Here is a 121,896-nt window from a genome sequence, read left to right as displayed (position 1 = left end):
TGGATATTACTATGCTAATATAATGTTATGCGGTTATATGTTACAGATATGACACTATCGCATATCACTGAATCGAGTTAACATTTTCAGAGGAACACTACTCACGGTATTGCTGGGTTTTAGTCACGTGACTTTTCTTAGCAGTTTTACCGGAAGTGAAATAGCTGGTGGTCTAAACGGCTGCCGTAGTGCAAACAACTAGCAATAACTTATCAGAGTACGCTTGTAATCTAGAAGCCACTGCTCGCTTTAGATATCTTCAGAAGATTGCTATGTGCAATGGAATCGACCTCTACTGTCTGGGAAAGAAGGATTTGTCATACAATCTCGAAAACTATCCTTCAGTCGAGGTCCCTGACATCTCGAACTATCTGGTGTTGCAGACGTCCTTCTACACCGCAAAACAAATAAAAGCGTGGAAGAGTACGGGTATGTGGCTGGATAAAGGACCTCAGTATCAAGTCGCTGCCAAATGAATCCTGTATTGTTTTTGCCTGTGTAAGTATTTTTTTTAAGCTTTTCGTTCACGTCTTTACAACAAAGCGCTGCAAGTTGAAGTGTAAACAAACAACAGTTCGCTTGATTCTCACTTGTGCTGGCTCTTATCTCTCAGCTAAATCATTCACAAAGATCATCAGAAACCCCTTTAAAGACCTGGATCTTAGTTAAACAAGATGGAGAAGTGATCACGGCGCATTGTAACTGTACGGCTGGGGAAGAATTTTGTCGCAACCTTCATGCATATGGACTTTGTGAGGAGTAAACAAAGAAACAGCTGGGGACTTTAGCACTTTGTGACTAAAAAAAAGTACCGTAAAATAATGACACACAGCAAGAAAAGTACTTGGAAAACCCTAAGGACAGAGCTGAGAGGGAAATACAAACCTTTCACCAAGTGATCACTGCAAACTCGAGCATGCTTCGACGCGGCTGCCTTCGATTTCACTGAGAGGTTCAAAAGCCACCTTTCTCAATGTCTTTTTGTGAAATCCTGTGTTCGTTCACCCTTTTTTATTAGTTCACGGGGAACCCTGAAGAAACTTTTATCAGTTTCACGGTTTGATCGATTCCAACAACCTAAAACAACGCAAGCGTAAGGAATTTTTCATGCAAACAATGCACCTTCTCCATACAAACGCTTTGTCAACTGAGCTTTGGTAGACCACTAGGTAAAGTTTTGAATGACTAATGTGGCGGGTGTGACGTCACATGAAACCCAGCAATTGATCAAACCATCTTATGCCGCTTTTCCACTACCAACGCGGCTGAGTTGGGCTGAGCCGTGCCGTGCTGAGTTGGGCTGAGTCGAGCTGAGCGGGGCTGTTGGAGTTGCATTTCGACTACAACCGTGCTGAACCGTGCTGGCTGGAAGTGGGTGGACACATTGGGTGGAGTTAGCGAAAGTGGGTGGACATCATGTGATGTCGTTAGGCGGCGCAAACAGTGACATCAGTGACCTTTTAAACGGTAGTCTCACGACCCGGATAGTAAACAATAAACATGGAGGACATGGAGTCGTTAGTGTTGCTGGTCTTGGTGCTGTGGCTTGTTGTCACCGACAACGGCAACAGATACTGGCAAGAGCGTATAGATGAGGCGAGGCGCATAAGGCTTCAGAAATTCTCGTAATTCGTAATTCTTCTTTTTCCGGGTTTACGGTGTTTACAGATCCCAGTGTGCTCACGGGGCGTGTGTGGGCATGTGAGGACACTCCTCCTCACCAATCAGTGCACAGGGGAGTGTCTCCTCACGCCCCTAGCCCCACTCGGCTCGGTTTGGCTCGCTTCAGCCCTACTCCAAAACCGTGCGAGTTTTGGGTGCTGAGTAGGGCTGAAGTGAGCTGAGTCGTGCTGCTCTGAGGTAGTCGAAACGCGAGCCGTGTCGGGCTGAAGTGAGCTGAAGTGAGCTGAAAAAGGGTAGTGGAAAAGGGCCATTAGTTCCTCTGCACCATGCCTTCTCACATTATCATGTGAATAGAGATTACTCGGCCACTCACCTTCCTGTCCTTAAAACCCACAGTTAGCTCAGCCAGCTCCACCCCCGATGAAGACAAACGCGTTCCGACCCCCACCAAGCACCAAAAACCTCCCTTGACAAAGTACAGGAAGCTCTCTCTTCCTAACATGGAATCAGCTGAACCGGAGACAAAGGACCTGACAGTACCTGTACCTGTAGATTCCTCCAATCAGCAACCTTGTTGCCACGGAGTTGCATTATTGAACTGACATTTAATCAATGCAGCAAAACCAGCTTTTAATTGTGTTGTTGTCTTTGCCTGTTCGATTGAGACATTCAGCAACTTTGATATGTTGATCTATGGGTCACGATGGTGTGGCTTCTTGGCTTTCGCAAACAACATTTTTTTAGCCATCATGGTATTAGTGCAGCGACATACATGTCCAATATTGACTCCTGATCACAATTCTGAGACTATTGCTCTTAGTTATCCTTAGAATATCAGCATTAGAATATCTTAGTCTGTAGTCTATTTCTTCAGCACCATCACAACCCCAGTCACAATGGAGCTTCACAGGAAGATCTGACCAACTGGCCATCACTACAGCTCAATGCAGGCAGCCTGGTACAACGCAGGGGAGGGAAAGTATGGGGCAGCACTTCTTTCTCAATGGTTTCCGTTCCCAAAAGGCCAGTAGGATGGAGGCTAAGTGCTAGGTCAAACTACCAAAACTGCTGCAGCATAACCTGTCCTGCACCCTCACCCCTATCCACTAACCACTGTCAGAAATAGGGCTACAGTAGGAGTCCATATCTGTCCCCCCAAGGTACAGTCTACACTAATGTACCCCCTAGGGCTCATTATTGGACTTCCAGGTAACTATTTGTACCGTTTTAGGGTCAAAAATGTACATATATGTTCCCAATCAGTATATAAATGGTACAAATAAGTACCTTTGAGGGTCCTGCCACAGCGACATGCTGTTGTACCCCTAAAGGTACAATGATGTACTTTGTTTTCTGAGAGCGTAGCCAGTTATCCCTGGGCCAGAGACTGATGGAGGGAATTGGGCTTCAAAGTCCTTCCTAATTCCATCATATCATACCTCTTCCCATGTTGTTCAACGTCCACAAACTGGAGAAAGCCAGTACTGAATGTGGACTGGATAGCACAGGCCTTGTGGAAGTCTATCATGAAACTGCCACCCATGTCATCCAAAATGGCTCCTTGTTTTATATCACAAGGGGGCAGTGTCAGCTGAGGTTTCACTTCACAGACTAATTTTCAGAGTGAGGACTCATTTTGCTGCATTATTTCAGGAAAACTGGAACAGTAGGAGTCCATTCCTCATCTTCTAGTACCAATAAAATGATGGCGATTGCTCTCCTGCCAGTAAGGTAACACAGTACTTCAAGAAGAAACCAAATATGTCAGCAATGGAATGTTGTTCAATAGCTCATGTAGCCTGTGAGTCAGCTTGTTTCAACAACACATTTTAGGTGGATTATATTTGTACAGACACTTAAAGTCAACATTTGTGAAAAAAAGTTGATCAGATACAAATGGGCTGATCCTGACAAACATTAGTGTGAAAATACATTGACGTTTATAACCTGCCCCGTTCCTTAGAGTCCACTTCTGATGATGCTCCTGAGCAGGAAAAAATCAAATCCTGACAGAGAAATGTGCATAAAAAGTGTTAATTGGAGTATCTGACAGATTATTTTAGTGCATTTCAGACTAAAATACCCTAACCTAACCCTAACCCTAACACTTGACTCTCATGACAGCATCCTGTTTTTTTTATTTAATGAAAGCCCAAACAGGAACACATGTCGAGATAGAGGTAGTCCTACTGCCACCTACAATCAGTCTCAACCGGAGAACAGCAGCCGCAATCTTTGTGGCTCATGGAGCAAAAAAAGGTGGATTTGTCAGCAGTAGAGGAAACCTTAAACTGTGCAGGACAGGGATCCCCCTGCGCTAAGAACCCCTGCTCTAGAAAACAGTTAAAGTAAGGTAGGTAAGATAAGAATGAATGAAAAAGTAAGGTATAATCAAAGGCATATCGCTAGAATAGAATGATAGCAACCCAAACAATAACAAGGCAATCAGCATCTAAGCTGTTCTCTATCTGAAAAAAGAAACAGTCTGTGATATCAGTGGCCCAAACTGGCATCACTACAAATTTGCAGTACATATGGGTTACCAGTTTGCAGTGACAGCCTAATTAGGGCTTTTAAACGCAGCTAATTTACTAGAAAATAGTTCCCACAACAACCAAGTGGGAGAAAAATAGAGAATCTTAAAATACTGTGTATCTACCACATAAAAAAAAGGATGTGAAGTTTATCTCTGAGTGGTGAACATATTCACGAATGAGCGAGGCGACTGAGTGAAAATATTTTCAACACAAGGAGATAAATTTCATATCTTCATACCACCGTGTAATGTTATTTATATTATATGGACACATCCACAAAAGAAAGAATACGCAAGTTAATCAAAAACATTTTAATTTTGAACCGGTTCGATGTTTTGACAATGCCTTAAAAGACTGGGAGTGATGTCATCGGAGTGAAATATCAGGAATTATTATACATACAGGACACATTTTCGATGGAATAAAAACGTGTTCTATTCCCTTCTAGCGGGTTTCATTCATTTGGTTTGATAACATGCAATATTGTTAGTATATCGCTTATCCTACGTGTATTACGCCACTCTACCCAATGGAGAATGAGCGTTGAATATGGTTTACAATATTGCATGGTTGTCAAGACAACATGACATCATCGCAGCTGATGCGATGAGAAAGTTTTCTGTTGTGCATGCGCAGAAGCATTTCTTTGTTCGCCAAGAAAGAGAAAGACACATTGAACACCCAAAAGGCTACCAAAACTTCATTAGATATTCTTCACGCATATTTACAGGAGAAAAACATACCAACGGACATTGAAAAACTGGAAAAGAGACGTTGGAGACGTAAAACTTCTGCGCTAGCGAGCAACTATGACAATTTGTAAACAAACATGGCTGCCAGGTTTGCTTCGTTAAATACGGAAGATTTTGAGAGAATTTTGACAGAGAAAGACGCGTTGAACACCTGAAAGGAATGTATAATAATAATAATAATAATAATAATAATAATAATAATAATATTAGACAGCTCTTATAAGTGGTATATCAGATATATTCCATTCAGCTACCCATCTCGTTCAGTATCATGCTAGCTGAATGGAATATATCTGATATACCATGAAAAAAAGCCTGCTAATATTATTTAAATATGTCACTCAGATCCACGATGTATTTCGTGTGAAAAATGTGAATTTTTCAACACAAGAAGATAAACTTCATATCTTCAAGCCAATGTGTGATTTTCTTTTTAATATATAGATACATTCACAAACAAAAATGACCCAAATTTATCAAAACAATTCACCAATTTCCTCACGAGTGACATATAGAGATTTATGTCGCGGTTTTGGTTCTCCATGTCCTGGATGTAGCTTGTATGAAAAATATCAGTGATGTATTTACCAGGAAAACACTTGTGTCCATATATATATATATATATATATATATATATATATATATATATATATATATATATATATCTTATTTACCAGCTGGGAGGTCCGTATGGTGAAATATCGTGACTGAGGTCTTGAAAGTACTGAGCGAGACCCTCTGGGCCAAGGTCAGTATTCAAGGCCGAGGTCACGGTATTTCACCAGACAGACCGACCTTAAACTGGTAAATAATATATTTATTTTTTTCTTTACCAAATTCTAACAGAAAACGAGAGCGCCCGAAAGGGAAAACCGAGCCGAGGCGAGCCGCCATTTTGAATCCTCATTCACGGCTGTAATGCAAATGGCTTCCTCCTCGGTATACAAGTGCACTTCCATGGCAGGAAAACAACTACATTTTGCCGCCTATGTGGTCCCCTATTTACACAAAATTGAGTCATTCAGGATTCAGCCATGTTTTTACTCGGCGTTAGCAACAGTTAGAGGTTTTTAAGCTCTCTCCTGAAATGTTTTCTTTTATTTCTTCTTCCTCAGGGTAGTAAAACTTGTTTTCGCTGTGAAGACTGTCGTCATCGCTATCCATGATGTAAAATTAATGCTATTCTCCTGAGAAATGCAAAAATAAATGTTGACAAAAATTGCTACGATGTTTGTTGTTATTCTGAACTAGCGAGTCGCCAGAGGTCCATAACCAGGGTCCATAACCGGGGTCTGTATCGTAGGATACAGACCCGCTCGCCAGCCAATCAGAGCGCAGGATTTGATGGAAACCGGACCGTAGGAAGAAAAAAAAAAATATATATATATATATATATATATCTCATCTCATTATCTGTAGCCGCTTTATCCTGTTCTACAGGGTCGCAGGCAAGCTGGAGCCTATCCCAGCTGACTATGGGCGAAAGGCGGGGTACACCCTGGACAAGTCGCCAGGTCATCACAGGGCTGACACATAGACACAGACAACCATTCACACTCACATTCACACCTACGGTCAATTTAGAGTCACCAGTTAACCTAACCTGCATGTCTTTGGACTGTGGGGGAAACCGGAGCACCCGGAGGAAACCCACGCGGACACGGGGAGAACATGCAAACTCCGCACAGAAAGGCCCTCGCCGGCCACGGGGCTCGAACCCGGACCTTCTTGCTATATATATATATATATATATATATATATATATATATATATATATATACAGGTAGTCGTCAACTTACGACCTATGCGACTTACGACCTATCGACTTTACGACCGTCTGGTTATGACTGGCAAGTGTTTCCCAGCTGAGCTAGCTGAGCGTACGACAGTTTCCGCCCCAGCTCCCGGCAGCGCCTCTCGCCGCGTACAACAGTTTCCGCCCCAGCTCCAGGCACATGCGCAGTCTCTCTCGCGCGCCCTCGCGCACTCCGTCATACAGTTTCCGCCCCAGCTCCTGGTTTATGAAACGAGCAAATGCTCCCGCCAGCCCGAGCGCTGCAACAGCTGATGATGACGTAGACGACCCACAGCCAAGCACCAGTGATGCCAGCGGTCACTAAATTTTGTATTTTGCTATGCTTTACATTTGTATTTTGGTATGTTTCAAACTAAAATCTTTTCTATTTTTCACACCTGTGTTTCGTATTTTTTGTTTTGCACATATTAAACGAATTGTACTGTACGCAGTGTAGTACAGTACAGTTGCTCACTGTTTGACTTAAACCAAATAATGAGCCAAGGTAATGAAATAAGAAAATGTTGAGAAAATAAGACTTTAAGATGATTACAATTCTCTTCATTCTGTACACTGATGAGTGCAGATCAACGTACCCCAACTGTCACCTGGTTAAGTTTGCTGATGACACAGTTCTCCTGTCCCTCCTGTCCGGCCCTTCCCTCCATCATGGACCCGCTCTTCAGCAGTTCGTAGAGTGGTGTGACTCTTCCTGCCTGGAGTTGAATGTTAGTAAAACTAAGGAGATGGTGGTGACCTTCTCCAGCAGCCAAAGGGAACTGGCGGCGGCTGTCACCACTATGGCCCACGGTTTTCCGGTCGAGACAGTTGAGGAATATAAATACCTGGGAACCATTCTGGACTGCCAACTGAGGTTCTCTTCCAACACAGAAGGGATCCTGAGGAAGTGCCACCAGAGGATGCACCTACTAAGGAAACTGAACTCTTTTTCTGTCAGTCAGAACATCTTGTTGACATTCTATTATACATTCACTGAAAGTGTTTTAGCTTTTTCTATATGTTGCTGGTATTACTCCATTACTGTACAAGATAGGAGCCGCCTGCATAATATTGTCAAGGTGTGTTCTAAGATTATTGTACTTCCTGCTCGCCACCTGAATACTGTGTACGAGCAGCAGGCTAGCGGCCTGGCTCGTCGAATTCTTAAGAACTCGACTCATGCTTTGTTCCCGGCATTTGAGCAGCTGCCATCTGGTCGCAGGTTCCGCTGTCTGGCCTGTAAGACCCAGAGGAGGAGAGCAACCTTTGTTCTAAGTGTTATTCTCCTCCTGAACTCTAAGAAGTCTAAGACAGTTACAATAACTTAAGTCTTCTGTACAATACTCTAGTGCAATATCACATGTCCTGATGTGCAATATTACAATATCACCTTGTCACTTTAACTACAATGTCACTCTAATCATATTGTCATTTTAATTTTATCCACGCTTCATTTTATTTATTTGCCATATTTTATCTGCTGCCTTTTTTTTTTTTTTTTTTTTTACTTTGTTACTAGCAACAGGGGCGGCACGGTGGTGTAGTGGTTAGCGCTGTCGCCTCACAGCAAGAAGGTCCGGGTTCGAGGCCCGTGGCCGGCGAGGGCCTTTCTGTGTGGAGTTTGCATGTTCTCCCCGTGTCCGCGTGGGTTTCCTCCGGGTGCTCCAGTTTCCCCCACAGTCCAAAGACATGCAGGTTAGGTTAACTGGTGACTCTAAATTGACCGTAGGTGTGAATGTGAGTGTGAATGGTTGTCTGTGTCTATGTGTCAGCCCTGTGATGACCTGGCGACTTGTCCAGGGTGTACCCCGCCTTTCGCCCGTAGTCAGCTGGGATAGGCTCCAGCTTGCCTGCGACCCTGTAAAAGGATAAAGCAGCTAGAGATAATGAGATGAGACTAGCAACAGGCCTGCCATTGTACATTGTACATAATACGCTGTTTTTTGTTTTTTTTTGCCCACCCATTTTTGTGATTTTATTCTTTTTGTGATTTTATTTTCTTGCTCTTTTTTTTAATGTACCGCTCTTCGCCCTTCTAATTGCCCTTCGGGGATAAATAAAGTTTTGTCTGCAATATCATTACACATCACAATATACTTACGTTCATTTAACATAGGCCGACTTACGACCAGATTGGTTTACGACTGGTCAGTCGTAACCAAACGCAGTTGTAAGTCAACGACTACTTGTGTGTGTATATATATATATATATATATATATATATATATATATATATATATATATATATATGTGTGTGTATTGAACTGCACAAACCTTACTGCAGCGTCCAGCTTCATGGCTCCAAAGGAAGTAGTTACTTTAGATTAGATTAGATTAGATTAGATTAGATTAGATTAGATTAGATTAGATTAGATTAGATTAGATTAGATTAGATTAGGTTAGATTCACTTTATTCATCCCACATCGGGGAAATTCACGTGTTACAGTAGCAAGAAAATGTCAAACAGATAACAAATAAAGCTGAAATAAAAATTAGACAAACGAAGGATTAAATACAGAGGGCTATTTGCATTATCTACCGTGAAAAAGTATAGAAAAATTGCCTTATTGAGAGGCTCGGAAAAATTGCACATTACAGGTAGACTCTGTATATATACACACACGCATACAGTTAGGTCCATAAATATTTGGACAGAGACAATATTTTTCTAATTTTGGTTCTGTACATTACCACAATGAATTGTGAACAAAACAATTCAGATGCAGTTGAAGTTCAGACTTTCAGCTTTAATTCAGTGGGTTGAACAAAATGATTGCATAAAAATGTGAGGAACTAAAGCATTTTTTTAAACACAATCCCTTCATTTCAGGGGCTCAAAAGTAATTGGACAAATTAAATAATTGTAAATAAAATGTTAATTTCTAATACTTGGTTGAAAACCCTTTGTTGGCAATGACTGCCTGAAGTCTTGAACTCATGGACATCACCAGACGCTGTGTTTCCTCCTTTTAATGCTCTGCCAGGCCTTTACTGCAGCGGTTTTCAGTTGCTGTTTGTTTGTGGGCCTTTCTGTCTGAAGTTTAGTCTTTAACAAGTGAAATAGATGCTCAATTGGGTTGAGATCAGGTGACTGACTTGGCCATTCAAGAATATTCCACTTCTTTGCTTTAATAAACTCCTGGGTTGCTTTGGCTTTATGTTTTGGGTCATTGTCCATCTGTATTATGAAACGCCGACCAATCAGTTTGGCTGCATTTGGCTGGATTTGAGCACACAGTATGTCTCTGAATACCTCAGAATTCATCCGGCTGCTTCTGTCCTGTGTCACATCATCAATAAACCCTAGTGACCCAGTGCCACTAGCAGCCTTGCATGCTCAAGCCATCACACTGCCTCCGCCGTGTTTTACAGATGATGTGGTATGCTTTGGATCATGAGCTGTACCACACCTTCGCCATACTTTTTTCTTGCCATCATTCTGGTAGAGATTGATCTTGGTTTCATCTGTCCAAAGAATGTTCTTCCAGAAATGTGCTGGCTTTTTTAGATGTTTTTTAGCAAAGTTCAATCTAGCCTTTTTATTCTTGAGGCTTATGAGTGGCTTGCACCGTGCAGTGAACCCTCTGTATTTACTTTCATGCAGTCTTCTCTTTATGGTAGGTTTGGATATTGATACGCCTACCTCCTGGAGAGTGTTGTTCACTTGGTTGGCTGTTGTGAAGGGGTTTCTCTTCACCATGGAAATTATTCTGCGATCATCCACCACTGTTGTCTTCTGTGGGCGTCCAGGTCTTTTGCATTGATGAGTTCACCAGTGCTTTCTTTCTTTCTCAGGATGTACCAAACTGTAGATTTTGCCACTCCTAATATTGTAGCAATTTCTCGGATGGTTTTTTTTTCTGTTTTCGCAGCTTAAGGATGGCTTGTTTCACCTGCATGGAGAGCTCCTTTGACCGCATGTTTTCTTCACAGCAAAATCTTCCAAATGCAAGCACCACACCTCAAATCAATTCCAGGCCTTTTATCTGCTTAATTGAGAATGACATAACGAAGGAATTGCCCACACCTGCCCATGAAATAGCCTTTGAGTCAATTGTCCAATTACTTTTGGTCCCTTTAAAAACAGGGTGGCACATGTTAAGGAGCTGAAACTCCTAAACCCTTCATCCAATTTTAATGTGGATACCCTCAAATGAAAGCTGAAAGTCTGGACTTTATGTCCATGTCCATTATATAACTATAACTTGAATATGTTTCAGTAAACAGGTAAAAAAACAAAATTTGTCTCAGTGTCCAAATATATATGGACCTAACTGTACATAAATAATATTTATATAAGTATGCATAAAAATAGTTTAGGGCCTATATTATTGCACATAATAATTGCATCGATGAGAGATGGCAGAGGTAGTAGTGGTGAAGTAGTGCAAATTAAATTACAAACAGGTTATTGGTGCTACGTTACAGGTTGTGGATGTTATACAGTCTGACAGCAGTAGGTATGAATGACCTGCGGTATCTCTCCTTCTTACACCGTGGGTGTAGCAGTCTACTACTAAGGGTGTTTTCACACTTGGTCCCTTTCAGCCATCTAACCGAACTCAGATCGATGACTCAGCATTTTTTGCGCATATGTGAACACTCCAACCGTACCCAGACCCCTTTAAAGCGAACCGAACTGAGACCACCTCAGGAGGTGGTCTCAGTATGGTTCGCTAAAAATCAACGGTACGGTTCACCTAATCTGCGCATTGTGAACAAAAAGCGCACCGGGTTCACTTCGCCTTTTTCACTGTAGTTTAACCTTCTTCGTTTGCCGTAGTTGGTCACGTGACTGTAGCAGGGAAACTCAACTTCCTTTTGGAACTTACCACAGCCGCTTTACAGTTCTCTGAACTTACTGACTGACGAGTCGGTAAGTATATTAGTGCTGTCAAGAGATTAAAATATTTAATCGCGATTAATGTCGCGACTGTCATAGTTAACTCGCGATTAATCGCAATTTAATTGCACATTTTTGTCACATGAAAAACCATTGTAATTCTCTTATCAGCATAAAAAAGTGAATGGGCTTGCTTTGTACCAAATTTTTTTTTTTTTTTATTGCAGAGCATAACACGTCTTGTCACAACCACTGACATCCATAACTTCCATATTAGATGAGAAAACCAAGGGATGAAAAATAAAGTGCATATCACTGTGAAAATAAAAAAATGTTTTATTTTACTCTTCATTAGTTTCTTCTGAAGAGAAGTATTTGCCATAAAAGAAGAAAAAAAACAGATAACAAAAATAAAAACGTTCATCATAGTGTGGCACTGTATTCTCTAATTCTCACTGCTTATAACTCTACACCTACCCGGTGGAGATGAGCTGGGAAACTGAAGACTGAAGGAACAGTATTGAAAAGTATTTTTCCAGTCTCACCTGTGAAAGGTAATCCCATGTGATCTCGTTTGGACGGTAAACCTGTTGGTACAGTTAAACGCAGCACATGAATGAGGCATCTTTATTCTCGGCTACTGTCTAGACGCTATACCAGAGACGGTTGAAGAATCTCCACTTTGCCCCATCCAATATGGCGGCGAGGATGACGTATGATTCTACGCAGAAGGCGGCGTCTATGTTTATATGTCTATGCCTTTCTCCATCACTCACACTTATTGAAGCAGCGCGCGACAAGCCTCAACAGGAACTACGGGTGACTTGCAGGGCCAAATTAGAATTTGCGTTAACAGCACTATTTTTTTAATGGCGTTAACGTGTTATTATCGCGTTAACTTTGACAGCACTAATATATATATATATATATATATATGAGTGATTCCACGCTTATGGGTACTGAAATGGGGACATGAACTTCTCATTCATCTCATCTCATTATCTCTAGCCGCTTTATCCTGTTCTACAGGGTCGCAGGCAAGCTGGAGCCTATCCCAGCTGACTACGGGCGAAAGGCGGGGTACACCCTGGACAAGTCGCCAGGTCATCACAGGGCTGACACATAGACACAGACAACCATTCACACTCACATTCACACCTACGGTCAATTTAGAGTCACCAGTTAACCTAACCTGCATGTCTTTGGACTGTGGGTGAAACTGGAGCACCCGGAGGAAACCCACGCGGACACGGGGAGAACATGCAAACTCTGCACAGAAAGGCCCTCGCCGGCCCCGGGGCTCGAACCCAGGACCTTCTTGCTGTGAGGCGACAGCGCTAACCACTACACCACCGTGCCGCCGGGACATGAACTTATTTTTAAAAATTCACCTAAAACCATTTCTTTTTTTTACCATCAGGTCACAAAACATGTAATCTTTAATGAATGATATGTTAAAAGATAACTTTAATTTTCTGAGATGTAATAAAAACATATTTATATGCCAAAGTCAGAACGTAACAGAAGTGTTGTGGACATGCATATTCTCAATTTTAACAATGTAGAATTACTTTTTGAAACATAGGAAGGTGATGTTTTAGCAAATATAATTAATAAACATGTGTAGTAGAATAAACATACACATTCTTTCAATAAGATTAACATGGTATATAGCTAGATTGTAATTAATTTGTAACAGACGCGAGATGGACAATCGTAACAGAAGTAATGTAACAGACATCATTTTGGAACTCATAGGCTTGACTTTGGCATATAAATATGTTTTTATTACATCTCAGAAAATTAAAGTTATCTTTTAACATATCATTCATTAAAGATTACATGTTTTGTGACCTGATGGTAAAAAAAGAAATGGTTTTAGGTGAATTTTTAAAAATAAGTTCATGTCCCCATTTCAGTACCCATCAGCGTGGAATCTCATCTCATTTCATTATCTCTAGCCGCTTTATCCTTCTACAGGGTCGCAGGCAAGCTGGAGCCTATCCCAGCTGACTACGGGCGAAAGGCGGGGTACACCCTGGACAAGTCGCCAGGTCATCACAGGGCTGACACATAGACACAGACAACCATTCACACCTACGGTCAATTTAGAGTCACCAGTTAACCTAACCTGCATGTCTTTGGACTGTGGGGGAAACCGGAGCACCCGGAGGAAACCCACACGGACATGGGGAGAACATGCAAACTCCACACAGAAAGGCCCTCGCCGGCCACGGGGCTCGAACCCAGGACCTTCTTGCTGTGAGGCGACAGCGCTAACCACTACACCACCGTGCTGCCCAAGCGTGGAATCACTCATATATAAATATATAATATAATAAATTTATTTTCCTTAATCCGCACTATTTTGATCAAAGAATACAGCAGGGCAAGCATGGCAGCAGACATTTTGATTCAAGAGAAAATTACCCAGAATTCTGTGCACTGGGGGTCTGAGGGCTCTAGAGGACCTGGTGTGAACAGAAAGAGGACTGAGGCCCCATCAAAGCTTAACTGGACCAGAAAGAGAACCCAGTCCTCTTTGTAATAAATTCACAGTGTGAACACAAAAAGAACTGAGTTCTTTTTCTGTTGGTCCACTTTTTGGTCCACTTAAAGAGGACTAAGTCTGGTTCCTTTAAAGGGGACCAGGTGTGAAAACACCCTAAAAGAGCTGCTTAAAGCCCCCACAGCAACATCTAACTTCTGATGTCATCTAAAACCTGACTGGTTGAAATTTATGGGAATACAAACTGTCCCATGTCTCCCCTATCCCAAATCTCCCCGCTCTCCCCTACATTCTCAAAGTAAAGACCTCATGTGTTTTATAATAAGAAAGTTCAGGAATCCAAAGCTCTAAAATACTACACATACACATGGAAATACTGTTCATAAAATAAATCCATTTACAGTTAAAAAAAAAAAAAGTTTGAGAACCAGAGAGAATTAAGAGAGGAAGCTCCATTTGCCATAAGCACTCATTTCCAACGTCTAGAGAATAAACTACACTACCCATAATGCACTGGACTTCTCCACCCCCTCTCCTGTTCAGCCGGTGTATCTGGATACAAAGTCAGCTTGAGCTGACAGTCCGATCCATGGACACGGAATACCCGGGCTGTGTTTGACAGAAAGAGGAATACAACCAGGAGACATTTGGATCAAAGAGGAGACAGACAGGAAGAGGAAAGTGGCCCTGATTCCGGTCCTGGAATGGAAAAGAAAGCGTCATAATGTCACACCCGAGGCTGCTGGAGGAATGATGGACTGTAAAGGGAACCAAGCAACTACAAACAGGGATCTATGGATCAGAAAACAGGCTTTTAACCCCATTACTGCGGATTACAACTAATTATTATTATTATTATTATTATTATTATTATTATTATTATTATAAGATGGTGGAAGGATGCGTCGGTTTGCAGCTTCTGTCTCAGCATCAGGTCAGATCTCATCATCCTCGACCTATTACAAGGGATCAGAATAATTCCTTGTATCATTTCACATTCGAGTAATATTATCAGCCCTCATACAAGTGGCTTTCTTTGTATAACAGGGATATTCCTGTTCAGAAATGACTGCATGGTGACAATAAGCACAGCCAGGTCTATGCAGGCATCTATGCAATTCATAGACAGGATAAATAAGGTGGAGTTGTGTGCAAGGTTGGCAGACATCAAACATCATGATCCTTCCTCGGCTTGGATATGGATGGACCTGCAGCCTAGTTCCATAAATTGCCTGACCTGTGAACTCTTAACACTAGCTGCCCACCCAAACCAAAGAAATTGACTTTAAAATGGTTTCCGGTATCATGACTTCGACTTGAGCCTTTTAAAGCCTGTGCAGAATGGAAACATGCTTGTGAGTACGGCTGTCTGTATGGACGATGGAAGGAGAAGGTGCCGCTGTGTCTGATCTGAGATAGTCATAGAGCTCATTAAAATAGAACTAATTGCATACCTCGGTTGCTTGTGGAACAAAAATGAATGACCGCATTTATGACTGCGAGGAGAGCATGCCAAGTCCGCCTGCAGACCTGTACGACTAATAGGATAGAAAAGATGCGAGAGATACAGGCCCTGTGATGATGCTCGAGCAGAGGAAACCGAGAAAACGTTTTTCATGCATCCTTGGTGTTGGTGCATTGAAGCATCCAAACTACTAGATGATCGTTTAGAAATTTCACTCGCCATTCATCAGACTTGAAACACATGACTTCATGCTATTTAATAGTCAAATGTTTTCAGACACCTGGTTGAAAGTGCCTTTATAGATGCTAGTACACAGAGACTGTAATTCTGCTAAAATAACTTTCCAGCACGTAAGAGTAGTGCTTTGGCACTTCATCTGATCTAACACATCCCTCCAGTTAAAAAGGCCTGAATTTGGTTGATGTGGTGTTCTGCATGGATTTTGTGCACGAGTTGACCGAGGTTCTCCCCCAGCTATTGAAACCACACCGCTGACTCAGTGGGTTTGGAGATGGACCCAAATTCGACACTAAGCAGTATGGGTAGTGGAGGAAATGCCACCCCACTACCCTGCACTGGGTGTGGAGGTTCCTGTGGAGCACCACCCCCCTCCATCGTGCTACCAAACACGAATCAGACTCCCTGTCTCACTCATACAGAGAATGGCAGCAGCTGGAACTCCTCCACCCTGTCCTCCTTGGTCAGCTCCCCTGATTCTCACATCCACCAGCATCACGGAGCCTCCAACCCCTACTGGACGGCTGTGTTTGACTATGAAGCGGCGACGGAGGAGGAATTGACGCTCAGGCGTGGGGATCTGCTGGAGGTGCTTTCCAAGGATTCAAAGGTGTCTGGAGATGAGGGCTGGTGGACTGGTAAGATCCAAGACAAGGTGGGCATTTTCCCTAGCAACTATGTGACGCGGAGTGACACCACGCTGCCCACTGGAGGTTTACTGGTGGGTGGTGAGAGTCCTCTGGAGATCGACTTCTCAGAGTTGTGCTTGGATGAGGTTATAGGAGCAGGAGGCTTTGGGAAAGTGTATAAAGGTGTGTGGAGGGATGAGGAGGTGGCTGTAAAAGCGGCACGCCAGGACCCCGATGAGGACATCAGCGCCACGGCGGAGAGTGTGAGGCAGGAGGCACGGCTCTTTTGGATGCTCAGGCACCCCAACATCATCGCGTTGAAGGGCGTCTGCTTAAAAGAGCCTAACCTTTGCCTGGTAATGGAATATGCTCGTGGTGGGGCACTAAACCGGGCACTGGCGGGGAAGAAGGTTCCTCCCCGGGTCCTGGTTAACTGGGCAGTGCAGATCGCCACTGGCATGGACTACCTGCACAACCAGACCTTTGTGCCCGTCATCCACAGGGATTTGAAGTCCAGCAACAGTGAGTACAGTTTCATATTGATAACGCGTATACCAAAGCCATCTTCATGAGTTTCCGCATGGTCTGTGCTACAGAGTGCTATTTAGAGGTCATTCTTGATTATATTATTGCACTGTGTGAACTATATTTCCTCCATAAATTCACTCATATTGTGGAACCTATCCCATTTCCCACATTCCCATAGTTGCAGGTGTGTTGACGAATTTGCGTGGGCTACCTGCCAGCTGTGATTCCCAGGGGATGGCTTATTTCTGGATAGGGCACATTAAAAATGCACCAGTCCGAGGAAAGTGGATCAGTACAAATGTTTAGGGAAAATTGCCTTTTCTGATGCAATGCTGTAAGCAAGTGAACACTGTGTGAGTGTATCCTTTGCTAATAGACTAAGTTACAGTGTCTTGTAAAAGTATTCATCCCCCTTGGTGTTTGTCCTGTTTTGTTGCATTACAAGCTGGAATTAAAATGGATTTTTTGGGGGGTTCAGACCATTTGATTTACACAACATACCTACAACGTTTAAAGGTGAAAATTGTTTTTTTAAATTTTTTTTAATTTTTATTGTGACACAAACGAACCCCCCAGAAATCTGGAGTGTGCGTAGGTACAGTATTCACCCCTTTTCATATGAAACACCGAAACAAGAGCTGGTCCAACCAATTAACTTCATAAGTCACATAATTAGTTGGTTAAGAGCCACCTGTGTGCCATCAAAGCGCCACATGATCTGTCACATGATGTCTGTATAAATCAACCTGTTCTGGAAGGACCCTGACTCCGCGACACTACTAAGCAAGCAACATGAAGGAGCCTCCAAACCAAGGAGCCTCCAAACAGGTCAGAGACAAAGTTGTGGATCAGGGTTGGGTTATAAAAAATATCCCAAACTTTGAATATCCTAGGGAGCACCATTAAATCCGTTATAGCAAAATGGAAAGAATACGTCACCACTACAAACCTGACAAGAGAAGGCTGCCCACCAAAACTCACAGACCGGGCAAGGAGGGCATTAATCAGAGATGCAACAAAAACACCAAAGGTAACACTGAAGGAGCTGCAAAGAGCCACTTCAGAGATGGGAGTATCTGTCCATAGGACTACTTTAAGCCTTACACGCCACAGAGCAGGACTTTATGGAAGAGTGGCCAGGAAAAAAGCCATTGCTTAAGAAAACACATTTGGAGTTTGTCCAACAGCATGTGGCAGACTCTCCAAACACATGGAAGAAGGTGGCAGCATCATGCTGTGGGGATGTTTTTCATCTGCAGGGACAGGAAAGCTGGTCAGGACTGAAGGAAAGATGGATGGCACTAAATACAGGGCAATTCTGGAACAAAACCTGTTTGAGTCAGCTAGAGGTTTGAGACTGGGACGAAGGTTCACGTTCCAACAGGACAATGTCCTTAAACATACTGCTAAAGCTACACTGGAGTGGTTTAAAGGGAAACATTTAAATATTTTGGAATGACCTCAATCCAGTTGAGAATCTGTGGCGTAACTTGAAGATTGCTGTACACCAACGCAACCCATCTAACTTGAAAGAGTTGGAACAGTTTTGTCTTGAGGAATGGGCAAAAATCTCAGTGGCTAGATGTGCTAAGCTAATAGAGACATACCCCAAGAGACTTGCAGCTGTAATTGTAGCAAAAGGTGGCTCTACAAAGTATTGACTTTGGGGGGGCGAATACCTATGCACATTCGATTTCTATTTTTTCATCTTAATTGTTGTTTCTGTCACAATAAAACAACAATTTTCACCTTTAAAGTGGTAGGCATGTTGTGTAAATCAAATGGTCTGAATCCCCCCAAAAATCAAATTTAATTCCAGCTTGTAATGCAACAAAACAGGATAAACACCAAGGGGGATGAATACTTTTGCAAGACATTGTACATTTCTAAAACTGAAATATTGTATTAGGTGTAGAAATTTGATGTTTACCTGTCATGTTGAGCTAGTATCCTATTCTCGTTGAGTTAGCTAACTAACTACTGAATTAACAGGGAAACTTAGCAGGGGTCACATTCTGGATTTAACTTCATTGCTAATTTGGGTTAGTGTTAGCGTTTGTATTAAACTAGCTAGCTAGCAAACACGACTTGCTAGCTGACCTTTAGTCAGCTGAGAGTTTCTGTTTTTATTAGCTAGCTAAATTTAACTATTGGGATGAATTCTGAAATCAGAAACACCACAATAAAAAAAAGGTTAATTTACATTTGTATTAAGATTTCTCAATCGTGGTCACAGCTTTGTCCACCATGATTTATAAGCCTTTATGGAAGTGTTGCTTGGTAAACAGAATTATGGGATTGCTTTTTGCCAAGAATAGATGTGATGGTGCCTTCAAATAGGCCAAAATAAATAAAATTTGATTCCAGTGACCTTCCAAATGGGACAGCCTCCATTTGATGGTATTTCAAACCAACCATAAAAACAATAGGTGATATACAGGAACGATTACTGGCACGAGTTGAATGTGCACAGAGATAAGTGGGTATGTGTCAACACAATAAATTGTTTTATTTGTACAGTATGTGAGACTGTTTAAAAAGTCTAAAGTCCTTCCCATGCCCTGGTCTTCCCAGGCAGTCTCCTGTCCCAGTGCTAACCAGGCCCTTAAGGCGCATTGGGTGGTGCCGATCTCTGTTTCCATTGCTCTCAGCCTCTCACCTATATACAGTGGGTTACGGTCCTCTGGTAACCGCAAGAGTTTGACTCCGCACTCGCATCTGTATTGTAGCATGCCTTGCCAGACAGCAGTAGGTACCATTTTTATGATGGTCTTTGGTATGACCCAACTGCGAGTAGAACTTGCGATCTCCCGATCTAGAGGTGGACACGCTAACCACTAGGCCAGCTCGCGGTATGTAAGATTGTAGGTCCATCTATCTGTCTGTCTGTCTGTCTAGTTCGACTATTCAGGATTTTTTTCGAAAGAATTTTTCAAAAATGTTCACAGGGTAGCTGGTGGCGACTAGAGGTGTACAACAAAAATTTGTGCAAGTGGTTTTATTTTAGTTTCATGCGGGTATGAATGCTTGGTGAATGGGCGGCACGGTGGTGCAGTGGTTAGCATCTTCACCTCACAGTAAGAAGGTTCCGGGTTCAAACCTCACGGCCAATGGGGGACTTTCTATGTGGAGTTTACATGGTCTCCCCGTATCTGTTGTCCCTTTTCCACCAAAGCAGTTCCAGGGCTGGTTCGGGGCCAGTGCTTAGTTTGGAACGGGGTTTTCTGTTTCCACTGACAAAGAACTGGCTCTGGGGGCAGAAAAACCGGTTCCAGGCTAGCACCAACTCTCTGCTGGGCCAGAGGAAAGAACCGCTTACGTCAGCGGGGGGCGGAGTTGTTAAGACCAACAACAATAACAAGACCACGAAAGATCGCCATTTTTAAGCGACGAGAAGCAGCAGCTGTACAAACGCGAAGTCATCCATTATTATTGTTGTTGTTGCCGCTGCTGCTTCTTCCGTGTTGTTTTTGCTTTGATATTCGCGCCAAGGTTTATGTAAACGTAGCGCCGTAACTGACGTATACAGCGACGTAACTGACGTATACAGCGACGTAATGACGTGGCTCCTCTTAGCACCACGAGCTATGGAAAAGCAAACTGGTTCTCAGCTGGCTCGCAAGTTGAATGAGTTGTGAACCAGCACCAGCACTGGCCCCGAACCAGCCCTGGAACTGATTTGGTGGAAAAGGGGTAAGTGTGGGTTCCCTCCGGGTGCTCCGGTTTTCCCCACAGTCCAAAGACATGCAGATTAGGTAAAAATACTAAGCCAGTGCATACTTGGCACCAGTCCCAAGCCCGGATAGATTGGGGACAGTTGCGTCAGGAAGGGCATCCAGTGTAAAACCTATGCCAAATCAAATATGCAGAACAGATCCACAGTGGTGACCCTTAACGGGAACAACTGGAAGATGATGATGAACGCTTGGTTTGCTTTGAATCTTGTGCAACCAAGAGCATTTTCATTAATGATCATCCTTCATCCTTGGTTCCTGGGAGTTTAAATTAGGCTACTTTTATTGTTTTGTATTTTGGGAACGTTTTTTTAAAAATGTCGCAGACCGGTACAAACAAAAATAATAACTGCCTCTAGTTGGATTAAAACACAGTCCCATATATTATAAACTTGAATGATGTAGCTGAGGTTGAGGAACTGCCAGAGCCAGAGTTCCCAGATCATGCTGACGGTGCTGCCATTTTACATCTGTGAATATTTGGAGCGCTAAACAGATATGGATACAGATAGCGTCATTACCTTACACCCTTAATGTAAATTCATGCATGTGACGCTGATGCACTTGGCACAGAGAATGTTTTGAAGCATCAAGGGCATTTTCTTTGCCTTGAAGACTCGCTCTTCTGTTTCCTGCTTTCATCCTCTTCTGCTGAAAGGGAGCTGTGGACTATTTTTGGTCCATTGTGCTACTTGCTGTTTAAAAATGTAGTTGCAGATGTTGGTGTGTTGGCCGCACACACACACGCATGCATGCATGCATTTAGGTAGTGTGAAGGAAACATTGAGCAGGGGTTTTTCATTTAGAGATTGAAAGTCATGGCCTGCTGCTCTGGAGCCAGAAAGAAGCTAAACAAAGTCCTATAATCCTCATCTCCTTCAAGAGGGGTGCTCGGGGACGAACAGGATGCTCTATTTGGATGAGGTGGGGGGTATTAGACCTTAGACTGCGAGAGTGTAGAATTACTTGAGCTCATTATCCAGGTGCTTAGAGCTCAGATATCCTCTTCCAAATCCAGCCGCACTTGGCAAAGCCACCGAGGTGATGCAGGACGAACCCAAGCCCTGCAGCCTCTTCCCAGCAAACCACTGTTACACTGTAATCAGCCCCCCTCTGCTTAAACCTTTCAGAAAGTTGGAATGTGGCAATTGTGGTGTTCCTTTAAATCCAGCTCATTGCACGCTTTCCTGCCTGTGGTTACAAAATTAAATAGGCAAGAAGGGAAAGTAGATATAATTGTGGGTCGTTCATCAGTGTCGCCTGTCACCTTGGCAATCAATGAGTCATGCAGGATGCAACACTCGACTTATGAAAATATGTAAACCTGAGACAATGCTAAATAATGACAGCCGCACTTTTTTTATTCACGGTGCACCCCAAGGCAAAGGCTGTTGAATGAAAATGACAGCATTCATAAATGTAGCCTGTGGTGGCTAATTTTAACCCACTTGAAAACCTGCTCTTGAGAACTAGGATAATCTGATTACTGTGACCTCCTTTGGAGTGATGTCACTCAGCCTTTTGTGATCTGATAGGCTGTCCATGCTGGTCAATCCATGTCCCATCCTGGGCTGAACTCACGCCAGCCTTTATTTACCTGCTTCCAAAGACAAAATCGTCCACCTTGGTCAGGGTATGAGGATCAATTCGAGGGGTGACTCAGTGTAGGGAAACACTACACCACCTGATCACGTTCCCTGATGCACTCCTGCGGCAGACGGTTACCAGAATCCAATAGGAGTGACGGCCAGTGGCTGGCTCACGTGACCTGTACACTGTTGTTAGACACATGCTTAAGTCAACAGGAGTGCAGAATCTAGTTTTAACCCTTGGTGGAGTGAGCCATCTCCTGAGACAGATCCTGCGTTTGGACGAGTGCTTGACCTCTTCTGAAATGTTCCTGGTATCTTGGGAAAACCATACCGGTTATCTTGTGATCATAACATAAATAACTTGAAATCACAAAGAAATCTAATTGGTTCTTGTGTAAATAAAACATAAAGCCATAGCCTTTTAGAACTTCTGTAATAATTTATAGCTTAATCACGTGAAGAGATCACATTTAAGAGATTAACAGTCAAATAAGTGTGAAAATCACTGGTGAGAAACAGAAAAGGTATTTTATTGGCTGTCACATTCTATTCAGTTATTTAGACTCCCAAATTCTCAGAAGGATCAGGATGGGTGAAAGGAGACTTGCTTAAGACATGAATGCCATCCATCCATTATCTATACTGCATATCCATCCAATCCCAGCTGACTTTGGGTGAGAGGTGGGGTCCACCATGGGCAGGTCAGCAATCTATCGCAGGGCTAACATAGAAACACAAGAACAACCATTCACACTCATGGGCGATTTAGGCCCTGTCCACACGGCAACGGATTCAGGTGAATCTGATAAAATTGTTTATCGTTTCGGCCTGGCGTCCACACGGCACTGGCGTTTTGGGTGCCCCAAAACGAAATCTTTTGAGAACGGGTTCCAGAGTGGAAAAATCTGGCAACGGCGCCGTTGCGAAGTCGTCTGGATGAGTAGAATGGATTTGTTTACGATGACGTCACAACCACATGACTGTCAGTGCTTCACGCCGGGTAGAAGTGTAATGAGCTCGATGCGAGTTGTCAACAAATCCTATAACTTGGTTCATGAAACGGGCTTACAAAAATATTTTCACTGTGAATATTTATTGTGTAATGGTGCAAAGTGAGAGAGAGTGAGAGAGAGAATAGCCCTTAGGGCAGAGTCTTTAGTCCAAACACTGCGGAAGCAGTATAACCAAAACTGCACACCGCCCGTGCGCTTTCCAAAAACAAAAACAATCCCGCCAGCAAAAATAGGGGAAAAAAAGGAGCAATCTCACCTCTTCAGATGTTGGTTTAAAGGTCCCATGGCATGAAATTTTCACTTTCTGAGGTTTTTTAACGTTAAGAAGGTCAGAGGAACTCATTTTAAGTCACCCCAGTGGCTAGAAATTTCATAATGTGTAAACCAAACTATGCCCAACATTTGAGAATGGTGCGTCAAAACGGCGCGTTGATGAACTCTTCCCTTGCCTATGTCAGCAAGGGAGATGATCCCCACGCCCCCCCCCTCTGGATTCCCACCCACTGTATGGATTGCCCGCCCAGCTCAAAAGTTGCCACCAAACATGGAAGTTGCGCTGTACATGGATGTGGCAACACAGAAAGGAGTCTGTTTTTACTGCTGATGGGAGAGCCCCTGAAGACGCAGTGGCTTAATTTTATTTACTCCAATAATACGCCGTCGAGTCTACCTAAGACGGTGTATGTTTGTCGGAAGCATTTTCCTGATGAATGTTTCCACAACTTGGGACAGTACAGGGCAGGTTTTGCACATCAACTGTCACTGAAGCCTGGGTCCGTACCAAGCATCCCTGCCGCATCAGCCACAAACACCGAACAAGTAAGTGTATAACTGTTAAGTCGTTTTGCCGTGTTTTAAAATCGGTGCCACGTTAGCCTTGCAATGGCTACATTAGCTGTGCAGCTAACCGCTTCCTGCAGTTAGCCAGGTACTCTGCGCTACAAAACCAAAAAGCATGCAGCATGCTCTGTTATAATAGCCAATCAAAACAGTTTTTACAAAGACACCCACATTCTTTTTTTTAAGTCACTCGTTCATTTTATTTGTTTGTTTGTTCAGTAAAAACCCAAACATTTGTTGAATTTATTTTATTTCCTCGCGTCGCACCTTAATGACGTCAGCGCGCGGTATTTTTCCCTTCGCGGTTTGTTCCTTCTCTCTCGCCATAGTAAGACACCCACATCCGCTTGTTCTGACCCACTGGAGGTAGCGTCACAGTGCTGTTAGCCAATCAGAGGTAACACGTTTACATGTCATGAATATTAATGATAAGACCCGCCCCCACCCTCTACCCTTCCCCGCCTCCTGCTTCTCATTAGCAAAACGACGCACTGGGAAAGGCGCTGAAATGGGGCTTTCTCCCAGGAGGCTATATCTACGTGCCGAGGGTTCATTTCGAGAAAGGCTGCGGATACAACATCCGGAAACCTCCACGAGCCCGTTTAAAGCATCAACAAACCACCATGCCATGGGTCCTTTAAGTCCGACAATACATTCCTCAAAAAGGGCGTAGAAGAACAAAGTAATCCATCAACGTGTAGCATTCAATTTATTCCGGACCATTAAAGAATTCTGAAGGATATCAGAATGTTGGCCTACCGGCTTCCATCTACCCCCGTTCATTCCTCTTTCCGCGTCTCCATTCAAAAAACGAGCACGTGATTTAAAGGGACTATATCCATAGGATAGGGAGTGAGAAGGTGTGTGTGTATGACAGTGACAGGGAAGAACCTAGGCTCATGCTCGCCCTGAATTTCTCTTAAAGTGAAGGCAGAAGAACGTTCAGCGCCTGGCTAGGCTCTCTATGTATTAATTTACATAGACGTTTTAATATGAAATATAAATAAGTGTCTTAGACAATAGATACTATTTTACGCTACTGATTAATAATCAAAACTTTATGTGGCTGATGCTACAGAAGAAGGGGTTTATGCGCATGCGTCCTACTTCTTCTATTGTTCTGGTGTCTCCGATGGGACCGTCTTACAGCGCATGTAGAGGTGTGGCATGTGTATTGCATCGTTTTCAGCAAGCGTTGCGTTGCCATATGTACCTGATACTTTACTGATCCGTTGCCCATGTGGACGCGATATTTAAAAAAAAAAAATCTCGTTGCCGTTGTCGTGTGGATGTAGCCTTAGAGTAGCCAGTTAACCTAATCCGCATGTCTTTGGACTGTGGGAGGAAAGCAGAATGTCTGGAGGAAACCCACACAGGCACAGGGAGAACATACAGACTCCACATGGAAAGGCTCCAGTCGGCCACGAAGTTCAAACTCGGAACCTTCTTGCTATGAGGCGACAGTGCTAACCACTACACTACTATGCTTCCCAAGGGCTGAATGTTTGCTATTATTTAATTTCACAGTTGGGTGTTTACTGTGTTTCCAATATTTGATTGAGATAAGGGATTCTTAAGAAACAAATGAAGTGTGGAAGGTGTCGATTACAGTTTTGGGTGTTGTAATTCCAAAGAAGATGCACACAAACAAGTCTGGGGCTTTGTGGTAGACATCTTTGGGCACTGATCAGGTGTTATCTGATATTAATGCGATTTTAAAATAGATTTTTTTCATAACCAAATCCACTGAGTAGCAGTTCTGCAAGCAGAAAAAAAAGCCTCGTCGATGAAAGAAACCAGAGGAGAATGACCTGACTAACCTGAAGGCTATAGTAATACAAATAACCACTCTGTACAACCGTGATAAACAGAAAAGCATCTCAGAATGCATGATATGCCGAACCATTTGACGGATGCATTACAACAGTAGAAAACCACACTGGGTTCCACTCCTCATTCCTGTCAGCTGAGAACAGGAACATGAAGCTACAGTGTGTACATGCTCATTGAACCTGGGCAGCTGAAGATGGGAAAAAGAGCAGGTGATGTTCTTCTTATCTTCAGCTATCCAGTTTCAGTGAACTTGTGCTCACTGGAGCCTCAGATTCCTGTTCTTGGCAGGCAAGAGGGGAATCCGATGTGGTCTTTTGCTGTTATAACCCATCCATCCACCTCCAGGTTATATATTGTGCATTCTGAGATGCTTTTCTGCTTACCACAGTTGTAAAGAGTGGTTAATTGGGTTACAGTAGTCTTCCTGTCAGGTCGAACCAGTCTAGCCATTTTCCTCTGATGTCGGTCGTTAATGGGACGTTTCTACTTGCAAAAAAAAAAAGTTCAGATAGAACATTATAAACCCATCCAAATTAACCAAATCTCATATTGAGGTCTCTAATAAACCATTCATTCTCTAAAAAGTTTTTTACCTTGTATATCACTGTTTTAGGACTGGTAAAACCATTAAAGGAGAACTGAAGACAAATTTTTTTTTAATCAAAATTCTATCTCATTTTATTAAATATAGGAATGCATTTTTGATAACTATTGTCACTGCTATAGCAAGTTATGAGTGTTTGAAATCTCATCTCATCTCATTATCTGTAGCCACTTTATCCTGTTCTACAGGGTCGCAGGCAAGCTGGAGCCTATCCCAGCTGACTACGGGCGAAAGGCGGGGTACACCCTGGACAAGTCGCCAGGTCATCACAGGGCTGACACATAGACACACAACCATTCACGCTCACATTCACACCTACGGTCAGTTTAGAGTCACCAGTTAACCTAACCTGCATGTCTTTGGACTGTGGGGGGAAACCAGAGCACCCGGAGGAAACCCACGCGGACACGGGGAGAACATGCAAACTCCACACAGAAAGGCCCTTGCTGGCCACGGGGCTCGAACCCGGACCTTCTTGCTGTGAGGCGACAGCGCTAACCACTACACCACCGTGCCGCCCCAGTGTTTGAAATATGCTCTGTAATATATCAGTCCATATGTCAAAGCAATGGCCGTAAACGAGATTCGTCAAGACCTGTGCGAGACATTGTAGGACGGAAGTAAAACGTACAGCGGAAATCAAAGCGACTGACATCTGCCAATGTTGTCAAAAGACGCGCGCGCCCTCTTTCGAATGCTGATGTAATCAAGCTGGAAGTTTCGTTTTTTGACAGCAATCAGGAAAGTTTGAAAGAAGTAGGCAGTAATCGTCATTTAAACTCGTTTTTGTGCAATATTTCGTTTGGAAAACAGTTTTCAAAATGGCGGCATGGACACCTGGCTGACGCTTCACGTTTCGAAGTCTCGCACAAGTCTCGTGAAGATCGCGCGGATAAGCGACGCCTGCCGTGGACCAAACGAACTAAATTCAACATGGCTAAAAACCAAATAGGTTGATAAGTATAATATTTAATTGCAATTAGTTGCCAATACGAGTCACGATATAAGGTTACTAAAACGGAAAACGTAATTTAACACGTTAATTAAGAAATAAAGTAAGTTTAAAAATGACTTCAGTTCCCCTTTAATGCTTCCGATTAGCTGCAAGTGTCACCAAATACTACAGGCTTGTAAGATGAAGGTGTGTTCCAGCATGGGCAGCTCTCGGGTGGTAGGATTCCAGTTTAAATGCTTGGTCTGATTTAACCACTACCATGCATGCCTCAGGTACAGGTTTGGCAGGAAGAAAGCGAGAGAGCAAATAAGAGAGAGAGAGTGAGTGAGTGAAGTACACATCCTGAGGCTGGCGACAGCAGCAGCGCAACAATGACCACTTCATCACACATCTATGACAGGACTGGGGTCATAATGACAGTGGTCGCTCAGCCAGCTGGGGGAAGGGAGGAAAGATTGAACGATGGATTGAGAGATCATGAGTTACATTGAGTGAACCTTGTACCGAAGGGATGTGTGTAAACTGTGTGTGTGTGTGAGAGAGAGAGAGAGAGGTTCAGGGTAGGTGATTTCTAAAGGTATTGTGGTCAACGGCCTAGAGGATGACCACTAAAGCATGAAATCCAGGGGTGTGTCCAGTATGTGTGTACACAGTATGACAGAACGTATTTATGTAATGATGTACGGGATATAAAAATTGCATGGCATGCCCCTTGTAATATGCTACTGTTTTGTTTTTTCTTTCAGACTGCCCTTATTTCTTATGAGTACACCAGGTGAAAATCAAAGAAAAATCATATTTCTGTAAGAGCTGTTGTCTTAACATGTCCATTTAAAACAGTGTTATAAGAACATGTATACATATTATAGCTCTGTATAGGTGATGATACCATTATATACACAGCTGTCTATGGACATGATGGACCTGATCGCAAGTGTAAAAAAAAAATGGTGAAACCTCTGATGTTGCGGGACTATTTTTCCTCCAAAGGCCCTGGAAACCTTGTTAGGGTACATGGCGTCATGGACTCCATGAAATACTAGGACATTTTAAATCAAAATCTGGCTTCCTCTGGCAGGAAACTAAAACTGGGTCATCATTGGATCTTCCAGCAGGACAATGATCCGGACCGTATGTCTAAATCAACACAAAGGGTTTGCTGAGCACAGAATCAAGCTTTGGCCCTGGCCATCTCGGTCCCCTTTTCCACCAAATCAGTTCCAGGGCTGATGCTGGTTCACAACTTGTTCAACTTGCGACCCAGCTGAGAACCAGTTTGCTTTTCCATAGCTCAGGGTGCTAAGGGGAGCCACGTCATTATGTCACTGTATATGTCAGTTACGTCGCTGCGTTTGCATAAACCTTGGCACGAACATCGAAGCAACAACAACACGGAGAAGAAGAAGAAGAAGCAGCAGCAACAACAATAATAATGGATGACTGCTGCTTTACTGCATCCATGATATCTCGTCGCGTATTTAAAAATGGCGCCCTCTCGCAGTCTTGCTATTGTTGTTGGTCTTAACAACTCCGCCCCCCCACTGACGTAAGCAGTTCTTTCCTCTAGCCCAGCAAAGAGCTGGTGCTACCCTGGAACCGGTTTTTCTGGCCCAGAGACAGTTCTTTGTCAGTGGAAACAGAAGAGCCGGTTCCAAACTAAGCACTGGCCCCGAACCAGCCCTGGAACTGATTTGGTGGAAAAGGGCTATCAGTCCCCTGACCTGAACCCCAATGAAAACCTGTGGGTGAGCTGAAGAGGCGAGAGCGCAAGAGGGCCGAGGACCCTGGATGACATGGAGAGATTGTGTAAAGTGGAATAGTCTCCGATGCCCTGCTCTGTATCTCCAACCTTATAAAAGGTTATCAGAAAGACTCAGTGCTGTTTTACTGGCAAAGTGAGGTTGTACAAAGTATTAAATGCAGCGGTGCCAATAATGGTAGGACGCGTTTTTGTTGAAAATAATTATTTTCCAAAAGGCAGATTTTTTTTTTCTTCTTCCTAACCCTTTTTACTAATCTTTATAAGGGGTGCCAATAATCATGGAGGGCCCTGAAATTGAATGGAGATCTCCTACGTACTTGAATGATTTACCAGAAACATTAACGTTACAAACCTAGATTTGAAATGGCTGTTAAAATATATTTTAAAAAAAACCAGCAACTGCTACTATTGTTTATATAATATAATTATTATAAATATAATAATATATCGGCGGCACGGTGGTGTAGTGGTTAGCGCTGTCGCCTCACAGCAAGAAGGTCCTGGGTTCGAGCCCCGGGGCCGGCGAGGGCCTTTCTGTGTGGAGTCCGCATGTTCTCCCCGTGTCCGTGTGGGTTTCCTCCGGGTGCTCCGGTTTCCCCCACAGTCCAAAGACATGCAGGTTAGGTTAACTGGTGACTCTAAATTGACCGTAGGTGTGAATGTGAGTGTGAATGGTTGTCTGTGTCTATGTGTCAGCCCTGTGATGACCTGGCGACTTGTCCAGGGTGTACCCCGCCTTTCGCCCGTAGTCAGCTGGGATAGGCTCCAGCTTGCCTGCGACCCTGTAGAAGGATAAAGCGGCTAGAGATAATGAGATGAGATAATAATATATCATATCATTAGATCTCCATTCAATTTTAAATATTATTATTTTAATAAATTACTGCCTTCTTGGTCAAGAATAATACTTATATAAACCTAACAGCTTGAAATCATTCAATGTCCACACGTTTTTTTCTTTCTGATGACAAACAGTATTAGCCAAAATGCAAAGTTAAACTTTGCTAGGCTTTGTGCTAGCTTTGTTACCAAAGCAAGTGCTAGTTAAACCACACTCACAACCCACCGTACGTGCTACTACGGGCGGTCTACGGTAAAAAATTTGGCAAAACCGTGCTTGAGACTTGCGCGACACTTGCGTGTGTTCAGCGCCGTAGAAGTTCGCAGACTGGCCGTGGAGACTTTTGGTCCTGCACATGCAAATTCTACGGGTCTTGTGAAAAATCAAGAACGCATACATTACGTACGGGACCCGTACTCCTTTTGTACGCCTGAACCAAGTCAGCAGCACGGCTAGTAGGGGCTTTTTGCGATGGCAGTAAGACACACGAGTGACACATGGTCATTGTACGAGTGACGTGCCTCAGAAGTACTCCACATTTGCTATTTGTGCGGCCTCCAAGACAGAAGTACATCTCACTTTCTATCCTTATGTGTGGCCTGCGTGCAGCGCACGCGATCTGCACGCGACATGAGGAGCAAGACTCTGGGTATATATATCAGGGGAGGAACCAAGGAACTAATTATGTAGCGTGTAGATTTGTAGAAGGGAAGAAGATGGCTGTCGCCATACCGCCGCAACGACTGAATTTCGACAACGCTCATCACCATGCACAAAATGGGAAAAAAAATAGAAAACACGGGCGTTGGCTTAGCGGTGCACCGCTGAAGCCGGCGTTGCTTTAGCGTTGGTTTAGCGGTAGCGAGCGTTGGTATAGCGGCGTTCTGTGCATGCGGGCTTTGGCTCGGCGGGGGTATAAAGTTGGTTTAGCACCAATCATAGCAAGTCTCTCAGCATCCATGGTGATACAGTTTTACTGTAACTTTGAGCAAATTCGATATAGATGAGGTCTGAACTCAACGGCAGCTCGATTCCAAATGAGCTCCTGGTCCATTTCTCCCGTATTTATAGCCAAATTCTGGTCCCGCTCCGACACCTCTATACCAACGCCAAACCAAAGTTCATCGCCGCCATGGATAGCTGCTTCAACGCCCGACACCGTTCCAGCAACCCCGTGTCCACTCGTAAAACGCTTACAACCGCTCCACCGAAGTTTGTGCAACGTTTAATCGCCGCCCGGGCAACGCTGGCGAAGCAGCGGTGGTCCAGCGTTCAAGATTTCTGCGTTGGCCTAGCGGACCCAAGCGTCCACGAACTTGCGTCTAGCGGTGCCAAACTTTGCCGGGGCGGAAAATTGCCCCCTCCTCACCGCTCGCAATATTTTGTGCAGCTCAAAACTTTCGGAGCGGTAGGAGGGCCCCTCGAGAAACATCAGCAGTGGCCGAGCGTATACGGCGTTGCTTTAACGGGGGCCAACTTTTGTTAAACGGTGGTGAACGGTTACGAACGGTGATGAATTTTTTTCACCGCTCCAGGAACGCTCCAGCAAAGTTCGGGCGGTGTGACCGGGGCCTAAATACGCCTGGGTTAAGGGGGTTCCAAATAATGACCGTGAGGCATTATGCACTTTGTGTAAAAAAACCTTTCAACTCGGGACAATGGGGCTTACAGCTCTGGATTCTCACATGAAAAGTGGTAAACATATTTCGTTTGCATCCACAATTCAGAAGCAGGCAGCTATACTATACTATTATAGCTATACTATTCTTTTTGTCTTTTGAATGCTTCTCTGGCGTGTGTGTGTGTGTGTGTGTGTGTGTATGAGGGGTGATTGTCTGGACTTACATGGGGGTGCTCTCCTCTGCATGGTGTCCAGGGGGTGTGAGTAGAATGAATTCTGATTGATTATTTTAATAAATGTAATTTTGTTATTTCAAACACTCGTAAATAGGTTTAATCTGGTGCTCAATATGATTTATTCTTCCCTAATGAGTGCGACAAAGGTATTAAATTTCACTTGAAATGGCATTAAAAAAGTCTTAAAAAGTCTTAAATTTTGGTTTAACAATCCTGGGGGTACCCTGCATTACTTGCCACTGAAATTGTGGGTCCATGACGTGCAAATGTATAGTCATCTGTAGATTTTGGTCCATGGGTTACATGTTGCCCCATTTATATTTAAAGCAGTGGACCGTTGCTACTGTAGGCATGTAACGCAGTACCTGTGTGTGTGTATATATCCGTATTTGCATTACTTTCATGCTCCAAGTATCTGTATCTGGATTTAAACCCAAAGTGGGTGTGGTGTTTTTTCTTTTTTTCTTTTTTCATGAACGTGGTCTTTGTTTGTCCTGCTAGCTTCATAGCTGACTGACTGTTTGTGCCCTCATGAAAATGAAAACCTCCTACTAACAACCCCCCCCAAACTTAATAGTGCTCCGTCTATTCATATTCGTATTTTTTTTTGTGTATGCGTGTGTTCAGAACACATTATCAGTTCATTCTAAACAATACACTCACCAGCCACTTTATTAGGAACACCCATCCACCTGCTGTTTTATGCAGTTCTCTAATCAGCCGATCCCTTGACAGCAGCACGATGCATAAAATCATGCAGATATGCAAATCAAAAGCTTCAGTTAAAGGAGAACTGAAGTCATTTTTAAACTTGCTTTATTTCTTAATTAACGCTTTATTCAATTACGTTTTCAGTTTTAGTAACCTTATATTGTGACTCGTATTGGCAACTAATTGCAATTAAATGTTGTACTTATCGGCCTATTCGGTTTTTAGCCATGTTGAATGTAGTTCGTTTGGTCCACGGCAGGTGTTGCTTATCCGCGCGATCTTCACAAGACTTGTGCGAGACTTCGAAACGTGACGTGTCAGCCAGGTGTCAGTACCGCCATTTTGAAAACTGTTTTCCAAACGAAATATTGCACAAAAACGAGTTTAAATGACGATTACTGCCTACTTTTTTCAAACTTTCCTGATTATCAAATCAAACACAATTTCCGGCTTGATTTACATGAGCATTTGAAAGAGGGCACGCGCATCTTTTGACGATGTTGGCAGATGTTGCCCTTTGTCCGAAATCGCTCCCTACTCACTATATAGGGCACTATACAGTGGTGCTTGAAAGTTTGTGAACTCTTTAGAATTTTCTATATTTCTGCATAAATATGACCTAAAACATCATCAGATATTCACACCAAGTCCTAAAAGTAGATAAAGAGAAGCCAGTTAAACAAAAGAGACAAAAATATTATATTTGGTAATTTATTTACTGAGGAAAATGATCCAATATTAGATATCTGTGAATGGCAAAAGTATGTGAACCTCTAGGATTAGCAGTTAATTTGAAGGTGAAATTAGAGTCAGGTGTTTTCAATCAATGGGATGACAATCAGGTGTGAGTGGGCACCCTGTTTTATTTAAAGAACAGGGATCTATCAGAGTCTGATCTTCACAACACGTTTGTGCAAGCGTATCATGGCACGAACAAAGGTGATTTCTGAGGACCTCAGAAAAAGCGTTGTTGATGCTCATCAGGCTGGAAAAGGTTACAAAACCATCTCTAAAGAGTTTGGACTCCACCAGTCCACAGACAGACAGATCGTATACAAATGGAGGAAATTCAAGACCATTGTTACCCTCCCCAGGAGTGGTCGACCAACAAAGATCACTCCAAGAGCAAGGTGTGTCGTAGTCAGCGAGGTCATAAAGGACCGCCAGGGTAACTTCTAAGCAACTGAAGGCCTCTCTCACATTGGCCAATGTTAACATTCATGAATCCACCATCAGGAGAACACTGAACAACAATGGTGTGCATGGTAGGGTTGAAAGGAGAAAGCCACTGCTCTCCAAGAAGAACATTGCTGCTCATCTGCAGTTTGCTAAAGATCACATAAACAAGTCGGAAGGCTATTGGAAAATGTTTTGTGGACAGATGAGACCAAAATAGAACTTTTTGGTTTCAATGAGAAGCTTTATGTTTGGAGAAAGGAAAACACTGCATTCCAGCATAAGAACCTTATCCCATCTGTGAAACATGGTGGTGGTAGTATCATGGTTTGGGCCTGTTTTGCTGCATCTGGGCCAGGACGGCTTGCCATCATTGATGGAACAATGAATCCTGAATTATACCAGCAAATTCTAAAGGAAAATGTCAGGACATCTGTCCATGAACTGAATCTCAAGAGAAGGTGGGTCATGCAGCAAGACAACGACCCTAAGCACACAAGTCGTTCTACCAAAGAATAGTTAAAGAAGAATAAAGTTAATGTTTTGGAATGGCCAAGTCAAAGTCCTGACCTTAATCCAATTGAAATGTTGTGGAAGGACCTGAAGCGAGCAGTTCATGTGAGGAAACCCACCAACATCCCAGAGTTGAAGCTGTTCTGTACGAAGGAATGGGCTAAAATTCCTCCAAGCTGGTGTGCAGGACTGATCAACAGTTACCGGAAATGTTTAGTTGCAGTTATTGCTGCACAAGGGGGTCACACTGGATACTGAAAGCAAAGGTTCACAAACTTTCAAGCACCACTGTATAGTGGGGACGCCATTTTGTAGTGCTGTCCGGAACCTTAGTGAGGATTATTTACACCCTATATAGTGCACTCAAAGTATCCCACAATGCATCATGAAAAGGAGTGTACAATAATGGTCACTAACCAAAGCATCATGCATTGTGGTCACACTAAAAGAAATCAAATTAAAAGTCTCAAATTTGATTTAATAAAAGGCAGCGGCAAAGAAGAAAGTATTCAGCCTTGATTTAAAAGAACTGAAAGATGCAGGTACTTTGTATTGATTTAAGGTGGGAAATGCGCTCAGTATAATATGGATTTATCACAAAAATACATGCATGTATTTATTATTTTGAAAACCCACCAGCCGACTGATCTAGCACGTTTTAATTGTGCGACAGTAATGATGTAAATACCAGCGCGATGGAGTAATGTCCGAAAGCATGTTTTCATTTTACCAATGAGCTCACTATATAGTCCTTTTATATAGTAATTCCCTATATAGGGAGTAGTGAACAAGTGAGCGATTTCGGACACAGGGTTGGCCGCTTTGATTTCCGCTGTACGTTTTACTTCCGTCCTACGATGTCTCGCACAGGTCTCGACGAATCTCGTTTACGGCCATTGCTTTGACATATGGACTGATATATTACAGAGCATATTTCAAACACTCATAACTTGCTACAGCAGTGACAAAATGGCGATCAAAAATGCATTCCGATATTTAATAAAATGAGAGAAATAGAATTTTCATAGGCGGCACGGTGGTGTAGTGCACTGCAAAAACCCGGCTTACAAAAACAAGAAAAAAAGTAATAAAATTAGGAATATTTTACTTAAAATAAGCAAAATTATCTGCCAACAGAACAAGAAAATTTGACTTGGCAAGATTTTTAAAAACAAGTAAATATATCTAGCTTTAGAAACCCCACAGATGTCTTAAAACTAGTGTATTTATACTAAAAACAAGTAAAGTTGTACTACTCATTTTAACATGCTAGATACTTTGTCCCCCAACCAACAGTTTGACACTTTCATCTGGGCATATTGGTGTGCTCTGTTTAAGTAAGTGTTTATACCAACTGAGACCGCCAAATAAATCAAAATCAAAACAACAAACCAATCCATTTTGTAGCCTATTTTTGTTTCCAGATTGACAATACAACAATTAATTTAATTTAGTTATCTGTTTTGTGTTAAGAGATTAAAAGAAAGGATAAGATGCTTGAAATAAGAAATTCTGACTTTGACAAACTTGTCATGGTTAATATAACACCAATGAAATTATGGTAATTCTCATTTTAAGACAGAACTTACTCATAACCAGTAATAAAATCTCAATAACAAGTTATAATACCTTATTAAGATAATTGAGGGAAAAAAATGCTTAAAGTAAGTGAAATACTCTTACACAAAACCTGCCTGGAAAGGAGAATTATCTTGGCAGACAAATAACAAGCATATTTTGTCTTGATTTAAGATATTTAATCTTGGTTAGATTTTACTTTTTGCAGTGTGGTTAGCGCTGTCGCCTCACAGCAAGAAGGTCCAGGTTCGAGCCCCGCGGCCGGCGAGGGCCTTTCTGTGCGGAGTTTGCATGTTCTCCCCGTGTCCGCGTGGGTTTCCTCCGGGTGCTCCGGTTTCCCCCACAGTCCAAAGACATGCAGGTTAGGTTAACTGGTGACTCTAAATTGACCGTAGGTGTGAATGTGAGTGTGATTGGTTGTCTGTGTCTATGTGTCATCCCTGTGATGACGTGGCAACTTGTCCAGGGTGTACCCCGCCTTTCACCCGTAGTCAGCTGGGATAGGCTCCAGCTTGCCTGCGACCCTGTAGAACAGGATAAAGCGGCTAGAGATAATGAGATGAGATGAGAATTTTCATAATAAAAAATCTGTTCTTCTGAGTTACATGTCGGTCCTGGGATCAAGATGCTGACCTCTTCTGCTCCTCAGACCTGCCTGATCCATCCTGGTGCCCTGTGTCTGGTTGGAGTCTCATTGCATCACTCCTGTGGAGGGTGGCCCCATGTGGACAGTTGGGGGTCGTGCCTGGAGGATGCTCTGGACTCTTGTAGTGGTGCTTTTGTGGCTGGGGACTGCAGTTGACTTGCTGACTTTGGGACTATGGTTGTCGTGAACGGTTTTGCGCTCGGGTTTCCGTCGGTGGGGGGTTTATAGCATCAACGAAGCTCACTTTGTTAGGACTGTTAATGTTAGTCATGTTGTCTGTTGTTGTCCAAATGAAGATGGGTTCCTTTTTGAGTCTGGTTCCTCTCGAGGTTTCTTCCTCATGCCATCTGAGGGAGTTTTTCTTTGCCACCGTCGCCACAGGCTTGCTCATTGGGGATAGATTCAGGATAAAATTAGCTCATATTTTAAGTCGTTCAAATTCTATCAAGCTGCTTTGCAACAATGTTTATTGTTAAAAGCGCTATACAAATGACTTGAGTTCTCCTTTAATGTTCATGTCAAACATCAGAATGGGAAAAATTGTGATCATTGTGGCATGGGTGTTAGTTTGAGCCAGATGGACTGGTTTGAGTATTTCAGAAACTGCTGATCTCCTGGGGTTTTCACACACAACAGTCTCTAGAGTTTACACAGAATGGTTCGAAAAACAAAAAACACTGAGTGAGTGAGCGACAGTTCTGTGGGTGGAAACAAACACCTTGTTGAAAATCGAGGTCAGAGGAAAATGGCCAGATTGGTTTGAGCTGCCAGGAAGGATATAGTAACTCGTAGCAACTCTTTACAACCGTGGTGAGCAGAAAAGCATCTCAGCATGCAACAGCAGAAGACCATATTGGGTTCCAGTCCTGCAGCCAAGAACAGGAGTCTTCGAATCAAGAATGAGTTCCTGTTAAAGTGGCCGGTGAGTGTATATTCGTATTCGGTTACATTCCTGCTCTGCTTATACTGTCTTTAGTATGATGGAGTCTTGTGTTACAATGAGATCAGACTGTGTGGAGCATTTAGGAGGACACGAGATGACCTTTTACACAGTTAGAACCATTATAATGCCAATCATGTTGGAGGAGTTGTGTCCTTGATGTGGACACGTTCACTGTAAAAGCTTACAACCCTTCTTTATTGCTCACACACTGCTGAGAAGTCATCTCAATTGCTTTGTGGTTTCACTATTAATAAGTAATCGAGTGCATTTGTTTCTCTGTGTGACATGACTCAAACCCAGTGATGAGGTTTCTCAGACAGGGCTGATTGTAAAAGGGCTTGTTTGCACTATGGGTAGAATCGGTGACTCACTGCCGGCTCTGACTGATGTCTGTTCGGATACTCTGATAAACCAAAGTCGTTTCGAAGCTTTTGGTTTCGCCAACCCTGTGGGAACATGACCATGTGGGTCACCAGGTGCTACTGCTTCTTCCGCAGTAACACAGGCGATTAGATCTCCTTGGGTTTTTTTTTAATTTGTGTGTGAATGCAAATTTAGTACCGGAGGAGAATGACATCTTAATTTTTCATCTTTAAATGCACACAGATCACTAATCAGCCAGATTGAAGTACTCCCACACACGCATACGTGAGCTTGTACATGCACATCCTAACATCTTAATGATTCCATTGAGCAGATAATAAGTCCAGAGAGCTTCTCACATCCAAGTACAGTAGTACTCCAGAGATAGGGGTGTTTTCACAATGTAGGCAGTGGTCGTCAAAACTCTTTTACCTACTTTGAATACAGTATTTAAAGTTTATTATAAGAGCTGCTTGTAGGTCTTTTGGCCGTGCTTGATCATTCGTAGGCAGAGGTGGACAGTAACGAAGTACGTTTACTTGAGTACTGTACTGAAGTACACTTTTTGAGTATCTGTACTTTACTTGAGTATTATTATTATTTTTTTAAATGTATGACTTTATCTTCACTACATTTGAAAGGCAAATATCATACTTTTTTTAGTCCACTACATTTCTATCAAAGTCCTTGCTACTCATTACTATGAAGCATCTTTGAAAGTTGATGTTTTTTTCTTTCTTTCTTTTTTTTCTTTTAACGTGATAGGCTGTCTCAGTGTCACCTGCGGAAAAAACAATCAGTAATCACGAGGGTCACATCACATCCATAGACTGTATAAAATCAAGTTCAATGATTCCTCAACAGCGTTACTGTATTTGAACACGATCAGTTGATGGCAGAATGGAAGGAGGCGGTTCTTTGGGGGAATGCACGCATCCACGGCTATACCTAGAACCCATATTTCAGTTTTCTGAAAGGATTAAAGATTCGTTTCGTTTTAAATGTTTGCCAAAAACGAACCACATCACAGCCTACAAAAACTCGCCATCCGACCTGCAGAAACATATTGCGGTATGTGAACGTTTTATTCCAAGAGAAAGCTCGCAACGAAGTTGTATGTGCTTTTAGAGCTAGCGATAGCGTTGCAATAGCTATGCAGTCTGGTAAGTCAAATGACTTTCTATGGATTTGCCTGCCAAGTTGCCATAGCCTTGTCTACGGCTAACGTTTACACATAGCTAGTTAACTTGGACACTGTTAGTTAGCATGTAAAAACAGAGTTATGCTAACATGAATAATGTTAAGTTATCCGAAGTCCTTTCAGAAATATGTTTTAGCATAATCTTGCCAAATAAACAGAATGTAGAAATCTTTCTTTTCTAGTAGCGTTAGCTACCCAATATGATTTTGAGTTTGAAAAGCGTTTGCTAGCATGTCAGGTGGAGCGTCACTGACGGGCTAGCTTAACGTTAAACCACCATGATGGCACAGCACGTGTTCATTTTGTGAATTCACATTTCTGTCTTTGGTAACATAATACAACGATGCACTGACAGAAAATGTACTTTTAATACTTAAGTATTTTTAAAAGCAAGTACTTCAGTAGTTAAGTAAACAATTGACTGTGCAACTTTCATTTGTATCAGAGTAACATTTGACCAGCGGGATCTGTACTCTGACTTAATTAATGAAGTTGGGTACTTTGTCCACCTCTCTTAGTAGGTCACATGACCATAACGTTTATGTAGGCTATATATGTACTAGCAACTCAACTCAGTACCCATCAAAAGTTTGGACACACCTTCTAAATAAAAAAAATATATATATTATTTATTTTTATTAATTAAAAGACACTTCATGTCTTAAAGTAATGATGGACTGCTGTTTCACTTTACTTAGTTGTTCGGTTCTTGACAATATGGATTACTACAGTTGTCGAATAGAGCTATTTACTGAATGTTTATTGTTTACTATTTGATCTCAAACACATTAAGGCGGCGAGAAACTAGTGCACTAATTAACTTTTGACGAGGCACACATGTTAATTGAAAAGCATTCCAGGTGACTACCTCGTGAAGCTGGTTAAGATAACGCCAGTAGTGTACAAAGTGTCATCAAGGTACATGCTGGCTACTTTGAAAAATCTAAAATATGAAACTTTTTTTTTTTTGTTTGCCACATAATTCCATATGTTATTTCATAGTTTTTGATTGTCTTCAGTATTGTTCTACAATGTAGAATATAGTCAAAATACAGGAAAAAAACCATGAATGAGTAGGGGTGTACAAACTTTTGACTTGCAAATTCTGTAAAGTATGTCTTTATTTTAATGGTATGTTCCAAAATGTAAAATAAGAGTGAACATTTCCACATTTTACAAGTAAACTACGAGGAGCTTTATGGTTTTGTGTTGAGATCATTGTTCTTCACAGACACAAATGTTTGGCCAATTTTATATCATGCTCCCTTTTGGTGTCCAAATTTTTCTTCTACAGTTTTGCAGTGAAGCTACAGCAACAAGACTTATGTAACTTATAGCAGTATACCTCAATTCAGTTCAACTTTATTACCTCGCCCGTTACAGAGTAAGCGGGGCGAAGTATTGTTTTCGGTCAGGCTTTTTTGTAAACTATATTACAGGAAAACGGCTGGACCAATCTTCATGAAACTTTCAGGTTAGATGGGCATTGGTCTCAAATAGAACCTCCAACATTTTGACGGTCATCTGGTCAAGGTCACCAAAAAAAGTCAAAATCGTTTTTGTTGTATCTACTGCCTCATATAGAGGCGCTAGCCACTATGTCATTGTGCTGTAAGAATGTAAGAGTATAACGATTGCACACTGCGCATGCACATACACGTGTTCTGATTAAAATGACCGGCGAGTGTATACAATTCGGTTCACCATTCGAAATAAATGGATTAGACTAAAGAAATCGCTTTCACACATGTTTATGCTTATTACAGAGGGAAAGCGCGTTCCACTGAGCTCTAGCGCCGGGCCATTTCCGGGAAATAAGAGTTTGGGTCATGGCGACAGCGTGTGTATGTCAGCCTCGGTTCAGAGGTTTCAGTTTTGAGAACTGTAAGAGGTAAGAATAGAATAATATAAAGTACAGACACTTGGTATATTTTTACTTCTGTGATTTTTAAATTGTTCATTTTTGGATTACGCTTCATTTTTGTGGCTACTGCCTCATAGAGTAAATACATATGCTATATTTACTGTATGGATATGGTATCAGAAAACAGTTTTATTTATAAGCAGTAGCTACATGTACCCATAGGGTATATCTTTTTTTTTTCCCGATATTTTCCTTCTTATTCATCATAACCGCGCGAGGTTTGTTTTGCCTGGCAACACTTGTTTGTATAATGCTTTTAACAGTGCGACCTTGTCCCAAAGCAACTTCAAATCCAGATATAGATTTAGATCCCTAATGAGCAAGATGGAGATGACACTAGCGAGGAATGGCAAGAGACATTCCAAGACCTATTGCTGCAATCATAAAGACCATCCTGTGTTCATCCTAGAACCCAGATTCCCAGTGGAACCCGTCATCTTCTAACACCAGACAGTAAGATTATAAATCATAACAGTATCCTGGTGGCATCTAAAGCAGACTTGTTTGTGATTTCTGACACCCTGTGACACACTTCCATCCATAAAAAAGCCCAAAAGGACAAAGTTTAATGGTGGAGTTATGTTTGATAATAGTTTCAGTGCAATTTATATGTTTTTATTACATGTTTATTCTGCTGTTTGTTACTGAAGTGGCACGGTGGTGCAGGTCCAATGGAGGCCTTTCTGTGTGGAGTTTGCACGTTCTCCCCGTGTCTGTGTGAGTTTCCTCTGGGTGCTCAGATTTCCTCCTACAGTTCAAAGAGATGCAGATGACTTAAAATACCCAGCTACTGGGGTTGCACAAGCTGGTGCATACTTGGCGCCAGAGGGTTGTGTCAGGAAGGGCATCCGGTGTAGGCCAAATCAAATATACGCTACCGTTCAAAAGTTTGGGGTCACTTTGAAATGTCCTTATTTTTGAAAGAAAAGCACTGTTCTTTTCGATGAAGATCACTTTAAACTAATCAGAAATCCACTCTATACATTGCTAATGTGGTAAATGACTATTCTAGCTGCAAATGTCTGGTTTTTGGTGCAATATCTCCATAGGTGTATAGAGGCCCATTTCCAGCAACTATCACTCCAGTGTTCTAATGGTACAATGTGTTTGCTCATTGCCTCAGAAGGCTAATGGATGATTAGAAAACCCTTGTACAATCATGTTAGCACAGCTGAAAACAGTTTAGCTCTTTAGAGAAGCTATAAAACTGACCTTCCTTTGAGCAGATTGAGGCTACATCCACACGACAACGGCAACGAGATGTTATTTAAAAATATATCGCGTCCAAATAGGCAACGATCAGTAAAATATCAGGTCCATATGGCAACGCAACGCTTGCTGAAAACGATGCAATACACATGCCACACCTCTAGGGGTGCTGTAAGACGGTCCCTTCGGAGACACCAGAACAATAGAAGAAGTAAGGACGCATGCGCATAAACTATTATGCGCGAGACTTCATATTAGCCACAAAGTCAGGAAAATCTGTTCGTAAAATTACATTATAATGACCAAATACAATGAAAAGTATTTTTCCAGTCTCACCTGTGAAAGGTAATCCCATGTGATCTCGTTTGGACGGTAAACCTGTTGGTACAGTTAAAGGCAGCGCATGAATCTTTATTCTCCACTTTGACCTATCCAATATGGCGGCGAGGATGACGTATGATTCTACGCGGAAGGCGGCGTCTTTAATGGTCCGGAATAAATTGAATGCTACACGTTGATGGATTAATTTGCTCCTCTACGCCCTTTTTGAGGAATGTATTGTAGGACTTAAACCATCATCTGAAGAGGTGAGATCGCTCCTTTTTTTCCCTATTTTTGCTGGCGGGATTGACTCTGCCCTAAGGGCAGAGTCTCTCTCTCTCTCTCTCTCTCTCTCTCTCTCTCTCTCTCTCTCTCACTTTGCACCATTACACAATAAATATTCACAGTGAAAATATTTTGTAAGCGCGTTTCATGAACCAAGTTATAGGATTTGTTGACAACTCGCATCGCATCGCAATAAGAAGATCATTGGCACTACTGGTGTTAAGAATCAGACCATTTCATAAATGAATATTTTGCTGTAGAGCTGCAGTGTTTGTACAATTGCATGTTTTTGCTTCATTATTACTGTCACTATTCTGCTTCTTGCATTACTACTATGAACTAACACTGAACATAATAATAATAATAATAATATCCAAGCTCGTGTTTCACTCTCACTAGTGCTCTGTAAGGCTTTTTCCTGGTGATATCCTGGTGATATTTGTTACACTTCTACCCGGCGTGAAGCACTCACAGTCATGTGGTTGTGACGTCATCGTAAACAAATCCGTTCTACTCATCCAGACGACTTCACAACTGCAACGTTGCCAGATCTTTCCACTCTGGAACCCGTTCTCAAAAAGATTGCGTTTTGGGCACCCAAAACGCCGGTGCCGTGTGGACGCCAGGCCTAAACGATAAGCAATTGTATCGGAGTCACCTGAATCCGTTGCCGTGTGGACAGGGCCTGAGTTTCTGGAGCATCACATTTATGGGGTCGATTAAATGCTCAAAATGGCCAGAAAAATGTCTTGACTATATTTTCTATTCATTTTACAACTTATGGTGGTAAATAAGTGTGACTTTTTTCATGGAAAACACAAAATTGTCTGGGTGACTCCAAACTTTTGAACGGTAGTGTACGGTACCAGATGATCGGCTGTGGCGACCTCTGACTAGGGCAGCTGAAAGAAAAATAAGATTCTGCTGTTTATTACTGAACGAAAAATCCGTGATGATAGCATAATAAGTAAGCTTCTCTTCCTTATTAGCCATGCTAACCTCATAGCTCCAGTGCAGAAGTAAAGAAGCAAACTTTAGACATCAAAAACATCTTGACGAGACGTGTGGTAAATACGTGTAAATGTTATTTTGGGCTGAAATGTTCAAGAAAATTATCATTAACTGCTGTATTGCACATTGTAAGGTTAATATACTGACCTCACACATAGTGTCTACCAGTTGTCACAGTAGCCATCATTACAGATCAATAAAGAGAGAAATTATTTGTGGAGAGGCAGCAGCTAGTGAACTGTGATAGAAGTTAAATTCGACCGAATAGAATTTAACAACTGTGTATAACATAAAACATAGAATTTCTCTTCAGCTCTGGCATAAAGTCTGAGTGGCACCGTTTTATTAAAGAGTAACTGAAGCAGGCTTGCTGGAGTCCAAGGTTTGATCTCTGGCTCACATGACCGAGAGAGAAATAGCAGTAACACAGTGTAAACAGAGACCTTATCCACACCTGCACAGCGCGCGCACACAGACGCACACACACTCTCTCTGCCCTCAACCTACTTCATGTCACCAAAAACTCATACATCATCTTTAATATACACGTACACATTCAGTGACACTCATATAATTATAGTAATAATCACAGGACAAACAAAAAGGACATTCATTAACTCCATAACACACAGATGCGCGCGCACACACGCATACAAGCACATGGACAAAGAAACTGATGCAAAGGGTGGCCACAGCTTTGCACGCACAGCGAGCTAGCATGGCACAGCACTGTTGATCTCGGGTGAGTGATCCAGGGAAGAATGGCACGCGGGGAGTGAGAGGCGTATTGTTCCTGGCCAGCTGGAATCAGGACACTGCTACACCGTGTGCCCTGGCACTACAGTCTCCTGTAAAAGTGCTACCACTACCACAACACTTGCACATGCTTACACTCACTCAGCCGTGCGAACACTAGCCCAGTGACATTAAGACTCCCATCTATATGAAGCATTCATTGTCCTTATAAAACAATCTCAGCCCTTAAACGTGTCCTGTAAGGCTGTGTGTGTGTGTATGGAGATTTGAGGGTATCAAAAGCCTATGTTTATCTTCTCACAGCTAACAATAACTTCTGACAACCTTTAACTATTTTTTTTTAACACTAGTATACTGTACACTCACCGGCCACTTTATTAGGAACACCCATCCACCTGCTGTTTTTATGCAGTTGTCTAATCCGCCGATCCCTTGACAGCGGCAGCACGATGCATAAAATCATGCGGATACAAAGCAAGAGCTTCAGTTAATGTTCCCTTCAAACATCAGAATGGGAAAAATTGTGATCTCGGAGTGTGACTTTCACTGTAGTTTGAGCCAGATGGACTGGTTTGAGTATTTCAGAAACTGCTGATCTCCTGGGGTTTTCACACACAACCGTCTCTAGAGTTTACACAGAATGGTGCGAAAAGCAAAAAACATTGAGTGAGCGAGCGACAGTTCTGTGGGTGGGAAAAAAAAAAACGCCTTGTTGATAAGAGAGATCAGAGGAAAATGGCCAGATTGGTTCGAGCTGCCAGGAAGGATATATGGGTAGCAACTCCGTTACAACCGTGGTGAGCAGAAAAGCATCTCAGCATGCAACAGCAGAAGACCACATTGGGTTCCACTCCTGCCAGCCAAGAACAGGAATCTTAGAATCAAGAACGAGTTCCTATTAAAGTGGCTGGTGAGTGGACATTACTAAACTATGCTGTACTCCTCTGCTCATTCATAGCCACTGTCTGCGTTTCTGAGGAAATACCATATCAACTGCTCACTCATATTGTGTTGTTTTTATAACCTTTTTAGGTTTAATAGCTATGAATTCCCAAGTTGGTCAAATGTTGACATTTCTTAATATGGATGTTTGGTTAGCGCCAAGTGTAATTACAGGGTCCAAAAGCCAAAGTCCTTCCCATGCCTTGTGGTGCATAGGGCAGTGCCGATCTCCGTTTCCGTAGCCCTCGGCCTCTCGCCTATTACATAGCTAGGGTTACAGTGGACGGCTAGTCCTCTGGTAACCGCAAGAGTTTGACTCCCCACTCACATTTGTATTGCAGTGTGCCTTGCCAGACAGCAGTAGGTACCATTTTTATGGTCTTTGGTATGACCCGACCGCGAGTTGAACTCGCGATCTCCCGATCAAGAGGCGGACACGCTAACCACTAGGCCACTCGCCGGTGTAATTACAGGGTAGTTTTAGTAAATTAGAGTAATTTACCAACATATCTGAGAGAAATGTTGATATTCCAGACAGTTCTGTCTCATTTCCAGTGTCACTTTGTTTTACGTTGTTTGTATACAAGACTTGGTTACGTCCAAGCTAATTAAATTGTTAGCTGCAGTCATTAGCTTGCTTATTTACAGGTTGGTAAAAGCATACTGGACTGAAGGCAATACTCTAGAGTTTGGCTGATATTCAGTTATGACTCAAAAGAAGTCTTTTGTAATTTATGCTTCGTAAACATACAGCACATGTCATAGATTCATTTTCCCTTATGTACAGTACGTATCTGCTAGGCCTGGGTGATAAAACGATAGCGATAGGCACTTCATCGATAGCAATAAGAAAATTGTTCGATAAAATGTTTAATAGTTTCACTTAAATGTACTAAATGCAAACTGACAGAAAAAACATCATGAATATGCAAAGTTTGGGTTGTACGAACAAACCCCAGGCATAAACTACAAACTAAAAGATAAACAGTCTATCAGGCTATGCTCAGTAAATCGTCCATGTTATCTATGAGCAACAACCATAGGTTGCTTTTAAATTTTGTATCTGCTATTTCTCATCATAAAAACAAAAAATTGCCGATTCATTTTTGAAAACAGAATGATCAATGCACACGGATGCAATGCTAACGTCCCTTTAATAATCAGTTAAATAGAAAAAAGCACTATAACAAAGCTGAATGCATTAACTGGACTCGAGCCTTCCTTGTTGTCATGGCAACATTGACGATAACATGTAACGTGCAGGCTGATTACGGTTGTCTACAGTATGAAAGCTCTCCATTCATGTGGTCAGCTATTTGGCCAGTAATTCCAGCACAATGCAGTTCTTTTTAGTGATACAGTACATTTATGTTAATTATTATTTATCTATCGGTCACAGAAGATTCCTGTTCTATGTACTTATTTGCTAAAATGGTTCGACAAATATACCCAAGTAAAGCGTATATGTGGGAAACGCTGAGCAGATGTTGAGGAAATTCTTGATAAAGATAGACTGCCTTTCAGATTTTCCAAATATAGGTCATAAAAAGAATTTTCCCTGACACCCAATTATTTTTGTTTAGTGGACCGAAAGCTCCTGAATTCGAATCACAGACTTCCGATTTTATTACATTTATTCAATAGAACAATTAATGAATTTAGACCCGTGTGGCTCAAAATTCTCCGCTATTTTTTCCTGCTTCACCATGACCCAATTCAAGATACTACGTCATGCATCACGTGGTGGGCTTTCCCCGTTTGCGCAAGGCATTGTGGGATACAAATTTGAAACAGGAGAGAAAAATGGAGGACGCGAGTGTGCGACTGAAACATGGAAGACCGACTACAGTAACGGAAAGCGAGAAGAAAAAATGTTATGTTGCGAAGGAAAGGAAATGCAGGACCAAACTAATAAATATCGGCGGTCAGCGAGCACCTCGGTGTGATCAGCTGTTCATTTAATGACAGAATGATGTAACTATCAGTACACGGTTGAGGTAAACCTGCACATGCGCGCGCGCACACAGACTTCCTCTGTCTGCTTGACTGCGTGAAGCGAGTGATTTCATGCACATTATTTGCTCAGGAATCCTTTCAAATTAAATAACTCCCCAGTCACAGAATGGCCTGATATTTTGTGAGATATTACAGAAATAAACATATATCACAGTGACCAAATTTCAGAGGGAACTAAAATTTCACCGATTTTATGAAATCGAAAGGCCGTCTAGCTTTAAATTAAAAAAAAAAAAAAAAAAACCATTCCAAATGTACTCTAGTTGGCCCACCAAGACACGTTTAGTCAATGAAGATTCTTTAGTTTTGCCCTAGAGCTATGAATCTAATGTAGCTAACATGCAATGGAAGTCTCAGCACATTCAGTTCTTCAGTGACATCACTCACACTAGGACACACTACGATTGACGCTGTTTGTAATGTAATTGAACATTTTAACGTCAGCCATTTTGGGTAACTTGTTTCCATTTCATTCATTCATTGTCAGTAACCACTTTATCCTGGGCAGGGATGTGGTGGACCCAGAACCTCTTGGAAACACGGAGAACACTGGGTGTTTGAACAAGACATATGGGTAGCTTGGTTGATAGTAATGTTTTGTTTTTTTTTTAAATCACACCCCCATCTTCCAAAGTTTGAAAATGGAACTGCACTGGAAAGTTGGAAGGTGTCCAGTTGACACTACATGGTGTGTTCATCAAATGGACTTGTGAACTTGTTTAATGGAAGAACTCTGTTGGACAGAAGGTCACAGTAAATGAGTCAAAGCCATCAGGAATATCAATATTTACCTCCGATATGTTATGAATTGAAATACAAAAAAGTGTCCATATAACTAAAATTACACTCTAGAGAAACAGTGCAGTGGGCTCTTCAAATTAAATTTTATTTTTAAAAATTTTTTTGGTAAATCAAAAAATGAGATGCATTTAGATAAGGATTTGGGCGTGCTTTTTAGTGTTGGCACAATCGGACACTATGGTGTGCAGTTTCATTATTAGTATGATTTGATTCCATACGTTTATTTTCTATACCGCTTATACATTGCGGGTTGTGGGTGAGCTGGAGTGAGGACATCGGGCGACAGGCGGGGTACATCCTGGACAGGTCACCAATCTATCGTGGAGCTAACACAGAGAGACAGACAACAATTCATACTCACATTCACACTGATGGGTAATTTAGAGCACCTAATTGACCTAATCTGCATGTCTTTGGACTGTGGGAGGAAACCAGAGCACCCGGAGGAAACCCAGACAGCCATGGGGGAAAACATGCAAACTTCACATGGAAAGGGCCCAGTCGATGGATAGGTTTGAACTCGGAATCTGCTTGCTTTGAAGCAATAACACTAACCAAAAATTTAAACATTTTCTGACAAAAACAGCTATTGAGGAAAAAACAATTGGCCGTGTTTGGAAAAGTATACTTGGTGTTGCTGTACTATTCCAGTAGTTTTACAGTCCATGTTCTATGTACTTATTGTCTCACACTGTTGTGTATTTGCACTTTATGTGGTCTCGTGTGCTGTTATGTGTTGTACAATTGTCCTGGAGAAACGCGTTTCATCCCAATGTATAAACACTACTGTATATAGAGTAATGATATTCACTGGATATGAGCAATCACATGCTCTGATTGGCTGCTCTACTACTAGGCTATCAGCTCATATACCATGAGTAGAGAAAAACAAAATGGCAGAGCGCATCAAGTCAGATATATCACTTTTATCAAGTATTTAAAAGAAACGCAAATGGCAAAAAGAATATAGTTTTTCCCCCCCAATATCTCCTGTTCCACACTCCATCCCAGTTGGTGGCGGTAATGCACCTCAGTTTGCCAACTGCCAAAAAAAAACCCTAAAGAAGAAGAAGAAGAAAATGGCGGAGTGTTTTACTGAACCAAATGAGGATAAAATAAAAACTTTACTCAAAAACAAAACCACAAAAAATAAAAAGGAAACAAAATATGGAATGAAATTATTTGATGGTCAGAAAATTTTTTTTTCAAGAATTATTATAGCATTTTTCACAAATTGTTCCTGTCATTTTGCCGGTTTGTTTACGTTCTAAGAAGAAATTATTTTGTTGAACATTTTGTATAAAGTTTTTATTTATCGAATTTGCAAAAAAATGCTCTGTTTCTCAAAATCCAGTGAATGTGGATAGAATAAAACAGTTATTCCACTCAATCTCGTCGTACATGGCTTATAGCCGCTATCAGCTCATGTACGACTCGATTTCATGGAATAACTGTTTAAAAAAAAAAATTACATATATAGTACCAGTCAGAAGTTTGGAAACACCTTCAAATTCGATGTTTTTATTTTTTATTTTTTTTTCCTACATTGTAAATTAATACTGAAGTCATCCAGACTATGCGGCAACACGTAAGGAATCATTTAGTAAACTTTAAAATGTTAATCAAACCAAAATATGTTTTAGATTTTAGATTCTTCATAGTAGGCACCTTGATTACAGCTTTGCACACTCTTGACATTCTCTCAATCGGCTTCATGAGGTAATCACTCGAAATGGTTTTCCAACAGTCTTGAAGGAGTTCCCAGAGGTGCTGAGCACTCGTTGGCTGCTTTGCCTTCACTCTGCGGTCCAACTCATCCCAAACTTTTTCAGACTGATTGACCTTCATGTAATGATGGACTGTCGTTTTTCTTTACTTAGGTGGGGTTTACATTAGACCGTATCAGCGGATCATCAGATTAACGTTTTTAAAACGATTAGTGTGCACACAGCAACGCCAATACACGATTCGCGTGCACACAGCAACACCAATACACGGATACGCTCGGCTCCGCAGGCATCCTGCGCTCCAAATCACTCCGCCCTGAACAGCGAGTGCCCTCTGGAGGGTGCGCACTCCGGCCCTGCGCAGCTCACAGAGCGCGCGAGTGAAGTGCACAAGCAGTGATTTGGGACTGAGCCGCTGTGTGTGTGATCCCAGCGCATATCACTTACCACTTGCAAGTGGAAGGATGGCAAGCCTAAAGACAATCATAACTACACAATGGGCAGTATTTGCATCAGTATTTGCAGTATTTTCATACTTTTATACTCTTTAATGAAAGGTGATACAAGGCGGAAGTCCGCGCCGTTTTTCAGCAGTCGCGTCACATGACCAACGCCAGCGAATCAGGAAGGTGGATGTCACAGTGACGTTGTCCAATGACGACGCCAGCTAGAGCTCAGCACAGCATATCCGCGTATCTCAATGTTTACACAGCACCGGACCAGACACGATCTGGATTGAATACATGGACCCTGGCGGATTCCCGTTTCCCGGCGTTTCCAGGCGTTTTAATGTAAACGGACAGTGCATCCGCGAAGAAAACGAGACAGATACGGTCTAATGTAAACTTGGCCTTAGTTGAGTAGTTCTTGGCATAATATGGATTAGAACAGTACTCAGATAGGGCCATTCACTGTATACCAACTCTACCTCTTCACAACACAACTGATGGTCTCAAACACATTAAGAGGTCAAGAAATTCAAAAAATTAACTCTTGACAAGGCACAGCTGTAAACTGAAAGCCATTCCAGGTGACCACCTCGTAAAGCTGACTGAGAAAATGCCAAGATGTGCAAAGCTGTCATCTAAGCAAAAGGTGCCTACTTTGAAGAATCTAAAATATAAAACATATTCTGGTTTGATTAACACTTTTGTTTACCAAATAATTCCATATATATTTCTTCATAATGTCGATGAGTTTAGTGTTAATCTACAATTCAGAAAATTTTAAAATAATGAAAAACCACTGAATTAGAGGCATTTCCAAACTTTTGACTGGTACTGTGTGTGTGTATATATATATATATATATATATATATATATATATATATATATATATATATATATATATATAAGTACTGTGCAAAAGTCTTAGGAACCCTATTTTATTTCATGCAAACTTTGTTATAAATTTCTATTTCATGATTTCTACCTTATCAAGTCAGTACAAAAACATTGTAGAGTTCCAAACGTTCGTTTTCCAGCACAAAATTAAATGTTACAGAAAAACAAAGTTTCTATCTGAGCAGCATATTCTATAAGAGAGCACTTTTCAGATTAAAAAAGAAAACATCATGCAGGCTACTGGGTTTTGGTGCAAAATTAAGACGCAAGTTTGGGCGGCACGGTGGTGTAGTGGTGATCACTGGCGCCTCACAGCAAGAAGGTTCCGGGTTCGAACTTCGCGGCCGACAGGGGTCTTTCTGTGTGGAGTTTGCATGTTCTCCCCATGTCTGTGTGGGTTTCCTCCGGGTGCTCCGGTTTCCCCCACAGTCCAAAGACCTGCAGATTGTACAATGGGACCATTGTAATTGGTGCAAGCTGTAGTGGTTTCCAAGCCATAATGTATGTACATACAGTATATAGCTCTCGCTATGGCAAAAGCTAATAAATGACAGTCAAAGTGTCCAGAAGAACTGTGGCTGGTTCTGCAAGATGCTCAGTAAAACCTACAGCTCATTTCCTTATAAAACTGCACTCAGTGCACCCGAGACTACTATTTTCTTAAAGCAAAGGGTCGTCTCACACCAAATTTTAACTTTGTTTAATTTATCGTTGCTTACTGCTGTTTGTCGTATTTTTTTAATGTTGAAACATTTCATTTCATTATTTTTAAGCCATTTTTGGTCGACAGCATTTCTTTGCACGTGCCTAAGACTTTTGCACAGTACTCTCTGTGTATATTTTGCCCTTTTCCTGTGTAGCGTTTTACTCAATTGTAATTAACGGCAACGCGTCTTAGTAGATAAACATGTTTTTCTCAAGCTGTATCTTTCAGGCTGTGTCAGATCATGTGATCACAAGGTCGGGGTAGGTACAGTCACTGTATTAGTGTCACTATGTGCTTTCCTGTGCCTCGGGTCACCCTCTCCTTGTAGAGGACGGACTGTTAGCTATCTGACTCACACACGTCTGCCCTTTAGACATTAACCCTGATGACAGGTACAGGAAATGGAAGTTGGTCTCAAATGAACTTTACACAAGCTCCTACACCTCAAAAGTAGCCAACCAGCCAGTTTGCTATTAGCATGTATAAATCATCGATATTTTGAAGAGTATTTCTACACTTTATATGTAATGCTTTACTGTATCTATGTAGTGAGGGGCAAATCGAATGCACTTCAGTTCATTTTAGGTTCATACGTAGTGTGTGTGTTGAATTGTTACAGCACTTATGTTCCAAAAAGCAAGCAGGTCTAAGAAACACACAAGCTTGGATCAGGGATCAGAGGCAGAGAGTGCAGTGTACTCATCCCTGTCCTCTGTCCAGGCAAATTTCCCTTCAGTTCCTGCTTAGTGGTTTGCATTCCAAATAGCTTTAACAATTTGTGTTTAAAGCATGCTAACTTCAGCAGAGTGTGCAGTCGATATGTCCATGGACTAATGCAGTATTTATACACGATATAGATGTGGTAGAAAGTTGACTGTAGTTATGAAAATGCAAGGTGGACGGTTTAAAAAGGACTGTACAAGAGTAGTCAAATTTCACCCCGGTGATGGAGTAGAGAAAATGTGCCGTGTTGGAGTAGATAAAAGCCTAAGCAAGTGTCTCTCGGGGATCTACAAACAAGGAGCTGTATCATTAACACCATGGCTGCTAATACAGAGAAAAGTAGCACGCATTGTATTCCATACAATAATCCTGACTTTTTCCTCCCCCCCCGCCATGTTTCAGCAAACATTACGAGTGATATTTGTAAGATAAATGTTTTCAAGTTAAAATATTAAGAGCTTTTCTTAAAGCTTCTGCCAGCTAACTTTAAAATAAGCACCTTACTATGATCAATGGCAGGGGTCATGAACTGACGGACACAGCAAAACATTTCACCACGCTGAACTGCGTGCTCGATGAAACAAACAGTGTCGGCTATGAAAAAAAAATCTAGTCGTAGTTTTCGAAACGTTTTCAAAGCATGATCCAGGTCTGCTTCTGTAGCAGATCCTCTGTTTCATTTTACACATTCACTTGCATACATGTAAATTATTTAGCTGAAGGCAGCTCATGAGACCACAGAGGGCTAGAGAGGTCAGAAAGGCAAGGGTTTTGTTTTTGTATTTAAAAAAAAAATGTTTAAAGACAAACAGACACAGATGTATGTCTTCATTCAAGTCCAAAATAGTTTTATTTCAGTAGATTGCTACTCTGAACTGCATGGCAACACACACAGCACTCTATCCGGAGCAAAACATTTCACCGTATTGTGTCTAAAATGTCGATTACTTACGCGTTATATTAATTTCTTACAACCCCAAATCAGAAAAAGTTGGGACGGTATGTTGAAATTAAAACTGAAAACAATGATTTGTAAATGTTTGCCCTGTATTGCACGCAGAACAATACAACAGCACATTATTTGTTGTTTTACATCATGAATGTTATCGTTTTATCAAAATAAACCCTTATTTGAATTTTGATTCTTGCAACACATTTTAAAAAAAATTTGGGATAGTAAAGTATTTACCGGCGGCACGGTGGTGTAGTGGTTAGCGCTGTCGCCTCACAGTAAGAAGGTCCTGGGTTCGAGCCCCGGGGCTGGCGAGGGCCTTTCTGTGCAGAGTTTGCATGTTCTCCCTGTGTCCGCGTGGGTTTCCTCCGGGTGCTCCGGTTTCCCCCACAGTCCAAAGACATGCAGGTTAGGTTAACTGGTGACTCTAAATTGACCGTAGGTGTGAATGTGAGTGTGAATGGTTGTCTGTGTCTATGTGTCAGCCCTGTGATGACCTGGCGACTTGTCCAGGGTGTACCCCGCCTTTCGCCCATAGTCAGCTGGGATAGGCTCCAGCTTGCCTGCGACCCTGTAGAACAGGATAAAGCGGCTAGAGATAATGAGATGAGATGAGAAGTATTTACCACTTTATAATGTTGAAGAAAAGAAAAAGAAAGCACAACTTTATTCATCACACACTCGTGAAATTTCCTCTCTGCATTTAACCCATCTGAAGCAGTGAACACACACATGCACACACACACGTGAGCAATGAGCGCACGCACATACTCAGAGCAGTGGACAGCCATGCTAACGGCACCTGGGGAGCAGTTGGGAGTTAGGTGCCTCGCTCAAGGGCACCTCAGCCCAAGGCTATCCCATATTAACTTAACCGCATGTCTTTGGATTCTGGGGGATACCGGAGCACCCGGAGGAAACCCACGCAGACACGGGGAGAACATGCAAACTCCACGCAGAAAGGCCTTTGCCGGCCACTGGATTCGAACCCAGAACCTTCTTGCTGTGAGGCGACCGTGCTAACCACTACACCACCCATGTTGCCACTCCTTCTCACAACAGTTAAATGTTGAGGGACTAAAGACACCAAGTGATGAAGTGCTTTAGGTGTTATTTTGTCCCATTCTTCCTGCAAACAGGTCTTATGTCTTAGTATGGGGTCGTTGTTGGTGCGTTTTTTTTTTTTTTCAAAATTCTCTACGCATTCTCTATTGGGGACAGAATGGACAGGCACCCTCTTCTTCCGCAGCCATGCCTTTGTAATGTTTGCAGAATGCGGTTTTACATTGTCTTGTTGAAATCTCCCTGGAAAAGATGTCATCTTGAAGGCAGTATATGTTGCTCCAAAATCTCAGTGTACTTTTCTGCATTAATGCTGCCATCACAGAAGTGTAAGTTACCTTTGCCGAGGGCACTGACACAACCCCATACCATGACAGACCCTGGCTTTTGGACTTGTTGCTGGTAACAGTCTGGATGGTACCTTTTTGTCTTTGATCCAGAACACACGGCGTCGATATCTTTAAAAAAAAGACCTGGAATACTGATTTGTCTAGCCACTGTGAGATGGTCCATCCCAGATGCCTCCGAGCCCAGAGAAGTCAACGGGGCTTCTCGACACAGTTAACACGAGACTTCCTTTTTTGCACAGTAAAGTTTTAACTGGTATTTGTGGCTGTAACTCTGTATTGTTGTGCTTGACAAAGGTCTGCCAAAGTAATCCTGAGCCCATGTGGTTATATCAGCTATAGATGAGTGATGGTTCTTGATGCAGTGCCATCTGAGGGATTTGAGATCACAGGTGTTCAGCTTAGGCTTGTGCCCTTTCCCTTTACACACTGAAATTCATCCAGATTCCTTGAATCGCTTAATGATATTATGCACTGTAGAGGATGAACTATCAAAAGCCCTTCGTATCTTTCTTTAAGGAACGTTGTTTTTAAACATTTCAATAATTTTCCTCACACATTTGTTGACAAACCGGAGATCCTTGGCCCATCTTTGTTCCTCAAAGATTAGACCTTTCCTGGATATTTAAAAAACATTTTTTTTAACTAAATCATGATCACAGTCACCTGTTGACATGACCTGTTTCGAATCACATGCTTATTTAATTGTTTTACCTCATTACTAGCCATAAATAGCTCCTGTCCCAACTTTTTTGGAAGGTGTTGCAGGCCTGTAACATAGGAATGGGTGTATATTAACAAATGAAATGAAGTTGACTCGACAAAACATGAAAAACAAATCAAAGTAAATTTAGAAATCACTTCTTTCTTTTTTTATTTGCATTTTCCATACCGGGGTGGCACGGTGGTGTAGTGGTTATCGTTGTCGCCTCACAGCAAGAAGGTCCGGGTTCAAGTCCCGTGGCCGGCGAGGGCCTTTCTGTGTGGAGTTTGCATGTTCTCCCCGTGTCCGCGTGGGTTTCCTCCGGGTGCTCCGGTTTCCCCCACAGTCCAAAGACATGCAGGTTAGGTTAACTGGTGACTCTAAATTGACCGTAGGTGTGAATGTGAGTGTGAATGGTTGTCTGTGTCTATGTGTCAGCCCTGTGATGATCTGGCGACTTGTCCAGGGTGTACCCCGCCTTTCGCCCGTAGTCAGCTGGGATAGGCTCCAGCTTGCCTGCGACCCTGTAGAACAGGATAAAGCGGCTAGAGATAATGAGATGAGATGAGAGATTTTCCATACCGTACCAACTTTTTCCGATTTGGGGTTGCGTGAATATAACTATTATGGAAAAGCAATATCACATTCACAGTTTTTTGTTGTGCTGAATATCGGCACAGTACGGCCGAATCACAGTTGTACCAGTATTCAGCATAACCATACTCTTGCTCCTGCGTTATACAATAAAAAGTGACTCTTGTCGCCATTCAGTCATGTTCTTATTTATCTGGACCTTTCTAAGTGAGTTATTAGTTAAATACCTCTGATCTATAGCTTAGTTTTATTAACTTAACATCAATACTGGAAATAAATTATGCCACATATAAATCTGAATGAGGTCTATCATGACTTTTTTTGGTAAAAATTTTGCTTTTATGTCATGCAAGGATGTGTATGAAGTGATTTTTTTTTTTTTGTCTAAAAAGCACCTGTTTCGTAATCTGTTCTATGACACAAATTTTTTTTTTTTAAACTTACAAAAGGAACAGAAATGGACTGGAGTACGACATAATGCCATTGATCTTCACCAGTCACCCCTGAAAGTCTATGCCTTGCGTTGTAAAACAGGCAGACCTCTGGCTAATTATCTAGCAGCCACCACGGAGCAGTCAATGTGATAATAGGCAGTTAATTGGGAAGACAGTAAAGATTTTTAAGGCACAAGCATTAACCATGCCGCCTCTGTACTGTTACAGTGCTGCTTACAATACGATCCTATAATAACAAATAGCTTTTGAAAGCAGCCGGATGCAGCAAAACTGCATAGTAACAATAAAGTGCACAATGCAAATTGAGTATTCTGTCCATCACCAGGCAAGAGTCTCATTGTTTTTTGTTTTTACAACTCCGATTCCAAAAAAGTTGGGACGCTGTGTAAACTGTAAATAAAAACAGAATGTGAAGATTTGTAAATCATGGAAACCCTATTATTTCATTGAAAATAGTACAAGAACAACATATCAAATGTTGAAACTGAGAGGTTTTATTGGTTTTGAAAAATACAGTGGTGCTTAAAAGTTTGTGAACCCTTTAGAATTTTCTATATTTCTGCAAAAATATGGCATAAAACATCCTCAGATTTTCACACAAGTCCTAAAAGTAGATAAAGAAAACCCAGTTAAACAAATGAGACAAAAATATTATACTTGGTCATTTATTTATTGAGGAAAATGATCCAATATTACATATCTGTGAGTGGCAAAAGTATGTGAACCTTTGCTTTCAGTATCTGGTGTAACCCCCTTGTGCAGCAATAACTGCAACTAAATGTTTCCGGTGTCTGTTGATCAGTCCTGCACACCGGCTTGGAGGAATTTTAGCCCATTCCTCCATACAGAACAGCTTCAACTCTGGGATGTTGGTGGGTTTCCTCACATGAACTGCTCACTTCAGGTCCTTCCACAACATTTTGATTCGATTAAGGTCAGGACTTTGACTTGGCCATTCCAAAACATTAACTTTATTCTTCTTTAACCATTCTTTGGTAGAACGACTTGTGTGCTTAGGGTCGTTGTCTTGCTGCATGACCCACCTTCTCTTGAAATTCAGTTCGTGGACAGATGTCCTGACATTTTCCTTTAGAATTCCCTGGTATAATTCAGAATTCATTGCTCCATCAATGATGGCAAGCCGTCCTGGCCCAGATGCAGCAAAACAGGCCCAAAACACGATACTACCACCACCATGTTTCACAGATGGGATAAGGTTGTTATGCTGGAATGCAGTGTTTTCCTTTCTCCAAACTTAACGCTTCTCATTTAAACCAAATTGTTCAATTTTGGGCTCAGCCATCCACAAAACATTTTTCCAGTAGCCTTCTGGCTTGTCCATGTGATCTTTAGCAAACTGCAGACAAGCAGCAAGTTTTTTTGGAGAGCAGTGGCTTTCTCCTTGCAACCCTGTCATGCACACCATTGTTGTTCAGTGTTCTCCTGATGGTGGACTCATGAACATTAACATTAGCCAATGTGAGAGAGGCCTTCAGTTGCTTAGAAGTTACCCAGGGGTCCTTTGTGACCTCGCCAACTATTACACGCCTTGGTCTTGAATTTCCTCCATTTGTACACAATCTGTCTGACTGTGGATTGGTGGAGTCCAAACTTTTTAGAGATGGTTTTGTAACCTTTTCCAGCCTGATGAGCATCAACAACGCTTTTTCTGAGGTCCTCAGAAATCTCCTTTGTTCGTGCCATGATATGCTTCCACAAACATGTGTTGTGAAGATCAGACTTTGATAGATCCCTGTTCTTTAAATAAAACAGGGTGCCCACTCACACCTGATTTGTCATCCAATTGATTGAAAACACCGGACTCTAATTTCACCTTCAAATTAACTGCTAATCCTAGAGGTTCACATACTTTTGCCAGTCACAGATATGTTATATTGGATCATTTTCCTCAATAAATAAATGACCAAGTATCATATTTTTGTCTAATTTGTTTAACTGGGTTCTCTTTATCTACTTTTAGGACTTGTGTGAAAATCTGAGGATGTTTTGGGTCACATTTATGCAGAAATATAGAAAATTCTAAAGGGTTCACAAACTTTCAAGCACCACTGTATATGCTCATTTTGAATTTGATGTCAGCAACATGTTTCAGAAAAGCTGGGACAGGGGCAACAGATGACTGAGAAAGTTGTGTAATGCTAAAAAAAAAACTAATTTGGTTAATTGGCAACAGGTCAGTAACATGAATGAGTATAAATAGAGCATCCCAGAGAGGCGGAGTCTCTCAGAAGTAAAGACGGGGAGGGGTTCACCGCTCTGTGAAGGACTGCATTGGCAAACAGTGCAACAATTTAAGAATAACGTTCTTCAATGTAAAATTGCAAAGAATTTGGAGATCACATCATCTATGGTACATAATATCATTAAAATATTCAGAGAATCTGGAGAAATCTCTGTATGCAAGAGACAAGGCTGAAAACTGACATTGGATGCCTGTGATCTTCAGGCCCTTAGGCGACACTGCATTAAAAGCAGACACATGTCTGTAGTGGAAATCACTGTATGGGCTCAGGAACACTTCAGAAAACCATCGTCTGTGAAAACAGTTCATTACTGCATCCACAAATGCAAGTTAAAACCAGATATAAACGAAGTGGAAAATTGTCCCGAGGTCTGACGAATCAAAAGTAGACATTCTTTTTAGAAATCATGGACTCCACGTCTTCCAGGCTAAAGAGGAGAGGGACCATCCAGCTTGTCATCAGTGCACAGTTCAAAATCCAGCATCTGTGATGGTATGAGGGTGCATTAGTGCAAATGACATGGGTATCTTGTACATCTGGGAAGGCATCATTAATGCTGAATGATATATGGACGTTTCAGAGCAAGACAATGCCAAACCGCTTTCTACACATATTAAAATTGCATGGCTCCATAGTAAGAGTCTGGGTGCTAAACTGGCCTGCCTGCAGTCCAGACCTGTCTCCCATTTAAAACATTTGGTGTATTATGAAGTGCAAAATAAGACAAAGGAGACCCCGAACTGTTGAGCAACTGAAATTGTACATCAGGCAAGAATGGGACAACATTTCTCTTTCAAAACTACAGCAGTTGGTCTCCTCACTTCCCAAATGTTTACCAGGTGTTGTTAAAAGTAGATGTGATGCAACACAGTGGTAAATATTCCCCTGTCCCAAGTTTTTTGAAATGTGTTGCTGACATCAAATTCAAAATGAGCATATATATTTCAAAAAACAATGAAATTTCTCAGTTTCAACATGTGAAATGTTGTCTTTGTACTATGTTCAATGAAAAATAGGGTTTCCATGTTTTGCAAATTATCGCATTCTGACTTTATCTACAGTTTACACAGCATCCCAATTTTTGGAATTAGGGTTGTAAATTTTATTTATTTATTTTTGTCGCGTATATTTTTCTACAAGGCAGTATGGTGGTGTAGTGGTTAGCACTGTTGCCTCACAGCAAGAAGGTTCTGGGTTCAAGCCCAGTGGCCGATGGGGGCCCTTTCTGTGTGGAGTTTGCATGTTCTCCCCATGTCTGCCTGGGTTCCCCCCACAATCCAAAGACATGCAGGTTAGGCTAATTGGTGGCTCTAAATTGACTGTAGATGTGAGTGTGAATGGTTGTTTGTCTCTGTGTCAGCCCTGCGATGACCTGATGACTTGTCCAGGGTGTACCCCGCCTCTCACCCATAGTCAGTTGGGATAGGCTCCAGCTTATCCAGGACCCTGCACAGGATAAGCAGTTACGGATAATGGATGGATATTTTTCTACCTAAAAATATACAGTATGCTCCTCAGATCTACCACTGACTGATGCTAATGCTAAAGGAATACTTTAGCATTTTTCAACTTCATATCTATCTACAGCATCTGTAGCATATTATGTAATTATTTTAAATAAACCATTTACCAATAACATTACCAAAATCCCTTATCAAAAATTTAATTTTTAACAAAACCACATGTGCCACAAATATTGGTTCCCCTAGAAATTCTTCTAAACCAGGGGTTCTTAACCTTTTCTACTGTAAGGCCCACCTATTCATACTTGCAAGAAGTCAGGGCCCATTAAAAAGATCCCTAATTATTTTGACTCCTCTATTCTATTAGAATCTAATAACCTATTGTAAAATGTATTAATGGGATCCAACATCACTCCATGTTACAGATGGAAGCCCAGGAATTAAATAAATGCAATAAAAACAAACTGATTTTAATTGTAGGTTTTGTATTTAAAACTGCATGGCTGTGCCAGAAGCCAACATAAAACCCGGCATGCAGGGCATTCTCAGTCAAAAGGGATTAATGATCCAAAAGTGGCATCTGGTCCATTAACACAAGAACTTATTGCCATGTTTGTGTTCAGCAAACAAGCAAGTTATTAAAACCAAGAAGGACACTCAAAAGAAGTGGATATAGAAACCACTCAATGGGATTAGATCCCTACATGCTAACAAAGAAGGATTTTTCCTACGAGTTGGAAAATTATCCATCCGTTGAGTTCCACGACGTCTCAAACTACCTGGTGGTGCAGACATCATTCTTCATGGACAAACAGATGAAGACCTGGAAGAGCATGGAGGCGTATAACTTTTCATATGTGGCTGGGTTAAAGATCTGGGGATCAGGACACTACAAGATGGATAGCGGTAGACGGATCTAAGTGCAGGAAGAGTGTTTGTTTATTAGCAGGCATGATATTTACAACAACAAAACACAAACAAAAGCAGTGTATTGAAACAGCGTTATAAACATGGCCAGAAACAAACGTGACCGTAATAATACTTCGCAAATATCTCTATGAAAACAACAGCATCTTTACATCCGCATGCTGATTGCGCTCAAATCAGCATCAGGTGTTTCCCATAACGACTGGGTCCCAGGAGTGCGCACAATGCACTCTGTGAACAAGTGCGGCCACACGAGCTGCGCCAGGCTCAAGTGTGCAAAAGCATGACAGTCAAATGTTTGCCTGCTGCATGACCACAACTTTTTTGACCTTCATAAACCAGTGGTTATAAAAACATACTATATGGCCAAAGGTTTGTGGACACCTGACCATCATAGACCATCTGTGCTTGTCTATCACATTCCAGATTTATTCTTGTCTTTGCTGTAATAATAATCTCCACTCTTATGTGAAGGTTTTCCTCTGAATATTGGAGCATGGCTGTGGGGATTTGTGCTCATCCAGCCACAAGAGCAGTAGTGAGTTCAGGCATTGATGTCGGGTGAGGACGTCTGAGGTGTAGTTTGAATTCCAGTTCAGCCCAAAAATGTCAAGTGGGCTTCAGGTCAAGGCTTTGTGCAGGCCACTCGAGTTCTTCTACTCCAATCTTGGCAAACCATGTCTTCATGGACCTTGCTTTGTGCACGGGGCATTGTCATGCTGGAACACGTTTGGTTCGCTTAGTTCCAGTGAAGAGAAATAATGCTACAGTATACAAAGACATTCTATACAAATGTGTGCTTCCAATTTTGTGGCAACATTGAAAGGGGAAGAACCACATATGAGCATGATGGTCATGTGTCCACAAACCTTTGGCCATACATTGTATGTAGCAGTATGTCTGAAAATGCCCATATCCATTGTTGGGGCAATAATTATGAAGATTAAAATGATCAGAGAATCAGGTTTTGCCGTATTGTCAGATGGGCTGAAGAGAAGAGTCCATAAGGAAGGATCTAGGATCCTGGCATATCTGGATAGATTAAGAATTACTTTCAGATACCTTGCTCTGATTTCTCTAATCAAATCAAGCAATGTTGGAGAAGACTTGGTGCTGTTATGTTGGCAAAAATGTTGATTGCACAAAGTATTAAACACAGGGGTGCTAATAACAGTGATATGGTTTAATAGGAACTTGTTCTTGAATCTAAGATTCCTGTTCTTGGCTGGCAGGAGTGGAACCCAATGTGCTCTTCTGCTGTTGCATGCTGAGATGCTTTTCTGCTCACCACGGTTGTAAAGAGTTGCTATGAGTTACTATATCCTTCCTGGTAGCTCGGAGCAATCTGGAATTTCCCTCCGACCTCTCCTCTTATCAACAAGGCATTTGTTTCCACCCACAGAACTGTCATTCACTCACTCAGTGTTTTTTGTTTTTCACACCATTCTGTGTAAACTTGAGAGACTGTTGTGTGTGAAAATGCCAGGAGATCAGCAGTTTCTGAAATGCTCAAACCAACACCCATGCCACAGTGAAAGAAAGTCACACTTTCAGATGACAAATTTTCCCATTCTGATGTTTGAAGTGAACATTAACTGAAGCTCTTGATTTGTATGTGCATGATTTTATGCATTGTGCTGCTGTCAAGGGATTGGCTGGTTTGATAACCTTTTTATATATATATATATATATATATATATAATATCTAGGGTGGCACGGTGGTGTAGTGGTTAGCGCTGTCGCCTCACAGCAAGAAGGTCCGGGTTCGAGCCCCGTGGCCGGCGAGGGCCTTTCTGTGCGGAGTTTGCATGTTCTCCCCGTGTCTGCGTGGGTTTCCTCCGGGTGCTCCGGTTTCCCCCACAGTCCAAAGACATGCAGGTTAGGTTAACTGGTGGCTCTAAATTGACCGTAGGTGTGAATGTGAGTGTGAATGGTTGTCTGTGTCTATGTGTCAGCCCTGTGATGACCTGGCGACTTGTCCAGGGTGTACCCCGCCTTTCGCCCGTAGTCAGCTGGGATAGGCTCCAGCTTGCTTGCGACCCTGTAGAACAGGATAAAGCGGCTAGAGATAATGAGATTATATATATCTTAAAATACATTTCAATTAAAGATTAGGTTTAAAAAAAAAAAAAACATCTCTACCAAGGGTGCCAGTAATTCTGGAGCTGACTGCTTTATCTCTGGCTGATATCTGAGGTCGATATGGAAGAAACAAAGAACAGAGTGACTTAAATATAGATAAACAAGGTCAAATGAGAAAACTGAGACATCAGCAAAATACATGCACTCTCCTTCTCTGTCTTTCTTTTTCTGCCTTTCTGAAACATACGTGCAAATATATACAGGAGCAAAGCACAATACAAACATCCTCATGTATGCACACACATCCAGTAGCAATGCATGCTCCATTTCCTCCCTTTCTTTGCCTCCTCTCTCTCTCTCTCTCTCTCTCTCTCTGGCTTTCTCTCTTTTGGTGCAGTATGAGAGAGGATTCCTCAGCAGACGAGGGAATGGAAGGAGGGAGAGTGAGATAGAGAGAAAATTGGGGGGGGGGGGGGGTGAGAGGGATTGTCTGCAGGGCATGGTGATGAAGGAGAGGTATCGTCTCCCGGAGACTGCTGAGGACAAGGAGAATGCACAGTCATTGGACCAAAAAAAGTCCCACCCATCTTGCTGTGTCAACCTTATTGGCTCAGAGCCATGCTTGTCATCTGCACTTTTGTATCATGCATTTTCTTTGATGAAATTTGCTTTTATGTCGCACAGGGAGGAGATATGTAAGGTGATGTCTAAAATAACATCCCTTTAAAACATTTCTATTTCGTTGAGAAGATATGATGAGAGGCCAAACAGAACTTTGCGTTAAGCAGAATGTCTTCTTTGTCTTTGTGATTAAAAGCCCTAGATTAAAGACGTACCCACTCAGCAGTTTAGGGGTAGTGTGCAGTAGGAGGAACTGCAGCAGGAGAAACAGGAGCCAGGGACCTGATTCAGCTGCAGCATCAGCGCTCCTTGTGTCCTGGAGCATTTAAAACAACATGACGAAGCAGTTACTGTTAAATATTGTATGTGTGAATTATGTAGCTCACATGATTCTACTCACATTTAGCCAATTATCTGTAAACATGATAAAATATCAATCAGAATCATGCCAAGTATATTGACACACAAAGAATTTGGTTCCAGCAGTTGGTGTCTCTCTAGTGATACGGGGGGAGTGTGGATATATTTATGTGTCAGTTATGTATATATAATGTAAGAAAAAATTATATACATGTTATTTACCAGCTGGGAGGTCCGTATCGTGAAATGCTGTGACCGAGGTCTTGAAAGTACTGACTGAGGCCCTCTGGGCCGAGGTCAGTATTCAAGGCCGAGGTCACGGTATTTCAACATACGGACCGACCTTAAGCTGGTAAATAATATATTTTATTTATTTTTTACCAAATTCTAACAGAAAACGAGAGCGCCCAAAAGGGAAAACTGAACTGAGCCGAGCCACCATTTTGAATCCTCATTCACAGCTGTAATGCAAATGGCTTCCTCCTCGGTATAAAAGTGCACTTCCATGGCAGGAAAAAAACTACATTTTGCCTCCTATGTAGTCCCTTATTTATACAAATGGGGGTCATTCAGGATTCAGCCATGTTTTTGCTCGGTGTTAGCAGCAGTTACAGGTTTTTAGCTTTCTCCTGAAATGTTTTCTTTTATTTCTTCTTCCTCAGGGTAGTAAAACTCGCTTTCGCTGTGAACACTGTCGTTATCGCTATCCATGATGTAAAATTAATGTTATTTTGAATCCTCATTCACGGCTGTAATGCAAATGGCTTCCTCCTCGGTACACAAGTGCACTTCCATGACAGGAAAAAAAACTACATTTTGCCACCTATGTAGTCCCCTATTTATACAAAATTCAGTCATTCAGGATTCAGCCATGTTTTTGCTCGGCGTTAGCAGCAGTTACAAGTTTTTGGCTTTCTCCTACAATCTCATCTCATCTCATTATCTCTAGCCGCTTTATCCTTCTACAGGGTCGCAGGCAAGCTGGAGCCTATCCCAGCTGACTACGGGCGAAAGGCGGGGTACACCCTGGACAAGTCGCCAGGCCATCACAGGGCCGACACATAGACACAGACAACCATTCACACTCACATTCACACCTACGGTCAATTTAGAGTCACCAGTTAACCTAACCTGCATGTCTTTGGACTGTGGGGGAAACCGGAGTACCCGGAGGAAACCCACGCGGACACGGGGAGAACATGCAAACTCCACACAGAAAGGCCCTCGCCAGCCCTGGGGCTCGAACCCAGGACCTTCTTGCTGTGAGGCGACAGCGCTAACCACTACACCACCGTGCCGCCCCATCTCATTATCTGTAGCCGCTTTATCCTGTTCTACAGGGTTGCAGGCAAGCTGGAGCCTATCCCAGCTGACTAGGGGCAAAAGGCGGGGTACACCCTGGACAAGTCGCCAGGTCATCACTGGGCTTTCTCCTGAAATGGTTTATTTTATTTCTTCTTCCTCAGGGTAGTAAAACTTGCTTTCGCTGTGAACACTGTCGTTATCGCTATTTATGATGTAAAATTAATGGTATTCTCCTGAGAAATGCGAAAATAAATGTTGACAAAAATTGCTACCATGTTTGTTGTGAACGAGCGAGTCGCCAGAGGTCCGTAACTGGGGTCTGTACTGTAGGATACGGACCCGCTCGCCAGCCAATCAGAGTGCAGGATTTGATGGAAACCGGACCGCGAAAAAAATAAAATGCTATATTTTGACAGGTTTGGCTGCTGTTAAATAAGTCACTGAGTATACTAGTATACCCAGATACTGAAATCACACACATCTTCCTGTGAAAAAAAATGTGAGGTAGTTTTCTAGAGGTTTACTTGCCTGCTAGCTTTATGCTAATATTGTCAGAAAACTAGCTAAACAAAAAGCTAATATTGCTATTATTGTCTTGAGTTTTACACACAAGCAGTGAGCAATGTCAGTGAACATACATTGATAACTGAACTTTCTGAAACTTTCTAATACATTCTTTTGCCTTGTGTAATCTTTTCATCATACGGTACATGATATGTTAGCATAGCTGAATCAGGGATGGAAGGAGAACATGGAGAACATTAGGAGCTTCTTGGGCATTAGAAACATATCCACATATTCTCAGTGATTCATTTTAAATCATTCAAACCACACATTTAGACATACTTAAATAGGTGCACGCACATTCCTCGTTGTATTTATATTAAATATTCTTGTGCTGTGCATGGAAGCTAACACCCCTACTTTCTATTTTCCTGGTAAAATGTCTGTTTTTCCTGTAAAAAGAAATGAATAAAACATAATATGGACTACTGTTATTGGAAAATAATCCACTCTGGGCTTGTGTGATGTGAGTCAATGTCAAGCAGATGCCCAATGTGGATTATTCTCCGATAGTAGTAAATCCCAAAGTATTTTATTGCTTTTATGCTACAGTGATTTGCCCGATTAATTTATGAATGAATGACGCATCATGTTTTCTAGCCATTTATAGTCTCTTTAATGTTCTGCAATATCTATGAGACAGTTAGTTCCTGTTATCACTTATGCTGTAGCAGATAAAGTAATTCCCTCACCAACTATTCTCTCTCTCTGAGTTAATAAGACAAAAAAAACCACAGCTTGTCATTTTACTGATAATCTGTTTCCTGCTTCGAAAGACTCACTCCCTGTGTCCGAAATCGCTCCCTACTCACTATATAAGGCACTATATACTGGAGACGCCATTGCTGTCTGAAACCTTAGTGAGGATTATTTACACCCTATATAGTGCACTCAAAGTATCTCACAATGCATCACGAAAAGTAGTATACAATGATGGTCACTAACCAAAGCAATATCATGCATTGCGGTTGCGCTGAAAGAAATCAAAGTCCTCAAATTTGATTTAATAAAAGGCAGCGGCAAAGAAGAAAGTATTCAACCTTGATTTAAAAGAACTGAAAGATGCAGGTACTTTGTATTGATTAATGCGGGAAATACGCTCAGTATAATATGTATTCATCACAAAAATACATATGTTATTTACCAGCTGGGAGGTCCGTATCGTGAAATGCCGTGACCGAGGTCTTGAAAGTACTGAGCGAGGCCCTCTGGGCCGAGGTCAGTATTCAAGGCCAAGGTCACGGTATTTCACCATATGGACCGACCTTAAGCTGGTAAATAATATATTTAACTTTTTTCTTTACCAAATTCTAACAGAAAACGAGAGCGCCTGAAAGGGAAAACCAAGCCGAGCTGCCATTTTGAATCCTCATTCACGGCTGTAATGCAAATTGCTTTTTCCTCGGTATACAAGTGCACTTCCATGGCAGGAAAAAAACTACATTTTGCCGCCTATGTAGTCCCCTATTTATACAAATAGCAGTCATTCAGGATTCAGCCATGTTTTTGCTTGGCGTTAGTAACAGAGGTTTTTAGCTTTATTCTGAAATGTTTTCTTTTATTTCTTCTTCTTCAGGGTAGTAAAACTCGCTTTCGCTGTGAACACTGTCATTATCACTATTCATGCTGTAAAATTAATGCTATTCTCCTGAGAAATGCTGGCAAAAATTTACAAGATTTTTGATACTTATAAATAAATCTGACTCTAAATTGACCGTAGGTGTGAATGTGAGCGTGAATGGTTGTCTGTGTCTATGTGTCAGCCCTGTGATGACCTGGCGACTTGTCCAGGGTGTACCCCGCCTTTCGCCCGTAGTCAGCTGGGATAGGCTCCAGCTTGCCTGCGACCCTGTAGAAGGATAAAGCGGCTAGAGATAATGAGATGAGATAAATAAATCTTATTAAAAAAAAGATAAATGTTGACAAAAATTGCTACTATGTTTGTTGTTGTTGTGAACGAGCGAGTCGCCAGAGGTCCGTAACTGGGGTCCGTATCGTAGGATACGGACCTGCTCGCCAGCCAATCAGAGTGCAGGATTTGGACCGCGAAAAAAATAAATGCATGTATTTATTATTTTGAAAACCCACCAGCTGACTGATCTAGCACGTTTTAATTGTGCGACAGTAATGACGTAAACACCAGCGTGACGGACTAGTGTCACAAAGCGTTTTTTCATTTTGCCAATGAGCTCACTATATAGTCCTCTATATAGTAGTTCCCTATATAGGGAGTAGGGAGTAGTGAACGAGTGAGCGATTTCGGACACAGGGACTGACTGTTGCTGAAATGTGAAAACTGGAAACTCCTTCCATATATGTTAAATAAAGGTTTTTATCCAGAAACCATATCACTATATAACCACTATATCCGTGGTTATACAGTTCATTACTACAGAAACGCTAACATATTGGAACAAACCTATCATTTGAATTATAGCCATGGTGTGACTGCAAATTAATCAACATCCTCTGACCAATCAGATTTGAGAATTCAAAAGGTCTGTGATCTATGAGGGTACTTCAAAAAGTTCTCGGCTTCGCCCAGAAACATGGGGCATAACTCCCATTTTGGGGCATAACTGTATACTATAAAGCCTTATATTACTGTCTACAAAAACTCAAATGAAAGAAGCAATCAAAGGAAAAAGGAGAGCTGGCGTGATGTTGCTCCAGGACAATGCGCCCGTCCACCCAACACAGATTCCAGTGGCAGAAGCAGCCAAATGTGGCTTTGAACTGTTGCCCCATGCACCTTACTCACTCAACCTGGCACTGTCTGACTTCTATCTGTTCCCCAAACTGAAATCTCACTTGTGTGGTCACCATTTTCAGAGTGATGATGAAGTCATCCATGCTGTTGAGGAGTATCTGGAGGCTCAAGATGTGACCTCCTTCCGTGAAGGGACAGCGAAGCTTGAACATTGGTGGACCAAGTGCATTGAAGTTAAAGGAGACTATGATGAAAAATAATGCAAGAACAATCTTTCTCCTGTGAGGTTTTCTGGGTGAGGCTGAGAACTTTTTGAAGTACCCTCATACATATGGATAATGACAGGCTAAGGGTTGTTGTAAACATTGCTTTACAACATGGCATTTGTCTTTTAAATCTGCACGGGGGGAAAAAAACCAAAACTAAATTACCAGAGCTTTAATTCATTCATGAACCCCCACAACTAACCCATTAAACGTCTTCACAGACACTCTGCACCCTCACTATATCCTACAGAGTGTACACTTGGGAGAGTTTTAATATTTACAGAGTAAATGTAGTGGAAATTGGAGAGTAAGCCTTGATTTGAGACACCGCCCTGTTGAGTTAGATGGTTTCTCAGGAGACAGCAAGTCTGTTTGTGTTTGTTGTATCCATGAGAGAAGAAAGTGTCAGTACTAATTGTCTGTCTGATGATCATTTTAATTATGTCAGCTAGTGAGGATAGATGATGGCTGAGACCAGATATGTATGTATGAATCTGATGATAAGAACCGTGTTGTCTTGGAATAAAAGTCCATTTGATAGGAACGTGGATCTCTTCAGGAGTCTGTATTTGCAGATCGATACATGCCCAGTGATAAGATACAGGAAAAGTACACTTACAGAAGACAAAGATTCACTATGATGCGATTTAGAGCTCTTGGGTTGCAATTGGTTAATGCAGTATTGTATTACACTATACACTCACTGGCCACTTTAATAAGAACTTGTTCTTGATTCTAAGATTCCTGTTCTTGGCTGCAGGAGTGGAACCCAATGTGGTCTTCAGCTGTTGTATGCTGAGATGCTTTTCTGCTCACCACGGTTGTAACGGAATTGCTATATCCTTCCTGGCAGCTCGAACCAATCTGGCCATTTTCCTCTGAGCTCTCTTATCAACAAGGCATTTGTTTCCACCTACAAAACTGTCACTCACTCACTCACTCAGTGTTTTTTGTTTTTCGCACCATTCTGTGTAAACTCTAGAGACTGTTCTGTGTAAAAACCCCAGGAGCTCAGCAGTTTCTGAAATGCTCAAACCAACACCCATGCCGCAATGAAAGTCACACTTTGAGATCACGATTTTTCCCATTTTGATGTTTGAAGTGAACATTAACTGAAGCGCTTGATTTGTATCTACATGATTTTATGCATTGTGCTGCTGTCGAGGGATCGGCTGATTAGCAAACTGCATCAAACAGCAGGTGGATGGGTGTTTGGGCAGTAGTTCACGTATGGACATTTCACAGCTATGCTCAGGTTGGTTCAAACACGTCTGAAATTTGTTCATGCATTTACACAGGCTGGGGCTGAATTCTTTACAGCCCACTCTGTAGATTCATAAAGCCAGCCTTTGAGTTTTGTGTTTAGTGATTACACTTGGTAACAACCACCTTGAATTTCTTTTTTTTTTTTTTGAGTCTGCACTACTGTGACATCCTTAAGACATCATTCAACACGAGTTCTCCTTTCAGTTTTTTTTCTGAATAAGAAAACAGTTGTCTTTGTGAACTAATCAGAAAGCAAACTGAACCAACCTGAGCAAAACTAGTAGGATAGCTGTGATATGTCTACTGCGGCAAGCAGATTCATACACGGGTGAAATACGGTATTGGCAGTGGCGAAATGGAAACGAATGGACAGAAAATTGAATTGGAAAATGTTTATGCTGAGCTCGATGACGTACACTGATCAGCCATAACGTTAAAACCACTGACCGGTGAAGTGAATAACACTGATTGATTATCTCATTACAATGGCACCTGTCAATGAATGGGATATATTAGGCAGCAAGTGAGCAGTCAGTTCTCGAAGTTGATGTGTTTGAAGCAGGAAAAATGGGCAAGTGTAAGGATCTGAGTGGCTTTGACAAGGGCCAAATTGTAACGGTGGCCTCCAAATTCCCCAAATCTCAATCCAGTCGATCATCTTTGGGATGTCCTGGACAAACAAGTGCAATCCATGGAGGCCCCATCAAGGATCTGCTGCTAACATCTTGGTCCCAGATACCACAGTACACTTTCAGAAGTCTTGTGGAATCCATGTTTTGGTGGCACAACTGGGACCTACGTTACCTAATGTTATGGCTGATTGCTGTAAATAGAACATAGTCATTTTCTTTCGGTCTATCCTGATTTTGTGACAAGTATAGAATCTTCAAAGACGACTGAAATCACACAGTCTAACACCTGGTTAAGATAAAACTAGTGTCCCGATGACAAAGTTCTGATTGTTAACAATTGATGGGACAAGTTGTCCTGTATGTGTACTTTGAATCGAGCGTAATGAATGGATTAATATATTTTTTTTTAATTCTATCCACATTCACTGGATATGAGCAATCATGTGCTCTGATTGGCTACTCTACTACTAGGATATCAGCTCATACATACCGTGAGTAGAGAAAAACAAAATGGCGGAGTGTGTTGCTGAACCAACCGAGGATGAAATAAAAACTCTATTCGAAAACAAAACCCCCGAAAAATACAAAAAAAAGCAACAAAATATGGAATGAAAGTATTTCATGGTCAGAACATATCTTTTTTTCATGAATTATTATTATTATTATTATTATTATTATTATTATTGCATTTTCCACAAATTGCAACTGACATTTTGACGGTTTGTTTACATTCTAAGCGGAAATGATTTTGTATAAAGTTTTTTTTTTTTTTTAATTTATCGAATTTCCAAAAAATAAAAATGTTCTGTTTCTCAAAATCCATTGAATGTGGATAGAATAAAACAGTTATTCCACTCAATCTCATCGTACACGGCTTATAGCTGACGAGGCGCGTATCAGCTCATGTGCGACTTGATTTCGTGGAATATATATATTTTTTTTTATTTAACCCTTGTTTAACCAGGAAAGGTCCCATTGAGCCACAATGACTCTTCTGCCAGGGAGACCTGGCCAAGAATAGCAGGCAAATATAAAGACAAAGACAAAAACAAGACACTAAATAAAACTAAAAAAAAAAAAAAACATGGGACGTACATCAAATAACTGATAATTATCTCTAAACGGCCAATATATCAGAGACAGCAGTCCTGAGAACAGACTCTTTGCTCTCTTGCTAGAAGTCTAGTGTCCACCTGTCTTCCAAGGGCACTTTGAAGTGAGCATAATGAATAATGGTGGCTTCAGGTGGCACACAGCGTTAACAAACGGTGGCCAAGTGGGCACAGGATTCACTGTGTTTTGATGTGAGTTGTGATGGCAGACTGGCCAAACCTGTGGGACTGTAAGCTCAAATATCATTCCAAACATGCAAACTCACCCATAAACACATTCTCATATGAACACAGATGTACACGTACAGAAGACAAGAGGCAAAACAAAGGTGTGTTAGATCAAACACACTCATTAGTGACACACCCTTACTTTCGGTATACACTCTTTCTTCACGTCTCTCTAGCTCATTCTCGATGATATTTGCTTTTTTCCCCTTTCTGTCACTCACATACATATAACTATGTTTCCTTGTTCTCTCTCTCTCTCTCTCTCACTTGTACACACACACACACACACACACGCACACACACACACACACAGCCTCGCAGAGACAGCTGTCCCTCATAGGCACAGAGGCACTGAAATAGAAAAGGAGAGTGGGGCTATAACAATGGCTTATTATGAATGTCAGTAGTCATTTTCTATTCTGCCCTTCTCTCTGTGTACTTTTCCTCTGTGGTTTAAAAAAATACCACGTCAACCAGTCTGTAGTGTTTTGCTGCAAACTTTGCTCCTACTTAACTCTCCCTGATTTAGTCTTTTTTCATGGACATGGTCTGTACAAGTCTCTTTTTAAATGGTTAGAATGACAAATAAATGTAATTAGTACCGTCTTAACATATATGACCCTACACTACAATAGATATACACTCACCGGTCACCAGGAGTGGAATCCAATGCTGTTGCATGCTGAGATGCTTTTCTTCTCACCGCGGTTGTAAAGAGTTGCTATGAGTAGACATATCTCGAACCAATCTGGCCGTTTTCCTCTGACCTCTCTCATCAACAAGACGTTTCCACCCACAGAACTGTCGCTCACTCAGTTTTTTTTTTTTTTCCCCACACCATTCTGTGTAAACTCTACAGACTGTTGTGTGTGAAAACCCCAGGAGATCAGCAGTTTCTGAAATAGTCAAACCAGTCCATCTGGCTCAAACTAACACCCATGCCACAGTGAAAGTCACACTTTGAGATCACAGTTTTTCCCATTCTGATGTTTGAAGTGAACATGAGGTTTAACTGAAGCTCTTGATTTTGTATCTGCACGACTTTATGCATTGTGCCGCTGCTGCTGTCAAGGGATCGGCTGATTAGAGAACTCCACAAAACAGCAGGTGTATGGGTGTTCCTAAAAAAGTGGCCGGTGAGTGTATGAGAGCATATGTTTTAGATGATGTAGACACCTCTTGGTCTGAATCTCCGAGCCTGTCACATCACTTAAGCAAAGCTGAAAACAAAGGTCTGAAATATTACTACGTTGTAAGATTTTCACAGTTTGCTTCACGTGCTAGTCAGCTCTTGTTCAGAATGTTGTTAGAGGACAAGCAGCATTACCAGGTAGTATTCCAGTGCAATGAAGATGTATTTGTAAATGTACCCAAAAGATGTCAGTTATTCATACTGCATGTATTTCATACTGTGCTTACAAGATTAACCAAGAAACACTTGTGTACAGCTCCAATGCCAAAAAAAAAAAATGGGGCTCTGTGTAAAACATACAGTAAATACGTTCTGCAGAATGATTTGCAAATCATGGAAACCCTATATTTAATTGAAGAGTACAAAGACAACATATCAAATGCTGAAACTGAGAAATTTTCTTTTTTGAAAAATATATGCTCATTTTGAATTTGGTGCCAGCAACATGTTTTTTTTTTTTTAAAGTTGGGACGGGGTAACAAAAGACTGGAAAAGTTGTGTAATGTTTTTTTTTTTTTTTAAACTAATTTGGTTCATTGGCAACAGATCAGTAACATGATTGGGTATAAAAAGAGCATCCCAGAGAGGCGGAGTCTTTCAGAAGTAAAGACGGGAGGGGTTCACCGCTCTGTGAAAGACTACATGGGCAAACAGTACAACAATTTTAAGAATAATGTTCCTCAATATAAAATAGCAAAGAATTTGAGGATCACATCATCTATGGTCCATAATATCATTAAAATATTCAGAGAATCTGGAGAAATCTCTGTATGCAAGAGACAAGGCTGAAAACTGACATTGGATGCCTGTGATCTTCAGGCCCTCAGGCGACACTGCATTAAAAGCAGACACGTATCTGTAGTGGAAATCACTGTATGGGCTCAGGAACACTTCAGAAAACCATCATCTGTGAAAACAGTTCATTACTGCATCCACAAATACAAGTTAATCCCAGATATAAACAATATCCAGAAACACCACCACCTTCTCTGGGCCTGAGCTCTTTTACGATGGACTGAGGCGAAGTGGAAAATTGTCCCAAGGTCTGACGAATCAAAAGTAGACATTCTTTTTAGAAATCAAGCCGTGTCTGAAATCGCTCACTCGTTCACTACTCACTACTCCCTATATAGGGAATTACTATACTAGTGCATCTCAAAAAATTAGAATACCATGAAAAAGTTCCTTTTTTTTCATAATTTAATTCAAAAAGGTAAACTTTCATATATTCTATATTCATTACATGTAAAGTGAAATATTTAAAGCCTTTTTTGTTTTAATTTTGATGATTATGGCTTATAGCTCATGAAAATCAGAAATCCAGTATCTCAAATTATTAGAATATTCCCTAAGATCAATCAAAAAAAGGATTTACAATACAGAAATGTCCAACTTCTGAAAAGTATATTCATTTATACACTCAATACTTCGTTGGGGCTCCTTTACCATGAATTACTGTATCAATGCGGTGTGGCATGGAGGTGATCAGTCTGTGGCACTGCTGAGGTGTTATTGAAGCCCAGGTTGCTTTGATAGTGGCCTTCAGCGTATCTGTATTTTTGGGTCGGGTGTTTCTCATCTTCCTCTTGACAATACCCCATAGATTCTCTCTGGGGTTCAGGTCAGGCAAGTTGGCTGGCCAATCAAACACAGTAATATCATGGTCAGCAAACCATTTGGTAGTAGTTTTGGCACTGTGGGTAGGTGCGAAGTCCTGCTGGAAAAGGAAATCGGTATCTCCAAAAAGCTCGTCAGCAGATGGAAGCATGAAGTGCTCTGAAATCTCCTGGTTGTGTTGACTTTGGACTTGATAAAATACAGTGGACCAGCACCAGCAGATGACATGGCACCCCAAATCATCACAGACTGTGGAAACTTCACACTGGGCTTCAAACACCTTGGATTCTGTGCCTCTCCACTCTTCCTCCAGACTCTAGAACCATGATTTCCAAATTAAATGCAAAATGTACTTTCATCTGAAAAGAGGACTTTGGACCACTGAGCAACAGTCCATTTCTTTTTCTCCTTAGCCCAGATAAGACACTTCTGACATTGTCTCTGGCTCAGGAGTAGCTTGATATTAGGAATGCGAAAGTTGTATCCCCTTTCTTGAAGATGTCTGTTCGTGATGGATCTTGATACACTGACACCAGCCTCAGTCCACTCCTTGTGAAGCTCTCCCAAGTTCTTGAATCAACTTTTCTTGACAGTCCTCTCAAGACTGCGGCCATCCCTGTTGCTTGTGCACCTTTTCCAGCCACCCTTTTCAGCAATGACCTTTTGTGGCTTACCCTCCTTGTGGAGGGCATCAGTGATCATCTTCTGGACAACAGTCAAGTCAGCAGTCTTCCCCATGATTGTGGTTGTGTGTACTGAACTAGACTGAGAGATACACTGTGTTCATACTGTTTTACTCAAACTCGAAATGAAATATTCTAATATTTTGAGAGTTTTTTTTATGTTTTTGTACTGTATGCCATACTGATTAAAATTAAAATAGAAAAATGCTTGAAACATTTTAGTTTATGTGTAATGAGTCTATAATATATAACGTTTTCACTTTCTTAAATAACTGATGGAAAATATTGAACTTTTTCACAATGTTCTAATTTTTTGGGATGCACTAGTATAGAAGACTATATAGTGAGCTCATTGGTAAAATGGAAAAAAAAAAACGCTTTCGGACACTAATCCGTCATGCTGGTATTTACGTTATTACTGTCGCACAATTAAAACAAGCCAGATCGGTCGGCTGGTGGGTTTTCAAAATAATGCATGTATTTTTGTGATAAATCCATATTATACTGTGCGTATTTCCCACATTAATTAATACAAAACACCTGCATCTTTCACTTTTTTAAAAATCAAGGTTGAATACTTTCCTCTTTGCCGCTGCCTTTTATTAAATCAAATTTGAGACTTTTAATTTGATTTCTTTCAGCGCGACTGCAATGCCTGATGGTATATATTGCTTTGGTTAGTGACCATCGGTTGTACACTACTTTTCGTAATGCATTGTGGGATACTTTGAGTGCACTATATAGGATGTAAATAATCCTGACTAAGGTTTGGGACAGCACTACAAAATGGCGTCCTCACTATATAGTGCCCTATATAGTGAGTCGGGCACAATTTCCGGCACAGGGACGGATACCATGTCCTCCAGCCTAAAGAGGAAAGAGACCATCTGGCTTATCAGTGCACAGTTCAAAAGCCAGCATCTGTGATGGTATGAGGGGGCATTAGTGCACATGACATGGGTAGCTTGTACATTTGGGAATAATTATTTCTTGATGAGGGATTTATTTTTCTCTAAATACATTTTTTTTTTTTCATTTAAAGGTTGGATTTTTCTCATTTTTTTTTACATCGGTGATTACACTTATGATAGTCTTGATTATAATCTGTGAGTGATGATTATGATTATGTGGGGAAGCCATGGCCTAATGGTTAGAGAAGCAGCTTTGGGACCAAAAGGTTCCCGGTTTGAGTCCCTGGACCAGCAGGAATGGCTGAAGTGCCCTTGAGCAAGGCATCTAACCCCAAACTGCTCTCCAGGCTGCTCTGGGTGTGTTGTACATCACTCTGGATAAGAGTGTGTGCTACCGGTAAATGCTGTTAATGTAATGTAATGATCTCAACCATGGCAATACCACTAAACATCACTGGAATTTATATTTAATTTTAAGGTAAGGTTATGTAGAATCTGAGACAGAAGCATCATTATATACAACTGAATGTATAGAAAATGCTTCCTCTATCTGTTGCCGTAAAGTCAAATCAGTCAACTAAAGCCATTGCTATGTTCTCTCTCTCTCTCTCTCTCTCTCGGTTTCTCTGTGTCTTTTGCATATGCACGGGCGATATGGGAAAGGCGCACAGTGCCCCTCCCTACACAACACTGAGCAGCTCAAACGAGTATTGATACTACAAACATTTCCAGACACTGCACACACACACACGGAAATGCAAGAGGAAGTCTAGAGAGGAGACAGGGATAGATATAACACTTGGTCATGCAACAGAGAGAGACAGACAGGGAGCAAGAGAGAGAGTGAGTTTCGACTCTTGTTCCCTCACTCACTCTGTTAGTCTTTCCCGTTCCTCAACATACAAACGCAAAAAACCAAATTGCATCCAAAATCAAATGAATTCCCACACGATTTTCCAAGTAAATGATGAAAGTCAGTATAAATAGGATTACATGGAGTACTTGACACTCCCAGCACCACTAATTGACAGTCAAATGTTTGGATGGTCAGGCACCGAGTTACGTTCATCCACGCCAAGAGCCTCCTCAGCATTTCCCTATGCAGACAATTTTAACCTAGCCCTGAAATTCATGAAAGGGAAAATGTTCCCTTACTGTCTGAGATAATATGATGAACATTTCAAAGTGTGGTCAATGAAAGATATGTTTAAAGGAGCCAAACCTTTCAAACAGAACGTGATAGTGTGATTCAGTACCAGTGATTGGAAAACAAAGAAACATGGACGCTGTGACTTCATGCCATTCCGTTCGACAGTGGTGCTTGGAAGTTTGTGAACCCTTTAGAATTTTCTATATTTCTGCATAAATATGACCTAAAACATCATCAGATTTTCACACAAGTCCTGAAAGTAGATAAAGAGAACCCAGTTAAACATTCATTCATTCATTATCTCTAGCCGCTTTATCCTGTTCTACAGGGTCGCAGGCAAGCTGGAGCCTATCCCAGCTGACTACGGGCGAAAGGCGGGGTACACCCTGGACAAGTCGCCAGGTCATCACAGGGCTGACACATAGACACAGACAACCATTCACACTCACATTCACACCTACGGTCAATTTAGAGCCACCAGTTAACCTAACCTGCATGTCTTTGGACTATGGGGGAAACCGGAGGAAACCCACACGGACACAGGGAGAACATGCAAACTCCACACAGAAAGGCCCTCGCCGGCCACGGGGCTCGAACCCGGACCTTCTTGCTGTGAGGCGACAGCGCTAACCACTACACCACTGTGCCACCCTTCCAGTTAAACAAATGAGACAAAAATATTATACTTGGTCATTTATTTATTGAGGAAAATGATCCAATATTACATATCTGTGAGTGAACCTCTAGGATTAAGGTTCAAGGTTCCCCATGGACGTGGCAGTCCCACTGTACTTATTAGGGCGGTGGGCATGGAGGGGATGTGCAAAGAGTTGTAGTTGGTCTGTCGTTTGAGTTAATTCATACGCAGAACACCAACTTTAGCTGGTTTCTGTGAATGTTCCATGTATTAGTTGCATGTGTTTGTGTGTTATGTTTGAGCTGTGTGGAATGGCTTGGGTTATGTTGTTTAATCTGTAGGGAATGTATTGTTAGCTATTGCGAAGTGATTCCCTTGTGTATGTACGGGAAAGCAGGGAGACTTGGGACAAGTTTTCAGTTTTTGTAGATTGTGTGAAATTCTTTGCAGGTAGCGTCACATTCATATTGCATTAGAGAGGATTTACTACACCCTCTCACCACAACATTAGTTTCTCAGCTTGTCACATATCCTGGCCTTCAGGCTTCACTTTTTCTGACGTTATTTTTTGCAGGGAGACATAAGACACTGAGGGGAGATATGGAACACTATGTTGGGAAACTGGGGACATAGTGAGGAGACATGGAACAAAAATAAAATACCTAGCTTAATCCGACATGTTTAATTTTTATTTATCAAATCTTGTAACAGACGAACTGTATGAAGACGCAATGCTGTATCGCCAAAGAAAAATGTCAGTTTACCCAAAACCTGATGAGACAAAACAGTTCCATTCTCAAGAAACAAAATGAGTTTAATCCTCATGCAGGGACACACCCACCTTTTTAACAAAAACATTTAAACAAGTTTATATTTGTAAACACAAGAAAAAACCTGTAACATGATGAACTGTCCCAACTCTCCCCATCTGGCCATTTTGAAAAAAAAAAATCCTTAAATGTTTTTTCCCCGGAATTTAAATTTAATACATAATACTATATATGGTAACTCCAGGCTACATACTTTAATTCCTAACAAATCCCCAGTTCAACAGTGTACATTACACCAGTGTTTCTCAACCACTGGGCTGCCCGGGGCCCATTAGTGAGCCGAGAAGCGCCATCTAGTGGGCCGTGAATTTTTTTCAAGTTTGAAGCCAAATAATAAATAGTTCAGGATGTCGTATGGTCTCAAATCCGGTAGCTGGTTTGACATGCACCTTTCAAGTGGAATAAATACATTTGTGGGTAAATTAAGAAGAACAAGTCTTTATTATTGTCACATTCCTCCTTTGCATTTAAATCCTGTGCGTGCGAACATACACACACACACACAGAGCGTGCACACGCAGTGGGCAGAATAAATATACATGTTTGTAGGTAAATTATATGGATCTGTGATGCCTGCTGGAAGAGAAGAGAAGAGCAGGGCGGATTGAGAATCAAGCGGCTGTGATTTGTTCACACCTGATACAAAAACTTCTAGCGTCCTAGCAACCATCGCAAAGATGCTCACAAAGCCCAGAAATTCCTCTTTACCTGGGGCAAAAATGACACAGGATTTATCTTGCAATATTCTGATCCCCAGATCTTTAACCCAGCCACATATAAAAAGTTGTACACCTCCATGCTTTTCCAGGTTTTCATCTGTGTAGAATGATGTCTGCAGCACCAGGTAGTTTGAAATGTCAGGGAACTCAATGGATGGATAATTTTCCAACTCATAATGAATGAATAACTGTACTTATAGACGATAAGTTGATCAGCAGAGCTGGTGGGGTCGTGCATATACAGATACATCCATCCATTATCTGTAGCTGCTCATCCTGTTCTGTTCTACAGGGTCGCAGGCAAGCTGGAGCCTATCCCAGCTGACTATGGGCAAGAGGTGGGGTACACCCTGGACAAGTCGCTAGGTCATCGTAGGGCTGACACATAGACACAGACAATCATTCACACTCACATTCACACCTATGGTCAATTTAGAGCCACCAATTAGCCTAACCTGCATGCCTTTGGACTGTGGGGGAAACCGGAGCACCCGGAGGAAACCCACACAGACAGCATGGAAACTCCACATAGAAAGGCCCTCGTTGGCCACTGGGCTCAAACCCAGGACCTTCTTGCTGTGAGGCGCCAGTGCTAACCACTACACCACTGTGCTGCCCATGTACAGATACGAATAATTACAAATAAAAAATACTAAAAAATACAACCCCGATTCCAAAAAAGTTGGGACAAAGTACAAATTGTAAATAAAAACGGAATGCAATGATGTGGAAGTTTCAAAATTCCATATTTTATTCAGAATAGAACATAGATGACATATCAAATGTTTAAACTGAGAAAATGTATCATTTAAAGAGAAAAATTAGGTGATTTTTAAATTTCATGACAACACATCTCAAAAAAGTTGGGACAAGGCCATGTTTACCACTGTGAGACATCCCCTTTTCTCTTTACAACAGTCTGTAAACGTCTGGGGACTGAGGAGACAAGTTGCTCAAGTTTAGGGATAGGAATGTTAACCCATTCTTGTCTAATGTAAGATTCTAGTTGCTCAACTGTCTTAGGTCTTTTTTTGTCGTATTTTCTGTTTTATGATGCGCCAAATGTTTTCCATACGCAGCCATGATGCTGTAATTGATGCAGTATGTGGTTTGGCATTGTCATGTTGGAAAATGCAAGGTCTTCCCTGAAAGAGACGTCGTCTGGATGGGAGCATATGTTGCTCTAGAACCTGGATATACCTTTCAGCATTGATGGTGTCTTTCCAGATGTGTAAGCTGCCCATGCCACACGCACTAATGCAACCCCATACCATCAGAGATGCAGGCTTCTGAACCGAGCGCTGATAACAACTCGGGTCGTCCTTCTCCTCTTTAGTCCGAATGACACGGTGTCCATGATTTCCATAAAGAACTTCAAATTTTGATTCGTCTGACCACAGAACAGTTTTCCACTTTGCCACAGTCCATTTTAAATGAGCCTTGGCCCAGAGAAGACGTCTGCGCTTCTGGATCATGTTTAGATATGGCTTCTTCTTTGAACTATAGAGTTTTAGCTGGCAACGGCGGCTGGCACGGTGAATTGTGTTCACAGATAACGTTCTCTGGAAATATTCCTGAGCCCATTTTGTGATTTCCAATACAGAAGCATGGCTGTATGTGATGCAGTGCCGTCTAAGGGCCCGAAGATCACGGGCACCCAGTATGGTTTTCCGGCGTTGACCCGTACGCACAGAGATTCTTCCAGATTCTCTGAATCTTTTGATGATATTATGCGCTGTAGATGATGATATGTTCAAACTCTTTGCAATTTTACACTGTCGAACTCCTTTCTGATATTGCTCCACTATTTGTCGGCGCAGAATTGGGGGATTGGTGATCCTCTTCCCATCTTTACTTCTGAGAGCCGCTGCCACTCCAAGATGCTCTTTTTATACCCAGTCATGTTAATGACCTATTGCCAATTGACCTAATGAGTTGCAATTTGGTCCTCCAGCTGTTCCTTTTTTGTACCTTTAACTTTTCCAGCCTCTTATTGCCCTTGTCCCAACTTTTTTGAGATGTGTTGCTGTCATGAAATTTCAAATGAGCCGATATTTGGCATGAAATTTCAAAATGTCTCACTTTCGACATTTGATATGTTGTCTATGTTCTATTGTGAATACAGTATCAGCTTTTGAGATTTTTAAATTATTGCATTCCGTTTTTACTTACAATTTCTACTTTGTCCCAACTTTTTTGGAATCGGGGTTGTAAAACAGGGTGCCCACTCACACCTGAGTGTCATCCCATTGATTGAAAACACCTGACTCTAATTTCACCTTCAAATTAACTGCTAATCCTAGAGGTTCACATACTTTTGCCACTCACAGATATGTAATATTGGATCATTTTCCTCAATAAATAAATGACCCAGCATATTTTGTCTCATTTGTTTAACTGGGGGGCATGGTGGTGTAGTGGTTAGCACTGTCACCTCACAGCAAGAAGGTCCTGGGTTCGAGCCCAGTGACCAGCGAGGGCCTTTCTGTGTGGAGTTTGCATGCTCTCCGCGTGGGTTTCGTCCGGGTGCTCCGGTTTCCCCCAAAGGCATGCAGGTTAGGCTAATGGCCTCGGTGCATGCATCACTTTCTTGTTTGGTGTAAGGATGGTATGATATTTCCGGTCAGTATGTGGAAGTGCCGGTGTTATGGCTGAGTATGTACTGCACACCACTTGCATTGTCATACAGATGACATGAGCTGCCTCAGCCTTTTCTAGCTTGCCTGGTTGAAATTACTGTCCCTTGCCAGTCATCACTCAGATCATCTCCGATAACCAAAACAAGCTTTACATAATTGCCAGCAATACTCAGCATTGAATTGCAAATATGTAGTCCATTGATCTTAATTGTCATCTCTATAATACAACTTTGGGACATTTTAAGAACTATGGTTAGTATCTGGACCACACCCAATACCACCCAGATAATATTGTTATTTTTACTGCTTTTAATGTTATAGGCCTACTGCTCTATGGTTCTAACTCATACACAGTGGATATTTTTGTTTACCTGGTATAGAATTGTATGTGGGCGGCATGGTGGTGTAGTGGTTAGCGCTGTCGCCTCACAGCAAGAAGGTCCGGGTTCGAGCCCCGTGGCCGGCGAGGGCCTTTCTGTGCAGAGTTTGCATGTTCTCCCCGTGTCCGCGTGGGTTTCCTCCGGGTGCTCCGGTTTCCCCCACAGTCCAAAGACATGCAGGTTAGGTTAACTGGTGACTCTAAATTGACCGTAGGTGTGAATGTGAGTGTGAATGGTTGTCTGTGTCTATGTGTCAGCCCTGTGATGACCTGGCGACTTGTCCAGGGTGTACCCCGCCTTTCGCCCGTAGTCAGCTGGGATAGGCTCCAGCTTGCCTGCGACCCTGTAGAAGGATAAAGCGGCTAGAGATAATGAGATGAGATGAGATGAGAATTGTATGTCCTCATCAGAGGCAGAAAACCGCTCCAAACTGAACTTGCTGCTGACGGTTAACTCCTCGATTTGTTTTCGGAGCTTTGATTATTTCCTCACGTACCTCTTCGTTTTCATTGAGGGAGAGATCAAGCGCAGCAGGCTCAGTACTGGCGCAGTGGTCATGTTCATGACACGGCCATGGGTCATCATCAGGGTTAGTCTGCATCTCTGTTGGGTCGGTGTTGGGTGGACGCTTTGTTCTTTCCCATACTCCTGGTCGTGGGGTTGGGATATTAGTTATTCCAATGAAAAAGCACAGGAACAGCTCCAGGTTGCAGTTGTCGTCATCCAGCAGGAGTGGGAGGCTCGATGAGATCATCAGTGACAAAGTGTCGTGAACACACTCAGGAAGTACTTGTGACGATAAAATGATCTGTCCTGATCTTAACAAGCCACTGTTTCTGCAATTCTGAGTCCTTTGGAAAGGTGTGGAAACTCAGGTGAAAATTGGACCTAGTTGATGCTGTGCAGAATGGCACACAGCAGTGGTGGTTAGACCTGCTGTCCGCACGTTGTTGAAAGGATAATTTTGTCTGTTTACATGTCATGTTTAGTACATGTAGAGATGGGTATGAAATACGGAAGAAACCTGGAAAAAACAGGAGCGTTGGCAGCTATGGACAGCACAGTGTGCGCTTTCAATGGCTACCAGATGTTTACAACCATCCTGACATTTTAGCGGAAATTATGTCACGTTCCGGCATGCACATAGGGTATTGGTGGCTCTAAATTAACCGTAGGTGTGAATGTGAGCGTGAATGGTTGTCTGTGTCTATGTGTCAGCCCTGCAATAACCTGGCGACTTGTCCAGGGTGTACCCTGCCTCTCGCCCATAGTCAGCTGGGATAGGCTCCAGCTTGCCTGCGACCCTGTAGCGGCTACAGATGATGGATGGATGGATGTTTAACTGGGTTTTCTTTATCTACTTTTAGGACTTGTGTGAAAATCTGATGATGTTGTAGGTCATATTTATGCAGAAATATAGAAAATTCTAAAGAAGAAACCTTTATTTGTCACATGCACACGGAAATTCATCCTCTGCATTTAACCCATCTGAAGCAGTGAACACACATGCGCGCGCACACACACCCAGAGCAGTGGGCAGCCACACTAGAGTGCCCGGGGAGCAGTCAGGGGTTAGGTACCTTGCTCAAGGGCACTTCAGCCCAAGGCCGCCCCACGTTAACCTAACTGCATGTCTTTGGACTGTGGAGGAAACCGGAGCAAACCCACACAGACATGGGGAGACCATGCAAACTCCACACAGAAAGGCCCTCGCCGGCCACTGGGTTCGAACCCGGAACCTTCTTGCTGTGAGGCGACCGTGCTAACCACTACACCACCGTGCCACCCAAAAAGAGTTTTGAAAGGGTTCACAAACTTTCAAGCACCACTGTATCTCTGTGTAAGCAGATTGAAGGGGAGTGGGATGGTGTGATTTAGAAAGCAACGGTGGGATTTAGAAAATGATCAGGCCACACCTCCTTACCAGGACTGACCGGCACAGAAGCCACACTTTTTCACTGAGCCTTACAACGGCATCATTTTTGTTTCTGAAAGGTAGACAGCCATCTGAATTAAAGTTATGCTTGCTAAAATGGGTTTTAAAATGCATAGCTAATAATATTAGTGCTCAAAAAGAAGCTAGTGAAAGTGTGCAAGCTAGCTAAGCAAGTGGATGACTGATGCAAATCTCTCTGCTGTATCTACAGTTTCTATGTGCCTCATTATAGGCTTTGTGTATGAAACAAAAAACAGCACATCAAATTGCTCGTCTGTTTGATGTAGTTTGACATGTGGCAACAAAAGGTGGGGTAGAAAGTGTGTAAAAGAGAAAGAAATGCCAAAAATGCCAAAAGAAATCCTTTGTAAACTTTGGATTCTGAATATTTCTATCGACACCAGGAATAAAATGAGCTGTGCTTCCTCTCTGGATCCATTCAGTCACTGGACTTCCCAGCGTTAACACTCTTCTGCAGAAAGCCCAAGCCAGATGGACCGGCCATGTTGTCAGGATGCCAGACAGTCGAATGCTCAAACAGTTGTTGTATGGAGAGCTGTGCCAAGGCAAGCGCTCATCTGGGGGACTGAAGAAATGCTTCAAGGACGATCACAAAGTGTCCCCCAAAACCCTAGAAATTGGTCTCAATTCCTGGGACTTGCTGACTCAGGATCGTCCAGCATGGCGAGCAAAGCTCACCATTGGCACATGTGCAGCAGAGATGAAACGCATCACCGAGGCCCAGAAGAAATGAGCTGCACGGAAGACTTGAACTATCGCCACCCCAACTACACCGCCTTCCCCACACGTGCCCGACATGTGGGGGTACCTTCAAAGTCCAGATTAGCCTCATCGGTCACCTCTGGACCAGGGGCGATTTCTCAGAGACAACAAGGGAAGCCGAGCTTCCCCTAAAATTCTCTCCCCAAACTGCGGCATCTATGACGTTGAATTCTCATTAAAACAATAACTTGCATAACATAATATATGCCCAAGATTGTATTTACGTTCATAACTATCCTGTAACTTATTTGAGTGATGTCTGACGAACTTGCAGTTCGCTACGAGAATCACCTTTGCTGCCAGGCTGTAACCAGCGTTGCCAGATACTGCTGACGTTTTCCAGCCAAAATATGTTCAAAACCCGCCAAAATGCACTTAAAACCGCCCAATCTGGCAACACTGGCTGTAACCTTTCTTATTTCAATGGGCTCTATGGACTGGCAGCCGGGTATCCGTTGCAGTCTATGAGAGGGCTCTGAACAGCCAATTTCGGCTAGTTGTTATTGGTTAAAGTCGACAAAATTGTCACTTCCAGGGAAGCCGGGCTTCTCTGGGACTAACGAGACAGTGGGGGGGACAAGAAGCCGGGCTGATGAAGGATTATTGGAGGTAGTGTTGAAAGACATGAGGAGGGCGGGCTCTGTACTTTGGCGTCGGTGAGGAACACGGTAAGCGCATGATCAGTCAGTCCCTAGCGGATGTCGAGAAAGTGTAGTCGTGTGCCAAAGTGCTGTCTGAATTTCTTTTCATATAAACGTTTCTTCTCATTGATGTCTCTGTACATTACTCTGTAAATAAATGTAAATATTACTCGTTGTGCTCCGTTAACTTTCATCCATTCTATCAGTTTGATCATTCGTGAATTCACTCGTTTATTTCATTTGTAGTTCAATCTGGTTGTAGGCTAGCTTGAGCCTTATTGGGATCTGCAGTGCTAGCTGCTAACAGAAATTGGTGAAGTCTCTGGAAAGCACAACCAGCTGGTATGACAGGGTCACAGACCATTTTCTGGAAAAGGAGCGGAGGGCAGAATTTGTGTATAAATAGTGTGCATCATATAATGTTCATGAATCTGAAGTGTGTATATTGTTCAGTAATGTTAAGAGAATGGTGGGCTCTGTGTTATAGGTTATACCTGGGTATAATATTCAAGGTTCTGTGTGTTGCATAGCCTACCTGGTTATGAATTTCCAGACTGCGTTGCAGAAGATGTTCAAGGATGTGTTGCACAGCTGGGTGTTGTGTTAAAGACTCTATATTGCATATCAGGGTATGATGTTCAAGGCTCTTCGTTGAATAGCCAGTGATTTTTGGATGTTTGATATTTTTGATTAAGGATATGAGGCACTAGCCTGGCAAGCCAGACTATAAGATGAAATGTACAAGCAAAAATACTTTCTGCCACTAGGTAGGGTTGTCTAGTTCACTATGCTAATGGGGCACACCTTTCTATGCTTTGATATCCGGCCTACAGGTTTTACGATGAATGTGTAAAATGGGCTTCCCCTGTTTTAAAAACCAGCAGCCACCACTGCTCTGGACCTACACCCACCAAATTCAAGTCATGGTCATCTTTGACCCCAAAGGACGAATATCATTCAATCACCACTGGTTCCTAACTGTTTCCTTCATACACACTCAATGATCAATAAAACTCCTTCTACACACATCATTAGTCAGAGATGATTTTTTTCAACATGTTCTTAATATTATGATTCCTTTATGAAAGCTCTGTAATAGCCACTCGCCACTTTATGTTTATATGCAAATGGTCCTTTTAAGCTCTTTGAGCCATTTTACGAATAACACCTGGACCATCAGGTATTAGTGAAAACCATTTTTTCCACAATAATATGCTTCTTATGATGACTACGCTAGATAATTTCATCCACCAAGTAGGCGATATTTTTAATGTGGTTTGTTTATCTGCCTGTAAGCAGTATTGTGCAAAACCTACTGACCTGATTTCTATGAAACTTGGTGGAAGGGTGGAGCATGGGCCAAGGAAGAACCCATTAAAATTTGGAACAGATCCGAGTCATGGGGTGGCTCCAAATGTATTTTCACTTTTGCTAATATTGCGAGACACAGAAGTCTACGCTCAACAATGCAGTACATCTTAAAATCCAGTAGATTTCAAGTCGTAAAGTTTAATATTGAAAAACATAGCCAGTGTAGAAATACGTACTAGGTGCTGGAACAGGAGAGGCCTTAGTCTGTCAGCTAAGTTGACTGTTTCCAAGGCGATAGTCCTACCGTCTCTCCTCTATGGTTCTGAGACGTGGCCGACCCTAGTCCACCACATCCACCATCTGGAAGTTTTCCACCAGAGATCGCACCGACAGATAATGAACATCAAGTGGTGGCAGTGTAAGACCAATGCTGAGGTCCTCCACCGTGCCAATTCTACTACCATTGAGACCATGTTTTGAAACAACAGACTACACTGGCTCGGCCATGTGGCACGAATGGATGACTGTAGAACACCAAAGCAACTGCTGTTCGGTGAACTTAAGCAGGGTAAACGCGATAAGGGTCATCCACATAAGCGTTGGAAAGACTGTGTGCCAAGGAGGACCTGCGGCTCTTCGGCATAAATGCTGACTGGTACCAGATTGCGCTGAACCGCAGCACCTGGCGGGCCACTCTCTCATTGGGAAAGGAGCTCTGCGAGGCCTGCCTCCAGACGAAGGCAGCCGAAAGACACGAGCGTCAACGATTGAGGGTGTCCAAGAGTCCCCCATCGTCATAATATGACGGGGACCGTAAGTAAGTAGAAATACGATGACCTATCACAATCCACAGTCATGGCTACCAGAGGATTACTGGTACCCATGAATATGAATTGTGATATGAAGACTTCAGCTAGGCGCAACCATATTTTGATATAATTCTAATAGTTTGGGAAATATATCCAGCCTTATAAAGTGGTTATGGATGCAGATTTGTATATCATAGAAGAGTTGATTATTGTCCTCGGAGGAGGTTTGCACTCTTTGAGTAATTATTAATGCTTCATTGGATGTTCTCAGCAATTGTTTTTCAGCACTTGGGTTGTGTTTGGTGTTCAAATTACTTAAATCTAGGGATGCATCAATATATTTTCCCAGCCTGAGTGGGAGTATAAAGAGTTGTTTTTTTGGCAATTGTTAATACTGAATGAGTAACCTACTTACTTTTAAGCAATTGGGGCACCATGGAACATTTTATTTAGCTGCGTTTATCTTGCTGTTATCTTGTGTGCTGCTAGCAATGAACTCCTCGTTTTACTCGAGTTTTATGTTTAAGATGTCATGGCGTTTAACTACTTTTATACAGAGTGTGAAGGTGGCTGACCTGAGTGTAGTGGTCATTAAAAAAAGAGCACGAGGTGCCATGTTTATAGCTTGACTTACAAGCCGTGTGTATACCCTGGTGAGCGCATGTCTCAGCGCTTGCAGAAGAAAGAGAAGTGCTCTCTTTTGCATGTGCACCAATTTCTCAGCATGCTGTGCTTCCCTGCTTTGTGAGATTGAGACGTATGGTTCTATGCAAATGTGTTTATATCTAGATAACTACATTTTGTTAAAGACACACCAGTAATCAGTTCTCAAGTTGCTCTTGAGATAAACTACTGGAAGGCTGCATTCTTATTTTGGACAAATAAATGGCATTGGTTCTTCCCTGAGAGTTCTATCCCTTCTGGTCTTCCATGACCCGCCACGCCTACTTAGATCAAAAGGTGCTGGTACCTCGTATAGTGAAGGCTACATCAGGGAGCAGAGCCTTTTCTTACAAAGCCCCACAGTTATGGAACAGCCTTCCAAGTAGTGTTCGGGACTCAGACATAGTCTCAGCATTTAAGTCTAGGCTGAAATCACATCTGTTTAGTCAAGCCTTTTGTTAATGGTGTTTGAGGTAAAGGAGAAGATCTGGAGGGTCCTCAGACATAGTGTTTTGGTAAACTGGGATGTATGGATGCTGTCAGTCCTCCACTTGCTTGCTCACTCGAGTTTGTTGACGGTGTAGTGGCTGGCTGCTTTATGTCCCGGGGCTCCCTCATGCCTGTGTTACCTTCTGGCTCTCCTCTTTTAGTTATGCTGTCATAGTTAGTTGTCGGAGTCCCTGCTTGTACTCAGTGCAATATGTATACTGTTCCTACTTATTCAGGTGACATTGGGCATACCTAACAACCTGTTTTTTTGGGGTTCCCCCCCCAAATCTGTTCCTCTGAGTTACATGTCGGTCCTGGGATCGAGATGCTGACCTCTTCTGCTCCTCGGACCTGCCTGATCCATCCTGGTGCCCTGTGTCTGGTTGGAGTCTCATCGCATCGCTCCTGTGCAGGGGGGGCCCCATGTGGACAGTTGGGGGTCGTGCCTGGAGGACGCTCTGGACTCTTGGAGTGGTGCTTTTGTGGCTGAGGACTGCAGTTGACTTGCTGACTTTGGGACTGCAGTTGTCCTGAACGGTTTTGCACTCAGGTTTCCATCGGTGGGGGGTTTATAGCATCAACGAAGCTGGCTTTATGTTAGGACTGTTAATGTTATAGTCATGTTGTCTGTTGTTGTCCAAATGTTCCTTTTTGAGTCTGGCTCCTCTCGAGGTTTCTTCCTCATGTCGTCTGAGGGAGTTTTTCCTTGCCACCGTCGCCACGGGCGTGCTCACTGGGGATAGATTAGGGATAAAATTAGCTCATATTTTAAGTCGTTCAAATTCTGTAAAGCTGCTTTGCGACAATGTTTATTGTTAAAAGCGCTATACAAATAGACTTGACTTGACTATCCCATAATTCAGACAGAAGTGTCATTATAAACCATGATATATAAAATACTTTTTTTCATATATCTAGAAAGTATGTGTTGAACTGCACTTAATTGTGATCATGTTACAAGTAAATTTGTTGCTGTGTTGTGAATAATATTTTACTCATGTCCATATGGAGAGAGTAAGTGTGTATGTGGTTAAGTATGCAAATGTGTCAGTGTGTATTTGTGTGTCAGCATGCGCCTGGTTAGGAGACCTTGTTGCACTCCAGGGTTATTTCACACGCACTACCTGCTACTGAGAGATGAATGTTTGATAAGCACACAGAACATCCAGTGTGTGAACTTTTTATTATACTATAATTTGAAGGCCAACAAGACATAAGGTGTGTTAGAAAAGAGGAAATACTAAAATGTACAGGATGCACATAGCATAACACACTTGCTTCCAGTTATAGTTAGACTGTTGGGCAAAAAATGGTTGGCAAATGTCTCTTTTTAACATAGTTTTCTCTCAAATAACTTTTTTCTTATATTTCTTTCTCCATGTTTTCCTGTCTCTCTCTCTCTCTCTCTCTCTCTCAGTTCTCATTCTGGAGCCAGTGGAGAGGGATGACCTGAGTGATAAGACACTAAAGATCACAGACTTTGGATTGGCACGAGAGTGGCATCGAACCACTAAGATGAGTGCAGCAGGCACCTACGCCTGGATGGCTCCAGAGGTCATTAAGCTGTCGCTCTTCTCTAAAAGTAGTGATGTGTGGAGGTAAGACAGCAGCCTGAGGGAAAAGTCCTTTAGGTTGCGTCATATTATACCAAGAAATAGAAAGTTATTATTCTGAAGAGTATAATTAACATTTACTCCACAAAATTGAGTCGTACATGAGCTGATAGCCGAGTTGGCTATAAGCCATGTACGACAAGATTGAGTGGAAAACTGTTTTATTCTATCCACATTCACTGGATTTTAAGAAACAGAGCCTTTTTATTTCTTGCAAATTCAATAAATAAAAACTTTATACAAAACGTCTGACAAAATCATTTCCGCTTAGAATGTAAACAAGCCGGTGAAATGACGGGGGCAATTTGTGAAAAATCCTTTCATAATAATTCATGAAAATTAAAAAAAAGACATGTTCTTACTATCAAATACTTTTATTCCATATTTTGTCGTTGCTTTTTTTTTTGTAATTTTGGGGATTTTGTTTTCGAATAGAGTTTTTATTTCGTCCTCGGTTGGTTCAGCAGCACACGTCACCATTTTCTTCGTCTTCTTCTTTTAGGTTTTTTTTGGTGGTTGGCAAATCAACTTAAAGGTGCATTACTGCCACTGACTGGGCTGGAGTGTGGAACAGGAGATGTTGGGGGGGAGACTATATTCTTTTATCTGTTTCTGTTTCTTTTTAAATCCTTGATAAAAAAGCTGCCATTTTGTTTTTCTCTACTCACGGTATATGAGCTGATATCCTAGTAGTAGAGTAGCCAATCAGAGTGTGTGATTGCTCATATCCAGTGAATGTGGATAGAATAATACTATTTAACAATTATTCGTGAAAGACGAGGTGAATGTCGTTGAATAATAACCAAGACCAAATCGAGGTTATTATTCACTGAGCCTGAGGCGGGTAATTGTTTTAGTATAAATACACAGGTGATTTTATTTTTAAAAAAATCATATTAAAAAATAATTTATTTCAATCTTCAAAAGTGGCATGCGAATGTAACACACGCAGGCTTGTGTCACTTATCTATGCTGACTCACGTAAAATACAGTACTTTGTTTTGAAATCAATAAAATAAATCACAATTCCACCTTACCTTTGAATAGTTTTAGACCAAACTTCGTAGCACTTTAGTGCTTTCAGGAACAGCATTTTCTTTCATAATTTGTAATTCTTCCTCACTTACTGTGCCAAAGCGACTGGCCTCCATTTTGCCGAGTCACTCGAGGTGATTATCGAGAAATAGTCCGAAATTCTCAACCAATCAGCGCGTGTAATTTTCTATAATCACCTGCATACTTGTACTAAAACACGATAACGCACCTTCCTAATTCTAGTGTACCTAATTTAACTGAGCTAATGGCCTGTAACTGTAAAATATGCCTGAACAGTTAACCATGCCACTGAAGACAGCCTGAAGGAGGCTTGTACCAATAGCCTACATTTACGTGCACAAAATAGTCCAGTTTTTGCCCTTATACTGAAAAAGACAATATTACTACTAAGTTGTTTACATGATTAATGAAAATAACTGTTCCACTAATATTCCTGTTTACATGCACCTGTGCATACTGATTGTCTAGTGGATTTTTGTACAATGCACAGAGCTGACTGTAAACAGGCAAGAGGCCATGTGTTGCAAACTGCCATAAAAACCCCAATTACAAATATTCCAGTATTCCAAATGTGCTGTATACACATTCAAAGAATGCTCCTGAAATCTGAACAATATTGGCATATCCCACATCATTACATTAATGGCATTTAGCAGACGATCTTACCCAGAGCGATGGGCAACATACCCAGAACAGCCTGGGGAGCAGTTGGGGGTTAGGTGCCTTGCACAAGGGTACTTCAGCCATTTCTGTTGGTCCAGGGAACCGGCAACCTTATGGTCCCAAAGCTGCTTCTCTAACCATTAGGCCATGGCTTTTCCGCATGATAAATGCTATATTCAGGAATAAGGAATTCAAATTCCAGATGCAGAATATCCATTATCGAAAAGTCTTAAAGTCCTTCCCGTGCCACATGGCGGCGGCGATCTCCATTTCTGTAGCCCTTGGCCTCTCACATAGCTAGGGTTACAGTGGGGGGCTAAGTCCTCTGGTAACCGCGAGAGTTTGACTCCCCACTCACATCTATATTGCAGCAGGCCTTGCCAGACGGCAGTAGGTACCATTTTTATGATGGTCTTTGGTACGACCCAACCGCGAGTAGAACTCGCGATCTCCCGATCGAGAGGTGGACACGCTAACCACTAGGCCAACTCGCAGTTGAAGAGCCATTATGCTGTCTACATAATCTATATCAAGTTTGGAATAATAGTGGAATATTAGTGTACATGGTATCGTGCTGACTAAAGAAGGCCTCCATCACTGAAAGCAGTCTACACTGGTATTTTCCGTGATCTAACATATACCCGAACACAACCCTTTAGCTCATTAGCAACCACTTAATGAGATTAAAAGGGTGTTTGGGCTGCTAAGTAACTGCAGTGAGGGGAAAAAGCCAGACACAAACACATTCAACTCATGAAGGACCTGTAATTAGTGGTTGTGGTGAGGGTAATGCCAAAATGTGCACTGTGAATAGAATAGATCCTGTTCATGCCCATGTTTGAGCATCACTTTTTGTCCCACCAGTTTTGGGGTACTGCTGTGGGAGCTACTCACTGGCGAAGTGCCATATCGGGAGATTGATGCCTTGGCTGTGGCCTATGGAGTTGCCATGAACAAACTCACCCTCCCTATTCCCTCCACCTGCCCTGAAGCCTTTGCTCAACTGTTGGGAGGTACGACTGATACACACGCACATATATACTGCAAAAAGATTTCACATTACAATTTATAAGAACAGCACTATAATGGAATGGATTTATGTGAAATGTACCACTCTAGTCTTTCCTTTCCTGTTCTTATGTTTGTTAATTGAAAGTGGTTTGGCAGAATATAATCCAATCATACGGCTGAGCAGTTACCCTTTACCTTGGCAGTGCTGGAATATGAACTTGTCTGGCCACTTAAAACCTTCCCTACAGTATTCTCACTGCTACCACATACCTGTACTAATGACCTGATACAATTAATTTCTACAGTGTTTCCCCCTTTTATCTACAGTAATATAATAACCTGTCTCTTGTCTTTTCTCCAGAGTGCTGGAGCCCGAACCCTCACAGTCGTCCGTCCTTTAATAGTATACTGAAAAGGTTGCAGGCCATTGAGCAGTCCTCCATGTTCCAGATGCCACTGGAGTCTTTCCATTCACTGCAGGAGGACTGGAGGCTAGAGATTCAGCAGATGTTTGATGAGCTCAGGGCCAAAGAGAAGGTAAGAAGTGTTATTTTGTTCTACTTTTTTGGAGCTGCACTTCAGGCTAATGTTAGATTATTTTCCCATGTTGGCAGTTTATCAGGTACATATACTTTGTATCTACAATAGCAGTCAAAAGTTTGGATATACTTACTCATTATTATGAGTATCATAGTATGTGTATAATACTATAAGTATTGCTATGAGTATCATAGTAATGATCCTGTGGGTATTATTGAGTAATCATTGGTTAGTCATTGGGTAATCATTGGTTTATCATTGGGGATTATTGGGTAGTCATTGGGTGTCATTGGATAGTCACTGGGTAATCATTGGGGATCACTGAGTAATCAGTGACTTATTATTGGGTTATCTTTGAATAATCACTGGGTAATCACTGGGGATTACTGGATAATCATTGGTTGATCATTGAGTAATCATTGAGTAATCATAGGGTTATCATTGGGGATCACTGGGTAATCACTGGCTTATCATTGGGTAATCATTGAGTTATCATTGGGTAATCATTGAGTAATCATAGGGTTATCATTGGGTAGTCATTGTTTAACATTGGGTAATCATTAGTTTATCATTAGGTAATCATTGAGTTAAGACTGGGTAGTCATTGGATGATCATTGGGTTATCTTTGGGTAATCACTGGGTTATCCTTGGGTAATCATTGGCTTATCATTGGGTAATCATTGAGTTATCATTGGGTATCCTTGGGTTATCACTGGGTTACCATTGGGTAATCACTGGGTATCATTGGGTAATCGCTAGTTTATCACTGGGTTATCAGTGGGTAATCATTGAGTAATCATAGGGTTATCGTTGGGTAGTCATTGTTTAACATTGGGTAATCATTAGTTTATCATTAGGTAATCATTGAGTTAAGACTGGGTAGTCATTGGATGATCATTGGGTTATCTTTGGGTAATCACTGGGTTATCCTTGGGTATCCTTGGGTTATCACTGGGTTACCACTGGGTAACCATTGGGTAATCATTGGGTAATCACTGGGTATCATTGGGTAATCGCTAGTTTATCACTGGGTTATCAGTGGGTAATCATTGAGTAATCATAGGGTTATCGTTGGGTAGTCATTGTTTAACATTGGGTAATCATTAGTTTATCATTAGGTAATCATTGAGTTAACACTGGGTAGTCATTGGATGATCATTGGGTTATCTTTGGGTAATCACTGGGTTATCTTTGGGTAATCATTGGTTTATCATTGGGTAATCATTGAGTTATCATTGGGTACCATTGGGTAATCATTGGGTAATCACTGGGTATCATTGGGTAATCACTAGTTTATCACTGGGTTATCATTGGGTAATCATTAAGTAATCATTGAGTTATCACTGAGTAATCATTGGATGATCACTGGGTTATCTTTGGGTAATCACTGGGTTATCTTTGGTTTTTATCATTGGGTAATCATTGGTTTATCATTGGGTAATCATTAAGTAATCATTGAGTTATCACTGGGTAGTCATTGGGTATCATTGAATAATCATTGGGTGATCATTGTTTTATCATTAGGTATCATTGGGGATCACTGGGTAATCATTGGGTAATCATCGAGTTATTAGATAACCATTGGGTAATCATCGAGTTATCATTAGATAATCATTGGGTATCGTTGGGGGATCATTGTGTAATCATTGGGTTATCGTTGGGTACTCACTGGGTTATCATTGGGTACTCACTGGGTTATCACTGGGTACTCATTGGATTATCACTGGGTTACCATTGGGATAATGGGTAAGTGTGTCCAAGCCTTTGACTGATAAAATAACCAATAAATGTATCAGATAAATCTACAAAAGACCATTGACTATAGCAGAGCAAACCAGTTATATTATGTTAAAGGTGTAAATGCCTTCATCTTTTGCGAAAATATTATAATGAATATCATTTTCAGTCCTGTAATCAGTCAGTGACCGTGTTCTAGGAAAATGTACAGTATTAGCTATATCTATACTGAATATTTATATCCCATGTAGTATCAGGAGATGTATTATTTGTAGATTGTTAGTATTCTTAATTACTGTAAACACATCTTAAAAGCACAGTAACTTGGACAACTGTCAGCAAATAAAGTATGCGTCCAATAAATTACCATTTTATGACTCTGAAATTAGCATTAGAAAGCACCATAATTTATTGACTCAACTGGCTTAAGTGCTAATCTCATTTTCGATTCGCTGTTTACACACTACATTATCTCCATTTCCCTCATACACCATTATCCTTTATGATTCTGTTTACATTAAAAATATATGATTATACCATTTCTAATACTGATGCATGCATGCATGGTAATTTTTCTCAAACACGGCTTAAATACCCTCTTAAATTCACAACAGGAGCTGCGTTCCTGGGAGGAGGCGTTGGCTCGGGCTGCTGAGGAACAGAGGACACAGGAGGAGCTGTTGAAGAGACGTGAGCAAGAGTTAGCTGAGCGGGAAATCGACATCGTGGAGAGAGAACTAAACATCATTATCCATCAGATGTACCAGGAGAAACCACACGTCAAAAAGCGCAAGGGCCACTTCAAGAAGAGCCGGCTCCTCAAACTGGGCCGCGACAGCAACTGCATCAGCCTGCCCTCTGGTGGGTTAGATAGAAAATGCAACCAAGTGATCAGTGAAAAGTCAATTTAATCTATGTTTTTATTTACTGGTTTATTACTCTGTTTCTCTTGTGTAGATTTTGAGCATAAGATCACAGTGCAGGCCTCTCCCAGTGTGGATAAGAGGAAAAGTCAGGGCAGTGAAAGCACCACTCCACCAGCCAGTCCAGGTGTTATACCTCGCCTCAGAGCCATCCGATGTGAGTACACGTCTTATGGCTTCTCCGTCCAGCATTCACGTTCAGTTCAAAGTTCAATTTGAGCTCCAAACACAAATATGATGCTTCAGTTTGGTGATTATATGTATCATGATACTTGGATGTGGGCCAGAATTGTAATATGAAATAATTTGTAGGTCTCTTGGTTAAATGATTAAAGTACCGTATTTTCCGGACTATACGTCGCTCCGGAGTTTAAGTCGCATCAGCCAAAAAATGCATTATGAAGACGAAAAAAACATATATACGTCGCACCGGACTATAAGTCGCACTTTTTTGAAGGGTTATTCTATCCATAGAATCTGTGATTGTATCTGATAAGCGGCGCGTGGTTACTGCGCGACTGCATTGTTTATTTAATAAACGAACAGCTGAGCAGTGATAACGCGCCCTTTGCCCTGTAAGTAGCCTAGTCTGATTATTTTAAATATCTACTACTATCTTTAATACTATCACTATCGTTATTACTAATAGCCTATATTATTATTATAACTAATATTAGTAGCCTATTACTGATGCATTAATCAGTTTGCTTTTAGAATATTTTTACCGGTAGGGCTTATTATCGCCCCATGGCTCTTTCATCTTTGTTATTAAAGCTGTAGTCATCATCGAGGAGTGTCATTCTTCATTTTTGTCGAATTTTATTTCATCAAATCAGAGGTCAAGTAGGCTATAGGTATATCATCTCCAAAGACAGGTACGGTAGTAAAAACAACCGTCTAGTGAAAAAAAAAACCAACAACAACCGCTTTTAAATCCCCTACTTAAATCCTTAAAATGAGTCATTTAACTCATGTCTTGTGTGATCTGATCTCCAATGGTGAAATAAACCGGTTGTGATATGAGTACAGTCTGTTATTTTAGAAGATAAATGTAATATATAATTTAATATATAGACTAATAAAAATTAATATTTTATAATATAATATCACGACATATTACTGTCTGTAACTGTTTGTCACTAAAGCGTTTTCTAAGATCCTAATGTCTGATATTATTATTATTATTATTATTATTATTATTATTATTATTATTATTATTTTACACACACAATAAGCGCATGTGCGTAAAGTTATAGTAAACCATCCCCCGCCTTTTTTTTTTTTGAGTCGCCGGACCCACCCACCTCCTGCGTTCTGGGACCTCCCACTTCACAAATTAAGCACTGCCTAAAATCACTACATAACTTATTTAAATAACTATAGGCCTATCAATAATAATAAAACACAGGTCAATCAAGTTTATCAAGCTGATGATTTCACTCCAAATCAGCAAATCCATTGAATTCCTCATCCTCGGTGTCACTTCTGAACAACTCTGCCAACTCCAGCGGCAGACGAAGCGCCGTTTCCTCTTCTTCTGCGTGGCTGTCGTCAGACTCAGCATCAGCTCCAGTTATTCCGCGGTGGAAAAAAAAAACATATATACGTCGCACCGGAGTATAAGTCGCATGGCCAGCCGAACCATGAAAAAAAGTGCGACTTATAGTCCGAAAAATACGGTAATTATAAAAGTATATTTTAGAAAATAATGTACAGAATTTTCTACCTAATCCATAGCAACCAAGTCCGCCATGTCTGATGTTTCATCCTTGTTTTTTTAGTTTTGCTTTGAAGCAATGAGTCTAAATCAGTTAACAAGGACTGAAATATATAATTTATTATTATTATTATACATAGAGGACACTTTTTCAATGGAATAAAAACATGCATTCTATTCCCTTCTAGCAGGTTTCATTAATTTGGTTTGACAGCATGCAAAATTGTTAGCATATCGCTAATCCTATGTATATTACGTCATTCTACCCAGTGGAGAATGAGCATTGAATATGGTTCACGATATTGCATGGTTGTCAAGACAACATGACGGCACATGTCGGAGATGTAAAGCTTCCGCGCTAGCAAGCGACTGTGACAATTTGTAAATAAACATGGCTGCCACGCTTGCTTTGTTAAATACGGAAGAAAGATTTTGAAATTATTTTGAATGAGAAAGATATGTTGAACACACGAAAGGAATGTCAGGGTTCTAACTAGGCCTTTTCAGCGTATCGGGATGATATTGCTGCACCCACGATATTGCTGACATTGCTGTAAAAGTTGCTGTTGCACGAATAAAAAGACTTGTCATTCTTGAAAATGTGGTCTTTTTAAAAATTTTCTCTTGTTATCCCCACGCGGCAGCAACAACACACCGGCATGGGAATGTCCTATATTTGGACATACTCCACTCCCCGTCCATATCAGCGCCCAGTGCATAGCTACCCAAGTAGTTCCGTGTGGAGATTGTCACTGATCATGCTAGTCCAGTTTACCTCCTTATTTATGCTGTTTGCGGTAAAGTGCCATCTGTGTTAAGAGGTGCTTACATGCCATGCACATAATACATGCTGGTCCCCAGCAATTTAAAAAAAAAATTTATGACATGACACGGGGGGCGGCACGGTGGTGTAGTGGTTAGCGCTGTCGCCTCACAGCAAGAAGGTCCTGGGTTCGAGCCCCGGGGCCAGCGAGGGCCTTTCTGTGCGGAGTTTGCATGTTCTCCCCGTGTCCGCGTGGGTTTCCTCCGGGTGCTCCGGTTTCCCCCACAGTCCAAAGACATGCAGGTTAGGTTAACTGGTGACTCTAAATTGACCGTAGGTGTGAATGTGAGTGTGAATGGTTGTCTGTGTCTATGTGTCAGCCCTGTGATGACCTGGCGACTTGTCCAGGGTGTACCCCGCCTTTCGCCCGTAGTCAGCTGGGATAGGCTCCAGCTTGCCTGCGACCCTGTAGAACAGGATAAAGCGGCTAGAGATAATGAGATGAATGAGATGAGACATGACACGGTGCATTGAAACAGTCGGAGTAACGGTCAATAGAGGAAGGTACGATATGAGTTAAATCTGGATAGTCCTGTATTGTAATTGAATGGCTGAAGCTGAAAATAAAGCTGACACTTGGTGAACATCAACTAGTTGTTTTATTCTTATTCCATAAATATGTCATTAATATGGTTGAATATTAATTATAATAAGTCTTCAATCAAAAACAATCATACGGAAGCCGAGAGAGGCCCTTCATATAATCCTTTTTTTTTATTCACCTTGTTATCCCGAGATAACAACATAATTAATTCAGGATCTCGAGAAAACAACACAACTAATTCGAGATCTCGAGAAAACAAAACCGTTATTCCGAGATAACGACATAATTAATTCAGGATGTCGAGAAAACGACAAAACTAATTCGAGATCTCGAGAAAACAAAACAATTATTCCGTGATCTCGAGAAAACAAGACAATTATTCCGTGATCTCGAAAAAACAAAACAATTATTTTATGATCTCGAGAAAACAGCTGAGATTTCTAGCAGAGCTGCGCCCCCTGTGGGTCAGACAACGAAGACTTAGAAACTGGCGGACATGTAACAGAGCAGAAATGGCTTTTTACGATGCCTTCAGAGAGAGGGGGGCCAGTCTTCTGCGGAGGTGCCGCGGACTAATTTTGAAATTATCCCTTATTAAAAGACTTAATGCAATCTCTCCCTGTGTCAACCCCTGATCAGAATATTGCCTTATTAGGTGATCGATTATTCCAGACATTCTAATGACCAAAGTTGCGTCTATACAGAACGAGAAATAGCCCCAAAGTCAGCATATCACAAGTCTCTTGGTGCACCTGAATGAACCATTTCTCAGCTGTTTACTCGAGATCATGAAATAATTTTGTTTTCTCGAGATCTCGAAATAATGGTTTTGTTTTCTCGAGATCTCGAATTAGTTGTGTTGTTTTCTCGAGATCCTGAATTAATTATGTTGTTATCTCGGGATAACAAGGTGAATAAAAAAAAAAGGATCATATGAAGGGCCTCTCTCGGCTTCCGTACAATCACAACAACTTTTGGCAAAAAAAAAAATCTCATTAATATTACCCAGGCCTGGCCCTTACCAATTTCACACCCTAGGCAAGATTTTAGGTGGCGCCCCCTCCCCAACACCAGTTAAAGCCACTGATAGTGTACCTATACTAACAAGAAATGGAATAGCTTTGTCTTAAAACATTCTTTTATTTAAACAAAAAAATTGCACGTTCAAAATACTTAATTAAAGGCATTAAATAAAGAAATTGCACATTCAAAATATTTAATACTGAATTAAAGAAACAAATACAAAATATGAACTGAATATATGAAACATAATATAAATCTCATCTCATCATCTCATTATCTCTAGCCGCTTTATCCTTCTACAGGGTCGCAGGCAAGCTGGAGCCTATCCCAGCTGACTACGGGCGAAAGGCGGGGTACACCCTGGACAAGTCGCCAGGTCATCACAGGGCTGACACATAGACACAGACAACCATTCACACTCACATTCACACCTACGGTCAATTTAGAGTCACCAGTTAACCTAACCTGCATGTCTTTGGACTGTGGGGGAAACCGGAGCACCCGGAGGAAACCCACGCGGACACGGGGAGAACATGCAAACTCCACACAGAAAGGCCCTCGCCGGCCACGGGGCTCGAACCCGGACCTTTTTGCTGTGAGGCGACAGCGCTAACCACTACACCACCGTGCCGCCCCATAATATAAATGGCTTACATAAAGTATTACATTTACAGTACTCCCAAAATAAAAAATGTAAACAAGTGTTGTAATTCGTAAATGCAATATAAATAAGGCATTGCACAAAATAAGATATTAAAGAAACCAGTGTGCATGAAAAATACAAGGATTTAAATAAAAATAAAAAATATATAAAATTGTGATATTAAAAAGACCTCTAGTGGTGTTTTTTGGTACTGCCTTCAACTTCAACTATTGAAAAAAACTAAATGTAGAATTATGTACACTGATATAACGTTATCCATTGCTTTGCTGCATAGCCTAGAAAACAAGTGGTTAATGACGTTATCAATCATGGTTTTGCAACAGAAAAATAATATCGACATCATCTTTACTGAGTGTGACATTACCTCTGTCTTTGTCGCGTTTTTCCTCCTCTTTTTTCCTTTTCTTTCTCCCCTGGGCTCCTGACAATTTTGGATGTTTTGACATTTTTTCAGCTTGCATTAAAGCACGACCATCCTCCCCAAGTAGTAGTCTAGCATATGTAAAGCCTGGTCGGACGAGAGGGGGCGCCTTGGGAAAGTAACAGGTCTATTAATGATAATAATAATAATAATTATTATTATTATTATTATTATTATTATTATTATTTACTGAATTCCTCACCACCCACTCGGTGAGTTGCTTTTGTGTCTTCTTCCTTTACAGGAGAGAAAGTGTGCCATTTATGCTATTTGTAAAGAGAACACATCTGAGTGCTTGTTTCGTTGCCCTGCAGTCTGGACGCACTGAGATTGTTTCTTGTTTTCAATGCGTTTATTATATTTTCCTTCAGGAAGCTCTTCGCAACATGGTTGCTTGAATGAGCTGCTAAACTGTCATTTTAATGAGAACACAGATCAACAAAGCAACTTTGTTTTATTAAAAAAAAAAACGTGCCAGGCACCATTGGAATATCTCGCTGCGAAACGTGTTCGGTGCATAAAAGACCTTTACTTCAGCCCAGACTGCTCCAAGTACAGCCATATTCAAAACAAGCAACAGATCTATGTCAGTTATCTACGTTATGCAAAAACACTCTTTAGCCAACAACACTTAGGCTATTACATGGCCAAAACAGAGAATAGCCGCGGATGCGCACTTGCGCGCCCAAAGACACAGGGCGAACCACTGTTGAGCGCTTATTGTTTCATGATTAACAACCACCACCACACCCCACCCCACCCCACCCCGCTTTTTTTGACAAGTCACACCCTGACTACATGCTTTGTTGTACAATTAAATTAGGCTAAGACATTATAATGCTGACTCGTTTTCAGAATAGTGGAAGTCATAATTTTTCTCCCCCCGTTTCTGCACCCCTGGATGGACGCAGCGCCCTTAGCATTTGCCTATATTGCCTATGCCACGGGCCGGCTCTGATATTACCAAAAAAGAGTGACTTTCAGGGAGGCCTGCAAGCGCCAGGAAATGCATAAGAATGCATCTCCGAGCATGTAGAACCCATGAGCTTTCAGGAGTCTGAGGCAGCCCCTGAACCCCCGGTTGTTATTACTGGTGCCACTACGCTGATATTTTGGTCTAGTTAGAACCCTGGTATGTGTATGTACAATAATAATAATATTGGCCTGCTTTTTTTCGTGGCATATTAGATATTTTCCGTTCAGCTACTCGTCTTCGACTCGTTCAGTATCATGCTAGCTGAATGGAATATATCTGATATACCACTCAACGCCAGCCAATATTATTTAATTATAACATAATGCAGTAATATAATATAAACATGGCCTTTTTGACCTCCAGTGACCCCGAGTGATGGGAGGAACACTTGGGGGCGTACAGCAGTGTGTAAGAAAGAAGACCTGGCAGGGACAAAAAAGAAGGGCCGTACCTGGGGTCCCAGCTCCACTCACCAGCGGGAGCGGGTTGGAGGAGAAGAGAGGTACAACCGAATCCATACACAATGGCACATGCTCTGAATTCTGAACTCATTTCAAGCTATAAAGATAAGGCGTGTCCAAACTTTTGACTTGTACTGCAGTAAATGTTAGTCAAAGTTGCATGTTGGTTGCAGGTTAAAGTCACTTGGCGAGGGGAAGGTGTGGTCCTCCAGTGCTCCGAATCTGGGCAAGTCTCCCAAACATGTCCCTATCACAGGAGGCTTCTCCAGTCTCAATGAGATGGGTGAGTTCGGGTTCTTTCTCACAGATAACGTTCGATAAAGGTGTTGATTCATTTTCTAGAGCAGCAGCTTGGGCAGTAGTTCCAGCTGCAAAGCAGATCACAAGTTGATGTTAATGCGGTCAAACAGACTTGAAAAAAACAACAACGCAGATGTGACTGTTGATATGGTGACGTTATCTGTAAGGAGATTTTTGTAATTTGTGTAATTGTAATCTCTCATGTCTGTGTCTCTGTAGAGGAACAGTGTGAGGTCGAGGAGCGATTGGCTCCAGAGGGCAGTAGTAACGGGGCGACAGAGGATGCCAGCCACACATTGACAGGTGTAGGGCCTGGAGTAGGTTCCCAGGATCCTTTGCGGCGCTGCAATCAGAGGAAGAAGAGTGACATGGTCTTGCTAGGCTGCGCCTCCATCTTGGCCACCGTGGGCTTGGGTTCAGACCTGCTCCAGCTGGGACGGTTACAGGTGAAGATCTCTACTCTATAGGATTTAGATCTTGCTCACTTTAATCTGTATCGTCAATAAAAATGAACAAAATCTCACTTAGTTTTAGTGCCATAAGAACCACAAGAGGAGATAGTCAGTCGAGTACCAAGATGTTAAATGTTAAATTTTTCTTCAGGTTTGGTTGACATTATATTATTGGGGGAAAAAAAAACCCACCCAAAAATGTCAAATGTTTAATATTTGTTACAGCCATTCTCATTTCCAAGCCACATTTAAAGCAAGACGGCCTTTCGATTTCATAAAATCGGTGAAATTTAGTTCCCTCTGAAATTTGGTCACTGTGATATATGTTTATTTCTGTAATAAGTCACAAAATATCAGGCCATTCTGTGTCTGGGGAGTTATTTAATTTGAGCGGATTCCCGAGCAAATAACGTGCATGAAATCGCTCGCTTCGCGCAGTCAGGCAGACAGAGGAAGTCCGTGTGTGTGCACATGCGCATGTAACTGACAGTTACATCATTCTGTCGCTAAACAAACAGCTGATCACACCGAGGTGCTCGCTGACCGCCGATATTTATTAGTTTGGACTTGCGTTTCCTTTCCTTCGCAACATAACGTCTTTTCTTCTTGCTTTCCGTTATTGTAGTCGGTCTTTCACGTTTAGTTCGCACACTCACGTCCTCCATTTTTCTCTCCTGTTTCAAATTTGTATCCTGCAATGCCTTGTGGAAACGGGGGAAAGCCCACCACGTGATGCATGGCGTAGTATCTTGAATTGGGTCATGGTGAAGCAGGAAAAAATAGCGGAGAATTTAGGGCCACATGGCCCTAAATTCATTAATTGTTCTGTTTAAAAAAAGCTAATAAAATTAGAAGTCTGTGACTCGAATTCAGTGGCTTTTGGTCCACTAAACAAAAACAACTGGGTGTCGGGGAAAATTCTTTTTATGACCTACATTTGGAAAATCTGAAAGGCAGTCTAGCTTTAATCCAGTTAATCAACTGTTTGTAAATTCACCATTAAAATATTCATTTTAGCAACCCTCCTGTGTTACATAATGACCTCATTATGAATGAGTACACATTATAGTTAAAGACTTAAAGACTTCAGTTCATGTTTTATGTTTTGTATTCATTTATTGCCTTTTTTTCTTTTGACAATGAACCTTACAGGGTGTCGAAAAAGTCAGGAACGAATCAGAGTAAAACTAGATGTGTTTAACTTTCTATTTACTATTTAAAACATAGGGTGGCACGGTGATGTAGTGGTTAGCGCTGTCGCCTCACAGCAAGAAGGTCCTGGGTTCGAGCCCTGTGGCCGGCGAGGGCCTTTCTGTGCGGAGTTTGCATGTTCTCCCCGTGTCCGCGTGGGTTTCTTCCAGGTGCTCCGGTTTCCCCCACAGTCCAAAGACATGCAGGTTAGGTTAACTGGTGACTCTAAATTGACTGTAGGTGTGTGTCTCTATGTGTCAGCCCTGTGATGACCTGGTGACTTGTCCAGCATGTACTCCGCCTCTCGCCCATAGTCAGTTGGGATAGGCTCCAGCTTGCCCGCGACCCTGTACAGGATAAGCGATTACAGATAATGGATGGATGGATGTTTGAAACATATATTCTACATGTTCCCCCTTACACTTTACACTGTTTCTCAGCTACTGTATTGTGTTTTTAATGGATTTTGCCATATTTCCATTGGCTCCTGACTTTTCAGACATCCTGTAGAACAAATGACAGCAAATTGTTGATTATTAGCAGTACTTCCTGATGTATGAATGAATTGATGTTTACATATATTGTGTGTGTGTGTGTGTGTGTAGGTGAGTCAGGATGAACAGGATGCACGTGAGGAGCAAAGGAAAAAGAAGGAAGGTCTGTTTCAGCGCACAGGCCGATTCCGGCGCAGCACATCTCCTCCAAGCCGTAGGCTGTCCCTGTCCCTGTCCCACAACCGCCATCATCACGAATCTGCACTGCCCTGCCTGGACCCATCTCCTTCTGTCACACTCCTCTCACTCTCCTCTTTTTCTGACTGCAACTCCACCAAGTCCCTGCTGCCCTCGGACCCGGACGATCTGATCCCAAGTCCGAGCAGCACCATGCCCTGTCCAGCACCCGCTCTAAACCCCCTGCTGGACCTGCGAGCAGAGAGTTTCAAACGGGAGCCCAACCAGTCACTCACACCCACCCATGTCTCTGCCACCATGGCTGTGAACCGCGGGCACCGACGCACGCCATCTGACGGTGCCATCAGACCTCGTGCACAGACAGTGACAGGGCACCGACGCACGCCCTCAGATGGCAGCATGCCAATTCCTCCCATCACACCCACTAACGCATCACACACAGGTGAGTCAGCAGGAATCACTGTGTACTCAGGATGTAACACAGCAACACATGGTGAATCTACATCTCAGTATTCAGATGTGTATCTGCTCAGAGCACCAAATAACCTGAACTGGAGTTCACTGCCCAATGGGTTTGGCCTAAACTCAAAGGTTCTTTCTTTCTATACACTTTGTTTTCTTTCTTTCTTTCTTTCTTTCTTTCTTTCTACAACCCCGATTCCAAAAAAGTTGGGACAAAGTACAAATTGTAAATAAAAACGGAATGCAATGATGTGGAAGTTTCAAAATTCCATATTTTATTCAGAATAGAACATAGATGACATATCAAATGTTTAAACTGAGAAAATGTATCATTTACAGAGAAAAATTAGGTGATTTTAAATTTCAGGACAACAACACATCTCAAAAAAGTTGGGACAAGGTCATGTTTACCACTGTGAGACATCCCCTTTTCTCTTTACAACAGTCTGTAAACGTCTGGGGACTGAGGAGACAAGTTGCTCAAGTTTAGGGATAGGAATGTTAACCCATTCTTGTCTAATGTAGGATTCTAGTTGCTCAACTGTCTTAGGTCTTTTTTGTCGTATCTTCCGTTTTATGATGTGCCAAATGTTTTCTATGGGTGAAAGATCTGGACTGCAGGCTGGCCAGTTCAGTACCCGGACCCTTCTTCTATGCAGCCATGATGCTGTAATTGATGCAGTATGTGGTTTGGCATTGTCATGTTGGAAAATGCAAGGTCTTCCCTGTAAGAGACATCGTCTGGATGGGAGCATATGTTGCTCTAGAACCTGGATATACCTTTCAGCATTGATGGTGTCTTTCCAGATGTGTAAGCTGCCCATGCCACACGCACTAATGCAACCCCATACCATCAGAGATGCAGGCTTCTGAACTGAGCGCTGATAACAACTTGGGTCGTCCTTCTCCTCTTTAGTCCGAATGACACGGCGTCCCTGATTTCCATAAAGAACTTCACATTTTGATTCGTCTGACCACAGAACAGTTTTCCACTTTGCCACAGTCCATTTTAAATGAGCCTTGGGCCAGAGAAGACGTCTGCGCTTCTGGATCATGTTTAGATACGGCTTCTTCTTTGAACTATAGAGTTTTAGCTGGCAATGGCGGATGGCACAGTGAATTGTGTTCACAGATAATGTTCTCTGGAAATATTCCTGAGCCCATTTTGTGATTTCCAATACAGAAGCATGCCTGTATGTGATGAAGTGCCGTCTAAGGGCCCGAAGATCACGGGCACCCAGTATGGTTTTCCGGTCTTGACCCTTACGCACAGAGATTCTTCCAGATTCTCTGAATCTTTTGATGATATTATGCACTGTAGATGATGATATGTTCAAACTCTTTGCAATTTTACACTGTCGAACTCCTTTCTGATATTGCTCCACTATTTGTCGGCGCAGAATTAGGGGGATTGGTGATCCTCTTCCCATCTTTACTTCTGAGAGCCGCTACCACTCCAAGATGCTCTTTTTATACTCAGTCATGTTAATGACCTATTGCTAATTGACCTAATGAGTTGCAATTTGGTCCTCCAGCTGTTCCTTTTTGTACCTTTAACTTTTCCAACCCCTTATTGCCCTTGTCCCAACTTTTTTGAGATGTGTTGCTGTCATTACATTTCAAATGAGCCAATATTTGGCATGAAATTTCAAAATGTCTCACTTTCGACATTTGATATGTTGTCTATGTTCTATTGTGAATACAATATCAGTTTTTGAGATTTGTAAATTATTGCATTCCGTTTTTATTTACAATTTGTACTTTGTCCCAACCTTTTTGGAATCGGGGCTGTACTTGTGTACTTCTTTTTATACACTTCTTTCTTTCTTTTTCTATATACTTGTGTACTTTTTTATACACTTTCTTTCTTTCTTTCTTTCTTTCTTTCTTTCTTTCTTTCTTTCTTTCTTTCTTTTTTTGTGTACATGCTGATGATATTTTGTGTTTTCCCTCAGGTTCTCGTGACACTCTAGATATCCCTCGTCTCCCAGACCCATCCACAATCTTTCCTGCAGTGCACCGGCGTAAACCTCCTCCTTCTCCAGAATCCCAGACCGGAACCCTCGAGCGGCCCAAGACGTTGGAGTTTGCCCCCCGACCACGCCCCACCCCGGCCCGAGCGCGTCCAGACCCGTGGAAGTTGTCGTCACTGTCCCGAACGCTCAGCTCATCTCCGGGGAGCAGCTGTGACAGTCCACTAGGCTCTGGGGACAGCGGGGTCAGCGCGGGAGCCACCGGTGGCCGCCAAACTCTGCTGGACATCGACATGGAGGGGCAGAGCCAGGACAGCACGGTGCCTCTCTGTGGGCAGCACTCACAAGCAACACTGTGTGGGCAGCACTTCTCATAAAATCCCAGGAAATCGCCATTATATTCCAGGGCCACCTGGTCTGCTTTACATGGCCAGTATATTCCCTAGGAACAAAAGGAGCCATGAAAGTTCTAGCTCTGTCCTGTATATGTCATGGAGGCCATTGTGGTTGGGGTCACTATTAGACAGATACCACGGCCAGAAACCGCGGCTTTCCTGTCACAGTGAGTGTGAAAAAAGAACTCGACAACAAAAGAAGAAATCACCTGGAGGGCTGTGGATTATTTTTCATAGCCGCTGCAGTGAACCACAGTCTCAGAGCTGGAACACTTTTATGAGCTTCATAAAAGTAAAGGTCAAGTCCTACTGCTTGCATCATTCCCCCTTTAGATTGTTCAATAAAACTTTTTTTTTTTTAAATAATAACCAGGTAAGAAGTATGTGATGAATTGCATTGGCAAAGCCATTCCTTTGACACTGTATTTTCTGGACAATAAGTTGCTCATAGTATGAAGACAAACCTCTATGATGGTGTATTAGGGCCAAAAAAACAAAACAAAAAAAACCCCAGAGCTGAAGCAAGACGTAATATTCTGGAAATATTCTCAAAGAAAAACCTCAAAAATTCCGAGAAAAATCTCAGAAATTCCCAGATTAAGAAGTTACAAATTTATGAATTTTTGATTTTATTTTTCTTGCAAATGTATGACTTTAACCTTGGAAATTTCTTTTTTTTCCGGAATATTATCCCCTGCCTCAGCTGTTTTGCTTTGTTTGTTTATTTATATATTTATTTCTTTTAAACCTATAATTGCCTTAATACATTGTCATAGACCTTCCTTATTTATAAAGGGAAAAAATATATAAACACACTTAAATGTGCTATTTGAATCACATTAATTAATAGATAAGACATTTTAATTTGACAAATAACTGTACTTTAAAATGGCACACACAATAAGACACCTACAGTGGTGCTTGAACGTTTGTGAACCCTTTAGAATTTTCTATATTTCTGCATAAATATGACCTCAAACATCATCAGATTTTCACTCAAGTCCTAAAAGTAGATAAAGAGAACCCAGTTAAACAAATGATACAAAATATTATACTTGGTCATTTATTTATTGAGGAAAATGATCCAATATTACATATCTGTGAGTGGCAAAAGTATGTGAACCTTTGCTTTCAGTATCTGGTGTGACCCCCTTGTGCAGCAATAACTGCAACTAAACGTTTCTGGTAACTTTTGATCAGTCCTGCACACCGGCCTGGAGGAATTTTAGCCCATTCTTCCGTACAGAACAGCTTCAACTCTGGGATGTTGGTGGGTTTCTTCACATGAACTGCTGGCTTCAGGTCCTTCCACAACATTTTGATTGGATTAAGGTCAGGACTTTGACTTGACCATTCCAAAACATTAACTTTATTCTTCTTTAACCATTCTTTGGTAGAACGGCTTGTGTGCTTAGGGTCGTTGTCTTGCTGCATGACCCACCTTCTCTTGAGATTCAGTTCATGGACAAATGTGATGGCATTTTCCTTTAGAATTTGCTGGTATAATTCAGAATTCATTGTTCCATCAATGATAGCAAGCCGTCCTGGCCCAGATGCAGCAAAACAGGCCCAAACCATGATACTACCACCAACATGTTTCACAGATGGGATAAGGTTCTTATGCTGGAATGCAGTGTTTTCCTTTCTCCAAACATAACGCTTCTCATTTAAACCAAAAAATTCTATTTTGGTCTCATCTGTCCACAAAACATTTTTCCAATAGCCTTCTAGCTTGTCCACGTGATCTTTAGCAAACTGCAGATGAGCAGCAATGTTCTTTTTGGAGAGCAGTGGCTTTCTCCTTGCAACCCTGCCATGCACACCATTGTTGTTCAGTGTTCTCCTGATGGTGGACTCATGAACATTAGCCAATGTGAGAGAGGCCTTCAGTTGCTTAGAAGTTACCCTGGGGTTCGAATATTAAACGCCTTGCTCTTGGAGAGATCTTTGTTGGTCGACCACTCTTGAGGAGGGTAACAATGGTCTTGAATTTCCTCCATTTATGCACAATCTGTCTGACTGTGGATTGGTGGAGTCCAAACTCTTTAGAGAGAGTTTTGTAATCTTTTCCAGTCTGATGAGCATCAACAACGCTTTTCCTGAGGTCCTCAGAAATCTCCTTTGTTTGTGCCATGATACACTTCCACAAACATGTGTTGTGAAGATCAGACTTTGATAGATCCCTGTTCTTTAAATAAAACAGGGTGCCCACTCACACCTGATTGTCATCCCATTGATTGAAAACACCTGACTCTAATTTCACCTTCAAATTAACTGCTAATCCTAGAGGTTCACATACTTTTGCCACTCACAGATGTGTAATATTGGATCATTTTCCTCAATAACTAAATGACCAAGTATAATATTTTTGTCTCATTTGTTTAACTGGGTTCTCTTTATCTACTTTTAGGACTTGTGTGAAAATCTGATGATGTTTTAGGTCATATTTATGCAGAAATATAGAAAATTCTAAAGCGTTCACAAACTTTCAATCACCACTGTATATTGCAGTTGTCTGCTTTAGCTTTTGTCCCTTTAGTGTTGAACCATAGTTCAGAGCAGTATTGTGTGAGCTGTCCCCCCCTTTGCGTACTTTGTGACACCCCGATTCCTCTGTCAGGGCTGTAAAATATCAATCTGAAGTCATTATATTGTAACGTTTTCTGCTGAAACCTTGTATGTTCCACCCAACACTCAAAATACTACAGTAATACAGAAAATACAACTTACAGAAATACATTTGGTTTTTGTTTTATACATTCACAGCTTTTAGGAAAAAAATATTAAATTACAGGAATTTAGCGGATGCTTTTATCCAGAGCAATATACAACATACCTAGAACACTTTGGGGTTAGGTGCCTTGCTCAAGGGCACTTCAGCTATTCCCCCTGGTCCAGGGAATCAAACCAGCAACTTTTTGGTCTCAAAGCTGCTTCTCTAACCATGAGGCCATGGCTTCCCCTTTTCTTTGAGGATATTCAATCTTTCGTTGATGAAAAGGTACGGCTGTTTGGTTCGATTTTACTTTCTAATTTCATTTTGTTGTTTCATTTTTATATTGTCCATTCTTTATTTTTCTAAAAAATATTTTCCTCATTCAGTTGTTCCACGTCCTCAGAAACGATGATCCAGTCAAGTTTATTTTTATAGCGCTGTTAACAATAGACATTGATCTAGTGAATCAGTTTAATTCAAATCCTAAGCAGTAATATTGTCTCGTGAAAGATTTTAGTCACTAAAACCAGTCATTAGAACATACTTAATGTGCAAATATTTCCAGTTTGTTACAATTCTAAGATATGGCAAGCTCCATAGACTGCCACACCAAAAATAAATACGCTAACAACTGGCTATATTACAATTAGGCTACAAAATGATGATAAGAAGAGAAAACTGTGGGCCTTATGGTCCAGAAAATACGGTAGATCTAAGCATATTTTTAAAATTCTTCTGTTTTTGAGGAGAAGTTTGACCATCTCGGGCTCTCTGTAGAACCTAATCAGGAACCAGGAGCTGTTTTAATGTGAAGGCCTTGTTTGTGATGTATAGTACATATTGCCTGTGTGTAAGTATGTAAGCAAGAGTGTGTGTGTGTGTGTGTGTCTGTCTGTCTGTCTTTCTGTAAGGAAGTGTCATAGGAGTTAGAACTGGTTACATCAGCTGTTTCTGGTTTAAATGCACTCTCACTTCCATTTTCCTCAGTAAACAGGAACATTATGAGCCTGGAGGAAGGGAAGGACTGTTATGGTCAAGCAAGGGTCTCCGTCACTTTGCAATAAAACATGAAATGTACTATACCATAATGTACTACCTGTATTCAAACATACACACTTGTTTACCTCTTCAGACCATGAGACCATGGAAAATCTTCCTCCACCCACACGCTGATCTGAAAGAAAGGAACTGCAGGAGATGCAGAGTGTAGAGTTTTTTCTTTATTTCGATACTTGATGAAATGCCACTGTAATCAGACACAAAGAGAAGGATGCATGATGATATCATTCCGTTCAGAACAAGGAACCCTTGACCTTGTGTTTATGACGTATGAAGCTGGAACACACTTTTATGCTCGAAGGTTCAACCTGGTAATCGACAGTATTTTTTCAACTGTCTGCCGGTGAGTGTGTGTGTGTGTGTGTGTGTTCTTATTGTTATCGTTTGTATGGGGTGACTCTGTGGAAGGATGAGACACAAAGCCGTCCCCCATTTCCTGTGTGAAAAGAACTAAGAGTATTTATTAAAATTATTGTTATGACTGAAGCAGTGATGAATGGTTATTCTTTTTCATTATCAGTCCTTTTCATTCACTAAGTGTTTCCTGCAAAAAATAAACCAACAAACAACATTCAAGTCATGAAAGATGCAGCAAAGATTACAGACACACCACAGTCCCATAATAATTGTTGACATATCAATGGTCATTTTTGATATAGTTGAAGTAGGTTTACAGTAGAAGGGTGTTGATTGGAACCACAAACTTTTGACGTTTAGTGTTAAAAATGAAAATGCGAACATTTTCCACTAGGTCTCGCCAAATTCACACAAAGCCGTACAATACTACACAGTACAATAACACAATGATCTTTTGAAAAATACATGAACTAGTAATAAAATAACATATTTGGATGAATTTCTGTATTCTATTATGCGATGTATATTATTTTTTGTTAGTTTGAGTTCTATTATTAATAATTTTTATTTTAATTTGGATTTTTATTAATTAAATAAATAGTAATCCATACAACATGTGACAATATATAGTAATAAATGCATTTAATTAAAATGCATAGTTATGATAGCTAGCCAGATGTACTTTTATAAATTACTAATGGGGAAATTTGGAAAATAATGACAATAATCTCATCTCATCTCATTATCTCTAGCCGCTTTATCCTTCTACAGGGTCGCAGGCAAGCTGGAGCCTATCCCAGCTGACTACGGGCGAAAGGCGGGGTACACCCTGGACAAGTCGCCAGGTCATCACAGGGCCGACACATAGACACAGACAACCATTCACACTCACATTCACACCTACGGTCAATTTAGAGTCACCAGTTAACCTAACCTGCATGTCTTTGGACTGTGGGGGAAACCGGAGCACCCGGAGGAAACCCACGCGGACATGGGGAGAACATGCAAACTCCACACAGAAAGGCCCTCGCCGGCCCCGGGGCTCGAACCCAGGACCTTCTTGCTGTGAGGCGACAGCGCTAACCACTACACCACCGTGCCGCCCCAATGACAGTAATAATGGCTATAATATACAAATATGTCTATATACTTACATTAGCATATCATAAATACTGTATATATATATTAATTACATATTTAATAACGATTATTATATGAGACTAATATAGAATTTTATTTCATTGAAATATTCATCCTGGCGACTTGTCCAGGGTGTACCCCGCCTTTCGCCCGTAGTCAGCTGGGATAGGCTCCAGCTTGCCTGCGACCCTGTAGAAGGATAAAGCGGCTAGAGATAATGAGATGAGATGAGATGAAATATTCATTTTACACACATATACAGTGTCCTCCATGATTATTACCCCCCCATCCAACCTTTAATTGAAATAAATTTATTCAGATTAAAACAAACCCCTCATCAAGAAATAATTATTTTCAACAAAAACATGTTCCATTATTATTGGCACCCCTGGAAATGATCGTGAACACAATGTACCTGAAGCATGTTTCCCATTTACATTGTACAGTATTTTTGAGTTGACTGGAGTGTGGAGGAACTTTCAAGCTGTAATCCACGACCTCCTGATTAACTGGGGGACTAATATGAGGTGGCACAGAGGCCACATTCCCTTAGTCATCCATCAACATGGGGAAGATAAAAGAACACACAAACCAAATGAGTGAGAAGTGTGTTGACCTTCATAAGAAAGGTAATAGTTAAATTAAAAAAAAAATCTACTCACCTGAAAATGTTCATTTTTACTGTTAGGGCAATAATAATAATAATAATAAGTGGACACCAACTGAAGTGTTACAAACTTGCCTGGAAGAGGACCAGAGTTTATTTTTCTCCCAGATACAGTGAGGAGGATGGTAAGAGAGACAAAAAAAACAAACAAACCAACAATCACCAACGATCACTGTTGGTGAATTACAAGAAAAAGTAAAATCTTGGGGTTTCCAGGTCTCCAAAACCACCATCAGACTCCACCTCCACGCCAACAGGTTATTTGGAAAGTATACCAGAAAAAAAAGCCTTTTCTGTCAGATAACCACAAATGTAAGCGCTGTGAAGTTTGCGAAATGCTACTACAACTTTAACTAGAACTGTGTTCAGTGGTCTGATGGAACAAAAATGGAGCTTTTTGTCAAAAGAAGGATGCTATAATGAAAAGAACCCAATCCCAAGTGTAAAATATGGTGGAGGTTCTGTGATGTTTGGGGGCTGTTTTTCCTCCAAAGACCCTGGAAACCTTGTTAGGGTATATGGCATCATGGACTCCATGAAATACCAGGACATTTTAAATCAAAATCTGGCTTCCTCTGGCAGGAAACTAAAACTGGGTCGTCATTGGATCTTCCAGCAGGACAATGATCCCGAGCATATGTCCAAATCAACACAAAAATGGTTCGCTGAGCACAGAATCAAGCTTCGGCCCTGGCCATCTCAGTCCCCTGACCTGAACCCCAGTGAAAACCTGTGGGTGAGCTGAAGAGGCGAGAGCACAAGAGAGGGCCGAGGACCCTGGATGACGTGGAGAGATTGTGTAAAGTGGAATGGTCTCAAATGCCCTGCTCTGTATCTCCAACCTTATAAAATGTTATCGGAAAGACTCAGGGCTGTTTTACTGGCAAAGGGCGGGTTGTCCAAGTATTAAATGCATGGGTGCGAATAATCATAACAGGCACTATACTTAGATTAGCATATCCTACTATACACACATAGATACACACATACACTCACTGGCCACTTTATTAGGAACACTCATCCACCTGCTGTTTGATGCCGTTATCTAATCAGCTGATCCCTTGACAGCAGCACAATGTATAAAATCATGCAGATACAAATCTAGAGCTTCAGTTAATGTTCAAACATCAGAATGGGAAAAATTGTGATCTCAAAGTGTGACTTTCACTGTGGCATGGGTGTTGGTTTGAGCCAGATGGACTGGTTTGAGTAGTTCAGAAACTGCTGATCTCCTGGGGTTTTCACACACAACAGTCTCTAGAGTTTACACAGAATGGTGCGAAAAACAAAAAACAGAGTGAGTGAGCGACAGTTCTGTGGGTGGAAACAAACGCCTTGTTGATAATCGAGGTCAGAGGAAAATGGCCAGACTGGTTCAAGCTGCCAGGAAGGATATAGTAACCCATAGCAACTCTTTACAACTGTGGTGAGCAGAAAAGCATCTCAGCATGCAACAGAAGAAGAACACATTGGGTTCTATTCCTGAAGCCACAAACAGGAATCTTAGAATCAAGAACACGTTCTTATTAAAGCCGCCGGTGAGTGTTTATACACATTATTATGTACATTGAGCACATTATAGACATGATGGATAGTAAAAAAAACAACAACCATCCCATCATTACTGCACATGCACCCCCCCCCCCCCCCCCCCCCCCCCCCCCCCACACACACACACACTCCACTGCTCGTGTCTGTGAAAGCAGCCACCACTCCAACACTTTCAGACGCCACTCAGTTACCTAGCAACTCCACTTCACTTCCATGGCAATGCTATAAAAAGCCACAGTAAAAAAAAAAGAGAAAGGAAAGGAAGGGAAGATGGCAATACTGGCACAAAAGGCACATGTTTATAAATGCGTTGATATTAAAAAAATTTTTCATTATCATTTCACATGGGTCATGCAAAATGTCTGATTATTGTACCTTTTGTACCAGTGAGCGATTTTACATCATTTATCAATGCATGGTGGAATAAATTGATCTGATTAATATGTGATTTCTTTCTTCTGATTTCTTTCCATTTCTGTAAATCTCTCTCTCTCTCTGGAGTAGGAGCTATTAAGAAGAGCAGTCAGTAGTGACAGACTCATAATTACTCCACGAGACAGAGGAAGACACTAAAGAAAAGGCAAATCTGAATGAATAAGGAGGTGAAAAGGCTCACAAGCTTCAACAAATAATGGTTCATGAGGATGTCATGCTGAGTCCTGAAAGTAATGTTTGAATATTTGGGCTTCTTGTAGTCAGAATCCCTGGTGATTATAACCAATTATTCTATCCACATTCACTGGATATGAGCAATCGCACGCTCTGATTGGCTCCTCTACTACTAGGCTATCAGCTCATATACCATGAGTAGAGAAAAACAAAATGGCAGAGCGTGTTGCTGAACCAACCGAGGACGAAATAAAAACTCACGAAAACAAAACTATAAGAATAAAAAAAGCAACAAAACATGGATTTGATTGTAAGAACGTATCTTTTTTTATTTTTCAAGAATTATTATTTCACAAATTGCTCCTGTCATTTCGCCGGTTTATTTGCATTCTAAGCGCCAATTATTTTGTCGGGCATTTTGGATAAAAGTTCTTATTTATCGAATTTGCTAAAAATAAAAACGCCCTGTTTCTCAAAATCCAGTGAATGCGAACATAATAAAGCAGTTATTCCACTCAATCTCATCGTACATGGCTTATAGCCAACTCGGTGCTACAAGCCTCATCGGCTATCAGCTCATGTACGACTCAGTTTTGTGGAATAACTGTTAATTATCAAACCACATCAAATGAAAGCCTCCTCATGGCTCAGTAATTGGGCATTCCTATCACTTCTGTAAGCGAGGCTTTTACGAATCTCAGTGTTAAAATATTATGCCAGTGTTTACTGAAATCACAGCTTCAGAAAATGTCTTCTTCTTCTTGTCATCTCTTGTCTGAGATGCAGCAGCATTATTTAATGTAGCTTTATTTATGAAGTATATAACATTTAAGGGCAGTGTAGTGGTTAGCACTGTCGTCTCACAGCAAGAAGGTTCTGGGTTCGAGCCCAGCGGCCGGCGAGGGCCTTTCTGTGTGGAGTTTGCATGTTCTCCGTGTCTGTGTGGGTTTCCTCCGGGTGCTCCGGTTTCCCCCACAGTCCGAAGATGTGAGATGAGGTTAACATAGGGCAGCCATGGGCTGAGGTTGGGCTGAAGTGCCCTTGTGCAAGGGCATCTAACCCACAACTGTGTGCTGTAGCATAGCTGCCCACTGCTCTGGGTATGTGTGTATGCTCATTGCTCACTTGTATGTACATATGTGTGTTCACTACTTCAGATGGGTTAAATGCAAAGGAGGAATTTCACTGTGTGCTTGAGTGTACGTGTGACAAATAAAGGCTTCTTATTTATTTTGCTTCAGTTATCTTTCACATTCACATTCTGTAACGGGGGTGGCACGGTGGTGTAGTGGTTAGTGCTGTCGCCTCACAGCAAGAAGGTCCGGGTTCGAGCCCCGTGGCCGACGAGGGCCTTTCTGTGCAGAGTTTGCATGTTGTCCGCGTGGGTTTCCTCCGGGTGCTCTGGTTTCCCCCACAGTCCAAAGACATGCAGGTTAGGTTAACTGGTGACTCTAAATTGACCGTAGGTGTGAATGGTTGTCTGTGTCTATGTGTCAGGCCTGTGATGACCTGGCGACTTGTCCAGGGTGTACCCCGCCTTTCGCCCGTAGTCAGCTGGGATAGGCTCCAGCTTGCCTGCGACCCTGTAGAACAGGATAAAGCGGCTAGAGATAATGAGATGAGATGAGACTTTATTATTCTCCCAGTTTTAAACCAACAAACAGTATATTGTTGTGTTTTAGGGGGTTAATTACTTTCCCCCCATACAGTTCTTTTTCTCTGCATTGGAGTAAAACAGAGCTCTAAACAGTAACAAGGTGATAGATTTCATATTATAAAAGGTGCACTTGAAATGTCACACAGTAAGTTAATGTCGAACAGGAATGAAGGTATAAATAAGGAATAAAACATAAACATTTGCTGTTATAAATAAATGAGGTTTTTTAAATCAAACTATTTCTTTTCACGTCACATTAATTCACACATAATTCATTTTTTCTGGAGTTTATGCCCAGAATGTGGCCTTTTCAGGTAGTGTTACACTGCTAAATAATGTTTTGTTTGTTTTTATTAGGGGTGACATGGTGGTGTAGTGTCACCTCACAGCAAGAAGGTTCTGGGTTCAAGCCCAGCAGCTGACGGGGGCCTTTCTGTGTGGAGTTTGTACGTTCTCCCCGTGTCTGCATGGGTTTCCTTCGGATGCTCCGGTTTCCCGGTTTTCACCTTTTCTTTTTCGCTGTGTTTCCTGACCTCAGTTGGGTGGCACAGTGGTGTAGTGGTTAGCACGGTCGCCTCACAGCAAGAAGGTTCTGGGTTCAAGCCCAGTGGCCGGCGGGGGCCTTTCTGTGTGGAGTTTGCATGTTCTCCCTGTGTCTGTGTGGGTTTCCTCCGGGTGCTCCGGTTTCCCCCACAGTCCAAAGACATGCGGTTAGGTTAATATGGGACGGCCTTGGGCTGAGGTGCCCTTGAGCAAGGCACCTAACTCCCAACTGCTCCCCGGGCGCTGTTAGCATGGCTGCCCACTGCTCTGGGTATGTGTGTGTGCTCATTGCTCACGTGTGTGTGCGTGTGTGTGTTCATTGCTTCAGATGGATTAAATGCAGAGAGGAATTTCACAAGTGTGTGATGAATAAAGTTGTGCTTTCCCCCACAGTCCAAAGACATGCAGGTTAGACTAACTGGTGGCTCTAAATTGACTGTAGGTGTGAATGGTTGTTTGTCTCTGTGTGTCCGCCCTGTGATGATCTGGCGACTTGTCCAGGGTGTACCCCGCCTCTTGCCCATAGTCAGCTGGGAAAGGCTCCAGCTTGCCTGCGACCTGGCTACAGATCATGGATGGATGTTTTTATTGGCATAATTTGACTGAAAATAACATCCAATTCTGCCTTTAGAGAAATCCCTTTTCTTCTGCCGTTTAGTTGCCATTTCATGCATTCAGCTTTCTGTGCATTTTACCTTATATGGGGTTGTGTGGACGTGACTACATGCAAATGAGCTGTGTTGAGAAAGCACTTCATTGGTGGTTGGCCTATAAATAAACTTTTTAAAATCTGTCAGAAATTTTTTGTTCGGATATTTGGTGAAAATTTACAAACTACTTTAATATCAGATTGATAAATGAGGCCAAGTTTATATGATTTTCATTCTTAAATGAAAACACTTTAAAAAAAATCTGTTTATTGTGATGTGAGCATCTGCCTTGTAAGTCCCTCTGAATTAGCTGTTATTGTTGAAATGACAACATATTAGAATGAGTTAATAAATATAAATCTGTGATTTGCCTTTCAGACACCACTATTGCCAGAACTGTTGTTCTAATAAAAATAATCAACACTTTCTGACCAATCAGATTTTACATAGCTGTGGAAAAAAAAGATTATAACCACTGGATGTTAATATGGCTACAACTCCATATATGTACATATACACTCATATGTTTAAAGTATTCACGACAGTCATGACAGAGCTTGGACATCCACCAGAGGTCAGAGTCACTGGTGAGTCGATTGTCTAAGTGTTACTGATTATTTTACCAAGTTTCAATCAATTCCTTGTCCATATAAATGCTGCTCAGGTCTCTGCGTTAAGTGAGTCATGCTTTTCCTGTCGGCTTCTCATACACTTTGGAATTTTACTCATTTACCTCGGTTTCCTAGGAGAGCATATTAGGGCCATTGTTGTCTTCTTCTTTCGGCTGCTCCCATTCGTCTGGGGTCGCCACAGCGGATCTGTCCCGCATATTTGATTTGGCACTCAGTATGCACTGGCTTGTACAGGCCCAGCAGCTGGGTATTTTACCTAACCTGCATGCCTTTGGGTTGTGGGGAAAACTGGAGCACCCAGAGGAAACCCACACAGACATGGGGAGAACATGCAAACTCCACACAGAAAGGCCCCCACCTGCTGTGAGGTTCGAACCCAGAACCTTCTTGCTGTGAAGCGACAGTACTAATCACTGCACCACTGTGCAAAAACTGGAGCTAAAGCAGGGGGTAATATCCTGAGGAAAAAAAAACCCTTTGAATTTCCAAGATTCAAGTCATAAATTTCTGAAAAAAAAAATATCAGAAA

The 121,896-nt window shown here is 41.7% G+C and overlaps 1 protein-coding gene across 1 annotated transcript; it reads left to right on the top strand.

The window, feature by feature from the left end:
• The first annotated feature begins 14,646 nt into the window (after positions 1-14,646).
• map3k10 (mitogen-activated protein kinase kinase kinase 10) lies at positions 14,647-110,352 on the top strand. The gene is made up of 11 exons (XM_060923386.1): positions 14,647-16,913; positions 91,566-91,746; positions 94,345-94,493; positions 94,853-95,028; positions 97,384-97,630; positions 97,727-97,849; positions 104,224-104,362; positions 104,495-104,604; positions 104,841-105,067; positions 106,870-107,398; positions 109,374-110,352. Exons 1-11 carry the CDS (start codon positions 16,037-16,039, stop codon positions 109,766-109,768), a joined length of 3,153 nt encoding a protein of 1,050 aa, XP_060779369.1. The 5' UTR covers positions 14,647-16,036; the 3' UTR covers positions 109,769-110,352.
• The last annotated feature ends 11,544 nt before the right edge of the window (positions 110,353-121,896 follow it).

This window comes from Neoarius graeffei, chromosome 6, assembly GCF_027579695.1.
Source record: "Neoarius graeffei isolate fNeoGra1 chromosome 6, fNeoGra1.pri, whole genome shotgun sequence".
NCBI classification, from domain to species: domain Eukaryota; kingdom Metazoa; phylum Chordata; class Actinopteri; order Siluriformes; family Ariidae; genus Neoarius; species Neoarius graeffei.
This window is presented reverse-complemented; position numbering and strand designations above follow the sequence as displayed.

Bases quoted from the DNA above. Each gene is read 5' to 3' on its own strand.
- map3k10 (XM_060923386.1), top strand. From the start codon at position 16,037: ATGGACCCAAATTCGACACTAAGCAGTATGGGTAGTGGAGGAAATGCC. The intron at 16,914-91,565 runs GTGAGTACAGTT...TCTCTCTCTCAG, and splicing joins GGATTTGAAGTCCAGCAACA to TTCTCATTCTGGAGCCAGTG. The intron at 105,068-106,869 runs GTGAAGATCTCT...GTGTGTGTGTAG, and splicing joins TCCAGCTGGGACGGTTACAG to GTGAGTCAGGATGAACAGGA.